At 36.9% G+C, this 144,179-nt stretch overlaps 1 protein-coding gene across 7 annotated transcripts; it reads right to left on the reverse strand.

The window, feature by feature from the left end:
• Positions 1-13,846: 13,846 nt before the first annotated feature.
• Positions 13,847-108,087, reverse strand: ETV1 (ETS variant transcription factor 1). 7 transcript variants are annotated; one of them, XM_061164997.1, is made up of 14 exons: positions 107,924-108,085; positions 107,629-107,825; positions 107,358-107,516; positions 106,417-106,504; positions 105,007-105,054; positions 95,718-95,771; positions 58,437-58,566; positions 55,172-55,360; positions 50,578-50,825; positions 32,632-32,700; positions 31,018-31,086; positions 27,564-27,733; positions 21,537-21,638; positions 13,847-16,590 (listed from the first exon to the last, which is right to left on the reverse strand). In XM_061164997.1, exons 3-14 carry the CDS (start codon positions 107,400-107,402, stop codon positions 16,369-16,371), a joined length of 1,434 nt encoding a protein of 477 aa, XP_061020980.1. In that variant the 5' UTR covers positions 107,403-107,516; positions 107,629-107,825; positions 107,924-108,085; the 3' UTR covers positions 13,847-16,368. The 7 variants fall into 7 exon arrangements, with proteins under 7 accessions (XP_061020980.1, XP_061020981.1, XP_061020982.1 ...); XM_061164998.1 differs by having other exon boundaries at positions 107,358-107,489; positions 107,924-108,084; XM_061164999.1 differs by lacking the exon at positions 107,629-107,825 and having other exon boundaries at positions 107,358-107,489; positions 107,924-108,087.
• Between the last annotated feature and the right edge of the window lie 36,092 nt (positions 108,088-144,179).

The raw sequence follows: 144,179 nt of genomic DNA on the forward strand, positions 1-144,179 counted from the left end.
GTTTCCCAGAAGATTCTGACATTCCCAGATTTTCTCTTTCTTCTTACTTGCCAGTCTCTGTTATCTATGTGAAATTTTCCACCAAATTTATAAGCTTGGGCTATATATCATTTCATCTATAAAGATGTCTCCATATCCACATTCAAGCAAGATTAACTACTCTCATAACTGTACTCAGATACTTATTATATATTCATATACAAAATTTCCCACACTGAATTATAGTCAGTGATCTGTGTCTTTCTTGCTTGCAAGACTGAATTCCTCAGAAGAGAAAGCTTCTTTCTTTTTGTCATTTTCAGAGCTTATTCAGTAAATATACGTTGAAGTAATTAAGAATTGCTTGTTTTATAAACACAACAAACCAAATATCTCAGGTAACAGTAGTAAGGAAGTCAGTGAGACCAGTTCTAGTGTGGCAAATTTGACCCTCTCATCTCTAGAAAACTCTGTGTAGCCAGATGCAAAGAGTTCTATTCCATGACTTCCTAAAATTTTTGCTATGACTATCAGTGTAGAAATCATCACATTGTTTAAAGATGTCATTTTCCCATTGGGAAGTTTTATGATGAATTCCAATGGTATTTTTCTTGAAATTCAAGACAAATATTAAGAGCCAAAGAAAGTTTGTTACCCATATTAAATGCCCTCCCTCTCCCAGCAGAAATGTTGTACATTCTTACTCTTTGGAACTCAGACTTAGTGAAGTGACATTTCTTTGGCTGAGTATGAACAGAAATGATAGTGTAACTTCATAGCAGAAGCTCCAGGAGACACATTCTTCTTCCCTATAAGAACAATCAATGTCCTGCCTTAAGACTGCACCATCAAGGCACCATCAAAAAAAAGTATGGGGTGAGACTGCAGCTGAACAGGAAAATAGACTTTGTTTTTGTAAGTCACTCAACACAAGCTAATATATCCTGAATGATACAAGACTCTTGTGACACTAGACTCGTGAATTCCCCAAGCAAGTATGACAAAACCCCTAAATATGGAAAACTTAGTTACTGAGATTTCTAGGGTGTGTTTAAAAATTATTTTTTAAACTTTCTGGGGAGGAGAGTGATGTTACGGGCAGTTAGAAATTGTGTGTATGTGCATGTGTATGTGTATGTGTATGTAAGGGTTTGACTGTTATTATTACTAGAGGACATACTGGCATGTAATGTCTGGGACCTGTAGATGCCGTACATCTTACAAAGCATGAGAATCTTGCTTAAGAATTGTCTGGCCCAAATGCCAACTGTTCTGCTAGCAAAACACTGGACCACACAAACCACAGAGAAACATGCAGGTTAACCATACAAAAAAAGAAAGGAATGAAGGAAGGAAGGGGCATGTAGATCCAACAGTTATGGTCATAATGGATATATAAAAAAATGTACCAGGATTTGAATTTTTATTCAAATAAATTATTGAATATATTAGTTTGTCAAGAAGATTCTCAAGTTCTTGGCAAACCTTTGTTCAGAAAGCCATTGAGTTTCTCTACAGTAATCATAACTGCATGGTATTGGCACAAAAACAGACATGGATCAATGGAACAGAATAAGAACTCAGAAACAAACACACACACCTCAATCAATTAATCTTAGACAAAGGAGACAAGAATATACAATAGAGAAAAGACAGTCTCTTCAGTAGGCGGTGGTGGGGAAAGTTGGACAGCCACATGTAAATCAGTGAACTTAGAAGACACCATATACAAAAATTAACCCAAAATGACTTAAAGACTTAAATATGACACCATAAAACTCTTCCAAGACAATATAGGTGAAACATACTCTGACATAAATCATACCAATGTTTTCTTAGATCAGTCTCCCAAGGCAAGAGAAATAAAAATAAAATAAACAAATGAGACCTAATCAAACTTATAAGTTTTTGCACAGCAAAGGAGATCATAAACAAAAGGAAAAGACAGCCTACAGAATGGGAAAAAAATATTTGCAAATGTGTGACCAACAAGGGCTTAATTTCCAGAATATACAAACAGCTCATACAGCTCAACAACAGCAAAAACAAGCAACCCAATGGAAAAATGGGCAGATCTAAATAGGCATTCTTCAAAGAAGAAATACAAATGGACAATAGGCATGTGAAAAGATGCTCAACATCACTAATTGTTAGAGAAATGCAAATCAAAACTACAATGAGGTATCACCTCACACAAGGCAGAATGGTCATCATTAAAACCTCTATAAATAACAAATGCTGGAGAGGATGTGGAGAAAAGGGAACTCTTTTACACTGTTGGTGAGAATGTAAGTTGATACAGCCACTACAGAAAACAATACAGAGGTTCCTTAGAAAACCAAGCATAGAATTTCATATGATTGAGAAATCCCACTCCTGGGCATATATACAGACAAAGTTCTCATCCAAAAATATACATGCACTTCTGCATTCATAGCAGCACTATTCACAATAGCCAAGACATGGGAACAACTTAAATACTCATCAACAGAGGAATACTTAAAGAAGACGTGGTACATACAGGTGATACACACATACAATGGAATATTACTCAGCCATAAAAAAAGACATAATGCCATTTGAAGCAATATGAATGCAACTAGAGATTATCACACTAAGTGAAGTCAGAAAGAGAAAGACAAATACCATATGATATCACTTATATGTGGAACCTAAAATATGACACAAATGAGCCTATCTATGAAACAGAATCAAGTATTTAAAAAACAGACTTGTGACTGCCAAAGGGGAGGGGGCTAGGGGATGGATGGAGCAGGAAGGTGGGGTTAGCAGATGTAAACTATTACATGTGGAATGGCTGAACAACAAGGTCCTACCATATAGCACAGAGAACTATGTGCAGCATCCTATGATAAACCATAATGAAAAAGAATAAGAAAAAAAACAATGTACATACATTTATTATATGAGTATTGCTGAATCAGTTTGCTATACAGCAGAAATTAACAACACTGTAAATCAACTATACTTCAATTTAAAAAATCATTAACAGAAAAGAAATCCATTGCATTTTGGTACATTCTCAAGTCCATTATTTAATCAAAGGGTAAAATCTGAAGACTTTCTCAGACAAATAGTATCTCCCTTTCTCAGGATTTCATTTTTTGTTAATGTGGCTATAAACTTACTAATTCTAAGTTTTTTCAGTTGAGTGCTCTTCCTTCTCTTTAGAAATTACCTTCTTTTGCTACTCAGCCTAACAGATGTTATATATCTGTTATACATATATAATTCCTTTCCCTTTCAATAATACTATATATATTTTGATCTTTCATTGTGAGGCTATCCTCCACTTCATAATCATTGTTTTCTTGCTGTGTTCTGACTTCTCTCTGTACCTTTTTGTGACTCTGGAAAGGATGTTTCCAAAGGAAATAAACTCAGTCTTCCAGAAGGGACTTGAGCATTGTGTTAGAAACTGATGGATCTTTTTTATAAACTCATCGAGTAGATCAAACATCCTGTTACATCTCTTGGGTGGTATCTGATATTGTAAACTCACATGCAAGTTGCTGTTTCCTGTCGCCTCCTGGCATCCTCCAGCTCACTGCTGAATGTCTTTCTCCTTTCCAAGTGACTCTTGTACTTGGCATTTGACGTATACACTTCTCAGTTGTGCCAGGGCACCAGTTATAATTTTACTGGTCTTACTGCTTTTTAGCAGCACCTCCCGATTTAGTATCAAGTGCAGATTTAATTGGAATGCTTCTGTGTGTGCTAAGTCACTCAGTCGTGTCCGACTCTTTGCAATCCTGTGGATTGCAGCCTGTCAGGCTTCTTTGTCCATGGGATTTTTCAGGAAAGAATACTGGAGTGAGTTGCATTTCCTACTCCAGGGGATCTTCCTGACCCAGGGATCCAACATGCATCTCTTCTGTCTCCTGCATTGGCAGGTTGGTTCTTTACTGCTTACAGCCACCTTAGGAGGCCCCATGTTACTCACTTGGATGTGTTGGACTCTTTGCAACCCCATGGGCAGTAGCCTCCAGGCTCATCTGTCCATGGAATTCTCCAGGCAAGAATACGGGAGTGGGCTGCTGCCATGCCCTCCGCCAGGGGATCTTCCCAACCCAGGGACCAAACCTAGGTCTCCTGCATTGCAGGCAGATTCTTCACTGTCTGAGCCACCACGGATGCACCAAAGAAAAGGGCTCATCTGGGACCTGAACCAGGAACCTCTCGTGCCTCAGGCAAGAACCGTACACTGGAGACCAGTCAGCCAGCTTCCCGGGGAAGAGGGAATGCTTCTACTACTTTCTATTTATTTAATAAGTATCCTTTGAACTTGCATCTTAAGGGCAGTATCTACCATTAAGTCCAGACAGAGTGGTGGGATTCAAGTCACTTGAACACTAAAAAGTTGGGCAACTGAGAGCTTATGTTATCTTCAATGATCTTTAGTAGAAGGCCAGGCAGACTTACAGTAAATTATAGTATGATTTACCCCATATAAGAAGATGGATAACATAAAAAATGGGCTAGTCTTGAGACACAGAAAAAGATCAAAGAACAGCATCATGACAAAATCTCAGAGCACTAAGTGAATTCAATGATCCAGTGACACGTATTTTTAAAGCCATCAAAAATACATGAGTTCAAGTCTATTTTCTCCTTCCCCTAAATCTCCACTGACTTTGTATACAGACTGAAATCAAAAGGTGCATTCTGAATTCTTCATTCCGTTTCTTTTTATCAAGCCTGAGAAAGCTGTATGAATGTTAATATGGACTGAATAAATCCTGTGATCACTGCAGCACCTTATAATGATGTGTTCCCAGGCTGCCATATCATGGTTGATTATGACTTCTTTCTCTTTGCAATCCTTCATTAATTTCCATTCCTTATCATGGTGTTAATATTCCTGACTCTTTAAATTCAGTTTAGAGTTCGTGAGATACTCTATCAAATGTTTTGCTAAAACCCAAATGTATTACATCTCCCACGTTGCATTCATCCACTAATCTTGTAATTCAATAAAAAAAAGCAATCAGGTTTATTTGGCATGATTTGTTCTTTGTAAACCCAGGCTGCTTATTGCTCAATGGTGCTTAAATGATAAGTAGTGCTCAATGCAAATTTCCTCATCTAACTTCTCATTTTAGCTCAGAAAAGCCTATAGTGTTTTTGTTCATAGATTTTTCTCCTAGCACACAGGAAGTTTATAGTTCCTAAAAAACAGAGACCAGAACAGTGTACTGATTTTATTACTGTGCCACTTTTTCTTTTTGTTTCCTTTTTATATGATTTTTTCCCATTTATTATCCCTACAACCCTTGTTAGATTTTCATTACATTATGTGAGTAATCCCTTCATTTCTATTTTCCTCTAACATCTTTTTAGGAAAAGTGTTCATTGGTAGAAGGAAGAGGACTATGAGAATAAAATTTATTTTAAACATTCTCATTAAGAATAAAGGGCAATGCCTCAGTTATATTTATGCAATATCTTTGTCTACAATAGTCATGTAATATAAGACACATACAGTTGTAATTTCTCTCAAGCTTAAATCTCACACATAATGGATAGTAATCATCTCCCTTTAATGGATTCTTTCATTTGAGCATAACTTAAGTACCTGCTATGGGTTTAGCTGTGTCCTCCCCTAAAAAGATACCTGACGTCCTAACTGCAACAGCTCAGAAAGTGCCCTTACTTGGAGATGAGGTTGCTACTGAGTCAGGTTCGCCTTTCCTGTCAAGTCAAAGCAGGGGAGACACCAAGGTATGCAGGTAAGAGAGGGCTTACTTGCAAGGCAGCTCAGCGAAGAGACAGGAGAAAAGTATCAAAACCACCTTCCCCAACGCAAGGGGTCCTGGGTCCTGATAGGATAACAAATAGGAAAGCAGGATGGTTTGAGGCCCTATAGGAAAACAAGGAGAGGTGATTGGAGGAGGGTGTGTGGTTCTGCGCAGGTGTAACTACGCTAAGGTGTTTGCTGCTAGCTCATGCCTATTTGTAGGGTCAGTGGTCCTAATCAGGCTTTAACAGAAGCGGTATGATCTAGGGAGAGCTGACTCCAAATTCCTAGATAACGACTCAGGCACACTTCTTGTTTAGGCCACGTGCAGCTTGGAGAACATGCAAATTTTAAAATGAAACTTGATTGGTGAAGGAAGGTGAAATGGATTTAAACCATGGTTTCAGGGTCTTTACAGAGGTAAGTAATAAGGTTTCGGGGTTAGCCCTAACTAAGTGTGATCAGTATCTTTCCGAAGAAGGAGGAAGTGAACACAGAGGCAGATTCAAAGGAAAGATGAAGAAAAATGGTAAAAGGAAGAACAGCTACAAGCCAAGGAAAGGGACTTGGAACAGATCGAGCCCTAGGTACCAGTCCTGCAGAAACCCTTGATTTGGGACGTCTAGCCTCAGAACTTGAGACAATAGGTTTCTGCACTTTAAACCACCCTGTTGGTACTAAATACATCGTTCGGGTGGCCCCAGTAAACTAGTACCCATCCTAAACTCATATTGTTTTGCTTTCATCGTTATTCCTCTTGGAGTATACTCTTATAGAACTTGGTAAAGACACCTAGTAATTGTTACTTACTGCTTTTATGCACATTACCACGTCAGCAGGCTTTAAAGACCCACAGGAATCAAAATACTTTTGAAGGAAATGGAAGAACAAAAAGGACATACTATATTCAGCAGTTTTCCCATTCTGAAGATGGATGATATTATTATTTGGGGGGGCTTTGAGAAAGACGACACCAGCCGGCAATTTCACTTCTTAAGTTGCCAGTTACTTGAGGGAATTACTTCTCATCCAGCATGCAGGGGCTTGATGGGACTGTATGATCTATGCCCGTTTACAGGCAAGGAGTGAGGACACAATCCAAGGACACACCCTTGTGCTCTCCTGGACTCTGAATCTTGGGTAAAGTAATGCAAGAATGGAAAGACAGTTGGTAATCATCAATTTTAGCAATGGTGACCTGAAGAGATTGATGATTATTTCTTGCTACTAGGAATGTACACATACACAGCAAGAGGGCGTTTGATAAATGCTATTAATCAAGATGTTCAGGGTCAAGGAAGTCCAGAAGTTAATGAAATCAGTTGTCTGGTATGCCTTGGTTTTTAGTTAAATGTTCAGTATTCTTCTCCATGATGGGCCACATAGACTGCATGCAAGTCTATGATTAATTGAATGCTTCACTTTATAGTAACAGGTATGATTGACCTGAAACACTCATTATATTTGGGCTTCCCCAGCGGCTCAGTGGTAAAGAATCTGCCTGCAATGCAGGAGCTGCAGGAGACATGGGTTTGATTCCTGGGTCGGGAAGATCCTCCAGAGGAGGGCACAGCAAGTCACTCCTGCCTGGAGATTCCTGTGGACAGAGAACCTTGGTGGGGTTACAGACCACAGAGTCGCAAAGAGTTGGACACAACTGAAGCGACTTAGCATGCATGCACATACACATTATATTTGAATAAAAGTATACCTGCTTCTTGCTTCCCTGGTGGCTCAGAGGTTAAAGCGTCTGCCTGCAATGCAGGAGACCTAGGTTTAACCCCTGAGTCAGGAAGATCCCCTGGAGAAGGAAAGAGCAACCCACTCCAGTATTCTTGCCTGGAGAATCCCATGGACAGAGGAGCCTGGTGGGGTACAGTCCACGGGGTCACAAAGAGTCGGACACGACTGAGTGACCTAACTTTAACTAACTGTACCTGCTTCTACTGTCACTAGCATTCTTAAGTCCACTTTTTTAAAAATCATATTCCTTTTCCATAGAGTGTAGGCATTAAATAAGGGATTATTTAAGCTTAATTGATACACCATATGCAGTTCTCTAAGGATGGGTTGGATTCACATGGGTTAGTCTTATTTAGTTTGAGGTAAGGGATCACTTTTATAAACCTACTGTATCTTCTATAGAGTCTTCCTATGGGGAGGTGTACCTAAATTTCTATAGAGTCTTCCTATGGGGAGGTGTACCTAAATTGCATGTGGTAGAAGATGAGATGGTTGAATGGCATCACTGACACAATGGACATGAGTCTGAGCAAACTCCAGGAAACAGTGAAGGACAGGGAAGCCTGGTATGCTGCAGTCCATGGAGTCACAAAGAGTCAGACAAGACTTAGCCACTGAATAACAATAACAACAAAGTAGAAAACCAACTGATTTTATGTGTGCGTGTGTGTTCAGCTATGTCTGACTCTTCGTGACCCCATGGACTGTAGCTCACCAGGCTCCTCTGTCCATGGGGTTACCCAGCAAGAATACTGGAGTGGGCTGCCATTTCCTCCTCCAGGGATTCAACCTGTGTCTCCTGTGCTGGCAGGTGGATTCTTTACCACTGACCCACCGGGGAAGCCCAGCTGATTCGATAACAATGTTTAATATCAATTTGTAGAAGATTCATAATTGGTAATTTTGTGGGATTAAATCAATAGATTTCCCAACAAAGAACAAACTGAAATTAATAACTCAAAATCTGTTCTAATGAGTGAATTAATATTCACTCAATGAATAAATCAGTGTGCGATGTATTTCTCCTTTGAGATATAAATTATCCAAATATTTATTTTCATATTTCTCCTGGTTTGGGTTTTAGAAACACTGCCTCAGGGTTTCTACACAATCACAAGTTGTTATGAAAATAACTGAACAGTAAATTCTAGAGAAGAATTCCTTTTTCAGTTGATTCTATTTCACAATTTTCTTGATACTGAATTTCAGAGGTTGGCTCGTGAAATAATTTAGATGGCAATTTTATGGGTTGTTACACCTGCAAAGCAAGCTCTTCATGAAACAAAAATCAACAAACAAATTTGGAATGTTATCACATTTGGGCCTGATATTATATATCTGAGAAAAAATGAATAATAGAATCTTCTCTCTTCAGATGCTGTCCTTTCAATAATAAACCAAAATTTACTCCATAAGTGAATGATTCTAAACAAGTCATCTTGTGATTAAGTACCATATTTCAGAGGACAGGTTTTGAAAGGAATCTATGAGATTTGAAAAGTCACAGAAAAATATTCAATTTGTTTTAATTTAGCAAGTTCTTAGTGTTTAAACTAAAAATATTGTGAAGGGTGGTGGCATGGTGCCCAATGTATTGTGTTAGTCTGATTTTACATTAATAAAACACATTTTTTTTATTAAATCTGTCATGTTTCTGTTTGGGATTTTTTTTTCCTTAAAAATTGTTATCTGAAACTATCACTGTATTAAAGAGTTTAAGTGTAACTTCGATATCTTTGTGTCTTTATGATCTGTTAATCAGATCTGTCCATTCAGACTAAAGAAACTTGAGTGCAACCTGTCAGTTCTGTTTGATGTGGCTTGTCTTAAAGTGCTGGGCTGTTTTACTTGTTAATATAAATTACTGAGTTATTTTCAAACATTTAATAAACTCAGTATCTAAGTGAACTTTTTTCCCTGCAATCATAGAGAATTTGTAGACGTAGTATTTTTGACGGGAATATATTTGTTTACAACGTTGTGTTAGTTTCTGCTACGCAGCAAAGTGAATCGGCTAGATGATTACACTTATCCCCTCTTCATTCCATCTTTATCAGTTCCTCTGTTGATGGACATTTAGGTTGTTTCCATATCCCGGCTACTAGAAATAGTCTTTATACATAAACTTTTTTTCTTTAAAAATGTTATTAAACCACAGTATGAAATCAAGGCCAACATACTAATAAAGGAACTATAACATATGAATTATTAGAAAGCATAAGATTGCATTTTTACTTTTTAAATATATAACAAATATTTCCTATAGTTTTTTTAAAATGCTTTAGGAATAAAATAATCTAAATGGATTGGAAATACTAGCAGTGATGGTTGCACAACACTGTGAATGCAATTAATTTCACTGAAGTAGACACTTAAAATGGTCAATTTTATGTTGCATATATTTTACTATAACTTTTTTAAATGGGAAAAATTTAAAGAATTTTTAAACTTTAAAATATTTTCACAAAAAACAAAAAAAAAAATATTTTCAAGTATAAAGTAAAATATTTCCTGAGAATTAGATAGCTTTTGCAGTTTAAACTGTAATACCACATGCACTACCTTATTTTCTCCACATTTTTGATGCCGTATTTTTCTTCTTTCATTTAAATTCACATAAAATTTTCTGCAGGACAAATAGTTTTAGGGGCTGTTCATAAAATTTAAACACACATAAGATATCATAGTCCTCTGAAACAATATGATATTTTTAAAAAATTCAGATATCTTTGAAAAATAGTTGCTGTGATTTCAGTTCTACTTTCTATTTTATTTTTTAATTGTGTTGTATTGATTTACTTTGTTTTTATTGGAGTTTAGGGCTTCTCTGGTGTCTCAGACAGTAAAGAGTCAGCCTGCAATGCAGGAGACCCGAGTTTGATCCCTGGGTTGGAAAGATCCCCTGCAGAAGGGAATGGTTACTCAGTATTCATGCCTGAAGGATTCCGTGGATAGAGGAACTTGGCCGGCTATAGTCCATGCGGTCACAGAGAGTCAGACATGACTAAGTGATTAACACTCTCATTTTTTCACAGTTGCTTTACAGTGTTGGGCTGGTTTCTATTGTAAGGCAAACTGAGTCAGGCATACCTATACATACATCCCCTCCTTGGCTTTCCTTTCCATTTAGTCCACCATAGAGCAATGAGTAGAGTTCCTTGTGCTATACCGTAGGTTCTCACTAGTCATCTATTTTATGCATAATATTGCGTATATTACAAAACCTCAATCTCCCAATTCATTCCACTCATGTGTTGCTTCTTCTGAATCACATGACTCCAAATCACATGACTTTTACCATGCTTTAAAAGTTTTCTGGGAAATCTATTACTTTCAGAAATTATGTCTAACAGCATTAGTTATGGGGGCAGTGCTTACAACATTCTGAAGTTTATCTGTCTCTTTTGGAATCATTAAGCTGTATTCTTCTCCAGTGGAAAAACCAAAGTGATACGTCAATCTTTTTGATTTCTAAATGCTTAAAGACTCAAAAAAAAAAAATAAATTCATGTTTTGATATTGCTATTGTTTAAGTAGTACTTGACTTCTTTTTCAGATTTTCTATAAAGAGTAATGAAAAATGTTTAATGAAATACATTTTAAATAAACCTGTATTTCAGCAAAATGTGAATCATTGTTACATACATTTTTGTTGTTTAAAGTTTAAATCAAGAAAGTAGCTAGGTTAAGATTACAGAAAAAAGAAGGGTTTATAAACTTGCCTGTGATCACATGATATCTTAACACAAAGACTCTGGTTTTGTCGTTAGCCTCAGATTCTCAGACAAAGCCAGTGTGATGAAAACTGTAACATGTGTCATGTATGCATGCTGGCTGGCACATGAGAGTCACTGAAATAATTTAGATAGCTCCTTTCCAGGAATTTCTTCCTGATATAGTTGAACAGATTAAGTGAAACAATGCATTTAAAGAGATAGAACACCTAAGACCTAAGGGCTTCCCTGGTCTTCTCTACCTGCAATGCAAGAGATGCAAGAGAATCGGTTTCAATCCCTGGGTCAGGAAGATCCCCTGCAGGAGGAAATAACAACCCACTCCATGGGAAACTCCAATGACTGAGGAGCCTGATGAGCTATAGTCCATGGGGTTGCAAAGAGTTGGACAGGACTGAAGCTACAGAATTCAAGTGTCGTAAAATAAATGAAATGATTAAATGATTCATTTAATTTATTTATTCATTTAATCATAAATTAAATTATTAAAATGATTCAAAAGCAAGTCAAACATTTAGATGATATTTATCAGTTTTGCATATGCCACCTTCCAGAGTGATCACAATAGTGCAATATTTTCAGTTTCTGGGCTTTTATTTTAGACTTAAAATTTGAGCATATTTATTTGCTATAATCACATAAATTCCATAGAATGTTTTCTCAAACTGTATGTGTAATTTTAATACATCCAAGTGAATTAAAATTTTCTTCTCCATAGAAACATGATTTTAGAATAGAACTAAATAAGAATATTGGAGTCTATATGCAAAAACAGAAAACAATCCTATTTTACATGGGTTTATAAACCGTAACTATTTTATATATACTTTTAATAGAACATTCTAAAATCATCAATTTTTTTTTTCTATAAAGGCATCCCTACTCTGATCAAATTCTCCTTTTCTTAAACTATATTTTTCTATAAACTGGGTTTTTTAGATAAATACATTTTTCTAAAGTAACCTCACATTAAAGGAAAAAAAAGAAAAAGCTAAGTCCTAAAAGTACTAGTTAGGTTCTGAATAAATTGAATCAAATTTCTGAGTATCATGTCAAACACTGGGGTCTTAGGAAAACTTAGCTTTTATGCAATTCTTATCACAATTGCTTAAAGTGTTCATTTGCCTTTTTTAACTTTCTTTTATTATTTTTAACCTTTTCTTTTTCCTTACAATTCTATTTTCCCCTTCCTCATTATCAAACTGCAACTGGAAAATATCACTTATTTCTTATTTTCAAATTCAAGTTTTTCTCTTTTAAGATACCAAGAAACATTCAAATGGTCTTCCTTTCTGTAATGTTTTGTCATTATAAGCTCTGAAAATGCTGCCTGATAAGGATATTCATTTTAGAAACACCTATGATCTGGCCAAAGGCTATACACCAGGTAATAGGTTTTCGTCCTTGTCAAATAAACATGAGTTGATCATATTTTAGAACTGCCCTTTTGAGTAATAGATATGTTTTATATATTATTCTTTCTTAAACAGTAATAACTTATACATGTTAAGATTGCACAGTAACAACTCATAATCTCACCAAAAGAAGTTTATATTAAAAAATATGATCTGGCTTGGGCAATCTAATTCATTCTGCTATGACTCTGTAATTACCACTTTTTAATTTTTCTCTTATTACATAATGTTATACAAGAGGGGATTAAATAATCTAAAAGCTCTGTGTGTTTACCAGACACTTTAGTAGAATAGGTGAACTTTAACCTAAGATGTTCTCATTATCTTTTATGAAGAGTATAGTGAGACTATCTCAATGGTAAAGAAAACAATGTTCTTTAGTAATTTCTAATCCTAGATCCATCAATAAAACAGTTTTGTCCATAGGTTAAGTCAATCAGTATTTTTAATACACCATGTCTTCTGTGTAGTAAAGTGAGTAACAGCCAGCTTTTCCCCCTCACACCCCTTATCTGCCCCCTGATCCCTGTGAATAACTTACCTGGCAAAAGGGACATGAAAAATGTGATTAAGTTAAAGATCTTGAAATAGGGAGATTACCCTGGGTTATCTGGGTGGACCCTAAATGTAATCACAGGTGTCCTTACATGAGACAGGCTGAGGGAGATCTGACTACAGTAGACAAGAAAGAAGTGTCACCACAGAAGCAGAAACTGGAGTGAGAAAGCCAGGAGACAGAAATCACAATAGGATGGCGTTGTCCCCTGAATTTCCCTATAGCCCCTTTAGACTCATTGTGGACTTCTGATCTCTAGAATGATAAGAGGATAAATCTGTGTTGCTTTGGGTAATTAAATTTGTGGCAATTTGTTACGACATCAATAGGAAACGGACAAAATCTGTAAAAAGGAGTTTCAGGTATATGACCTCCAAGATCTTTCTATAATTTGAGGAAACTGCTCTGCACTGTCAGCTGTGTGAATTTTTATTTTATGCATTTTTATATGCATAACTTAAGGAAAATCATTTTTCATTACTTATTTGAGAGGTAACATTCTTTATTGTAATTAGCCCCTTGGGTATTGGCATCAAGTGGCAGCAAACATGAGGGGAGATATTTCTTTAGTTTCTTTTACCAAAAGTTGAAAGAAAATGTTACATTATTGATTTCTATGTTCGAATAGCCAATTCGATTAGAAATTCAAAACACAAGAATCTTGCAGAAATCAGCTGCCAGATTTATTAATCTATCTGAAAATAAAAATACAACCAAACAAAAAGTATAATAAGAACAGAACTTTAAAAAAAAACCTTTAGATACATTTCCCAAAAGAGTTTATAATGCAATGTTTTGAACCCTTCTGTGTTGGAAATATACTTAATGTTGGCCAATTACTTATTTTATTCAGTGAGTTACTACCATAAACAGCAAAATATATAATTTGTCCTTAAATACTATATAATCAACACCAATTCTTCCTTGATTCTTTAAAATAGCTCATAGCCCGATTCTTTCTCACTATCAAATAGAATTTTTAAAAGAATAAAAGAAAATGAGAAAAAAAAGAAAAAGTATTCTCAATATAATTTTCACTTGGATCATATTTTAAAGACCCACTTTCAATTTCTCCAAATGTGTCAATTCTCTTTCCAATAAAATTTTAGCTGAATATTTTAAAATCCGTTTTTATTCTAAGTACTGTAAATGGCCACATGAGCATAGTGGGTGGGGGGAATTCTGATTTTTAAGGCATATTTGTTAACCCATAATGGGCCTAATGATATATAATGTAAATGTAGAACAACCATTGAAATCACAGGTTACATAGATATGTTGAAATCAGAATTTTTTTGGTAGGAATAAATGTGAGTAGTATAGGTTATGTTATGTGGGTTTCCCAATAACTGTTGAGTTTAGAGACATGAACTGTGATCCATGTCATGTTGGAAAACGGGTAGCCAGGAGATCATCTTTCAACAATCTTTCCTGTGTTCATCATGAAAATCTTTTCTAAGTTGATTTTGGCTTTGTGTTTAGGATTTTTTTTTTTTTTTAAACATTTTGCTATTGACTCTCTAAAATTTTTTCTTCCTCTGAGATAGTGAACAAAGTTTATGTTTCTTGCTTGAATCATTTTAGCAAGCTAATCAGAGATACTATAACACCATTTACTTATGGTTTTGTCAAGGTAAACAGAACATACCCTGCTTTCACTATTTCCTCCAAATGCAAAACAAAACCAAAACAAAAACCTTTGAAATTTTAAATCTTCTTTCAAACAATCCAATCACATTTACACAAGCGTCCAAAACAAGATGATGGATAATATCAGTGCCAGCACTATGCCATACAGCAACTTCCTCATATTCTTTAACAGTTTGTAAATAATTTTCCATTTCACCAAAAGTTCCCACAATTTCCCTTAGCAAGCTGAAGCTTACTCTTCATTTTGTCAATGTGCATAAAAGCTGCTTATAGCATAGCATGGCAGAAGCTATTTTTTAAGCAATAAATGGTTTGAGTCATCTATTTTGTCCTGAAATGCTATCTGTAGTTAACTGCATTGCTTATAAATGGTCATAGTAAATTCATCATGAAAGAGAATATTACAGAAAAGACAGCAGCAGAAGCATTAGCATTATCTAATATTTATATATGTTATCAACATAACACAGCAGTAAAAGGTTTAAATGCATATCAATGGGTACCATGTCTAAAAATTACTATAGTACCTATTTAGTGTATTGGATATTTTTCTTAAGAAGTGCTTGCTGTATCTAGAACAGCATATTATGTGATTTAGTACAGTTAATTCTTATTGATTAAATAATGTTTTTATGTACTGAAGGAAGTGAATGGAGACAGATATTTTTTTGCTTCATTGCGATCCCAGATTTAACATTTAAATGAAGATCTCAAAGGACCATGAAAAATATCATTATGAAACTGAAATGGGTTTCAAAATCTTTAAAGAACAGTATGATTTGTATCTAAATAGCAAGGTGGCACCAGATACGTATACTGCTACTGGCCTGTGACTCAGTTTGGAGCCAGAGTCCAAAATTGTGCCCCTCATTTACAGTCATGGTGATTCCTCAGCTTCAGAGAGAATACCCATTGTCTGGTTTTCCTCTGTGAGTCATACATAAAGCAAAACAAAACAAAAAAACAGTAAATGCAATCTCTAAATAACTTTTTACAAGAGGTGCAAAAACAGTCATTTCTAACAATTAAACTGCCTTTTACAGTAGTTTTTTTTTTTTTTTTTTTTTGTACACCTTGCGGAGACACAGAAATGATAGGGGAAAATGCCCAAGGCAGATAGTCTCCAAGTGGATATTTACACAATGTGAATTAACTGTACCATAGATACCCAGAGGAAATGAACATTTTCTAGGTTGTTATGAAATCAAATCAACATGATATAGCTTCATCATACTTAAAACTTGTAGGACCCCATCCCAAGCCTAAGTAAAAAGTAATACCCCAATCCCCCCTCCCACTCACCCATTATCTTCCTGTTACACAGAATAAATGTTTAGATTACCCCCACCCACCCTCAAATAAAGTGCGCAGTCCATTGCAGACCATAGAATAATGCAACAGGAAAGCCCCTTTGTGTATTATTATTTAAAAATAAAATACAAATGACAAAAATCAAATATTGAAGAGAATTCAGAGATTCTCTTCATGTTGCAAAAGAGCAGAAGCGCGAGGAGGCCCTTGACTGTCACTGTGTTAATACACGTAGCCTTCGTTATAGGGGTGGGGGTTGCAGCAGCCCCCTTCCGGGATGTAGGCCATGCTCTCGTCAAAGTGGGACAGAGGCACCGTGTCCTCCTCGTTGATGTGACGTTCCATGTCTGTCTTCAGCAGTGGGCGCTGATTATCTGGAAAGGCCATGGAGAAAAGGGCTTCTGGATCACACACAAATTTGTAGACATATCTCTCTCCAGCCACCTGAGGGAAAGATGGAAGAAAAAGCCCATCCTTATGTGGGATGTCGGGATGGTACCTAAACTTAGAATAGTGAGCGTTTTGCAAGAGATACAAATATCCAATCATTATATTTTACATTGGAAGCTAATGCAAGGTTGTTATGTCAATTACACTGCAATTAAAACACACACAGAAAAACACAACCTCATCTTCACCATTCCCAAATGGGGACCGCAGCGAAAGAAATGAACAAAAATATGGTTTAACGCTCCAGAAAGGATGGATAACAAAAGAAAATGGATAACAAAAGAAAAGGCAATCAAGTATTAACAGATACAGATAGAAAAAAAAAAAAAATTCCTCACTTTGTGGGATAAATTACAGTTCAATCGAGGGAAATGCAAAATGCTGACCTTGAGTGATAGTTACATTCATTCTAGATAAAACTAGAAACTTAGCAGTTTGTTGTTTTAATATAAATGTAAACGTACATTGTTATTTGGGGGAAAAATCAATGATTTCATGCAGGCATCTCACATTGAATTTTTTTCCCCTCTGTTTGAAAAGGGAATAGCTATTGTACTTATAAAATAACAAGACCTTTAAAATGTAGTGTTTCCCTCTTAACATTATATTTCTGAAATTGTAGAAAAGCTAAACTTTCAAAGCTTAAAAGAAAAAATGGATTGTGTTCCTAATAAGACTAGACTAGTGCTTCACTGATTCTCAGGGTGAACTATTCTTTTTCCTTTCTTTAATTTTTTTCTTTTGCACCGTATAGTCTCATCTGAAAAAAAGAAAGATGCATAGCCTTATTTAAATGAAAGATGGATCAACAGGGCAGTATTATCCTGGGTACATCACTTTTAAAAATGAAAGCAAGATGCCTTAGACAGACGTTAAGGATGTATATATAGTGTCAAATTGAATTAAGAGGTGTAAAAAAAGTGAAAGGAATTTAAAATATACAATACATAGGGAGGAAATGAGAAAAAGAAATGTGACAGCTGCCTGAAATAAAGGAGAAGTAGCGTAATTTATAGGAAATGGCACGTCCCAAACTTAAATTTTGAAGAGTAATGCTTCTCTAGGAAATTATCAACAATTGAGTGAAACAAATACAGCCCTCGCCCGCTGCCATTAATAGACAATGCTGAGCTTCTCAAAAACCCAGAGGGTTTGGGTAGGGGGTGGGAGTGGATGAATACAGTTTTTTGTATTAAGTTTGATACTAACTTTTTGTGTGAATGTTGAGTTCAGTAATTTTAGAAAGGTGAAAATTACTCAACACCTCTACTAGTTGCTTTGACATGGGGAAATGGTGAATTCATGGTTTGTAAACTATCTGTGCATGTTTGTAGGAAAAAAACTACCAAAGAGCAGTTGTTCTAGACTCAGGTTTAGAATGGTTTTTTGCCCTGGATTTTTTTTTTTTTTTTTTAACCCTGTAAGAGAAATCAATTTAGAGAATTCAAATACTGTGAATATCCTTAGGCTTGAAAACAGCCAACACTTAGGTTTTGGACAAATTTCTTAAACCGCCCTCAGTTCCCCTTTTCTTGATGAAATGGAGGCAGGGATGGCTTCTTGGAAAGCCTGTTGCAAGACTGAGATGGAAGTTTCTAGCACAAGGCATGCAAACAGAGGAGTCTGGCATAAGTGTATTTTATACACTTCATATAAAGTGTATTTTATACACTTTAGCCCTTTATAAAAAGGAAATTAAGTTCATAAAGGTGAAATGGTGAAACTGCCATAAAAGTAAAAATAGGCCCTATCAGAAACAAAGCTCTACAATACTAAATCCCAGTTTTCATGTCATTTCTTTGTTCAAAGTATTTTGAGAAAAAAATGAAGTAATTGGCCGGCATATCTCAGAGCGTTTAATAACTGGCTTTGTTTTGTCTGCAGCCACTGCAATGAGAAGGAGGCATTTGCTTTGCTTTAGGCTACTGGAATGTTTTTGTACAACCTGTTGCTATTGGTTATAATTAGAAATTATTTAATAAATCACTGTGGGGAATTAAAATGTAGATATGCAATCCGCATTATAAAATCTCTTAAGGACCCTGCCTTTACACACTGTTTTACTTTTTCTTTCATTAAACATATTTAGAGCTGCTACTCTATTTATTGGATTATGTTAAGTGCCACAGAGTTTAGAACAAGGACTGATAAACAACCAAGGAACATAATGAATCCGCTTATTAGTAATACAATTACAATATGGACAATGTTATACACTGAGTATATAAACAGTAATGCTTAGGTAAAACATTAATTTTGCAAGAGAGATGACTCAGAATTAAACAAGGAGGTTATCTTTCGAATTGTGCTTTGCAAGGCTAGCTATTTAAATTACGGGTTAACTCTTTAAAATTTCAAAAATAGTACAGAAATATTGGAGGAAAACTTGCAATTACAGATTAAGCCAAAAGAAATAATAATCTGATCATATCATTAAGAAATAACCAATACTTAAATGTCTGTATATACTTTTATTTAGGCACTTTTAAATTTTGAAGTAAAAGCATATACATGGATCGTCTATAATGTATAATAATCATTACTTCACCATTTCTTCCTTCAGAGCTACTGAAATAATCAGGGTTTCTTTCATGTTTTGATACACTTTGGTTTTAGTTTTTAATTTTTTCATTTAATTTTCTTTGACATACACTACATATACAGAGAGTTTTAAGTTCATATACAAGCATCATCAGATAAACATTTTCCCCTACACATTAAAATATGTAATTCTATCTCATATTTTTTTAAAGGACTGCACAATTTTCCTCTGAATGACATTATTAGGACTTACGTATCCATTATGTTATCAGGGAGAAAATGAAGCAATGACAAAGCCACAGGTGTTATCAGAGAGTAGGAAGTAGACTGGATCAACACGTGTAATGAAGAGTAAATATGTATGTCTACAGAAACTGTCAAAAGTCTTGACTGTTGTGCTAGTTACAAGTATGCTTCAACTTTTGCATTTTCACCTTTAAACGACCTATTCTTCCTTATATCATATGTGATACCCCCAAAGGCCTGTTAAGTACACATTTTGCTATCGTATATTGGCTGATAAATAGTTACTAAGAGTTTACCTTGGCAATCACAGCCTAATAGGGAAAATTTGAGGAGCCACATTTTTCTCTGTATTCCAACATCTATGCTATCATTTGATCATTTGAAAGCATCTTGCCTTATTATTTTCTTAAGATAAGAGGTAAACAAATGGAATGTGTGATAACTGCATAAATAAATGGGAATATGGAAGTAATGATATCAGTAATAAGCATAAGTTTGAATACCTTTGATAATATCTAAGACCAGACATAACATCCTGAAGATACCCCTTTAAACACTGTGTGTAAAAGTTGAGGTATGACTAGGTATTTTGAGATACTTTTTAGCTTTCTGTGACTGCTCCCTTTAGTAAGTAAGGGGCTTACTAGTCAAGATACACAAGCTATATATGTCTTGGCTTCAAAGTGCAAGATTTATTCACAGATACCATCTGCTGAAGCCTTTCACTCCACCAGGTACAAGGCAAGTGTCTCAAGTATATTATTTCATTTAACAATCACAGCAGCTTCATGAGGAAAGAATATTGCTGCTTACTAGCAGAAGAATCTGTTCAAAAACAGTCATCTAACAAGACACTAACACGCAAACCAAAGTCATGCCTGCATTTGTTACCGCCGTGTAACACTGCTCAGGGGAACTGGGGAAGACCTACTGTGTCAGTTTACTTGCTATGCCTGATTATGAACACGGTGATGAAAATGAAAAGGATGGTATGTATGTGAAAAAGGTTGGCTGTAAACAGGAGTGGTCAGTGAAAGAAAGGGAAGAATTAAAAAAAGACTCCAGGATTGAGATGGAGAAGAAGGAGCAGATAGTAACTGGTTTCACAATTTGAGGGTGAGATTCAGGGGAACAGGAAGCAATTAAGAATCCAATTCAACCTTATCTTTTAAGGCTCTTTGAAGTTCAAACTTAACTGGCTGGCTAACAAGACAGCAGATTGCCTTTGGTCTAGAACGCCCAAATGATGCCATTTCCCCCTCTTTTACCATTGTCATGGACCAACTGGTATAGTTTTTCTTGGCATAACTACGGTGACATAAAACTATGCCATAATCTGTAACGTGTAACTATGCCCATGTTTCCACAAATGAACAAAGGACACATAATGAAACTATAATGTAATGTTCACGATGGATAAATCCTGAAATGCCGTTCACAGTCAAGACTAATAGATTGAGTACACGTGCAAGGCTGAAGGATGTTAATAATAACAAATACCCGAATGTTTTATCTTTATTTATTCATTATCTTATTCAAAAGTTTTAGATTTTGTCCCAAGTGTAATTCATTTGTTTTATCTCACACTTTTTATACAAGCTACCTTGAAATATTAAGCCACACTCATTTGAAATAAATCATATTTAATATCATTATGCCAACAAGATAAGATTAAATACTTATTTCGAATCAACTGTTTAAGATGTTAAGCTGTCAGTTACTGAAATCAGCCAAGAAAAGATGTTTTACAGAATGAGAACAAGAAATGCTCTGAATATTTTAAGAATCAGAAAAAGAGAAGAAAAGGAAACATTCAGCTAATATGCAAAATTGTATAATTGTGGAGAATGAGCAAAATGTCAACAACTTTTGGGGACATATATTGCCATATTACTACTAAAGCAGGATTTTTTTTACCAAACACAGCAAAGTGGGGACTTCCAGAAAGTCTCCTATTTTGCATTACACATTTGCCTATAATGCTCATAAATTTATAAACAGAAAGCCTTGTAATAGGAAAACCAACAGCTAAGCATACGTTAAAGTGAGCGAAAACCTTGCTTCAGCAATGTAATGATATATGGCTTTGAAGTATGACATGCAGATGAATGTGAAACATTTCAATAAATTTTAATGCTGTGTTAGCTGCTCACCTTTTGCATGATTCCTTTCTCATAATAATAGCGGAGTGAACGGCTAAGTTTATCATAGTTCATAGCTGGCCTGTTTTTCTGAATGCCCCAACGCCTGGCCACCTGCCACCGAGACAGAATTACATTGTTGTGTTAAGTATTATCTTATCAACATATTTCATAAAAATTACGTTAATTCATTAATTACTTCTGAACTATCTTAAACATATCCAAATCAATGGCATACATATAAGAGGCAAAAAGCTATCATGATCTGTATTTCCTGGGTCCTGGTTTGCTTTTTCAACCAGGCATTAAGTGATCAATCTGAAACATCACAATAGAATTCATTGTCAGTATTGTTTTGGATACAAAATTAAATGGAAATAAGGGAATGTGTTTACAATGGGAATGAACAGGCTGCAATTCACCAAAATGAGGCACATTTCCCATTCTGAGGTCCCCTTTCTGCTTTTTCCTTATTTCTTTTTCAGATTAAAAACTAAATATCAAGAGCAACTTTATCTATAAATAAAGATCTCTTGGTAAAGGTGTTTTTGAGGTTATGATAAATCAAAGGGAAAAAGATACCCTGCTTGACACTGGCTAAAAGACAAGTGGCTTAGTGTGCACAAATTAGTAAGCTCAAATGTACATAATTTTTATTGCCTGAAGCAGCATCAGAAAATAAAAAAAGTGCAGTCAATACTAAACTGGGGGAATTCAGCATTCATTTAAAGAACAGTAATTGGATGCTAAAAATAAGAAGGAAGCGAAAAAGGTCACCATGTATATGAGTCCACAAAAATAATCTCTAAAGCAGAATATCCACTTTGTGTTTTCGTGAACAATCTCTGAGCTTTTTATAATACGGCTTTGGAAGTGCAACTTTTCTGGCAAATACAAAGTTCTTCAATAGAGCTTTAGCAAGACCTCCTTCCTCAACGAATCTATATCCCCTCCCTTCCCACTACCCTGGGCTAGCTATAGACGATCCAGAACAGGGTGGCCTGCTTTTGTGATCCCAGTCAAAGTCACATCCTCATTAATTTCCACTTTTGCTTCATCTGAGCAGAAACTGCAGCTCCAGTGTGTACCTAGGCAACCCGGAGAGAGCATTTTCTAATAGGGCTAGCATTCTTCTTCAAGTTCACAGAATTCCAAGTTGTTGTTGTGTGCCATATAGCAAAATCTTACAGAATGCTTTGCAGAAATACTCTATTTTATTAGCAATAACCTTTCTCTGTGGTTTGTTTTTTTCTTTAAAAAACACTGATCTTTCCTATTTTCTCTCCCACTAATTTCTATTTTCTGAATGAAGATACAATATAATTTAGTCACATGCATCAGTATACTTTTTAAAAGCAAAGAGATGTGATGTCACATCCCCATGACTATATATCTCCAAATAGATTTAAAAAAAAAGAAAGTCACAGTGACAGGCACACATTAATATTCCATTAATTAGTGGATTAATTAACTAGTGAATTCCATTAATTAATCCATTAATTACTATTAATCAATCCATTAATTAATTCTATTAATTAAGATAAACTTAATTTTAATGTAAGTGTTGGGAGCAATAGTGTGATGGGCAAGTGGCAATAATAAGTGAAAGCAATACTTTCTAAATAAAACATCTTTTAAACAGCTAACAATGGACATCAGTGAATCTTTAATAGGACAACTAAAGAGCCTGTGAACCTGGAGAAGATGTGAAAATAAATTATCAGTATCTCCTTAAATTGAACAACAATTTCTGAATACTTTGGCATTTGCTAATGATTTTTTTCTAGAAGCTCACCAGGATGCACCTAGAAAGCAAAGTAACCTGCGACAAACAATAACTTCCTCTCTCCCCAGAGGAAGTCTCTAGGGAGAGAAAGAAGCCTTTTTTTAGTATCATAAGCAGAGTTTGACTTTTATGATGCCAGCTAATTCATAGCACTGTGGGTTATCAGTAGACATATTAAAACAGTCAAATTTATTTTTAGAGCTATTTCAATATCACATTTATCATAAAGTAGAGGAAAATGAGACATACCCACATGCCTAGGAGATGCAGACAACTTATGGAAACTAAAGGAATAAGATCTAGAAATCTGCTTTAACACTGTGCCTCTAGTTTACAATATTGGACCAAGCACTTAAAAACTGGATAAGAAGATACATCCCATGTTGTGTTCCTATCATAATAAAATTGTTTTAAAAGATTGAAACTTAAAATGAATAGATAACATAAAAACTTCCGGGACAGGTGAGACCAGCTAACAACTAAGAAAGTTCATCCAGCCCTCACAAATGACCCATCACAATCACCACTACATCTAGCACTACCAAAAGCCAAAGGACTACTTTCAACATGGAGCGTGTACAACAGTGCCAATACTTCTAGTAACTTCCTTACAACATTCTTTCAAATGAAAACGTTGGCTGTCAATGAGGAGAGTGGAAAGATCTCTGTAGCACTATAGCATTTACCCTTATTGTCAAATGAATTAAATAGGACAACGTAATTGTTCAATTATTAATATTATTCAATTTATTTTTTAAAATCATGCTTGAATATGCAACAGTAAACCTAGAAACCACAACCTGGGCCTGGCTATCAGACTTCTCTATAACTCTCCCAGCTCAACAATCTTGAACATTACCAAAAGACTTCTACTCTTGCGTCCTATGGACTTCCCAGGTAGCACTAGTAGTAAAAACCCACCTGTGAATGAAGGAGATGTAAGAGATGTGGGTTTGATCTCTGGGTCAGGAAGGTCCCCCAGAGGAGGAAATGGCAACCCTCTCCAGTATTCTTGCCTGCAGAATCCCCATGGACAAGGGAGCCTGGTGGGCTATAATCCATGGGGTTGCAAAGAGTCGGACACAACTGAAATGACTTAGCATGCCGTGTCCTATAGATGCTTTGCTATGTCAATAACTGTTCCCTGGAACAATTTCCCAGGACCCATGATTAATTCAAAAATAAGATCCCATAATTTCAAATATCTCGAAGAGAGAGAAGGTAAAGATTATGCGCTTGCTGCAGTTATCCTAAACACACAGAGCAGACGATCAGTGCAAGACTGAAATCTCACTCAGTATCATTTTAAACCGCAAGATGGAATACAAAGAAGTGGAACTTAAAGTAATTCCAACAAGGATGGCTTCACAGCCACCTTTCATGAGCTGCGCTGTCACAGACCCTCAAAGAACTGCTGCGTGATTGAAAGAAGAGGGTGACCGGGGGCCACAGAGACTAGAGGAATTTCACAAACCCTTCCCAAAGAAGAAATTTAGACATAAACAGCAGAGTCATTGCCTGATGGAAGCAATTGCAGCAGTAAGCAATGCAGCAATCAGAAATGGAATGTTTCATTTTGAACAAAAGGCCTTCGGAGCCGTTTAGTGCTTACTTTGCTATTGCCAGGGAGTTAGTTACTATTTGGAAATGGTCAGCCGACTCTCTGAATTCCTTAGCTCTTTTTTTACTTTCAGAGTCTGCTACAGAAAAAGGTATCTAAATGTCAGTTTGTCATAAGAACAGATATAATTGTATTCCTTCAAGGCTAAAAAAAAAAAGTCACAGAGATTCACAATCTTATGCAACATAATGGTCCCCTGGTCAAGTCTCCTATTCTAGTTGTTTCAACTCGATCAGCTTAAAAATCAACACATAAAGAACTTAATCACTTGTCTAAGAATTTTTACACTTCTAAGTGGATCAATAATCACTGATGCAATTCAGTCATACCCCCATCTTAACAAATGAAAGTGAAAGTGAAGGCCATCCGACTCTTTGTGACCCCATAGACAATACAGTCCATGGAATTCTCCAGGCCAGAATACTGGAGTGGGTAGCCCTTCCCTTCTCCAGGGGATCTTCTGGACCCAGGAATCGAACTGTGGTCTCCTGCATTGCAGGCAGATTCTTTACCAACTGAGCTATCAGGGAAGGCTCAATGGCAACAATAAAAAAATTCTGTTTCTGCTCACTTTAATCACAGATGGACAGAAGTAACTGGGATAAATCCCTGCTCGATGTCCTTAAGGTCTAGCACGAACCAACTCTTGCAGTGATTATTAACATCTTTCATGAGATGAAGAGCTCACATTCTCATCATTACTTAACGGGCTTTCAAATTGCTTTATGTATGTTAAGTGACTCTAGCCTCAATCTTCAGTGCTTCACATTTTTGTGGTTCTTTCACTTACATTATTTAAGTACATTGACATAAAAATGAATTTCCTTTGACAGCCAAATTAAGTTTTAGACACAATACAAAATTCAACTACCCAAACACTTAGCCCATACTTGATAATGGATACTTACAGTTTTGATCCTGAGCCCTCTGTGTGTGGGTAGGTATGTATGCATGTACCTGTGTATACTTGGTGTGGGGCTAAAGAAGATGGAAGCATACCCTCTCATTGATATAGCCTGGAGCAGACTTACTTGTGCTCATCCGTTCCTCTCATTTCATACTTTATTCAGTCCATATTCCAATCAGATAGATCCCTTAAATCTTTACAAGTACTATCATCTTATCTTCTGGATATCAAATTAGGACATAGTATCTGATTATGACTGAATACACGGACTCACAGATAATGTAAGCTATATATAGGTCCATTAGCCTACATTGCAGATGTCAAATCTACATGAAATGAATTAATTTGAGTTTAAAAAAATAGATATCTCTGAATTTTTTTTTTTTTACTTTTCTGAGGGGTTTAGATACAATAGCCAATATGAATCATAGCCATGTTAGCTAAAAGTCTCTCAGTGGTTTCTCGGCTAATGTAAAGAGAGAAAGCATCTTTCATGAAAAGACACAAACTTTTTGTCAAAGTCAGCCCTTCAAACTTCCCTGCTGGTATAGTGGTTCAGAGTCTGCCTGCCAATGTGGGGCACCTGGGTTCGATTCCTGGTCGGGGAAGATTCTGCCTGCTGAGGGACAGCTAAAGCTGGTGTGTGACAACCGCTGAGCCTGTGATTTAGAGACTTCGCTCCACAAGACAAGCTACCACACGAGAAGACTGCGCACTGCAACCCAGACCCAGCCCAGGCAAAATTCTCTTAAAAGTGTAAAGAAATAAAAAATGTCGCCTTTCTCTTGAGGTCCAAAATGCTATTTGGTAGGTTACACTGTAATAGTAATAGTAGGCTTAAATCTAAAGCTACTCCCAGGAAGAATAAACATTGACCTGAGAAGTTTTATAGAAAAATACTCCATTTGTAGGTACACCAGGGCAGGTTGGAAGGGGGTCAGACAACTGAACAGAATGAAAGGAGTTCCATTTACCCACAGTATCTCTATCCAGAGTCCTCTCATTTTGGCAATTTCTTAAGTATCACGGTGACATTTTAAACTTTATTCTTACCTACTAATGGCGTGTACACTGCCCAGCTGATTCGAAACAGGTATCACCATTAATCAAAGGGAAACAATATTCCTATGGGTCTGTGTCTCCTAAGAGACACCTAAGGAGTGAGAATTTCCCACTGTGACCTTTGACTGCCTTTATCCCCACAGCTGTGTCTCCCCTACAACCCTCTTACACATGACTTAGTTCTCTAAATGTTCCTCTCTGACCCTCCTGCCAAAAATCAAGACTGTCCAATTAATAACTGCTAATTCTCAAGAACAATTCCTCTCTCCCCAAAATGAGTTGAACTTGATGCACATTCCTCTCTTTCTCAAAGACCACCCAACATGCCCAGCTTAGATGCACCTTCCGAGAAGTCCCAGGTCCTGCCCTACAGAGTCAGATACAACTGAAGTGACTTAGCACGCATGCACAGTACAGTTCCAGGTGATGTTCTTCAACATCAATTCTATAGGAAGGTATTCAACTGGAACAAGCCAGTAATATGTTCATCTCTTATTTTACGTGTATGCCTGCTTTTTTGTTTCCCCCTTTGGACTACCTTTTCACTCAAAATGTTCTCCTAAAGTTTTAAAATCAAAGAATGAATTTTTGGCACATTCATCAAGTATGTGTCTTTCTATTATGACATAGCTGATTTCCCTACACAGAATCTATGACACTCACCTCTTCAGGCTCAATCAGTTTAAATTCCATGCCTCTCCCAGTCCAGGCAATAAAATGGGAATTTGAAGGGTCATCTAGGAGAGCTACCAAAAACTGCCAGAGCTGAAGTGATCCCCGCCGCTGGTATGTGGGTCCTTCCCGATACATCCCCGGCTCTTGTTTTATGTCTCCTAAATTAAAAACATTTTAAGTTTCTAGGATTAGCATTATTATGACATTTATATAAAATTTATGTTAAAATAATCACTAAAAATGGTTAAACCACAACTAATTTAAGAGTTTCTATGAAATACATCTTTTGCATTAAATAGGGACTTAACACAGCTAAATGGTTGAATATAATCTACAAACTTACAGATAACTACACATAGGTCAATATAAATGCACAGGGCGAATTAAAGGCATAGATGTCATTACTCATAAAAACACTGTATCTTTTTTTTTTCCTTCGGATACATTTTAAAAACTATAGTATCTAATCCTACTTCTTTACTTCATTGTTAATGTCATCTCTTACTGCTCTAAGCAGGGCTTCCCTGGCCGCTCAGATGGTAAAGAATCTGCCTGCAATGTGGGAGATCTGGGTTCTGTTCCTGAGAAAGGAAGATCCCCTGGAGAAGGGAATGGCTACCCCCTCCAGTATTCTTGCCTGGAGAAGTCCATGGACAGAGAAGCCTGGCAGGCTATACAGTCCATGGAGTCGCAGAATCAGACACGACAGAGTGACTAACACACACAAACACACACAAACACACATACACCTACTCTAAGCAACAGTGGAGAGGGAGTAATCAATTTTAAGCTCCAGGCATTTTATTTATACAAATTAAAATTTGCAAACTACAATTGATAAATACCTCATTGATTTGCATGTGACAAACTATTGAAAATTTAAATGCAAATGTTTCAAAGCAAATTTAATAGCAGCGTAAACTCTGTGAGCTAAGTAAAAATCAGGAAAAGATCATGGGTAATGCAAGGCATACTGGATTACCATCATGCCATTTTTCTACCACACATTCATATTGCCACCATGCTTTTCTCAGCTAGCAGCAAGTGAAAATTCTCTCATTTTTCCTTATCTATTGTTTATATTGCACTTATTTGAGTTTAGCTTGTTTTTCTTTTTCTGAAAGTCTGATTCAAAAATGCATATACACATAAAAATGAACATACCAGAGTTTTCTGTAAGTCTGTATTTTTAAACAAGAAAGGATTGTTTGTGCTACATACAAACTGTAAAAGTCTATTAAATAGATTACAGCAATAAAGGTGTCAGTTTCCAATTCTTTGGTATAAATCTGGTCAGATATTTTGATTTTACCAAAAGCAAACAATCGAACAAAGAAAACACACACACAACTCAGTTTCATGACTACTGATTATACACTTCTAGCTCCAGCAAACTGTCTCAAAAATATGGGGAACCAGTCACACGGGGAGTTGAATGTCTAAGGTCCTATAAGCATATCACTATTAATGCATGAATTTCTCTCCTTCATGCAGAGGGAAATTGTTTAGAAGCAATTTAGACAAGAATATACTTAAGGTGATACACTAACACGAAGAGTGAATTATAAAACAGCCCAAATCACAAGCTTTTTAAAAACTTTCTTTTGGTCAGAAGACAGAACTACACCTCTTAAAATAATGATAGAAAAAATACTTTAAAAAGTCAAAGTAAAATTATTCACTCAATAGCTGCTAAAAATCATTATGCTGTTTTGGTCTAAGCTATAGAATATGGAAGTGTCTCTTCATATTGCTCAGTGACAGTTTTATTTATTTTAGGTTTTCCTTCTGAGATTTCGAAATTTTCATGGGGGCGAATGAATAATTTTGCAGATGAAATGAAACACTCAAATGTTCTAACCTTTAGATTGCTTCTGCCTATAAAACCGACTGATCATATTGGCCTTGCACAAGGAAAAAACATTTCTTTGTTTTTCTTTCTTCTTGTTCTCTTTTTCTTATAAAATGTAAGCCCAAGACTATTTTGCCCAAAGTATTTTCTTAGTATAAAGCTGAGAAGTATTTAAAAATCAAAGGGAAAAAATAATCAAGACAATTAGTTTCCCCAAATACAAGTGTGACTCTGTCTTTGCCCTGTTAGATTATACCCTGATCTTGTCTATATTTTGAAATGTTTTTCTTCCTTATATGCCCATACTAATTATGGTGATTTCTTAAGTTAACTCACTAAATATGAAAGGAACTGATGAAGATCATTCCAAAAAGTAGACTTTCTGCTTTATTTCAAGAGAAAAAAAACCTAGATTTTAAGCATTTTGATGCTCTGCTAATGGTGCTAAATACAATAGCACACATCACATCTCTGAAACTCAAAGGTTAAAACTAACATCTATTATAGAATAAGACTGAAAGTTGTGGAGTTTAACCCGTGACCTTGGCATGAATTTAGCAGTATAAAGGGAGGCTAAGGAAACAGATATTCCCAAGACTGGTCATCCTGTCTGATAAGTCTAAGAGTAGTAAAGGCATCGAGAACAGAGTAGTCTTCAAGCAACTAATTAGAGATAGAGGAGCAATCTGCGCATATCCTTTGCTGTTTAAATAATGACAATTAAAACTCCCAAGAGCTACCAAGTCATTACAGCCATGATCCCGAAAGTTTATGCAATCAGCTAATCAGAAGGCCCCTGCTCATTTCCTGTTAAACAATCAAAGCAGGAAATATGGAGACCACTCTGAAGAACCACTAAGTCAATCAACTGTTCACTTTTTACCCAAGCCTCCTTTTAGATGCCGACTGTTGCCATCTTTGTCAAAAGAAGAAGAGTCTCTCTAACTTGACACCCCATACCCCTTTCTAACGTGTGGGGGTGATGTTTTCATTTTCATTGCCACAGCAAGTGATATTAAAAAGGTAATGCTTTCCTAAATCCATTTGGAGCAATTACAAACTAATGTCACATTAGTAATGAACATCTTCCAAAGGAAAAAAAAAAAGAAGAGGATGCACAATCACTAACTAAATGGGCAGCTATGTTGCTCCTGTGTTCCATAATGCATCTTTTCATGAACAATAAAAGGCAAGAGGCTACATTAGTCATCTGTGCGTCCACAGTAGCAAGCTTTCTGCTCCGCTTTGTTAATTACGGGATCAGCTTTCAATACATCGCAAACAACAAGCTGCATGTACTCAGTGGGGCAATGGAAAGGGCCCTCTCTTATTCTACATAAAGCTCAGCAAGAATGATACTCTGTCTGTCTTTAAAAATGGGATCTCTCATAGGACAAAAGAGAAAAGCTTCTTAATGGGAAAAGGAAAGGGAATTTATAAGAGGTAAAGTTTAGCGAGACTTGAGTGCACTGTAAGTGATGAGCATGAAAATCTTTAAGTAGCTATGTTGACTGCTTTCAGGAGAGGCGAGGGTGATCTCTCCAGAGCCTCTTACAGAAATCAAAACTTGATACACAATGAAAAACCTACCGTCGAATTTCTCTGGGACGACACAGGTATCATCATAAAACTGCCTGGGGCCCTTTTCAAACATGCAGCCTGTGGAGGGGAAATGGGATACATTTATTCATGACAGAAATAAAACTCACAAACAATTCAAAATATAACCATGAATGCAAAAATAGAGGCAGAAAAGGACATCGCTTTTCCACTCTGTGACCTTGGACAGATTATCTAACCTCTGTGCCTCAGTTTTCTCATCTATAAAATGGGAATGATAATAAACCACCTATCTTATGGGGCTGTTGTGAGGACTGAATGGTTCAATATACGCAACTTTAGAACAGTGATTGGCACACGGTAATATATGAAAGTTAGCTATATATATTATTACTAAGCCAATAATGCTCATGTAAACACTGGCAAACCTGCGACGTAAAACAAATTATCTTCTTTTTTGTTTTCTTCCAAGTTTCATTATTCAAACACATGAGAGGAAAATCAGAACCTGACATTTATCTTGCATTATGACCCTGATGAATTGAAACAAATACAGTTTACCCCCGAACTCCTTTACAGAAATATTTAGCTGCATTAACCTCATGATTTCATCTTCAACAGACAAGTCAGATTAAAAAAAAAAAAAAAATTTTCCTTTATTGCTAAATCCTTGGAAAAAATGCAAAATAAATTGATGGCTTTCTACAATCATTTTCTCCCCCAAATATCCTTGACTGTGGGACTTTCATTTAATTGCTGTTATCTTTAATTACTAGAAAGAAATTTCACATAATTTAGTCACAGTTTTATTTCTCATAAGTATTGGTCTCTGTGGTAGGTACATAATATTAACAACAACAACAACAATTAAATTGCATTTGTGCAAAATTTTGGTCTTGTATATTCTGGATTTACCATCTCATTTTATTATCTTTTCAACACAGGGGTTAATTTCTATTGATGCAAAACAACCAATGTTAGACTCAACCTAGAAAGATGGATCCAAGTCATTTCACTGAAGACACACAGTGTTGACATCAAGGATCGTGCACGTAATTCAGGAAATACTTTGAAGGTTAGTCTATCCAGATAAAAGAACTTTCATACATTACCTTGCAAATATCATGCCCATTAGAACAAAACTTTGCCACCGAAGTTACTATAACACATCCATGAGAAAAACACGTTTTCTAAGCCTCTTGTGTGAGGCTTAACAATTGCTTGTCCCCAAATGTAAAATCCAAGATATTTAAATGTGATTGTATTTAAATCAACTGCATTTTATTTCAACACAACAACTTAGCTCTCTAAAGCAAAACTGAAAATTCCTTGAAGATACATTTCAGCAGACAGCAGTAAGGTGGGTGATCTATAAAGCACATGTTCTATTTTAAAAGGATGTGGTTGTTGGCAAAAAAGAACAGAGAAATTCACTTATCAGCTGTTTATATGCACATGACTCATGTTAACAAATATAAGAGATCATGACCCGAAAAATCTTCCTTTTACTTCAGAAAGTTTTAAAACAATGGTTTAGTGGACCTAAGTGATTTTTCCCGTATATCATGATAATGTGACAGCATCCTGAGGAGGGCTGATTATGTTGACAAGTATTTACAAGAATTTCAATAATGGAAAACTTAACTTCTGTTCTGCTGGGATGAGTCAGGAAGCCTTCTTGCCTCATATAAATGGAGTGGCAGCTAGGCACTTCTGAAAGAGGAAACAACATCGGTCAAAGAGAAGTCTGGAGCTGAAAACGTGTTGTTATCAGTGGAGAGAGTGCAGATAGGAAAGTAACAGAAACACACACGAGTCTCCTGAGGGGAACTTGTCAACACACAGTTAACATTGCAGGTGGGGCCTGCACAAGAGACGTAGGGATGAGAACCATATCATGGTGAACAGTGATTCTCCTGAACCGGTGTGTGAATTCGAAGTTTTACCCACACCAACCTTACTAAACTAAAGGTTGGCTAAGCAACAACACATAAATGTGATGGTGTCCTCAACACAAATAGCGCCATGAGTCCAAAGACATTTCAGGACATGTATGGAATAAATTTGTTTACCCAGTGGCAACCAAGGCAAGATCAATAAAAGACTCGTTCATAGTTTATTTCATGAACATTGGCTAGAAATCATCATGAAAAGACAAAATTGTTATGTCTCTTACAATTACTTCAGCCTAGTAAGATGACTGCTATTTTTTTTCCTTCAAACAAAAACAAGACTGACTTTTCATTTTGTTAAGCCCACAGGCCATATGCAAAGCTATAAAAGAGAAATCCAACAACAACACATTCAACAGCAACAAATCCAACAGCAGAAATCCAATAGCAAACAGGATTGCTACCCTAAGAGCAAGGCCTTACTTGTATGACCAACTTAATTCATTTCTGAGAAAATAAAACTTGGTTAATGGTTAAACTTGAGTCATAGTGATGGCTGTGTATCTAATGCGTTTAGCAGCTTCAGTTCAGTTCAGTTCAGTCGCTCAGTCATGTCTGACTCTTTGCGACCTCATGAATCACAGCACGCCAGGCCTCCCTGCCCATCACCAACTCCCGGAGTTTACTCAAACGCATCTCCATCAAGTCGGTGATGCCATCCAGCCATCTCATCCTCTGTCGTCCCCTTCCCCTCCTGCCCCCAATCCCTCCCAGCATCAGGGTCTTTTCAAATGAGTCAACTCTTCGCATGAGGTGGCCAAAGTACTGGCGTTTCAGCTTCAGCATCAGTCCTTCCAACGAACACCCAGGACTGATCTCCTTTAGGATGGACTGGTTGGATATCCTTGCAGACCAAGGGACTCTCAAGAGCCTTCTCCAACACCACAGTTCAAAAGCATCAATTCTTTGGCATTCAGCTTTCTTCACAGTCCAACTCTCACATCCATACATGACCACTGGAAAAACCACAGCCTTGACTAGACAGACCTTTGTTGGCAAATTAACGTCTCTGCTTTTTAATATGCTGTCTAGGTTGGTCATAACTTTCCTTCCAAGGAGTAAGTGTCTTTTAATTTCATGGCTGCAATCACCATTTGCAGTGATTTTGGAGCCCAGAAAAATAAAGTCTGACACTGTTTCCCCATCTATTTCCTGTGAAGTGATGGGCAGCTTAGACACAGGGAAAAGGAAAGAAATACAGATTTAAGAGAGAAAAGATAAAAATTCAGGTCCTTCATTTACTACTAATAAAGCTATATGACTTTAGATAAGCCATTTTCAAAGTTTATATAAAATAGAGGACTGAGTCACATGTTATCTGAGTCGGCTGATCTTTGACTCTCCGTTTGGAAGTTCACTCACCTAACCAGAGGTCAATTCACGGTGAAGACTGAAGTTTCAACCTCAAGACCCTCCATTTGCAAAAGTGCTGCTGAGACCTTAAGCCTAATTTTGTATATGCCATTTCATTTACTTTTTCTTTCAGGTTCCACATTTTATAAGTTGTAGGTACCTAAAACCTGGGTCCAAATCTGAGTATAACATATATAGTTTCCATAGATGCATAAACATGATTAAGTTGATTCTATATCCTGTATGTATTACTAAAGATTTTAAAGCAATATCTACAAAAATAAACATATACAAAAAAAAGGGTTGGGGGGCCTTCCCTGGGGGCTCTGCCTGCGATGTGGGAGACCTGCGTTCTATCCCTGGGTTGGGAAGATCCCCTGGAGGAGGGCATGGCAACCCACTCCAGGATTCTTACCTGGAGCCTGGCAGGCTCCTCTGTCCATGGGGTTGCAAAGAGTGGGACATGACAGAGCAACTAAGCACATACAAAAATAGATGTTTAAAATATATATGACAAGGTTGCTATTTAATATAAGAATACAACCTCCTTTCCACCCCTTGTAGTAATCATATAACTTCTGAACAAGTAATAGCATTTAAGTGAATTGGAATCTAAAGGCTCTTCTCTCTTTTTAACTATCAGTCTATAAACTTTCATGCTATAATAGATAATGACCATTATTTAGCCCAGATGTCATTCTTTTTAGGTCCGGAATGTTCCATTTTTATTTATTTATTTTTTCCCATTTTTAAAGTCTATCTGAGTTTCTAAAAATTTGCCTGGTGATAAATGTCAACCAAAATATGAGATATCATTTCACAGAAAAAAAACATATATTATAAAATCTTAGTCAAAAATATCTTAATGGCGATCCTTAATAGCAGTAACATTGAAAAGCATCTAGCAATCAATAGTTTACAAGCTGAAAATAGTGTCACACTCATTTTCAAACATTTTATTGCGCTGTGCCTTCTTTAAAGTATTATACAGTTTATAGTTCCAACCCTATACAAGGCAGGGTTAAACCTTGTCTTCTGATATCAGTGCTTATAATAGGGTTGCAATGGAGCTGATCTTCTGGGTCACCAAATAATTAGCAATCCATTTTATCCCAACTTTTTAACCAATGGTACTTCAAATTAATGTTTAATGTTATTTTGATTTATTGCCAAGGCATAAGGTCCCTCATGCAGCTGGGCCTGGAAGGGACTGTGTTAATGACTCTGCCATCAGCTCAGCAGCTGCTTAGAGGCAAGCATTTTGTTGAACTGATGTTGACACCCCGCCACTAAATACTTTTACTGACTGCTGCTCAGCTGCAGTGTGGCTGTGAAAACAGCTGGCTGGCTCTGGAGGCAGCTAGAAAACGTACAGGTTAAACTCTATTATATATAAGTGGGACTAAATGTAGTCCTTCCTCCCCAGAGGGGGAGAAGAGAAGTTCAAGCATTTCTGAGAAAGTTGAAGGGCCAGTTTATAAAAGTACTCCAACATCACACAAAACAAGCATATAACTCTGGAAAACTAGACATTTGACATCAAAGGTAGGATTCGATGGGTCATTTCACTAACACTCAGGTATTTACCAAACTGGACGATTTATTGTTTTCTGCTGTGCTTTAATATTCTTCATAAATTCTACTTATTAATCTATGACGTTTAAAGTATACTAATTTAAAATTCACCATAAATTAATGACATAAAATACACCTGGTGCCAGGCTTCTATTACACTTCCAAAGGCTCAACTTGTGATCTAAGTTCTAAAAAAAAAAGGACCAAACAGCAATTTAGAAAAAAAACATGCATACATGAGAATATATTTGTGTTTATGCCAGCTCTTATACTATTTATCACACCTCAGAGTAAATAAAATTAACATCTAGCTCTTGAAATTGAGACACTCGGCTGCATTGTCTAAATTCAGTCTGTCTTTAAATTCAGCATCCTTTATACAGAAAAGAGAAGCCTAAAAAAAATATGGTTAAGAGGAGTTTATTTCCCTAAAGTAACTAAAGTCATGTTATCCTAAAGTGATATCGGTTAATTTATGACCATCAGAGTGGGTCAGACTCTAATCAAATTGTAGAAACATTTCCAAAGTGATTATTCAATCAAATGACTAACATGGTTAATTAGGAGCCATAAACATTGCTCTGAAGTTCATCAAAGTAATGACTTGCCCAGAAAAATTACTGCTAATTAAATTGCCTGCTGCTTTCATTTCTACCTTATCTAATAAAAAATCCAACCGATGAAGTTTGGCATTACATTTTAACTTTTGCTAAATGCTCAACTCAGATCCAAACTAGCCAAGTGGCGACTTCAAAGGCAAATGTTTTGTAGCAGGGAATGGAGGCAATTTCATACATATTCATTTATGTTTATTCATGAAAAAAACTTCAGTGACAATCATAAGCTGCAGTTTAGCCTATGCACAAATGTTAAGACGACTGAATATTTACATGTCTTAATGTGCATCCATAATTATAATCTTAGGATCATTAGTATGGCAGTGATTACAAACATATACCTTGTCATCTAAGAAACCTAGTTTTGAAATCTCAGTTCTGATATTTTGTGGGAGCAAAACATTTTGTTAGTTATTTAACATCTCTCTCAATCTCCACATCTGTAAAATGGGAATCACAGTGATTTCCTTCAAAGATAAGACCATATGGAACAAGCCATGGATAACATTATGCCCAGTTTCTGAGAACACTAAGAATTCAATACAAGGTACTTATTATTAACAGAATCTATTTTTAAGTGAATCTCACAAGTATTTAAAGTGTGTGAACGACAGTACTTACAACAAAAAGTAATTATGTATCAAAATTATTTTTGTATCTTAATTTTTTATTCTTATATAAGGTATCTACCGAGATGGCTGACATTGCTTATTCAATGCTTACTCAGTAATATTCTTCATAAATATATTAACCTGTGATATTTAAAATATTGATTTTAAATTCATTATAAATTTATGATGTGTAAGGTTTAAGTGAGATGCTCCATTATATTTTCAAAATATTTGGAGGTACTTCTTTTGAGCTTCCTTTTTGCAGTATTATCCCCCAATATTTGTTGCTATATTTGGACTTTTGTTTAAAAAATTTTAAATTCAGTCTGTAAATTGAACCATGTATATTAAATTTAGGATAAAGGATTTTTTTAAATTTTGAAACTTATGGATCAAGGAGCATGACATAAAGACACAGCCAAATCAGCTTGCAGAAACTAAATGGCTTATAATTTGTCACAGATGAGTTCATGGTGATGAAAGCTGATCTAATATGCTGCAAAAATGCAAAGCAGCAGAACACTGTTGTTACTTTAATGCCCTAATCACTGTGGGGGAAGTTAACAGTAAACCAACACCCTAAACCACCTGACTTGATTAATCTTCACCTTTAGTAATACTGTTAAAATTTCCTTTAAATAAAGATATGAAGGTATGAAACTAAAAGCTCAGTTTCTGTTTCTTGACCCGCACTTACAGCTGCACTGGGAAATATAACACTGATTTGGGAAGCTCTACCAAAGATCTGCCCACAAAGGGCAGTTGTGCATTTGCCAGGTACTTTTCTGGTTTGCCTAAGTGCTACCCTGCACAGAATGAAGGTTCCTCTCCAGGGCATGGTTTGCCTAAAGTTTCTAGGAGCTGAACAGGCCAGATCAGAGAGGAACTATCTGCCACATTTGTATGAGACATCCCTATAATGTCTTGAAACTGTTTGTTACAAAATAGTGTACAAACCTGAAAACACTCCAGATTGCAAATTCTAATTAAGAGGAAAAGCACCTCGCTTTCATCTGATGCTTGTAGTTAAATTCCTAAAAAAAAAATAACCGGTGTGATAACTTAATTAAGCATTCAAATCTCTAAGAGTCAATGAGAAATCCCAGTAAAATAGTACAACATTGGATGTTGTATTTTAATGTGATTTTTACTTTCATATCAGTGTGCAATGCAGGGATGGACTGATTACATACGTAACTCACTCACTCCTTGAGGAGGTGATGTGAGAAAGTCAAGTTCACCTAAATTTGTTTAATGTATAATGATGACAGTGGAAAATTTAGCACATTAAAAGCCCAGGGCCAAAATGAGTATGTTGACATACATCAGACATTAACAGGTACTTGGTGAGAAATATGTTTGTGTGTGTGCGCCTTTCAATGTAAACACAGGAGTTTAAATAAGTTTTGCAAAAACATTTACCAAAAAAATACTGAGCTGTACCAAGAACTAATGACATCACCTTCATTCAAGAAACATGAGTATTATGACAGATCTTGCCTAAGTTTTGTCTGTCTTAAATTTAATTTTTTTGTTTCTACTCATTTCCTGGCAAACTCACAGTTTAACATTTAAAATCAGAAGGTTTTCCAGGGTACATAAATAACATAAACTTCATAAGGATGTATTTAAAAGCAAAACTATTCACATACATACTAGTGTATCATCCTTTGACTCTGCATATCCACTTGCCACATAAATAGATTTTTGTATAGCTGATCAAGAAAACATATTTTATCAAGTTCCCTGAAAAAGATGCTAATGTGAGAATTTTTTTTTACACCCATACAATCTTTCTATTATGTAACAAACCTGAAAACAATTAGTTCTAAAAATAAGGCCCAGTATTAGTATGCTTGAATCAAAGTGTGGCGAAATCAAGTGTGATGGCAAAAAAGTCAAGTTTTATAAGAGGTGTCTGTTGTCACTCACAAAATTTCTATGTGAATGTAACAACGTAGTCATTGAAACTCATGTGAAGAAGGCAGAAAAGCTGGAGTTTTACTTCATTCACACTTAGATGGGAAATTTGTCATTAGGATTTTTAGTACACTGTAAAAATAAATAATGTAAAATCTGCAGAGATATTTCTTTTGTCACAGTTCAGATGTACTGAATCTCCTGATGACATAGGAGATTACGTTTTTGAGGACAGAAAGAGAACTATGTCAGTCTTTGTATGCCCAGAATAGTGTTTGCAAAGCTTTACAAAAGAAAAAAAAAAAAGCATAAAACAGTGATCTGCAGTCAGATGTTTTTAAAACTTAAAGGCTATATAATCTAAAAGAACTAAAGGACAGGGAAGCCTGGCTTGCTGCAGTCCATGGGGTCGCAAAGAGTAAGACATGACTGAGTGACTGAACAACATAATCTAAAATAACAGCATAGACTTTACCACAAACTTCTCTTGGAAGCATCTGTTTTTAGGGTGAGGACAATATCCTACACAAATAACAACCACATTCAAACAGGATTGGCTTATTGTGATCTAGCTGGCTCACTCTTTTACAAGTTTTACAAGCCTGTGGAGGTTTCGTTGTCAAGAGTTGAAAATAAAGCTGAAATGATAGGAAATACAGTTTCATAAAATAAGCACAATTTTAACCTTGACTATTTATTAATATTAGTCTTAAACTTCTGACAACTAGTAGAAGTTTAAAAGAAAAGATACCATTAGTTGCCCAAACAAGCCACGAAACAATTTCTGGCTTGCCCAAACAAGCCACGAAACAAAAAAAAACTCATTTTTTATGATGAGTTTCAATACTGAATTGTTCCCTTTCTGGAATCCACGTGATCTGAAAAAATACACCATGAATTTGTCCTCTCACTTTCATTTCTCCTTGGATCACCACAGGATTCAGATGATTTCATCTACTTGCTTTGAACACGGGTAGTCCTAGTAATACGTTAAGGAGGATTGTTTCATTAAATTAGAAATGTCCTAATACTACAGTGGCTTATCGGCCATACACAACATGATTATTTTAACGTAAGAACATCTCAATTCTGTCTTATCCTTTAGCACCAAAGTGTATTGTAAATGTTAGATATCACGGTGGCATTTCATTCAAGAACTAGCAACAATCTTGGAGGAAATCTCGAGAGGATAAAAATCATACCAGCAGAAATCCTTTTTATAACTGCCTGGACCCTTAGTACTTGAGCACTTTACAAGCACAGTCATATTGAATCCTTCAGTCAGTTCAGTTCAGTTGCTCACTCCTGTCCAACTCTTTGCGGCCCCATGGACCGCAGCACAAAAACGCAAGAGGTATGGGGATCGTCTGTCCCTTTCTATGAATGACGCAGCTGAGGACAAAAGAGGTAACACCACCCGCTCAGCATGACACCAGCAGTAAACAGCTAACAGGTCCAGGGTTCAGTATAATGTTTCCAGTGTCATACAAAGTGGGTGGTTTTATTTTCTAACACTAAGAATAATAAAAACAAGTGGATGAAAACAGTGAACTGTGAGCGCCCACACCGAGTGGAAGGGTTAGCAGAAAGGAACATTTAAGGATACTTTTCTAAACGTCAGAGAACAGTAAATCCATCACAATGACACATGCATGTCATTCTTTTAGCTTTGCCTGGCTCTGTTTTTCACATGTGCCTTTGAATAGCTGTCTCTGTAAAATTTTCAAGACTGTGTTAGAAGCAGCTCAATAGAAAATGCACATACAGGATAACAACAATAATGAGCCATTTAATTTGACAAAAGTTCCTTGAAAAGATTTCCACTAAGTTATACACATGTTAGGTAAAAATATTTTATGAAATATAAAGTCTCCTTTTTCTCTAAACTATTAAATAGGTAAGTCACTAAAGGATAGAGTATAAAAAATTCTATAACAATATTCCAAACCTAAAAATACATACTCAGATACATACACTCGTAAAACAATATTTATCTGCCCTCTCTTATTCACTTATGAAACACACACAGGGAGAGATTCAAATGTACATCCTTAAACTGTCTCATTTAATTGCAAATCTTAAGTTGTACATGTGAAAACAGTTGTATATTCATTTCACCCACTTGGAATAAGCATTTCTGGGCCTAAGCATCGTGGTCATTTTCTTTAAAAAGAAACTAAAAATCCCACCCTAAAAAAGTACACTCCTCTCCCCATTCTAATTCCCTTTTTTCATGCTAGTACAACTCACAAGCCAACCATCCCTCCCTTCCCCCTTTCCTGCCTGTAAAATCCAAGTTAGACAAACACTGTGTGGCTGAAATGACATATTTGAATGGAATTCAGACCCACAAGTTCCTGTTTATGTTTCTGATTTGAGAATGTTGTCTTCTCCGTTCACTATACATTATGAACACTGCACGGCCATAAATAGTGTCAGGTTACATGCAGGCAGGACCAATGAGCATTAATCATTACTTCCAGTCAACTGGCAGAAGCAGCAGCTGATGGAACACTACACCCTTCAGCTCTGTATAAATGGACATTCCAGAGAGTCAGAGTGTGTCTGTGTGTGTGTGCGTCTGTATGTTTTTCCTTTTAGTCTCCATTTTATGAATGAAACTCCAGGCTCTATAGAGTCCATTCATGTAAGAGAAATGCTTACAGGGCTCTGCCTCTAGGGATCAATCAGTCATGGGTAAAACTGATATGATTGGTTTAAAACAGCCTTCAGCCTTCCATTACTGACTTAAAATGCAGTCCCTGTCCATTTGACCTGTGTTAATGCATAAAGAGTAAATCCAGACCATGGTCTCAATTCTCAAATCAAATCACTAGCCAATGCCACTTACGGTAACTGTAGATTTAGAGCATATTGAAGTATTTCTTAGAAAAACTGACAGAGTGGACCAAATCTTGGAGAGATTTGCTATTTTCACTCAGAACTGAATCAGGAAAACTCATATGAGATCTGATAAGCAAAAAAAGGCAATGTCAAGTTGTGAGGCCAACCCATGACCTCTATTATAATAACAAGATCAATTAGGAAGACACCACCATCACTTTTCACATTTGAAGCACCTAAAAATCAGAGATTATGTGACCTACTAATCCACAAGTAACTGGCTGAATAAAAGAAAATTATCTTTGGATGTTGGAGAAACAGGTAAGATGTTACTATTTTCTGAATGATCCAATAACCCATTCCTTTAAATTCTCAAGTGATTTTCCAGTTCTTTGAGTGACAATTTTAATGTTAAGAGGGAAAAAAAAAAATCAGTTGCCATGTTTCCGGAGAAAATGTGACCATAAGCAAACGATGTTCTGTCATGGAGTAGGGCCAAGGCTTGGCCTTTGGGAGTGTTAAATATCAGGTACAAAAGGCCAAAGTTCATGGAACCATAATTATCCCTACACTGGAAATTACTAAAGATGGCAATACTTAAAAATATCTAGAGTTTTTAGGAGGGAAGAAAGCTATTTGTGAGCAATTAAGGGAATGATTTGTAAAGACTCAGTCCACTACCAAATACTGGTAAAACATATCATGGGTTTTATCAGCCATCTGTAACTTGGTCCTTGACTCTGAAAGGAAGAAAATACTTCTTTCTTCCAGTGACCTGAAGCCATTTTGCAAAATGGCTGCAGTCAACAATCCCTGGATAGATCTTTAACTGATTTCTCAAGGAATCTTCACTATGCCTACAGAAGAAGGAATGAGAAGGAACACGAAAAATGTATGGTCTTTGGTTTTAAATGTGTGCAAGATTTCCTAATATGATGTTATAATAATTTAATATTTATCTTCTAATTTCTAATATCTGCCAAATAGAATGATAGAAAATAAAGTTACCACCATTATTTAACTTTGAACTAAAATTAAAATAGTTGACATAGCCAGGAGGAGAGATGGTAAGGAAACCTAGATTATGTCATCCACAGAGAATACAGAACAGAAGAAGAACACTGAAGAGTCAATATATATTCAGTTACTAATTCTTGAATAATATTCTTTTTTCAAGGCTTAAAAAAAATTTCAGTATTTAGAATCAGTTTTCATGGTGGTTCAAAGATATGTAAGTAAAAATAATGAAGTAAAGCTGAATATTTACAAATGTCATTATTTCATCTTTTTAAAAATTAAAGTTATAATTGTCAGCCTCGGGGCCTTCCATTGCGGAAACGACAAAGCTTTATGGTCGAGCCGGAAGTGTAAAATAAGTATCAGGAGCCTTTCTACTCTCACTGTCCCATCTAAATCTAATTAGCATTTTCAACAGTTCTCTTTTGCCTTCACTCCACTCCTTATTATTTCTTGTATGATATTTTTGGTTGTTTCCTTATGTATAAACCAATTGTTCATTAAGCATGTAAGAATGCTTATCATAAAACATATATGAGGCCAATTTCCCTAAAATAAATACGTATCTCCTCTTATAAAGGAGTCAATAAAAAAAAAAATAAGATATCCTGATGACAGAATTCCTAAGATATTACTACAGTGGTAGCAGTGTAACAATCAGAATAGTAATAATTTGGAAATAAACCACTGAGTAAATTTAGCCTTCTGAACTGTCTGTTTTCAATTTTGAGCAAGCTGAACCAGCGGATGAGGCCCTGTCTTCAACCCAATAAAGCACTATTTACTCATATTTCTATGTGGCTGCAGAAAATAATTATCTTTTTCTTGCTCTACTAGCTATTGATTTCATCCCATAAATTTAAAACCATATTCTAAATTTTACAAGGAAAATTCTAAGAATGCTCACAAAGAGCAATGTTAGGAATTACTTCTCTATTTTCTTTGCTATTTAAGATGAGTACCCATCAACACAGCAAAACACAGAATAACATTTACAACATAAAAATTTTCTCTCACCATTTCAGAAACCCAAGACTATTTAACTCGATGACTGCAGTGCCAGCTTGGGCCTATGTGAGTACCAGATATATTTGTCAGTTCTGACAGTTGAAAGTTAAACACATTTCTAGTTTTTAACATATTTAACATGAGCTAAATATTTTGCATTTATTTTATCATTTCTCTGCCTACATATAATTTTTCTACATGCTAAGAACAGATAATTATTCTCTAAATTTGAAGGTTTGTCTACTGGCATTCATTAAGTCCTCAGATGATGAAGTAGTACATGGTGAACATAAAAAGGGTTGCTTGGATTTAAAAATGAAAGTGAGAAAAGGCCCATCTTATTTTTCCAAATGTAAACTTTCTTTACATATTACAGTTCTTCATAAGTTTTCTACTAAAAAATAGATTGAGCCGACACCAGTTTGAAAATGACTCTTGTATTTTAAGCCATCAAGCGATCAAGTGTTTTCAAAGAGTGAAGTGCACTAAGAAAGAAGGCTCAGACAAACTCAAAGTTCACATAATCAAAGAATTCTTTAGCTGGCTATGACACTGATTTGCTACCTTTCCTTCTAATTATCATTCATCCTTTTTCAGAAGAACTATTAGGAAAAGTCACTTATCTGACAATCTCAAATTTTGATGATGTTTATGGTGTATTTTTAAAAAGGAGACAGAACACATTTTAATCCAAAATATCATTTGAGGTTTTATATTTTCCTATCTTACAACAGTGAGTACCTAACAATCAGAATAAAATTTGAGGACTATCTAACATGAAAAGAATGCCTTCAAATTAGGCAAAGCATACCTTAGGTTTCAGTGCAAATGCTTTCATTACCCTGTATCATGTAGAGCTTTTTAAAATCAAATGCAAATATTCAGGCTAAAATTAGAGAGAAGAATAAATACAACATCTAACAAATTATGAATTAAAGAACTTTACTTTGGACAATTATATAGAAAGACTGTGAACTGTACACTAACTAAGAATAAGAAAACTAAGGCTGTTTCACAGAGCTGTGCAACTGATGGTAAGTTAACCTGAATAAGCCTTGGACATTCTATCTCTACAGTGGAGTGTAAAGAAGGAATTTCAATGAGGTGATCCCCAAGAGCTTTCATGAGCTTAAAGACTTATGATTCTATGAAACAGCTATTTGTGTCAATTTCCCAACTGAAAAGAATGCTGCATTTGCCAACCCATACATGTGACATGCCTCCAAACTGAAAGAAGGCCTCATCAGTACCAGAGGGAATGAGCCTAAAAAACACAATTACAAAATACAGAAACATTTTCCTTAGAAAACAGGATCCCAGCTTTCTCCCCTACCCTCCTGAACTACTTCCTTCCCTCCTAAAGCGACAAGCATGTGCTTTCCCCCATTTTCTTATTTCAGAAACCCTTCTTCCTGTCTCTGCAAGTTCTTTCCCTTCTTCATTCCCAGCTCCTGGCTAAAACTGCCCCACCACATGGGGGGAAGGCAGTTTTTCAAATTAATTAAAGTAACAGAATAGGCCCTGAGTGTTAAAAACACTTTATTAAGGTATCACCTCTCCAATCAACTACTGGGTTAAGATTTTTAGTAACAACCCCAAATGCAAAGTAACATAAGAGCATTAAATAATGGGGCTGCCAGCACAGTGCAAGGATGAACCTGAAACTGACCAAGGATCATAATCATTCTCCTCCCTCTCTAAGGCAGCCCTGGAAACAAAGGAGTACAAAGCCAGGTTTGCAACAAATGAGACTATGTCCTTCTTTATTTAGCCTTCCTTTTACTTATGGGACTGATGTGATTAACTTGGACACTTTTCTTCTTCAACTCTAAATTGGTTGATACTTGACAGTTTAATACGTACTCTGTCTGATTAGAAAAGCTGTACTAAGCACAATTAAAAGACAAAGCACTTTACAGACAAAGTAGATACTGACGATAATATCACGGCATATATAGTGCTACAGTATATCTATACTGGGTCTTATTTTTGCCTGAGCCACAGCTGACATGTATAATTTTTTTACTCAATAGTCTCATTTCATTAAATATTATTAAAAGTCTGACTTCTAATGACTGCATAATATTTGCTATTGAGAGCCATAACTTACATTACCAATTGCTCTATGATATTCCTCCACCACTAAATATTCATCATGTGTCTTCCCTTCCATAAGATGATTTTCTGACAGTGAAAAAACTTGATCAAAGTGTATGAACATTTTGTGCTGATATTTTCTTGAGTTAAACTTTAGTTTCATGTGTTCACCACTCTCCTAAAAATACTACCCTTAGCTCTCCAAAACCAAAACGAAAGACCAATCAATGAACGCATAAATTCTAACAAAATATGTTGTTGCGAATATCTAAAATATTTACCTCATTGGGCATTCAGAATCTGCAAAACCTCATTTGTGAGTATGCAAATGGGAAAACAGCCACAATTTTATTTAAATAGAGTACTGTATTGGATGCACTTCATATGGATGAAGCACACAGTGCTTATTCAAGTCTTTTTACGGAGTCACTCGGCCACAGGGGCAAAAAAGAAGAAATCAGATTGGATTCAGTAAAACCCAACCAACCAACAAAAAGCCTGTGTCCCTGCTTTGTGCAGCGATATTAGGCTAGAGACACAGAGAAGGAAAATAACAATAATAGATAGTTACATCTATTATTGTACTGGACTGTTGAGAACTTAATATCATAATCATGATGATATTGTACTGGTTCATCAAATTGGCCCTAAATATCAATTGTTTTTTTATCTTTTCAGAGCCCTCTGATCCAAGTTTTTTTCCCTTTCTCTTCATAAAAATTTCTACTCTACTAACATAATATTTTGTAATTTTTAGCTTAAATACTCAGCAGTTGAAATTGCATTCCTGTAATTATAATTATGACTAATAGACCTTCCATTTCCCATGTCATAATTAATGTCAGGCTTTATTAGAGCATAATCATGTTGCCTTTTCACTTACAAAGCTTCTTTTATTTTCACAACATTTATGTTATATTGAATTAAGCAATGAAGAGTTCTAGAGGCCTTCTTAAAGGACAATCTGTGGATCATAGATGCTGAATAAAAGGATTATGAAATGTTTTTCGCATTGTCTTTAAATCACATATTTTCTAATGTGCTATTTGTTCAACGTCAGTAAGTCAACTAAGCACTCAATGATGCAGTGATAAATACATTAAATTTTCTAAAAAAGATTAATAAATTGCCAGCAAGGATGCAAGAACTAAAGACAATAAAACAAAATATCTGGAGATCATACTTGTGACAGCAATGACTGCCATATGCAGATGTGTCAACCTAATTGCAGCAACTGGGAAGTCAGTGTAACACATTTTGAAAGGCACAGGTTAATTTTTCATCAGCCCTCATTACACAGTTACTATAGTTCTTTAGACCACACCCATTCAGAAGATGGATTTACTATTTAACTATTCAAGCAAAACTGAACTGTATCGTATTGGCAATATTGAAATTAGAATTCAAAGGTACTGTCCAACTTTAACAACTTGAAATATAATTTAAGGGGAGAAATTAACATATATTAACAACTTCTTAAATATTAAACAAATATTCCACAAGTCATTTGCAAGGTATATGGTAACTTACAAAAAAGATGCCCTATGTACCTTTAAAATAGGATACTGCACTCTTTATGGACTGAATGATCAAGTCCCCTAAAGTTCATTGTGAAGCTTTAATGCTTAACATGATGGTATTTGGAGAGGAGAGCTTTGAGAGGTAAATAGAATAAGACCAGGTCATGAGGGTGGGGCCCTCATGGTGGAATTAGTATCTTTATAAGAAGAGAAAGAGAGACCAGAGCTCTGTCGCTCTCTGCTACATGATGACACAGTGCATAAGTAGCAATCTGCAAGCCAGGAAGAGGAGACTCATCAGGAAATGAATCTGCTGGCAGTTTTGATCTTGGACTTTCCAGCCTATAGAACTGTGAGAGTTAAATGTCTGCTGTCTAAGCTTTCCAAATGATGGTATCTGATTTTAGCAGGCTGAGCTAAAGAATGGACTATCCTTTTTTGGTTGTAAGTAACTGAATCTGTGCCTCTGAAGGCCAGACAGCAACTGACTTAGAACTCTATATTACATATGGCCCAAAACTAATGCAATTAAACCTCACAGTATCAGGTTGTTTTTTTTTTTGCCCTCATTGGATTACTTAAATCTTTTTATTTGGTTCACATCTCCTTAAGAAAAGTTACACATTCTCAATACCATGTTATATATAATTTTACATATGATATAAATATAAGGAGAATGTTATATAATATAAATATATGCATATTTACATATAATAATATAAATATATGGAAAACCAAAGAATCAAGAAAATGAGTCCAATTATAATCTTTCTGAGATATAAAATCATTTCTAGAAAACATGAAGAAATTTCTAAAAATGCTATGCCTTGCAGGTCCTACTGAACCAATTATTTGGGCTATTTTAAATGATTTACATGTAAAGTTTCTTGAAATCACAATGAATTCAAGAAACTGTGTAGCAAATTAAAATGTGGTTTGGAGAATCAAGATAACATCAGTTAACAGGATTAGAAATTTACATTAAAAAACAAACCTTATCTAGAATAAAGCCCATTGTAGTGCAGGGTTCTTAATTATGCACATAAATCATAGACAAATATAAAAGGCTCTAAACTATAACCACTATGGTACATTTTAGGATGGTCTTGAAATTACAGGGTCTGGGACAAGCATTCAAATAAAGTCCCTCACACCATATGTTTAAATTTTTAGAACAATGTGGGGATTTCCCTGGTGGTCCAATGGTTAAGACTTTGCCTTTCAGGACAAGGGGTGCAGGTTTGATCCCTGGTTGGGGAAGGAAGATCCCAGATGCCTAGCAGCCAAGAAACCAAAACATAAAACAAAAGCAATCTTGTAACAAATTCAACAGAGATCTAAAAAATGGTCCATATCAAAAACATCTTAAAAAAAAAAAAAAAAAAAACTTTTAAAACCATGAATCAGTCCAACAAACTCATAAATAAATAACGTTCTCTTTTCCTATTTGAAAATGTGACAACATAGCAACTTGGAGGGCCAGATCAAACCTTGACTTTGGGGAAATTTCTAGGATGAGAACTGAAAGAGAAAATGGTATGGAGCGTTTTCAGTCTTCAGACCCCAGCCCACCCATTTCCTGCCTCACTTCTTATATCCCTCAAGCCCACACTGCTCCATACCACAGGACTCACACACCAAACCTATGGCTACAACCAAGCCCCATCCCCATCCTCTCACAAACAGCTGCCCCTTGGCCACCTCCTTGGACTTAAGAGGTATACACAAGAGCAATGTGCTCTGTGTAACCAGGCCTGGGATGAACTTGCTCCGGTCCTGGAAGTAGACTCGGCTGACTGGGCAGGGAAGGCATGGGTCCTGGGCAGCTAGTGTACCTTCCAGCAGTAGAGTCAGTCTCTCAGCAGAAATTCCCCTTAGTTCTTTGAACTTCTTACCCAGTGAGACAGGATGGCCAGAAGGAGGCTCTCAGTAGGGCTCCTTCTTGCTGAGCTTTAAGATCAGTTTATAATGAAACAGGTAACTTTATACAAGTTAACTTGAGACAAGGAAACAAGACCAGGAGACAGATTTCCTTCATCAAGTGGAACTGATAGAAAAACTCAGCAGAGTTATGCCTACAGAAGCAATAGTTCCTTCATAAAGAATATCCATAACTTTGTATCCACGTGAAAGGAAGTCACTTTGCTTTCAAATATTTTTAAGTCTACAACCATCTATTGATCATACTTATAGTAATGTTAGCAGTTTTTTTGCCTGGTGCCCTTCTTAGAAGCATTAGCTTTTATTTCATACTATTTTTCAAAATTCCCAAGGCAGGTGTCTTGATTTTGAATCGTAAGACAATTCAAAATGTATTCATTTTGTAAAAAAAATTCATTTTGTTTCAATATAAGACAATTTATTTTGTAAGTGTATTTTGAATGTAATTCATTTTGAATGTATTCAATTCATTTTGTAAAATAAAATGAACACAGATTAAGTAATTTTTCTGAGTTCTCAAGGTTGAATATAGGCAAAGTTTTTGGTAACATTAACAATAGATGAAAATGTTCTTTATTTCCAGGTAACCCCAGTTCTCCATTTTGACATACTACTTAGCAGGGCCTTTCTGGCTCAATGAGATGAGAGCTAAGCTCTATTATTGCTATTTTTGCTATTCTTTGTCCAATATGGAAGAATTCTTCTTTTTGAACCCTTGGAATCTTGCCATACCAATAAAGAAAAAAACAGTTAATAAGCAATAAGTTAGTACAAAATATTACCTTCTGTAAATACTGTCATTAAATAATGCCACAGGACCAAATGGAAAAAAAAGCCCAGAATTAAGAATAGAACAGCCCTGTTACTTTCCTGGCCTGAGATAAGAGAGCTTAATTTTACAAATTGTACTTTTCCTCAAACAGGTTTCAATTCTAGACACTCTTTCAACCGTCGACTCATGCCAAAATGGTTTGAAAGTCCAACCCTTAACATAAAGAGAAAGATTCAAAGAAGGAATAAATCAGAAAGTTTCCACCAAAAAACGGTCAGGAGCCACCTAAACTGCAGCCAACACCAATGAAAGGGACAAGCAAGTGAAAAGATACCATAAATGTAACTTAAAGCACAGGCCTACCTGAATCATATGCAAAATCTCTGGGCTCCTGTTTAATCATCAGAGGAGGGGGGAAGCTTTGGCTGGCTGCACCACCAACCATGGTGCTGTGTTCATACACTGGGTCGTGGTACTCCTGCTTAAAGCCTTGAGGTGGGAAGGGGATGTTTGGCTCAGACATCTGCCGTTGGTACATGGGACGTCCTTCCCTTGGCATTGTTGGCAAAGGAGGAAAGGAATTACAGGGTTCAGAAAGTTGGCGGCGAAATCTGGGGAATAAGAGAGCACATTTCAAATAAAAAGGTAACAAGGAATACCCTTTAAAAATACTGGCACAATTTTTAACCGCTTAGTTAGTGAACGTGACACCAGCTGGCTGACCCACAGTGTAAATCTTTAATGAAGATGAGATTTCTCCTTCCTGGTTCAGTAGCAACATGCTTTCTAATCGTAGCACACCTTGTGTTCCTCTTCTAATTAGTTCCATTCAGCACCATTTCAGTATGTTACCAGAAGTTAAAGATGGGCATCAAGCAAGGCTAAGGAGCGCAATGTAGCATTTGCAAGAAATACATACCCTGACAGTTAAAATGCCCCATGAGAAATCAACTCGACACTCACCAAGTTTCCTTATGAAGTGAGTTCAAATAATTATAGACAAGGGAAAAAAAAGCAGAACAGAGACTCTGGAAAGAATCTGATCTCAAATTGCATCATCTTTTAATTGTTATCAAGCTAATCAACAAACAAAAAAATCAACCAAATAAAAACCTCCTTAATGGTTTTCCATTTCTTACCATCAGTTACTGAGGAAAGAAGAAAGGAAATGGGTGGGATTTTTCAAATGGGTGGGACTCTTACATCTTCAACAATGTCCTAAAGAACACTGTATTCTAGTGAGAAATTAAACTGGGCAATATTACAGAGAATGAATCCAAGCTAGTTTTTAAAGACCACTTCTTTACTGTAAGAACACTGGACTGGCTTCCAAGAGTTTCAGACAAAATATCAGGTTGATAAAAATGAGCATAAAATATTACGGCAGCCCTCTGAAGATGGAAAGAACATGCCTGCATCACATAGCATTCAACACGTCATGATGTTAGGTCACGTGGAAGCTCCAAGGCCTCGGCAGTTTCTGACGGTGAGTTTCTAGACTCCTTCCTTCTTGGTCATCTACTGTACTGACTGACTCATCACATCATCATTCAGTTCTGCGTGTCTCATCCTAATACCACTGACCCACCACAAAGATGTGGATTAATTAAAGAGTTAAAAGTGCTCTAAAATGCCCAGGAGTGCTTAAAAATAAACTATACGACATTTCTATGAGCAAATGTATGCCTGTTAACTCCCCTACACCCTTCTAAAAGCATTCCTGTGACTTTAATTTGGAGAGTTAACATTTAATTTTGGTAACGTTAAATGAAAACAAGGGAAAAGCAAAAGAATGGCAGAGCAACTGCTTTAGCGTTTCTCAGAACACTCCGCCCAGTGATTTAACTCTAGCCTCACCAGCTGCCATTGAAAAGCACTGAAATTCCACCTACACCTGCAGAAAACCAACTTAGAAACTCAAATATTGCCAAACAGTTAGGCTAACTGGCACTGCATTCATTTCCCTTCTCTTGCTTATTTCATTAGCCAAAAAAAGAAACAGAAATTATCATTAAGAACTGTCAAGGAGGGAATGAGAAAATTGTAACTTGAAGTTAAAATAAGAACTCTTGCTCACTTGGGAAGCCATACAAAGAAGTTAATAATACTTCTGCTAAAAGCTTTGTTTAAAAAAAAAGAGTCAAGCCATTTGTTTGCAGGAGTCAACGTGATTCCAGTTGGTACTCACTGAGGACCATGCATATATCAACACACATATGCTTCCTAAGAAACTACAAGTTTGTGGTTACGTTCTTCTGACTGATGGTAAAGAGAAATGGACTTAGAAGCTTCTGGAAGACAGTGCATGGGTAAGGAGAGCATGCTGATGAACTCGGGTACAGAAAAACAGCGTCTCCGTGGTGGGAAACAGAGAAAAAGAGACAGGACTCCTGCACAGTGGGTTCAGGGAAAAGTGCCAAAGGGCTGGACCGAGGAGCAGAGAGAGGCTGAGGGGAGGAAGTGGGGTGCAGCCCAGTTGGCCACGAAGTGTTCCCTGAGAGAGGTTGGGTGCTGGGCTGGAGGGGGCTATTTGGGGACAGGATCTGTTCCCAGAGCAAATGTGCCATTTATAACTGAGGGACTGTCATTTGTTGGCGAGAGCTCTCCAAGAAATCCTCCTCAGAAACATACGGCTTCAGAGATTTTCCTGGGATGGGCCAGCTGGTGCTGGCCTCCACGCTCCGCGGGGGACACTGGGAAAAGACCTGAGCTTCCCTCTCCTAGTTCCGGGCCGGCTGTTCGCAGTCTCCAATATTTGACTTCAAGTAGAGAAACTCAAATGGATTTGGCTATGGCATCTCCAGTTAGGTCACCTAAAAACAGCCACACGGCTTGTTCAGCAGTCACCTTCCGTAAGAGAGAACTCCAGAGAGTGCCAACCACACCACCGCTAATTCTGACCCTCGTCTGAGGGGGGGGAGGCTTGGTACCAAGAACTCTGGGAAGTCCCCAGAAGTAGACAAAACAAAACTTGCTTTTTTCTGCATCGTCCTCTCTATCCCCCCATCAGTCCTACACAATGTGCATCTGTTTAATGGCCCACCCGGCAGTAAGATTTCTTTCATCTGTATTTACAAAACTGTTTACACAGATGCTCATACCATTACACTCTGAGAAAGTCTCAGGTCCACTGGGTGAGAAGAGAAAGATAATGGACAGCGTTTCATAACCAAAGCACAAGAGGACACAGGGATGGAAACCAAGGTAGAAACATTATTACTTGGTTTCATGCTGGAAAGAATGAATGCTTTCATCTTACCCTCTCATATCAGAAGAGTGACTGAATTTGAGATTGAGTCCCATTAAATAACCTATAAAAAGCAGATCTGAGTATTCCCTTATTTTAAGAAAGTTGCCAGTGGCACATCTTTGGGTTTCCTCTGCTGATCTGGAGGATTCCTTTGGCTGAGTTATTTTTATAATGGTGTGTCAGAACCCCTGTGCACAGGCTTATTGTTAAAATCTGGGGTTCCCTGGTGGCTCTGAAGGTAAAGAATCTGCCTGCAATGCAGGAGACCTGGGTTCGATCCCTCGGTTGTGAAGATCCCCTGGGAAAGGAAATGCAACCCACTCCAGTATTCTTGCCTGGAGAATTCCATGGACAGAGGAGCCTGGTGGGCTGCAGTCCATGGGGTCTCAAAGAGTCAGACACGACTGAGCAACTGAACCACAACATACTAATCATGCTCTCGGGGATTATACCTGTTGTATCTGTTTGGTAGAAATACTACTATTTCATGGCATGTTACTATACATCTCTTTCCAATTCCACATTCAGGGTTGTCATACTGATAGCTTGGAATCTGCCATGGGGGCAATATTTACATCACAGACTCGTCAAATGCTACAGATCAAAGTCTTTGGGGTTTTCTTCCATAGATCCTATTGTTAACCATTTACCAACAGACCACTTGCTCTACATAAGTACAGGGTAGAAGGGGAAAAAATAAATGCTGTATACAACTGAACTGTGCTTTTAAGTTGTATTATTAAGGCCTCTAAGGATCCTTTAATATTTTATTTAAACACAAATTTTTATATCTCTAAGAGTTGAGAATTACCCGGCATAGCATATTCTCTAGCTCTATGTTGTGTCTTGCCTTGTTGCTTTCTAAGTAATTCTAATTCAGTCTCTACCACTTTAATGTTATGTTCTCAGTGTTCAGGGTCATGCATCTACTGACATTAGATATCCATCACTTGGAAAGGAGGAAAGAGAGTTCTGTCATATAAGTTCTCTTCTGCAAAACTATGTACAGCTAAACCAGTCAGTCTAAGGTAAAGAACCTAATTCCATAAGCCATCTACTAAAATTAGTCTCCTAACTTTATTTTACAAGTACACACATATGCTCATAAAAATGGGATGATCTGATTTAAAGTTTAAGTGAAGCAATTTAATTCAAGCAAACAGAAAGGGAAATGTTCAAATGTCAGTATATAGATTAATTTTCCATTTTAGCAACCAATTTAAATGTTTATAAAGGAATGTTTATAAATGACCTTCTCCACAAATTATTTATAGCTAAAGACAGAGCAAACTCTCAAAATATTTTGCACAGATGTGCAAAATTAATACACTCACCTTGAATTTACTATAGGTCCTAGGAAGTGGTAAAAAGAATTTCTTCCAAGAATGCTAAAAACAGTTTTGCTTTTTTTTTTTTTAATGGTACTTGCAGTTACCAAGGGATAAGGGGTTGGGAGGAATAAATTGGGAGATTGGGATTAACATATACATACTATCATTGATATAATAGATAACTAATAAGGATGTATTTCATAGCACAGGGAACTCTACTCAACTCTGTAATGACCTATATGGGAAAAGAATCTAAAAAAGAGTAGATATACACATATGTATAACTGATTCACTTTGCCGTATAGCAGAAACTAACACGCATGTTGTAAATCGACTGTATTCCAATAAGCCTTTTTATAAGGTACTTGCACTTTACCTGTGATCCATGGGGTAGCTGCTGTCTTGGATGGGCTGCGATGGAGGGAGGTGAGCTGGGAAGGCGCGGTCAGGTTTTGATGTGTGAGCTGAGCTGGGAGACGCATGGTGCAGGGGGGACACTGGAGTGCTGGATGGTGTTGGGGGGTTGGAGGGCCTCATTCCCACTTGTGGCTTCTGATCATAGGCACTACCCAAGAGACAAGAGGAAAGGGAATGTGATTTTCTTGGGAAAATTAAAACTCCGTTTCCCCCCCCAGACAATTCAAGGAAAGAAAAAATATTTCAGGCTAAAGACCTAAGGAAGTTTAGAATGGTATGGTTTTTGGTTTTTGCAATTCTAGAACATGTAATCACCAAATAGCCACACACTTAAACAGAAAATAGGATAATGTATCACTTGGAAACAGCATAAATATAAATCATCTATGTTTAATACATATACAAACAACACAGCATAAAGAAAATCTCTGTCAGCAAAAGCAGTGACATTATTTCCATCTATTCTTTGTTGTTGTTTTTTTTTGGCCACACTGTGAGACATGAAGGATCCTATGAGGGATCAAACTTATGCTCCCTGCATTGGAAGTGTGGAGTTTTAACCACTGAACTACCAGGGAAGTCCCTATTACCGTCTGTTCTTGATATGTCTCCTTAAGCAAGTTTCATAGATCTTTTCTAGATCACTAAATATTTCTGATATTATAATCCTTCTACATTACAGAAGACTTTAGAACAAGAAGTCGTATCAGTTTAATAAGATACAGATCATACCTGACTCGCCTTTATTTGTTGTAGAATGCTAAGAAGCCGATGCTTTTGCCTTATTTTCATTCTTTTAGTGTAAAATAAATGATGCCTGGCATTAACTTCCTCACATGAGATAATAAAGATTTATGAGGCAAATTAAAACGCCTCTGATATATTTAAACCTTCTTGGAGCATAAAATAGGCACAAAACAATGTTCTTAAGAATAAAACCTGTTATCACAGACTAACTTCTAAACATAATTACAAAAGAATAAAATGAGTAAGCTAGTTTTTATACACATTAGGAATTTAAGTTGCAGTCTTTAGCATAGTTCTCAGGGATATGATTTAACTAATTCTTCTAATCTAAAAATACTTTATTGAAAACAAATTATATTTAAGTTTCTGAACAAAAATTATGTAGGTTAAAATACTCTGTTTCCTTTTAAGATAAAAAGCATTCACCAGTATATTTTTTCTTTAAAAAAGAAACTTAGAAAAAACGTTGACTTATGTAATAATTTATCCTGTTGCTCCATCTATACAAAAGAATTCCATCCAGGCTTGAAACTACAGAAGTAGAGGAGTATGGGCTGCAAAAGTCTTTCTTCCTTTGCAGCAAAGTCCACAAACTCATACTATCTGGTTCCACCTGCTTCCTTTACCAGTATTTCTGAATGAGAATGTACTTCTTTTATAAAATGGTTCACCTGTCTCATTCCCATGTGAAAAATAATGATACATCTTCTGTCCTAGGATATTACTTTTTTCTCATAAAATGCCATACTGCGTTACACTGTTCATATAGAAATGGGAAAAACAGACTTAATTCATTAAATCACTGTGGGAATTATTGGTCCCTGAGAAGAATCTCAAAATATACAGGTAATTCTACCATTAATTTATGAAAGTCAGATGTCTTTTTTTTAAATATGTCTATAACGCAGTAGTTCTTCCATAGTCACACTTCTGATCAATGCTAAAATGCAATGACAATTCTATACCTATTTGGTTTATTAATTAAAAATTCTCCAATATGTTAAATAATTACTCTGTGAATACATAGTATTCATAAGGAGAAAATGAAAAAAATTAAAAATGTGATAAAATAAAACTCAGATTGATCAATACTGTTTTATCTGAACTCAGGATGTTTTAATAGTAGGCTTCTATAAGAGATATATCTTATAAAAGTTTTGCAGTTCAACTGAACCACCTTCATCATTTCAGACTCTGATGAACCTTCTAGGAAAGAGGATATAGACGACAAGATTGCAAGAACAAATAGTAATGAAATATCCAAGCATTGGTCAGGAACCATGAAACTATACAGATCAAAGTTTTTTGAATCTTAAATATCTTAACAAACTAGTCAATGTAACAAAAAAGAAGAAGACTCACAGATGCAAAGAACAAGTGAATGCTTTCCAGTGGGTAGAGGGAAGCAGGAGGGGCAACACAGGGGTAGAGATTAAGAGGTACAAATTACTAGGAGTAAAATAATCTATAAGAACATATTGTACAACACTGGCAATGTAGCCAATATTTCATAATAACTATAAATGGAGTACAATCTTTGAATATTGTGAATCACTGTATTGTACACCTCTAACTTTCAGTTATACCTCAATTTAAAGAATGGGAAAAAGATAAAATTATTCTGCAGAAGGAAACAGAGCATAGGTATAAAAAAACATCTGAGGAAACAGAAGACTCCTCTGAATCATAATGCATTATGAACTTGAATCAACATAATTTATAAGACCGCAAATATTTGTAAACATTTTTGTAAGTTTCTAAACTAACTCCTTTAAAGGACTAAGTCTCTACTGTAATTGAGAGTAATAACATACAATATACAGAGCCAACTTTTCCCTTATGCAATTAGAGGCCAATATGAAAAGTAGCAGAATGCAATTTACTGTGAAGGGTTTTTAATGAACATACATGTTATCAAATTTTCCAACAAAGGAACAATGTACTTCTACTGCTCCACCCTTTATTATCATCAGAAGGAACAACTGGTTTTTTAACAGATAACAGCCTCTGCTAAGCCTTAGAAAATTCTAACTTTACTGCAACTGTCCATGAAGGCATCTTATAGATCATCTGCAAAGCCTGTCAGATAACTAATGTACTGTTCAGACTTGCCAAATGCTTCATTGTTTTCCCCCTACAAACTCTAAAGTGCATAATGCATTCTTTTCTAATGAAAACTGAACTTTTGGTACCTGTTCATGCCACCTAAAACCTTTTTTACAATCTCAGGATGCATCACCTAACAGTTGTGGGAAAGCAGCTCATGATCTGGATAAAAATTACTGCTTTAAAATGATTCTAGAAGTATGTGATCAGACAGTAAACAGTCCTTTTGAGTTCTGCTCAACACATGACCTAATTAGCTTGTTACATGCTGAAGATGTAACTCATAAAATACGACTTGAGATTTTATATTATGGTAAATCTGTGCTTCAGTAAGAACCATCAGGTGCTCGCTATACACTCAATTACTTTACCTGACATTGTAGAGGCACTTTTCTCCATAGCTGAATTTAAAGGGCTGTTCTTGACTGCAGGCAGAGCCGAGTTCTGAACACGGACTGTGGGGTTCTTTCTTGATTTTCAGTGGGAGGCCATGAAAAGCCACTAGAAAACAAACAAAAATACCCACAAAAATGAAGTCCTGTTAGGAATTAGGTACACTAACCTGTTCTATCCCTCTTGGTTAAAATGTCACTAACATTTCATATTAACTTTCATACGTAAGAAAATCACACTGGACAAATTTCATGCAAGAAAAGATTGTGGAGAATCTTATATACTCTCCATATACTCATTGTTTGCTTTTATTGTATAACAAAATGCATGCTTGAACTTTCTCATTACTGAAAGTCAAATGAACTACTTGTAACTGGCTTAGCTGACACTAACAAAACGAGAAGTTCAGTTTTCAGAAAATAAGCTTGAAAATATTTCAGCAAGGTTTCCAATAACTCAAGCAGGAAAAAAAAAACCACAACTGATTATTCAAGAATTAACTGAAAATAGGAGCATAATTTAAAGAATTAATTGAAAGGAAAATATTTCAAGTGCATCAATAGTAACGGTTTAATGGAATAAAAACTGAACTATGAGGAAGAAAACCCAGCTGCAGTTCTTAAGGGAACTAATGATATACTTTGGACAAAAGGATAAAAACTCAACATCTTTGTGGCCAGTTTTTATATATAAAACTACAGATAAAAGTACTTGTCTGACTACTTAAGAGAAGTGTGAAGATACATTGTGAGAAATACATTAAAGTTATTTTTTGTATATTATGACCATAAAGCAATTATTCTATATGAAATGATAGTTTCTCCTTTTTCATATGACATTGTCATGTCATTACTGTTCAATATAAAGACAATATCACAAAATATGAAGAAATATGTATATTTAGGTTGGAATCATATCTCTCAAACCAAAAAATAAGTAAGGTTATATATTTTTTGTTATTTTATATGAAGCTGAAAAAATATATACTAGGGATCCCCAGAGTAACTGAATTTTTAGTAAAAATGGAAAAATAGATAAAAAGATAAGAGGAAAAACAGACATGAGAATGAATTTTAGTTTCATACAATATGCACAGATATGAATAATCAAGGATAAGCCCAAGAAGGACACACTGTGGATAGCTATTCCAACGCTGTAAAACCTGAGATTAAAATACAAAATATTAAGTAGATATACTATAAATGAAGATAAGACAAGAGAAACTTTGTGGTTTATGATGCCATTCAATCTTTATCATAACATTACAGCATTTTAAACTTGTTTTAGCTTGAATGTCATATATAATTTAAGTATAAGAAATTGATATTAAGAGCTACCAAGTCCCAAGAAAATAAATTTGTGAATATAAGCACATAATTTTGACTGAAATGTTCAGTGGTACTCAAGAAACATCTGAAGCACTGTGGAAAACAAATTTGTCACCTAAATTAGTTGTCTAAGGAAAACTTAATAAATAATACTACAATTATTTCACTGAGTGACCTATTTCAAAGTATTTTTTCTAATTTAATGTGTGTTTAATATACCTACTCAGAGTAGAGAGGCAGAGGAACAGAAACAAAGGGGAAATTATATGTGTTTTCATATGCAAATGGTACATATGTTCATTAACTTTACCAAGTTAGAAAGTTATAATTTATAAAATGCTAAGATGAAAGAGGCTTAACAACCTCAGGAATCACTTCATAACATGAGGACTTGCTTGGATTCTGATTTGAACAAAACAACTAAAAGAGACAACTTTCCAATGAGTAAGACATTTCAATGTGGACTAGGTAAGAAATTATTGTTAATTTTGTTGACTATGATAACGAAATGGCAGTTGTTCCAAAAAAAAATAAATAAATAAAAAGGTTTAAAGCTAAAGCTTCCTAAAATATTTACAGATAAAAAAATAAGTCCTGGAATTTCATTAAATTAATCTAGGAAAAGATGTGTAGGGGAAGAATCAAATAGAAGACTGAGGGGTCAGTGGGAGTTCATTACATTATTCTCTTTACTTTTATCTAAATCCTAAATTCACAAGATAAAATGTTTTTAAATTATGAAACAAAAACACGAAGGATTTAAAGTAGCATCCTTTAAGAAAAATTTTTTCCCTCTGCATGTGTATGTGTATGTGTATATCCTACTTCTTAGAATGAAAAATCTTGCATAATGAAATCTTGTAATATATTGATCATACATTTGTTGCTTTCTTAACAAATAGTTTTCAACTCTTTATGAATTACTTGAACATATACAACAAAATGTGCATACCTTAAGTTCAGCACTTTAGATTAAGTATTGGGTTTTATATTTTCCTAAGAAAAAGCAGTACCAACATCAAAGGAACTCAAACCATACCTGAGAGATCAGAACTAATTTGTATGAATAAAAATGGATAAGATCTCAAAAGCTAATAAATTGGCAGTACAATGCAAAGTTGATCATATTTATCAAAATATCAGACTTTATCAGAGACTACTATATTCAATATTACTATGTTTTAAAAGTCTTTGGGACCACGAAGTAGGAAAGGATTAGTGAACAGGATGCAAAGGCATTAACCATAAAAGAAAATAATCTATGAATTAAGCTTCATTGAAATTAAGAACTTCTCTTCCTCAAGACACTAAGCTACATACACCAAGAACTTACTTGCTATAAAAAGATCAAAGATATCATACTCAACCTAATAAAAATTGTTACAAAGTGAGAAAAGAAACAACCCAATTAAAATTGGGCAAAAGATTCAAATAGGCAGTTCATAAAAGAAGACATCCAAATAGCAAAATGAGCAACAAAATGAGCATATATGAAAAGATATTCATCTTTACGCATCAAGAAATTACAAATAAAGTCACATCAGGTTATACTATATATACTGACTAGGATGGCTAAAGATTGGCATTAGAAAGACATGAAGAAGACCTAAAGCAATAAGAACTTTCAAATATAGGCTACTGAGAGTATAAATTCACACACACACACACATACAAACACTCTGGAAAACTTTTCGACAGCATCAACCAAGTCTTCATACAAACCTCCCCTATGATCTAGTAATGACTCTCGTAGGCGGATATCAAAGAGAAAGGGCTGAATATGTTCACCAAAAGGACATATTCATAGCAGCTTTATTCATAGTATCAAAACTGGAAAAATTCCAATGTTCATTAGCAGAAAAATGGATAAATAATGTGTGGCTTATTCATACAATGGAATACCCCACAAGAATAACAGGGAACACACTGGTGACACGTAGAACGTCTCTCAGATGGTAAGCTGAGTAAAAGAAGATAAGCACTAAAGAATATGTAGGAAAGGAGTTTGAAGAACAGACCACCCTGACAGTGAAAGAACCTTCCATTGGTGGGTGGGAGTATCAATGACTGAGAGAGGGAACTAGTAATCTAATGTTGATGTTTAGTCACTAAGCCATGTCTGACTGCTTCATAGCCCCATGGAATGGAGCCTGCCAGGCTCCTCTGTCCATGGAGTTTTCCAGGCAAGAATACTAGAGCGGGTTGCCATGTCCTTTTCCAGGGGATCCTCCTCACCCGGGAATCAAATCTGCATCTCTTGCACTAGCAGGTGGGTTCTCTACAGAGCTGTAAATATTTTATATTTGCTCTACGCAGTGATTATGAGTATATACATATGTAAAATTCACCAAGTTATACACTTAAGATTTTTGCATTAAGATAAATGTTTTGCTCCAAAAAAAAGGTTTAAAAATGAGAAACATCAAGCAACGCTCTACAAATTGAGATGTTTGAAAATGCCTGGCCTCCTGTTCCAGTAGACACATCTGATAATGTGCTTCAACTTCACAGGATAAATAATTCCAGATGAATCAGGGGAGGGATGACCACTCTGGGGTACCATCAGGAATGACTCCTAACAGGACAGTAGCCTCCTATCAAAATGTCCATTAATATCAACCTAGAAGCAAAAAAGCATAACTCACCCTTGTAGATACACCATCTGGAGCTTTCAGACTGGCCCCAAGAACTTCTTGGAGTGACCACAGAAGAAAGAACATAAGGACACCAAAAGTGTACTCAGAGGGAAGCTGATCCCTAAACAGAGGATCCCCTAATTTGGCCAATCATCAAAATTTTGGAAAAAATTTTGGAAAAAAAAACAACAGGGATTCTAATATTCCATATGTCATTAGTTCAACTGTATCCCCTCCAAATTTTAACTTGAAGTCCCACCTCAGACATGACCTTATTTGGAAAACTAGTTAAGACAGGGTCATTAGAGTGGAATCTAATCTAGTATTACTGGTGTCCTCGTACTAACAGGGCATTAGGACAGAGAAACACAGTGGGAATACCATGTGAATAATGAAGGCAGAGATTAGAGGGATGCTTCTTCAAGTCAAGAACTGCCAACATTGCCTGCAAACTGCCATAATCTAGGGAAGAGGCAAAGAACACTCTCTCATAGCCATCAGAACCCTGCCAACACTTTCACCTCAGACTCCTAGCTTCCAGAGTTGTGAGACAATAAATTTCCACTTTTTAAGTCACCTGTAATGGCAGCCCTGGGCTTCACTGGTGGCTCAGTGGTAATGAATCTCCCTGCCCAGCAGGAGATGCGGGTTCCCTGGGCAGGGAAGATCCCCGGGAACAGGAAATGGAAACCCACTCCAGTATTCTTGCCCGGGAAATCCAATGGACAGAGGAGCCTGGTGGGCTACAGTCCATGGGGTCACAAAAGAATCCGACATGACTTAGCGATTAACCAACAACAAAAATGGGAACTCTAGCAAACTCATACACCGTTCCCAGGAACTCTGCTTCACTACGGCTGGTATATAGATCAGCATTATCTTTTAAAATTTTCTAGGTGATTCTCATAACCAGACAAATTTCAGATCCACAATGATCTTGGCAACACTTGGATCCAGTGTATGCTGCCCTGAAACAGGTCCAAGACTTGAAAAGAATTTAAAAAAATGAAGTCGAACAATGTCTTCCTTTTTGTTAGATGCCAACACTCAAGGATTCTCACAGGTTCTCCAAGAGGTTTAGGGCTCCCGTACTCTCTTCGTGTGTGGGCCTCTTCATCGCTGTGGGCTCTTGGAACCATGACTTTTTTTTTCTAAACATAAGCCAAATGCTGTTTTTTTTGTTTTTAATTGCTGCGTTGAGGAGGAAAAAAGGAGCTAACCTGAGATCTTCAATCTTTTGCACAAGAACCAAAGCAACTTTATTTTCCTCATTTTCAGTCTTCTGCTTCCTGGAGACCTTAGATCTCAAAAATGACTTCTTTATTCTTCGGTAAGGGTAGTACAGAGACTCCTTCCAGAGGGGAGACCAGGTTTGGGTATTTCATCACAAGGCTGAGAGTCTGAGCGTCTGCGAACAGGCAGCTTTCCAGCTTACTGGCACGGGCACAAGTAGAAGCAGCACATTCATTTTGTGCAATTTGCTTTACCTTCCCACATGGAGTTGGTGCATGTAAAAGGCTGTTAAGTACTAAATTATTCCTTATCAAATCACCATCATCTGGAGTCATGATCAACACTAATTAAATTACTTGTGCTGAACATGGCTCCAGCCTGCTGCCGAGGCTGCTAGGCACATTTCATCGTACATTTCATCTCGCTTACTGTACTGTCCTGCCTCTGTCGGCAACAGAGGGCTACAGGCATCAGCGCTGCTTGCAGTTTTAATTACAGTGAATCTTTCCTTCTTCAAGTGCGTCAAATCAACAGTTAACTCCTTCACTTCATTTACAAGCAAGTGGTGGCTCCCAATGTATGTTACATTCTATCCCTGACTTCAGACAATTCCTATCATTCATCTGCCGACTTCCTCAACCACGTTTCCATGCAAACTTTTATGACCTGCAACTCCTCCGGACAATCAGATTTTTAGGAGAAGCCAAGAGAGCTCTCAAGAGATGCATCTTGCATTTTTGCTTTGATGGAGGCTTGACCTTTAAAACCACATCTTAAGGCTGACTTATAATGACTGAGTTCCTCTAATGGTTAAATTTAAGAGCTCCAAAATACCAAGACGTTAAAAAATGCACTTCCAAAATAAACTTAACCACTTCTTAATTCACAAAGTTTACTTGGGGTTATGGTGTTCATCATAAAGTATTTGCTGGATTAGTGACTGTTTTCATTTTGTAACAATGAACTATGAGGCATCATCTTGGCTTCCATATTTTTTCCTGCCCACATTTTAGACGAGAGGCACACTCCCGCCATCATTCTCCTAGAGCACAGAATGTAGGGCCCTTGGCTCTCCCAACGCAACAATGCTGGCATACAGCCAAGTCTTTGGTTCAGGGTGTTGTATAGTCACGAAGTTGTGTCCGACTCTTTTGTGATGCCATGGACTGTATAGCCCACCAGGCTTCTCTGTCCATAGGATTCCCCAGACAAGAATACTGGAGTGGGTTGCTATTTCCTTCTCTAGGGGATCTTCCTGACCCAGGGATTGAACCTGAGTCTCCTGAATTGGCAGGCGGAGTCTTTACAACTGAGCCATCAGGGAAGTCCCTTGGTTCAGGGTAGACATATGATAAGTCATATGTGAACATCTACAGTATTGATGTAGAAAATGAATTTAACAATTTGCTCATAGAAGAATGATTTCCTAAATAATCATGACCCTGAAGTATTTTTTTTTTGGTACTACTAAACTGAAGACAGACCATGTTATGATTGACTGGTTCATGTTAGTTCAGACAATAAACAATGAAATCTATGAATTCAGTTTTTGTTTATATTTCTATAGTGAACATGAAGTAAATTTAAGAAAGATAATATGCTTAACTGTAGGTGTTAATATATTGAACTCTCATTGAGTTTGGAATAGTGACAGAAAACACTCCTACAAAGCCTCAAAAAACTCAAATTTACACAGGATTATAAAGTTTTCAAAGAATCTTCAACAACTCTGAATTCTCATCATTCAAGACAAGAATGACATTAGCATTCCAATTTTGAAAAAAAAAATTGTTAAAGAGGCATAAAGAAGCTAAGCTTCATGCCTAACTAAAAGCCTAGGACTAACTTATTAGGAATTAAAGCCTTGGGCTTTGGGCAGCAACTCTTGAACCCTTGACCATACAGTTAAAATTTACTTTGTGTAGGCACACCTAAGATTTCCGTCATGCATGAGAACCACTATAACATTATATCAGATGTTTCTTTATCCATATATTTCATCATTAATTCATCCATTTACTGGCCTAGGCATTATGCCATTTGCTAAGGGGCAGGGCATGTGGAGTTACAGAAGTTGAACAGTAAGTCCTACCATCAAGAGCTCACAGAAGTCCAATTAGAGCGTCATAACATTGCCTTTTTTTTAAGAAAATTTCTAATAAATATATTAGCCAATCTTCAAGTTTGATTAATTCATGTATATGCAATGCATATTTCTATATACATAACCTTAATAATATATTCTTGGCACTTGCATCTAAATGAAAACACTTCTCAAAGCATTCATGCTTGCTTTTAGGCATTCTGCCTTCTTTCAATTTATTGCTAGGACCAAAGGCATTTAAAAATTCACTCCACTCATATTCCACTGAAGGAAAAATATTGCTATGCAACAACTAAAGCTTCCCTGTGACTCTGATAACCAAAATGTCACAAATGATGGGTCCCCTTCTCTATGTGGACAGTGAGCATAAATACAATGATAAGTTGTCTCAGCTATCACCTTTCACTTTGCTTTCCTCCCAACTCTTATCATATATGCGAGTGAAATACAGCAGTAATTTCTGTGAGTACAAAACAATTACCCTGAGAAGAGAAACACATCACATTTTTAACTACTTATCTAAATAAAACTACATCTTTGAATCACATCTGTAGTTTTTTAATCAATATTAGCTGGGAATTTTGAGCCTTGATGAGAATCTCTTGATTTTGATGGTGAGATTTCCGGGCTGCTCAAAAAAAATCTTAGAATGATCTACTGAAAAAATTTCTTGAGAGTCCCTCAGACAGCAAGGAGATCAAACCAGTCAATCAAACCAGGAAATCAACCCTGAGTTTTCACTGGAAGGACTGATACTGAAGCTGAAGCTCCAATACTTTGGCCACCTGATGCGAACAGCTGACTCATTGGGAAAGACACTGATGCTGGGAAAGAGTGAAGGCTGAAGAAGAAGAGGGCGACAAAGGATGAGATGGTTGGATGGCATCAGCGATTCAATGGACATAAACTTGGGTAAACTCCAGGAGATGGTGAAGGACAGTGAGGCTCGGTGTGCTTTAGTGGCAGAGTTGGACACATCTTGGCGACTGAACAACAACAAAAAAACAGCATTCTAGAACTGCTGCTGCTAAGTCACTTCAGCCGTGTCCGACTCTGTGCGACCCCATAGAGGGCAGCCCACCAGGCTCCCCCGTCCCTGGGATTCTCCAGGCAAGAACACTGGAGTGGGCTGCCATTTCCTTCTCCAACGCATGAAAGTGAAAAATGAAAGTGAAGTTGCTCAGTTGTGTCTGACTCTTAGCGACCCCATGGACTGCAGCCTACCAGGCTCCTCCATCCATGGGATTTTCCAGGCAAGAATACTGGAGTGGGGTGCCACTGCCTTCTCCGGTATTCTAGAACAGGAGTTGGCAAATTGCACAGCCCAAGGGTCAATCCAGTTTCCCACCTGTTCTGGTAAATAAAGTTTTACTTTTATTTCCACCCACTCATTTATGTAGAGTCTAGGACTACATTGAGTAACAATGGGGGTACATGTGACAGAAACCCTTTGACCCACCAAATCTAAAATATTTACGATCTGATCCTTTACAGGAAAAGAAAAAAAAAAAAAAAGTTTGCTGATCCCTATTCTAGATTATGGTCTGCAAAGAAAAAGAAAAAAGAAAATATAAAAGTGGACAGATGGCATAGTGACACCTCCTAGTATTAGGGTACGCTAAGTTAGTTAACAAGGGACATTCAAGTTTGCTTTTATTAACCCTGTGTTTACTCTGACTCTCCAAATCAGATAAACAGCCCTGTGTGGCCAATTTACAGGGATATACACAAACATGATGGTGAAAAAATGACATGCTATTGAGGCTCTAAAACACTAGAAATGTGTGTGCTTTGAGGAATTTCAAAGCATTTACTTAGACCATGGTTATGTATAATGTAGAGAGTTTTCTATACTTGTTTACAAAATATAACTGAGAAAGTCAAAACAAATCATTCTGTGGACATTAAAGCACTTGTAAAAAAAATTTCACTTGGCTATGGCAGTGAATTTTTTAAAAAGTCTCTGTAAAAAGGGGAAAAAGTAAATGGTATACATAAATTAGGTTATTTAAGGCCAGACGCAAGTATGGCATGAAAAATGCATGTAGCCTTTTATATAAATATATGTAGTTGGGAATACACTCACCAGATGAAAAGCATTCACTTTAAGTTAATATCACTTCAATTCCAAGTGATAAATGGGTGGCAATGACCTCAATTAGTACAGGGTTAAATTCCAGAAGCAAAGGCGAATGTTTGTGTACAAATAAAGACAATAGTGTTACATGCTTAATAAATCCATCTTCCAAGACTTACAGAAAATCAGCAAGCACTTCGGCTGCATCTAAGCCTCTCATAGATTCTTTTCCAGTACATTTACCTCTTTCAAGCTCACCCTACCCCCAGCGCGGACACATACCACTCACACATACACACACTGACATCCATTACTAAAGGGCCTAATCTCAGCTATCAGCAGAGTGCCTTTATGGGGCCATTAAACCATTTCTCTTGTTTACAGTACCCGAAGAAAGATGTGAATTATGTCTGTGACAAAACAAGCGATAACATTTCTAAACCGCTATCAAAATGCAAACTGAAACACATTTTAAGGGCAGGGACCCTGATTCCCGTTTTCCATTATTTTCCGTTATTTGCAGCATCTGGAAATAGATTCACCTATACTTCCGAGACAAAAATTTAGACCATAGCACAGCAAGTTGATGTGCATTTTTTTCATCTTTTAAAAGGAATATTATCCATGGGGTTTGACACCATATCTAGTTGGTCCTTTGATGTTATTGGCAGCACACAGAACTCTGGGCAGTAACAATCACAAAGGTGAACGAAGGGAGATTTTCACCCCTTATTATGGATCCCAGAATTCTTGAATTGAAAACATTAGATGTGATCAAGTTTTACGGACTGAGCTGATATTTCTACCAGAAGCCTCTGTGCCAAAGGAATCATAAGTGAATGTCCTAAGGGTATGACTCTTTTCCAAACAGCTGATTCATTGGAAAAGACCCTGATGCTGGGCAAGACTGAAGGCAAAAGGAGAAGAGGGTGGCAGAAGATGAGATGGTTAGACAGTATCATCGACTCAATGGATATGAATCTGAGCAAACTCTGGGAAACAGTAAAGGACAGGGAAGCCTGGCTTGCTGCAGTCCATGGAGTCACAAAGAGTTGGACACAACTTAGTGACTAAACAACAAAAATGGGTAAAAAGATAAAAAAGAGGAGCTACTTTTTTGATTACAAAATACTTTCTTTTTGCTAAAAAAAAAATGCCTAGGCAATTACAATAGTAACATCAAAGATCACTGATCACAGATCACCGTAACAAATATAGTAATAATAAAACCATTAGAAATATTGTGAAAATGACCAGAATGTGACACAGAGACAAGAAGTGAGCAAATCACCTACAAGCCTCGCTGTGCTAGGAGGAGCACATTGCAGGAAGACAAACGGTCATTAATCTGTCCCTACATTGCTACTGAAAGTAAATACTCAGCACTTGCGAGGAACTTCCTGGGCAGTTTGGAAACCAGAACTGAATCTCAGAGAAGCCACATGTTTCTCATAAGGGGACAATCAGATTTTTTTTCCTAATACCAAACTCCTAGCAGTTATAGGGACTACACACTCTACTACAGGGATTCCTAAATGTCCTGCCAGGGGATGTACATACCTAATAAAAAGAGAGGACAGAGTGTATAAAAGTCCAAGAAGCCATCCCACACACCTCAAGGCCCCATCCAGAATCAGGTGTGGTGTCTACAGACATGAAAACCAGTGCCGAGGACAGAGTCAAAATCAGAAGCCAGGAATCCTCGGGGTGTGCAGATTAAAGCCTTCTGACAAGGTTCCACAGCCTCATAAGATAGTTATTTCTTAGAAGTACACTTCATAATTCAACTCTCTCTACATCAGTATACCATCATGCCATTTTAACAGACAGAAGAGGATGGACAAGTATTCTGGGTATGGGACCCATCCTCTCTTCTAAAATTAGAGGTGATACCATGATGCAGTCAACTCTGTCTCACCTGAAGATCACTCATCTACCTTGCAGTACTAATGGTCTAAACCAGAGGGTTTCTATTTGATTCACATAGGAGCTTCAAATAATTTCAGTTAGTTGAGATCATTTAAAAATCAGATTCAAAATCTCTTTCTGGTTTAAAAATCCAAAACTCTGGCTTCTCTAGGAAGAAAAAAAAAAAAAAAAACCCACAATATCCAGCAACACTGATTCCACTTTCCAGCCTCAAAAGTTGACTGAGCTCATTATCAGCTTCCCCTTCGGCCAGAACCTGTGTTTTCCTCTCTGCCACAGTCCTCACCATAGCTCCCACTCCACATTCCATTACTTCCTGCACTAAATTCACTTCCCTCATTTCTACGCTGGGCACGAGTGTTTTCTACACCTCACCGAACACATAGCTAAGAAATCATTAGTGAGTGTGTTTCTACATGTGGATGTGCGCGTGCTCAGACACATACACATTACCTCTAATCAGCAAAAATAAATATAAAACTCCTATCACGTTCAGGCTTAGGTATTCAAGTACCCTTCTCAGGCAATAAGGCATGGCGGCAAAGGTAGCAGGTACTTAAATCTGTCAGGTTTCAAAGTCTGCCACCACTTTGACTTACCAGGAGTAAAACTGAGCAAGCCTCTGTGCTTCACTTTACTCTCCTATAAAAAAATGGGCAGGATAACAGCAACCGACTTGTGGAGTTGCTGACAGGATCAAATAAATAGGACACTCCATGTGCAGTGTGTAAGTCCTCAGTAATATCTGCTATTGGTATAGTTATTATTCAAACCCAGAATATTTAGGCTTGACAGCTAAGAGAGCATGTAGATCATCCAGAACCATATCAGTGGTGGCTGGAGAAGAAACTTGGCTTTGCTACTTACTAGTTTAAGGACTTCTGGTCAACCAGGTAGCTACTACAAGATTTGGTTTCTCCCTATGTAACATGAGGCTTATCACAGACCTTCCACATGGAGTTTGTGTGAGAATTCAATGAGGCAATGCAAAGGATAATTTCGAATAGTACCTGGCAGTGGTAGGCACTGGAGAAATGTGAGTTATTACCATTATGACTCCAACCACTTCCTTTCACAGAGGATAAACTGAAACTCAAGGAAGTAAAGTGACTAATGACAGGAGCAGGACTTCAGCCGTCAGAGTGTTACTGCACTACTTTTTCTATTTCAACCTGTTTTCAATTTCACATCAAGTCAACTACTCACTAAGAGCAAAAAATGTGTACGTGGAGAAGAATCTGTAAGGAAGGTACCTTGAGAGAAGGAAAAAGCAAACAGCATGGCCTGGTAGAATGAGCACTGGATGAGGAATCAAGTAATCTGGACCTAGTTCCCACCCCACTGCTAGCTAGCTGCGTGACTCCAAGCATACTATGCAACCTCTCTGAGCTTCAGTTCCTAATCTCCAAATGAAAGCATCAAACTAAGCAATCTTGTAGTTCTAAAATGCAACTCTGGATGGTAACTGTACACTAATATCTAAGAAAAATCTAAAGATTTGATATAAGAATTCAGAGAGCATAACATTCTGAGGCCACACAGCTCTAATTACCTCAATAATAACTGAGGGCATTACTGCATTTTAGCAAATGGTGGTCACTGGAATTCATAATGGGCCTTAATCACTATGAAAAAGCAAAATTGGGTGTAATCTACTATATTCAAGGGAGGGTACATACTGCACATTAGAAAGGTGAACATATGGTTAACATTTTAAAACGCCTGATGCTTTAAAAGGCGTTTCATGGACCACCTACTTTCCAGTTGATGATGGGAAGTAATGTTATTATTAAGATATTGATAAAACAAAAAGTAGAGTCAAAAGATAAAAAGTTGTATTCCTAAAAGCATTACAAGCACCATTAATTGAAAATTAAAGAGACCTCGGACAAACAGCGCTGATTCATTCCTCTAAATTTTAAAGCCTAACCCTACGATAATAGTACTTGAGCAGCAGTAGTGCTAAATGAACCTCATCTTCACAGTCTAATTGCCAGGAGAAAGTGCCCTGGAAGGAAACTGGTTCTTCCATCTGGAAGAGGGTAAGAACAGGGAAAAGAAGGCCTCCTGTTAGACCAATCCAAATCTAATCAGTTTTGCATTCTGCATTGGCTTCAAATCAGATCTTCCTACCCCTACTGGTCCAGTAGATGGAAAGCAGCACGACACTATTTTTTTGGAAACAGATTCCACATAGTGAGCCCAAACAGAGAGTACTTCATATCCAGCTGGCAGGAATCAAGCCTGAACAAGCTGCAGCTATTTGAGAAACAGATCTAATAAATTGAAATGGCATTCCGAATCAAGATACCCACCCAAACCTGCACCCCTCAAAAACCACCCTCTTTCATCAATTACCAAATTAAAACCTTTATATATATATATGGAAGATGCCTCTTCAGCAGAAATTGTTCCACTATGCTTTGATATGGTTACTCGTTAAGCCCTATAAAATCACAAAAATAAACATTACTTCCCTACCTTGTAATTCTGTGATTTCTTTCAAATAATGGACAACACTTTTTTGGAAAAGGCTGAGCAGGATCTATTATTATTCCTAGCTGAGTTGGAAGATGCCCACGCTACCTGGTGTTTCTCAGTCTAGCATGAAGAAGTTCTGAGGGTGGCCACGACAGATGGCTAGAATATCCAGACGCCAAAGGGGCTCTGTCCTCACTACTGTGTGACCATGAAGACGGGTCCTTCTCATAGGAAGGACAGAGAAAGGTGGGCTCTTTCTATTCTGCACCTCTGACTCCTCCATCTTTCCAGAACAACCCCCAGAGTGCCAGCCCCTGCAGACTAGATCTCTAACAAATGGTTCAAAATGGTGTTAATATAGTTTTTGAAATCTATTGATTAAGAAAAGGAAGCAGACAAGAGACAATAGAAAAGAACGAAGGAAATGGCAACCCACTCCAGTATTCTTGCCTGGAAAATCCCATGGATGGAGGAGCCCGGTGGACTACAGTCCATGGGGTCCCAAAGAGTCAGGCACGACTGAACGACTTATATTAATTACCCTATAGATGATAGTAACATAAAAAACAAAAGTAAGATGGTATTTCATTGCCAAAGAAGACTGCCAATTACTAATATGCCTGTCATCAATTTGGAATAATAATCACTAAAAAGACCAGCAGTTTTCTATAATTTGTAAGTGTTACTCACTAAGAACAAGTAGTCAAATAAATAAGTTTTTATGAAATTAAGTACTGATATAACCACTTTTCTCCAGTATTCTTTTTTAAGCAATGAAATAAATAACTAGAGATGCAAAGACTTGCTTAAATGAATTTATTATCATGGTCTTCAAAACTAGAGCAGTACAATTCTAAATTTAGAATTCATCTCACATGTAATAGTATGAACTAGAAAAGTCTTTAAATAAGCCCAGAGGTATGAAAAATGGTACACAACCTATAGAGTGAATATCCACAAGAAGACAACTGAAATTCCAAACCTATATTTCATACCCACAAGTCTAAAAAATTATATCATAGCTCTATTTCTTCAAATGTTTGGGCCTTACTTCTTTTAATAGTAACCTCCCGAAAAGAATCTTTCCATTTTGATTTGATGACCCTGCACTGACTGCTTGAAAGATTCGATTTTGTTTCAAGTTAGTGAATCCTCACTTTTGATTCATAATTTCAACATACTTTTCCTCCAGGCTGTATGTGAAAATAGTCAGAGTCTGCAATTTGCATGGTCTTAAATTGACCACTTTAGTACCAAAATGATACACTGGATAAGCAGGAGTCAAGACTCAAATGACTGAAGCACACCTTCAGTATTCTGATGTCACTCTCCTGAAAACATGATTGAGAAAAATTCAGACATTATTTGCCACTTGGCTCCTTGTTCAAAACGACCCCATAGGCAGAAAAAGTTGAAAATATGGTCTGAATACCAGAGCTAGGAAAGTTTGCCCAAAAAAAGAAAGGCAGCTGGCTAGAGCCAAAAAAAAATTACCTTTCAGTAAATGCCAATAAAACTTTACAGGCTGCCAAAATAACAAAGATAGAGTAATTACAAAGGAAATTTTGCAATTTTCCTGACAATAAACACCTTCTTAAGAAGAAATCATCTGTCAATTGGCCTCAATGGTTACAGCTGTTAATACTAATGAGGGTAAATCCCACAGACACATTTTACTTAAATCAACCCACTATGTAGCTCAAAATTTTTATAACTTCTCCCCAGAAATAAATTTGGAGATTTTCTTTAAACATGGTCTGTAATATTTAATTCAATGTGTTCTAGAGCATTTTCCATAAGAAATGATCATTTTTACAGAAAAGCTTGCATTCAAACTATCTTGCCTACCTTGAAAAATATTTATGTAACTGCACCAGATTAAGAATGCTCCCCAAGAAAGGGAGATGCATGAGACATAAAAGTAAATACTAGGATTTGGGAGTCACATTTTTAACCTCAAAATAATCTTTAGGAAGAAAAAATTTTTAATTATTATGTAGAAACCTTTAGAAAACTACACGTTATTTTTCATACAGCAGATAACATTGTTGGTCAAATTTCCTTATGGAAATCCATCAAGATTTTCTTAAAAAATAAGAATCATAGCTAAGTAGCAGTGTCTGCTTTCAAAACTGTGACAAGATCATCAGCATCTCCAGATACCAATCAAGCCCTTTTTTCCATTTCTTAACAATAAATATCAACTTAAAATAATCTATAGCACAGAGACTTCCCTGGGGGTGCAGCAGATAAGAAGCCACCTGTCATTGCAGGGGATGCGGGTCAGATCCCTGGTCTCAGAAAATTCCATAGGCCTTGGAGCAACTAAAGCCCATGGGCCGCAACTACTGAACCCACATGTCCTAGAGCCTGTGTTCCTCAACAGGAGAGGCCACTGCAGTGAGAAGCCTGCGCACCACAATGAAGAGCAGCCCCCACCTGCCACAACCAGGGAAAAGCCCACTCAGCAACGAAGACTCAGCAGGGCAAAAATAAAAAATAAATTTTAAAAAGTCTGTAGCATAACAGTGATATCAAAACAATAACTCTAAAAGTCTCTACTGACACAGGCCCAGCCTTCATCAATATAATAAGCAAACAAGTCAAAGGCTAGTAAAGAAAACCAACCAAGAAAGCCTTGGATAGCCTTAACCATGGTCATGAAATAATCAAGAGATACCACATAAAATACTGTATATAAGGAGCTGATTTTACTTTCAAATGTTGCAGGAAGCAAATGTAAAGGATCAGTGTATACACATATCTCATTTCCACAAATAAAGAATATAATCCCAAGAAAACAGTTATTGGAATAGAGTTTCAGAATTATATTAGCATTTTATAAGTGAGTTCTGTAATTTTTTTAACATACTCATTTTTTACAGATTACTTCCTTTGAATATGTTTTTCTTACAAAAAATGTATTACATGATAGATTAAAATTTTTTTTCTACAGGAACACATCTTTAATTTTTAATCAGTGTAACAGTTGGTAGTTATGAATCACAAATGAACCAAATCAGTACACAATATTACATAAGGAGTTTAAGAGGTTACTCCTGTACACTTTCACAGTCTTCACAATGAACAGTTACTGAGAATGACTTTATCCATGGATATACAATTTCTTAAATCCGATTTTTATACCCCACAACCCAATTTATTTTAAGACATATTTATATAAATTTACAATTAAATATGACTTAGTTGATATGATCTACATATATAGAGATGGTGGCTCAGACAGTAAAGAGTCTGCTTGCAATGCAGGAGATTTGGGTTTGATCCCTGGGTTGGGAAGATACCCTGGAAAAGGAAATAGCAACCCACTCCAGTATTCTTGCCTGGAAAAATCCATGGAGAGAGTCCATGGGGTCACAGAGAGTTGGACATGACTGAGCAACCAACACAACAGGGATATATAATTGTTAGAATAGCTAAAATTATGAAATCAAGTATTATGCAACTATTCATTAATTATACACGCTGAACACCTAAGAAATTTCCTTAATTTTCATCTTCTTCACACTATTCCAGAAGGGCTTCTTAAATGTGTTGAAAATTATCCCCCAATTTTTATTACACTTCATAGAGTTGTTGATGTAACTTCCCAGCTGCTAGCTCGAAGAACGTCTGTACCTTTATTTCCTACCCTAGGGCCTTTCTACTGCAGGATCCCACAAGTGCATCCTGGAGGCCACATTACAGGGGAAAACGCCATGTAATAAGATCGTTCTGGTCCTTCAGGAAACCGCCCTATCTGACAGAACCAAGATTTCTCACCAGTTACTAAGTTTGGCTACAGAGCCAATAATGTCATGGCAACTTTCCAATGTATATTTTTTTACTTTGACTTGTTAACTGCAAATAAGGGGAAATTAGATTACCATATTAAACAAAATATGTTGAAAATAACTGGATAGAAGTATTGTACAGGTATTATTGGAAATACAAAATCATAGCAAGGAAGCAATAATATTTCGATATTAAAAATCCTTTTACTTCTATTTTGACAAAGCATTCTGTGGTAACATCAAAGAAAAATGAAAACGTTAGTTGCTCAGTCATGTCCAGCTCTTTGCAACCCCATGGAATGTAGCCCACCAGGTTCCTTTGTCCATGGAATTCTCCAGGCAATAATACTGGAGTGGGTAGTCATTCCCTTCTCCAGGGGATCTTTCCAGCTCAAGGATTGAACCTGGGACTTCTGCATTGCAGGCAGATTCTTTACCATCAGAGGCACCAGGGAAGCACATCATTAAAATACCAAATCATACTAATCCTTGCACAATGCAAGTCTTTATGTTACAATATATAAATGCACTAACCAGTTAATAAACTATCCACTGGATTGAATTTTCCCATAAATTTCACCTAAATATTAGCTACTAATCCTTGTGGATTTTAAAATTAAAGATGTAAGGTCTATATAAATGGATCTCCTTGCTTAAATGAGGTGGTATAGCCAAACAATCAACATATTCTAATGTTTAACTGCTTTCTTTGAAAACTGTCAAAACTATATCTGCTGCTATGTCAACCTGAACCATCTCTTTAAAATTTGCCTTTTGAGATGCTTAGATGTTAACAGCAAGCCCATGTGAATATAAACGAATATTATAATGCCTATTGCTGATCACAAATTATACAGGAATGATCATTTTTCTACCATTTAGTGATCAAAGAGGATGACAAACAATGACAACAAACAGCATTTTTTTTCAAGCCCCTTAATGATTTACCAACATAATACAATGTAAGAAACGCACAAGCAGAATGAACTTCTTTTTTAGATTTCCATTATATGTTGTATTCTGAAATATAACCTCACTCTTTAGTACACAGAGCTCTGTCAATGCATCTGTTGTAACTGCAGGTGTAAAGTGACTATAAGGTGTGTCAAATACTGTCACCAGCTAACACATTCAGCAGCTTATATTAGCACCGAAACACACAAAGAATTTTTCTAGCCCTTTTTTGTAATGGATAGCTCCAAGAATCTAGAAAAATATGAAGATGAAAGAGGACTTGGTATTCTTTCCATGTGTGCAAATAGAAAAGAGGAGCTTTGGAGAAACACATGGACACCACCTGCAAAACAACTGTAAGATCACAAACATAACAGGCCTGGTTTGCATTCTCCACCTCACCCCTTTGAAGTTAACAGGAGCTTTGTAAACTGAGGGTGTGCAGAGGGATAAGTATTAAGTCAGATAAAGCTTGATTCCCCTCTCCTGTTACAATGCATGCATTTAAATTCTTAGCCACTGCACATTTCTTGGATTTACCACATTAGATTCCACTGATAGAATTAAAACAATTCTGATAGAGGTGCATTACTTAGCATGTATGTTTTTAAAATATAATTAATGACAGTGTGCCTATCTGCTGAAACATGTGTACAAAATATACGTATTACGTATGCCCCTTTGTCTTTTTCTTTCTACTTTTTCTTCCTCAATAATGTGACATCTAATTGCATGCTTAGAAATTTCCAGGTTGGCCTGTTTGTCCTTAGGAATAAACCCCAAATATACCTGATTGATTTTCGCTGACTCACAAATGTTGACTTACTTTGACCTTCAAACTCCGTATCTCCTGCTATCCAATGACACCTAATCTCCAAATACAACTGCCTTTCTTCCCAAGGGATAGGGAATGTTCAGATTTCCTGCAGAGAAATTAACACCTGGCCTTCATCTAATCTAATGGGTCCTCCCATCATGACTGGGGAAATCATACACATCATGAAGAGCCAACTGGGGTGCTGGATGCACAGAAATATTAAAAATTAGCCACTAAGGAGGATTAAGCAGCTAATGACTTGGGCATCAACTACTTGTCACCTTGGCAAATTCTCTTGCCCCAATAACCTTAGTTCGGGCACAAAGCTCTATCTGGAACAGTGTAGGAGAGTGGTTATGGTTGTAAACTTGAGAGTTAGATCTGCAACCTGGTCACTCTATGATGATAAACAAGCCACTTAACTACTCTGTGCCTCAATTTTCCAACCTGAATAAAAGGAGATAATAGCTCACAGTACACAAGGTTGTTGTAAACATAGAGTGATACATGAATATATATGTGTATATATATATATGTGTGTGTATAAAGTGCTTAGAAAAGTAGCCAGCACACAAGGAGCACCGAGCAAGCATTCGCTACTACTACCCATGAAGGGTGGATAATCTCCAGGTTCACTGCATTTCATGGGCCATTTTATTCTAAGGATCTGAATTTCTAGTTCCAGGTCCTGTTTCATTTTCTTCATGCAGGCATTCTTAACTATTCCAATTTACAGTAATCTCTTACTTTTAAAAAAGCTATAGAATCTATGCAGCATTCTTTTAATTGTTAGTCATGCAGGACTTAGTCTCAATTATATAATAATGATGATGTTAATTATGAATACCCTGTTCAGTTTTATTATTGTTCTACATCTATAGCATCTTTACCACTGAGAGCCTTTTTGTAAGCTGCAGGAAGTGCTGGAATGGATGTATTGGGAGATTAAGTGACTTGCCAAGGTCTCAGCTAAAAGTAGGAGATTGAGATATGGAGCCTAACTAGTTAGGACTCCAGAACCTACAGTACACTCTTAGTTGCTACGTTAACTTCTCACTCTACTGTATCTTAACCATCCCAGGCATATTTCACCCTCTTCTTCCAAATTTCCTACTATGTTTTTTTAATTCAAGGATGACGGTTTGGTTTTGTTTTTTAACATACCTTTATGCACAAACACTGTATTGTACATAAATAAAGACTTAAATATTTGTCTGTCTGTATCTTGGCACAATATCTGTGCAAATAATTCACACAATTTCTAAAATAGAATGACTCTTCACCATGGTTTAAAAATGGTTCCATCTACGTATAGCACAGGGAACTATAGTCAGTATCTTGTAATAATAACCTATGATGGAAAATAATTTCAAAAATAATATATGTGTATATGTATAACTGAATCACCTTGCTGTGTACCTGAAACATTATAAGTCAACTATACTTCAGTAAAATACATATATTAAGAAAAAAAAATGGTTTCATCTGTCCCACCACCTTTTTTTCCAATTATGAGTCATAAATACACTGCTTATCTTTCTTAGAGGAAATACTTCAAGCACCGGGCATAGACAACCTACCACACAAACCAGAGAAAGCACAGGATCTTTCACGATTTTGTAAGCCAACACTGCTACATCTGTAGTGCTCCCTCCTTTGGGGTTGGTAATGGAAAAAAGGGTGAGATCTTCCCTTTTTACAGAACAATCTATTCATGATCTCTGTCTAGGGTAAGTATATCACCAGCAGGTGGTAGGCAGCAGGAATGACAACACAAACGAAATTTCTTCACCACTAGGTCAACCAAATGCAGTCATTTTCAATTCTTTTAAACTGTATTAGCAGCCCTATGATCCTGAAACTGTCCCTGGTAGCTTAAGAAATCCTCTGGCCTCAAAAGAACATAGACACTGATAATATCTTCCTTCTACACAGATAGTGAGTTATCAAATACTAACCCATATACCAAAATCTTGACTCAAGATACCTCATTTAATCATTACATCAATCCATTTACTTTCCCCTTTACATACAAGGCTTAACAAAGGTAACTAGCCCAAGATCCCAAATACGGTAAACTGTGCAACTAAAGATTTGAACCTAGACATTTGGGGTTCAAAGTCATTGTGTCACCTTGTGAAATTACAGCTACTGTTTAAGATACTTATTTTACTTAGTGCTTGACAATCATCTGTTAATAACTTCAGGGTTTTTGTTTTTTTTTAATACAGCTAGATTCTACTTTTCTTAAATTTAGCATGCAGAGTCCAATTGCTGGGTCAAACACAACTGGTCTGGTAGAAGTTGTCACTCCCTAGCTAATTCATTCATTCTATTTTATCAGGAGGACCTCAGGTTATTCACAACTTAAGCAACCAATTAACTTTCAAATGTGCTTCCCCAGGCCTTATCTGAAGCCAACATGGCTTACTCTACAAGCAGTGTGTTACAGCAAAGGTCCTGGGGGTTAATTTTTATTATTTAAATAAGAGATGATCATAAAATTAGCACCCTTCTAATATAGTTCTCATCTTGATTATTGCTATTTAACTGGTGAAATATTTTCTTCAGGCTGAGTGAACACTATAATTATTATTGCTTTGCATTGTAAAGGTTGCATCTTAATTGAAAAATCAACACTTTTTTCCCTTTCAATGAATACATCAACTTCAAAACCAACAAAAACATTGAAATGCAGGCAATTTTGCTAGACCCACAAATTAGGGTGTCCTTGATCAACCAGAATGCATAACCCATAATCTTAAACATAAGATGTTAACTGATCCTATAACCAGGCCTCTTTTTCAAGTATCAGATGTTTCCTGTTCAACCTTGTTTAGGAATCCTTATGGTCAAAATGACAATAGGTTTGTACAAGCACTTCCAAGTGTCTCCTGACAGCATCACTGTGGATATGCACTGAACTGTTAGTGTAACCCACACTAAAAGATCAAATTGCTCTTATACAAATTTAGAGTATGTTTAAATAAACCTTTTAAGTAAGAAGGTATAGATATAGTTTCTGAATATGGCAAAAACAAAACACAATACATAAAGGTAAGTTATTCAAAATGAGTACATTTAGGAAATACTGCAATGATTTTGAACAAATTCCGGGAGACAGTGAAGGACAGGGAAGCCTAGTGTGCTGTAGTCTGTGGATTCGCAAAGAGTCGGACACGACTTAGCAACTGAACAATAACATGAATTGTATGTTTTGTGTATTTCATATATATTTGTGTGTATATAGAATAAAACCGTACATAAGGCTTTCTCTGTTCCAGTCATATTACAATCATTCTGTAGGTATCCTTGGGGTATTAGATCTAGGATCCCCTCTCACCTGTGAATACCAAAATCCTGATACTCAAGTCCCTTATATAAAATGGCACAGTAGTTTATCACTCACTGATTATTACTTACATATTTTATGTAAAAATACACAAGTTATCCTAAAACTCAAGTTACCCGAGGGGATGAGAATATTATCATCCAGGTTTTATCTTGCGTTGCTTATACAAAGCACACACCACATAAATAGAGATCTGCACTCAAGCATCCTAGGTCCAACACCTTGCTCTTATGTAGTATACTGCACTTGGTTCGTTGAAAGGATTCTATAGTTACATTACATGGTGTAATACATATACCACGTATATGTATATGTATTTAGTGTCTTCAGCATTAATACTATAAAATAGCATGAATAAATATAAATAAAAGTTGTACCAGACAAAATGCCAAATGTAGTGTTCAATTAATTTCAGCACAATATTGGGACATTTTTCTGGCCAAATTATACAATGTCCAAAGAGAAATAGTGTTCCAAATCAAAATTTAAAAATTCTCTTTGGAGCGCTTCATTATTTTGTTAATCAAACATCCAGGATTCCGGAAGCTAAGGCTTATGTAGACACAGGATTTAACCACACTTCTACAATTCAAAGTATGATGGTGATTTTCATAGGGTAATAGGGAACTTAAAGGGCTGTCTATTCTACCTTTGTTTTCCATATATGATTTATTTTGGATATTAAGTTATAAATTAGAAGACATCCATACACAATAAGAAACTTTTGGATGTTTTCCATTTTTCCTTTATTATATAAACAAATTTATTTTTGTATATATTCATATTACAAAAATACTTATATTTTTTAATTCACTTGCCCAGTCGTAGCATTTCAATGAATGACAGGTTATTGCAATTTGTTCTGATGGGTATAAGAGAAAACACTACAAGATAAGTTTTGGTTCTGCCATTCACTATCTAAGAGACTGGGAATCTCATTAAACCTGCATGAAGTTGTCTGCTCTGCCTAAATCCCAGGGCTATTGCAAGGTACAAATGAGATGTGAGTGTAAAAATGATCTATGAATTCTAAATTGCTAAACAAATAGAGATTAGTATTATCACTAATATTGTTTTTAAATTTCATTCTATAGCATCTAGCATAATGTCTGACAGTATGAATATTTGTTGGCTACACTTATTTTTCATTATGGAGAAAAAAAAAGCAATGGTAGGAACTCAATCAAGAGAAAAGGCTACATTTTACCAAAATAAAAATGCCAAATCTTAAGATTCTTAAACTATTATCCATTTAATAACTTAATTAATAGGAAAATAAGAGGTTTTTTTCCCCTGATGTCACAATTACAGCATTTGAGCCTTTTTTTTTTTTTTTTTACTGTGTGCATTTATTGAAAATTCACCGTAGAGGTTTAGAAGACATCATAATACCAGTTCTGACAAAAACAGGTTTTATACATTTAGAGAGAAAGAGAGAAAGAGTTACTGATTAGAATTTGAAAAAAAAAAGAAAAATGAGAAAAATATTCTAGATAAAACCCAGATAGACATTTTTATATGTGGATCTGCTTATGTGTACATCAGACACACTTCATAAACTCTAATGACTGCCTCGCAATACACGTAAGAAAATAGGGCTATACTTTCCACAAGCACATTCTTCAAACCTGAAATTGCCATTTAAAAGCTAAGGGCCTAAATTTCCACTTTGATCAATGAAACAGCTTTATCACTAGATGGGATGCCTGAAGTTTATTGATTAGCTGATAACCTTCTAATGCACGAGCCTTTAATCTGACATAAAACTGCGAATAAAAGTAGAGCTTTCAGAAAGGAAAACAAGGTTTGGTCACCCAAGAAGGAAACAAGAATGTGGAGCAACTGAAGAAGGCAAAAACATCCTGAAAGATGGAGCAGTAACATCCAGTTACTTGGCTTTCCCTGCAGTCCCGTGAGTAGAGATAACTGAGTCATCACCTAACGCTATAGCCCCAGTGCCAAGGACTAGAGAATCAAATCAAATCAACATAATAGGCTGTTGTGTCCATGAAGTCGGAGAAAAATAAGCTCACACAGCAGTAAAAGCTCAAACTTCTTCGCATGACCACTATTTCAAAGGAAAAAGCTCACACTACTGAAGGGTTTACTTCAATGTTATCCATACATCTTGTTAGGAAAGAGCCACTTTTAACCAAGTCCAGTGGCCTTGAGAGGATCTGACAGAACTTCTCGCAGCTCTGTGGCTGGTAGACAATCTAAGAAGAGTATATCATGCTTTAGGATTAAATGTCAGTGTTGAAAAAGTTGAGAGGGAATATCAGACAAAGAGTGGGGTCTATATTTCTTTTTGATCAAAACATATCCAGAATTTTATAGTGGTTTATAGATTCTTGGTCATACTTATTTAATGTTTAAAGCCTAAGTAATAGTAAACGTAGAGGAGAAGAAAATGGCAACCCACTCCAGTTATTCTTGCCTGGAGAATCCCAAGGACAGAGGAGCCTGGTGGGCTGCTGTCCACGGGGTCACAAAGAGTCAGACATGACTGAATGACTAAACCACCACCACCACATTCACGCTAAAATTGGTAGTGCAGATACACAGAAGATTGGTATCAAGACATTGTAATTAAATTTGTTCTTTCATCCAACAAATAAATATTTGTGCTAAGAAGTCTGCGGAATTTAAAAGTACCTTCTTTAATAAGAAAATGGTTGAGAAAAAAAATATTTTCTACTCCAAGGTTACAGAGAATTTGATAAAAAAAAGTTCCCCAAACACATGTACACCCGTGGCAGATTCATGTCAATGTATGGCAAAACCAATACAATACTGTAAAGTAATTAGCCTCCAACTAAAATAAATAAATTTATATATATATATATATATATATATATATATATATATATATATATAAGAAAAGTTCCCCAATAAGTGAAAGTGCCTGGGTTCATATAATTTTTACTTGCTGTTTTCCCACTTTGGCACAAGTATGAGCATACACTTTTTTTTTTTTTTCACTTTCTTTTTAAAATCAGAGAAAGCCCAATAATATTTTTTCAGTTTTTTATCTTTAAAATAAGACTGCTAATATCACTAACCCACAAGCTGCAGCTTTGGGATCTACATGAATATTTACTACTATTTTGGCAATTCCATCAAAACTACCACTGTGACTAGTACCGCTTCTACTAACTCTGCAGCTGCTAACTACAACTACTGTCCTAATTACCCAAGCCATTCCCCATCCACCCTCCCCCAGTAAGGAAAATACGCCAGGTCTGAAACATTTCTGAAGTCAAAACCTGCACGTAAACATGAAAATATATTGTCACAAATCTCTCAAATGCTAGATAAGTAAGATAAAATATTTGAGGAAGAGGAAAAAAAAAAAAAATCACTGTAACCTAGATGAGAATTGGTATAGTTCCCAAATACCAAGCCATCCCACCATGCTTTCCAGCTATTACCTCACATCAGCTCACAGAATATCTTTCTTGGGGCAAATCCCTATAAAAAATGGTTCTCTTTTTTATAAAAAAAAAAAAAGTCTCCTTTTTTATAAAAAAGGTCTCCCTCAGTTTATCACACCTTGGTAAGGAGAATTTGCAAACATTATTGATGTTCCCTATGAAGAACACTCTTTGTTTGCAATCTGTGTTTTTTTCAAGATTAATAGCAGTTTTGAAATCTTTACCAGTGGGCTAAGTTTGAGCCCTCAGGGAAGGGAGATCTCCACAGAGAGCGCCAGAATGAGGGTGTCTGACCTCTCGAATCTCAATCATGTGCCTTGGTTACCAGATTATTTCACATCCTAGATTTCTCTCTGTATAAAATGGGAACAATATCAAGTTACTTAAGATTATTTGTGCTAAATAAAGATTACTGTGAAATGTATTGTGAGATATGAGTCTTAAGTAATATTTATCAGAGAGCCCTTATCTGATAACTGAGACTTAGTTCTAATGTTACTTAAGTGGAAACAGCTTTCCATTATCCCTCAAAGAAAAATAAAACGCACGAAAATAAAAGCAGATATTTGCACGAGATTTTAAACAATGCAAGCCACCTCTGAATGAATGTTTTTAAAAAGAGTCTAAGCACCCAAGAAGCTAGTCATTCAATTCAATATTCAGTGAATACCCACAACATGTGAATTATACAAGGATGAGTAGGACACCATCCATTCTCTATAAGTCAATTGGAATCGTGTTTAAACTGAGATGTGTACAAAGCATCTATGGGCACACAGAAGTCATCAATTCTAAGATAATTAAGGAATAAAGGACAAATGAACTGAATCTTAGAGAATGAGTATGATCTCAAAAAGTAAAGGTGAATACACTGTATATGGTAATATACAACGTGTATTATTGACATCAGAGTACATAAACTTTAAAAAGTCATAAAAATATCTTTTTTAAGTCAACCATCACAGGAAATTTAGGTTTAGGAATAAAGAGGTGTGAACACAGAGTCATCCCCTGGGAAATCCAGTGGCTACCACTTTAAGCAGAGTGCTTTTTGTGGAAATAAACAGAAAGTTTTAAAAAACACCCAAGTATATTTTCTTCAGAACATAATAGAGTCTGAACACACAATGATTATGCATACACACTGACCCCTGATACAACTTCACATCCCTCAACATAAGATGAGGGAGACTTTATTAGTTACACTTGCTAAGAAGAAAAGCTTCATCAGAGTAGAGGTAATTTTTTCTGGTTTTCCCACCACTGTTTTCACCAATGCCTGGATCAAAGCATGGCATATAATAGGCTTAAAACACATTTGTTGAATGAATAAATCTCTGGTGCCTTACAAACTTACTTAATGAGCTTCCCAGGTGTGTCTCAGCAGTAGAGAATCCACCTGTCAATGCAGGAGACGCACATTTAATCCCTGGGTTGGGAAGATCTCCTAGAGAAGGAAGTGGCAACCCACTCCAGTATCCTTTCCTGAAAAATCCCATGGACAGAGGAGCCTGGCAGGCTACAGTCCATGGGGTCACAAAGAGTGTGGACACGACTGAGCACGCACATAAAACCTATCGAGCATCCTCAATATAAAACTATATAGACATATGTACCAATAACTAAGTTAAAATCTCATAAGGAAAATTAAAACTTTTTACCTCTAAGATCTATTATTCATATTTCAAATCATAAAAATGAATATAATGTATATGGCTCACATTTGTAAGAATATACAAGCACTCCAATTTTGCAAACAGAAATATGCATATAACATTTTCCTATACACATCAAGGAACAATCACAATTCAAAACCTATTCCACAGGATCTAATAATTACTCTTAACATGACTGTAAATCCAACAAATAGGAGTAACTGAAACAAACCTAAATGGTTTAACAATGTAGCATCTAAAGTAAAATGAACTTTTGGCTAAAACTTAGATTTAAATAAGCTTTAAAGATGGCATACAAAACCATTCCACAGGTACTTTTTCTTAAAGTTTAATCAGACATTATATAAGCAGGATTTTTAATTTAGCCATTCCTTGCAAATTTTCAATAAATACATTCTTGAGTTAACAACAGCCTCAGCTAATGCCAAATCACAGTAATGCTTGTTGGGGCACAATTCATTAGATTTTTAAAAAGCAACTACATTAAATCAACCACTTTTACTTAGTGAAACACAGCACAAACTCTCATTAGGAGAAAATTCAATAACAGACAGAAGCAAATATGCACTATGCATATTAAGCAGACATTTAACGTTATAAAGGGAAAAAATGGAAAAAGAATGATATAAATAAAACTCCATAAAAACACTAAACATACAATTATGACAGAAAGATTCACACGGACTAGTTTAGCTCAGATTCTCTCTTCGTGTCTCCTTTACATCTGATTCCATGAAATTTACATACAAAATTTGGTGCCTCAAAAATGCACTTACTTTCATCATCGCTTTGGCTTTATTTGCAAATACTAATCAATGTTGTTTGTGCTTTTTTATTCATCACTATACATAAGTGTCTTGCATATATTAAAAATACTAGAACAAGGAAAATGATTTTAGTTCTGCAAATAATTTTCCACCTTCATCCCTTACCTAAATTTTCCAGTAGATATGGTTTGTCTCTTAGACTAATAAATCCAGTTACTGCATAACAGTATACTTATTTAATACTGAGTAAAGTTCAACCAAAGAAGGCACAGATCACTTTTCTCAAAATAATTGGTTACTAATTATAGGCAGGGTGAGTGGAAAGTATTTGTTGACATATTCCCTTTGAGCATGTTTCTGAAGTTAATTTCTAGGATAATTTGTTATGCTGAAGGTCAAATTAAAGAATAAATAAAATCGGAAACAAAAAGCAAAAATCTTGGGTTGTGATATATAATTTTAGCTGTCAGCTATAAAAACCCCAATTTTTTTTGGAGGGGGGTTGTTTTGCTTTGTCTTTTGGTTTTCATTTTAGCATTGAGTCTCAACTGTCTATCTTACAAAGAATAAACTGGTAAAACCAAAAACTGTTAAAAATATCTATCTACTAGAATAGATTTTAATAAAACTGATGCAACTTTTTACTTGTAAGTCCATAGTCATCTACTATAATTTCTATTTATACATTTCCCCATTAATTATGCTTTTTCTAAAGTTAATTTTTAAATGCAAGCAAGCATTTACCATATTTAGATATTACTTTTCCTTTTTTTCCCTTGAGTGTAGAAAAAAATGTCACAGGATCATGATGTGGCATGAGTCTGAGAGATTATTTCTTTGTTATTTTATGTTCAAGTCAATAAAGGTTTAAAAAAAAAACAGGGCCAAGGTGTATAATTTAGATATAATTTAGATTTTATTCCTTCTCTTAAACTCGGTAGATTCCTGGTGGGTTATCTAAAATGAAAATTATTGCAAGATGCAGCTTATTTTCCATTGGGTTTCTATTTTGATTTGAAAAATACATTCCTTGTGAAAAAATCATAGAGAAGGAAATGGCAACCCACTCCAGTATTCTTGCCTGGAGAATTCCAAGGACAGAGGAGTCTGACGGACTACAGTCCATGGGGTTGTGAAGAGTTGGAAATGACTGGGTGACTAAACACACTGAGTGCATGAAACAATCAAGCACCAAACTAAAAGTTGTTTTTGCTGAAAATGCGGCTGCTGGACTCCAAACTGGCATATATGGGGCAGATGTGCACTAACAATGTCAGAGCAAACTCCCTGATAACAAGAAACCTTAATGGAGGTACTTGGAACAGGACAGGGCCCCCAGTGTTTTTTCTAACCAGACTGGGAAGATTCAAAGTTTACTAGGGAGCCTTCTAAAGTAGAATTGATTCTAGGATGACAGGGATGAACACTCAGCAATGACTTTCTTACAGCTAAAGGTAAGAGAAAATAAGCAGAAAATAGTCTTTGGAAATGGAAAACACAAATAACTCAAGCAAAAATGATGAAAATGAAGAAACCACTTCAATAATATCATTTTTATATAGACTTAATTCCCTAGTATTTTCAGTAATAATATGGTAAAATATTACTTGTTAACATTTTCAGAAACTGTATCTGTTACAGAATGAATTGTGTCCACCTTACAATTTAATTGCAAAAAAAATATATGATGCTGCTGCCTTTATTCTACAAATAAGTAAACGACAGGATAATAAAATGTCTAACCTTATTTCCATAGAAGGCCTGTATCAGAATCACCTAAAAGCTCGTTAGAAATTCCAGGGCTCAGTTCCAGACTTCAAAGGTCAAACTCTCACAGAACTGGGACCATGATGCTCTATTTGAACAAGCTTCCCAAGTAATTCATGTTCATACTCAAATGAGAATAAGATTACTGCACTCATAGAAAATTATATAACTGATGACTTTCAGGAAAATAATTAAAAATTTACCCAAAATAATTATCTATCTGAACAGGGCAAAAGAAAAAAATATAATGTTGATAAATCAATAAGTTGCAGTACAATTACATCATTTAGTATGTGAGCTAACTACAAAGGAAAAAAAAAAATGGTTGCCTCTACAGAAAAGGATTCTGAAAATGGGGAATGATCTGACTTGCGCTTTTTCTGCTCTTCTATCAATATATTGCTCTGATAAAATATTTAAACTTTAAAAAAAAAAAAGCAAAAGACAAAAAACAAAGCAACAAACAGATCAAGAACAGCCAAAACCACAGCAAAAAGCACACACAAAGCAAGCAGCTTCAAGGGCTGGAGACGGCCGAGACCTGAGGCACACAGATGATCTCAGGTGAAGCGGCAGGAGACACTTCATCCTTCAGATGGATAGTTTGAGTCTGATGACAGCAACATACTCAAATTTTCCTCAGAAAATGTTTAAAAAGAAGACAAGCCACAGTTGCAAAATCACGCACTCCAACCCCAGAAATGGAATTCCTCTGTGAATGCGTGTTCTTGTTCAGTGGCTCAACCATGTGCAGCTCTCTGGGACCCCATGGACTGTAGCCTGCCAGACTCCTCTCCTCTGTCCATGGGAGTCTCCAGGCAAGAATACTGGAGTGGGCTGCCATTTCCTCCTCCCGGGGATCTTCCCAACCTAGAGATAAAACCCTTGTCTCCCACAATGGCAGGCGGTTCTTACCACTGAGCCACCAGGGAAGCCTGAAGGTGTACGCACTTCTGGTAAAAGAGAAATCAAAGACAAAACCTTCCTGTCAAGTCACATCCGAAAAATGAACTGGGTAAGAAAGCTTTCAAAAGTAGTCACAGAAAAGTAAACTTTATAAAGTACTCACTGCCTACGTAGAAAGGAACAGAATGCAGGAAGGTAGCTTAGTAGAAAAGAAAATTAAGAAACACAAACCATAAATGGAACTTTCCAACCTAAGAAATACATGTTAATATAAAAGGAATTATTCAGTTAGGGTCTGCATAGACCTGTCTAACTTCAGCTTTTTTCAGAGGCAGATTTGTACAAGAATCTATTAAGGTATTTTTATCTCCACTTCACTGCAAAAGGGATCCAAAGCGCTATTCTTAAAAAAAAAAAAAAAAAAAAATTCTAAGAATATGAAGTGCAGCTATGAATTTAATTTACATAAACAAAGTATCACCCATATAATAATGACTTTAAACAGTTAAGTCCCCACACACTGCTTTGTCTTTATTTTCTGATTGGGTCACTAGTATTATTGTGTTACAAATTTCAGTTAAAGTAAAGAAAATTGCAACCTTTTTATATTTACTTTCATAAATAAACCAGAGAAGAATCTAGGTAATATTATTCCTTTAATGACATCCTTCTAATTGACTTGCATTCCAGTGTTTTTTCTTGGGTATAAAAGAAAGAAGTATAGTTACAAGGAATTGTGCTACTGGGAATTGTGCCTAATCCTGGCTATACCCGTGGGAATGTTCTGGAAGGACATAAAATGTAAATATGAACATCACCTATTGTGTGAATCACTGTAGAGGAAGCACAAAAAGAACTAATGTCATCAAATGGAAATAAGCTAGTTAGAAAAATAACAACACAACTTTGTAAAGGAAGAAAATGAGGGGTGGAAGATTTTAAAGGATTAGCTATATAAAAAATATTTTATTTAAAATATAAGGTTATCAATGTACTGTATTTAAAACACTTGATTTATAAAAATTCAAGGTGTACACAGATTTGTATCTACTTTGGAAACATAAGGTTGATCTATATTCTAAATACTATTTCAATTCTCTTTTCTAAGGAGTATAATTCTACTTCATCTGGACGAAAGTATATCCTATAGTTATTCTATTTTTTGTCAGCAATGTCTGAATTCTGGACTCATTTCTAAGAAACAATTTGCTCAAGCCACGTAATTGTTTTTCTTAGCCTCCATTCATTTCCTAGGACGGGCTTGTAGGCGGTTTTTTGTTTGTTTTCACTTGTTTTTCATGTCTATATATGCTTCGAAAGTCAGCATCCTTGAAAGGTTACCAGACTATAGCATGACATCATTAAAATTCCAGGTTTCTGAGTGAAATACTTCATAAACAAAAATAAGGAACGCTCAGGAAAATTTTTAGAAAAACACCCAAGTGTTACAGTTTAATTTCATTTTTCAGATTTTTTGAATGCTCTGGTCACTACTCTTTACTCTTCTACATATGTTTATATGTGTTACAGTCAAACATATGTTCTATAATACAAAGTTGGGCAGAATTTGCCATTCACTCATCTAGCATACATTTACCAAATGGCTAAAGCAATAAAAGCAAAAACAGAAGCATTTTATTTGATTGAGGTATGTAAGGAAATCTGATTATTCACAATGGAAAAAAATAGCCCCATAGAATTAATAGATGGGCCACACAGAGAGGGTATAGCTTCTTTCTGCTCCTAGAGATAGGGTCCCTCTGCCCCACTAATCTTCTCCAGACAGACAAGTATCAAACATTTATAAAGGGCATTTAGGAGACAATATAGCCTTTCAGTTCCAATATTCCATCAACTTCTCCACCCAGAAATCTTTACAATCTAATCCATATGCCCTACTCCTTTTTTAAAATTATATCCCTCTTGTTCCATCCTCAGCAAAGACTGAAATTAGCTGGTCACCATCATCAGAACAATAGTCCTTTATTTCAATGAAACTTGAATAAATTGCACTTCTACTTTCTTTTTTAGTAGACTCTTTCAGATTTATTTTTACTCATGTTTATAGGTTTCCCTTTATAATGACATTCTTTATTCAGAAGTCCCAGAGCCATATTTGTTAAACTGTTAAAATATTCACTAATTGAAGGAAAATTTCAGCATTCTGAAAATGCCTGGCTAAACATGGTTTCAGCATGTTTTCCAGAAGAAAGCTATATATATATATTCTTTAATGCATGATCATATGTTTATAACTTAAGAAGGGGATTGGGACTTCGAAAATACTTGAATGAAAACAAGCACTAAGACGCTGATCGTGGTTATGATGACAATTTTCCTTACTGTGCTTCTAAAACAGGTCAGGCATACTGAATATGACACAATCCTAATTCTCAAGAAGTTCACAGTCTTACTGACATGTATCTAAGATATAATAATAAATGAAACATACAAGATGTCATGAGTCTTAACTCTGCTGGCTAAGGATGCGAAGAAAGGTCAAGAAAGATCTCAGGGTGATGAAGTCTCAGCTGAATCTGAAGCTGGAAATGCCCCAGACTGCAAAGAAAGATCTTAAAAATGTTAAAGCAAAATGAACATGTGCAAAGGTAAAGAGGCATAAAAGAGCTCACTCTTTGGGGGAACTGAAAAATGAGAAAGCTTCAAGTTTAGAGAATGGGGAGGGACAGGGTACTAGGAAAGCAACAGTTAAAACTGAAAATGTAGCCAAGGCCCAGGTCACGGAACCATGTTCTGTACAGCTAAATTAGGATTTTTGCTGAGAGAAGTTCAAAGAAAATTAACAAAGTCAGATGGATGTGCGTCAGTATCATTGCAGAGAGCAGAATGGAAGGAAATCTGAAGGCAAGAACCCCCACAGAAAGGCTGATTCACAAGTTCAGTGGAGGCAGAATATGGGTGTGAATTAAGGTAGTGAAAGAGAAATGGAAATGAGACCATGAAATTAAGATACTGGTAGAATCAACAACTTGGTAACCAAAGGGAGTGATGATAAAGAACTGGGAGGGACTGAAGATAAATTAAAGGTTTTCAGCTTGGATTGGTGATATCATCAACTTAGGCAACAGAAGTTGAAGAGAGATGCTGGGCAGAAAAAAATGAAAGATTTGTGAACGTTCAGTGAAGCCTCACAGTGAAAACAGGGGGTGTTGCATAAATGGTGTTTTATGCTGATGCTCAGCTGAGGGTGGAGGGGATGAGTCCAGAGGTGCTGTGTTGTTTTAACTTGCACAAGGACCCCAGTGGTGGATCCGGGGCAGATATTTAATAGACAGGAGCAGACTGGAGACCAACGCTACAATACACAGTGTAGGAGATCTATTTCAACAGAACCGTGCTGACTACTACAGTAGCCGATAGCCACGTGTTCACATAAATTTAAAATCACAAAAATTAAATAAATTAAATATTAATTTCTTCAGACCCATTAGCCACATTTCAAGTGCTCAGTAACGAATGTGGTTGGTGGTTACTATACTGAACGGTACGGATACAGACTATTGGTCTACGGAACTATGCAGGCACAGCATAAGAAAAAGAAGAGGAAAGGTTTGCAGACAGAATCCTGGGCAAGAGAGGGAAGGTAGATAAGTGATATGAGGAGTAATCAGAGGAGTAAAAAAAGAAAGAAAAATAATCACATGCTGTGAACCAAGGGAACTGAGTTCAAGAAGATGAATTAACCAAGAATATGAAAAATGAAGAGGGGGCAAATAAGGTGTAAACAATTATCTTTAGGTGTTTGTGAAAGATGAAAAAGTTAGTCACTCAGTTCTATCTGACTCTTTGTGACCCCATGGACTGTAGCCTGCCAGACTCCTCTGTCCATGGAATTCTCCAGGCAAGAATAATGGAGTGGGTTGCCATTCCCTTCTCCAGGGGATCTTCCTGACCCAGGGATTGAACCCGGGTCTCCTGTATTGTAGGCAGATTCTTTACAGTTTGAGCATCCAGGGAGCAGGGTATTAAAATTACCAATTTTTTCAGATGTAAAGTGACTCCATGAGACTAACTCTCCCACTCAGATGACAGGTAGAGTATTAGAAAGAACTCTAGTTCCTAACAGGAAAGGACATGCAGAAACGTGACTATTCTCTTCCTATACTTTATCAAAGAAGGGGAAGCCTTGCCAAGCTGTTATCCTTAGCCATCGTCTTTCTGGGACTTTCTGAGAGTCACTAATGAAGGTCTGTACCTCAGCTGAATAGGTTTCTGGAAATCCGATGTCTAATAACTATATTCAGCCACCAAACAGCACAGAAAATTATTTTTTCAGATTAAAAATTAAATTGATAGGATAGCAGTTATCAGGAGCTGGGGGCCAGGTAAGTGGGGAGTTATTTTTTAGTAAGTACAGTAGAGAGTTTCAGTAGAGACCATGAGAAGGTTCAGGTGGATAGTGTTCATGTTTGCACAACAGTGTGACTGCCACCAAGTATTAATTGCTCAGTTGTGTTCACTTCTTTCCGACCCCGTGGACTGCAGCCCGCCAGGCTCCTCCGTCCATGAGATTCTCCAGGCAAGAGTATTGGAGTGGGTTGCCATGCCTTCCTCCAGGGGATCTTCCTGACCCAGGGGCTGAACCCGCATCTGCCACATTGCAGGCAGATTCTTTGCCATCTGAGCTGCCAGGGAAGCCCCACACTGCACACTTAAAAACGGTTCGAGAGATAAATTTTCTGGAATGCATATATTTTACCACAAATGAAAAAGAACTTTAATGATACTGAACTAAAATATGTAAAATGGGAGAGAATCTGGAAGAAACCTTTTACAGCCCTTGACACCTGGGAAATAGAAGATTCCAAACATAAAAGTTGAAAACACCACACGCAAACATCTGTTACTCAGAGAAATGTAGGTATTTGTATTAGATTTATGATATTAGGTGTGAAAATACGAGTTTGATAAGTTGTAAGGTATTAAGCATCTGTTGTTGCTCTTGCTACTGCCTCCTGTGAAACTGTCAGTGGTCTGGAAAAATGAAACAAGTTAGAGCTTTAAATGGTGCTAAAAGAACAAAAGTGACACTTCTGTGGCAGTACAGTGGTTAAGACTTCGTACTTCCAACACAAAGGATACGGGTTCAATTCCTGGTTAGGGAGCTAAAATCCCACATGAGGCACAGCACAGTCAGAAACGATAAAAAAATAAAAAATAAAATAAATAAAACTAAGGCATGGTATGCCATGTTCATTTTAAAAAATTTAAAAATAAAAAATAAATAAGAGAACAAAATGTATTAGGTCAGTTTTAAGATCACAGTGGCATTTATACCCTTTTCTTTACTATTTATACCTCAGGTCAATAGCTGCAGTTTGCTAATAGAGGCAAACCATAAATATCACAAGTAAACTCTGAGGCAACCATGTTTATACAGGCAAAACGCTCATTGGGCAATTAGAGGGTAGAACCCTGAATTGCTTCTCTTGCATCCTCTGAAAGGCCCTGGAGTGAGGCTCAGGGAAGGAAACACTGAAGGGATTCTCAGGGAAGCCAATGGCGACTTTCATTTGTGTCACTGGGTCCAGGAAGCAGATAATGAAGATGAAAATGAAATCCGAGCAAGTGAATGTTCATTAATGCAAAATAAAACAATAAGCCAAAGAATGCTTGCGCCAAGATTTTTACGCCATACAATAAATCTCGTCAAGATTTTAACCACTGTCTCCATCAGCGTTCAGACCTTTCCTGGTGGACCCACTGAAAAGCTGAAAGTAAACACTTGAGTGAACATGGATCGCACCCTGTTTCTCCTCCAAGGATATTAACCAAATAGGTCCAACCAGTCTTCCTAAGCTCTGTTCGGATCACAGAGGAATTCTGCTGCTATCACAACCTGACAAATAATTACCTCGTGACCGTAAGCTGAAAAGGCACGGACACAGCAGCAAGAAGACACTGGAAGAGGAGATCAGTCACAGAGAAAGAATACAAGGAGGCGGCAAAGACAAATCCAAGAGATGAGTCATGCTATACTTACAACTTTCAGCCTGGTAGTCTGGCACAAACTGCTCATCATTGTCAGGTACCTGAGCTGAAGGAAAAAAAAGAAAGAAAAAAAGTTAAGAGAGAAACTGCCAAAGCATAAAGAATGTCAAGTAAAATCTCTCAGGGGAGATCTTTTTAGGTTGAGACCAAACCTACGATTATTTGCCAGTGAGCTCCTATTTAAAATGGTATTGACAGCAAAATTCAAGAAGGGAAATAGAAGCAATCATCAATGTCAACCAGAAAACACATATATCAGAAATAAAATGGTAGCAGTTGCAGTTCCTCTGCATTTTACTTGCCACATGGAAATAAAAGAAACATGAAAATAAAAGCAGCTACAGGAATTCTATTAGCTGCAGTGCTTCTTTTTGCAGGAGTGGAATAAGAAGTATTTCAATTTGCCTACTGCCGATGTTTAAGCAGCCCATTTAAATTTATCACAGAATTCTTTCAAACGATGTGTAGTTATTACACAAACCCCTCTGCCTTTTAGAAATGTCTGTTTTAGATGTGGTTGGCCTACTGCTAGACTACCATAATTAACATTTGCCCTAAATTTGGCCAAAATACGTGACGAAGTTTTTTACGTGAAAGAGAGTCATTGATTTTGGTCATATGGAATAAAATATTATATCTCAATGATTATGGTCACAGTCATAAAAATAATAATAAAAATAAACCTCATATTTTTAGTCACAATATTTTCCAGGTGACCATTGTACACTAACAAAAAGAATATCACTATTTCATCAGCCCTAATGTCAAATGACTTCCCTGTCTTTAGTAAAGGAATAAAACAATGAATAATAAGAGCTTAATGCATTCAGCAATCAAAACACAAGTATATTTTTTACTTCTAGAATATTTTTATCACAGGCATCAAAATTCCTATTTTGATATTCCAAAATCCCAAAATTCAGGCATCAAAATAACCTATTCCAAATTGACATAATATTACAAAAACAAGTTTCCATATACACACAAAAATATGCACAATTACACACACACAAACTACATAAAAGTAGAGTCACTTTTAATTTGGCAAAAATATACTGAGTTATCATCCTAATTAACTTTAGGTATAACCTGATTAGCTAGTATTATTTCACTAATATTACCTCATCCTGAAACTTTTTATCTAATCAAGTCATATTAAAACAGATGTAATCTTTTTATAAAAGTACCTATTCTGTATGACGAATTCTTATGAAAATAATCAGTCTTTGTTGAAAAAGTTTTGGGTTGGCAATACAGTTAAGAAAAAAATCCATATAAAGAGAAATTCGATATTTAAAAAATTCTATATATGAAAGAAACAAAACATACACACAATTCAAATGTCTGGTGTGTCAGCTTATTTAACAGGATTTTAAAAAACATATTTGTTGAACAAAATTGCTATAAGAGCAGAATAAATGATAATCTTGCAAATTACCAAAATATACACAGCAGGACATTCAACTATTTTCTAACAACTTTCTTCTGTTCACCAACACTTAAATTTATTACAGATAAATTCCATCCCCTGCCACTAAAGGAAGTGAGACAAATTAAGAACATTTTTTCCAAATTAGAACTGATGCCTATTTCACCAGCCTGTACTGGAGGAAAAGGTGTATTTTCTTCAGGTTCCACTAACATCTGATACCAAGGTTAACCAAATCAAGCAACTTTCAAATCATTTTTCTATGCTCTGCTGTGTAAACTGTGCAACATTCTTTAACCTCTTTGAACTCCATTTTACTCATCAGTTTAACACTGATGATACATATTTTTCATGAAGACTAAATGAAATAGTCTAAACACAATGCCAGTCACAATAGCAGATATTCAAAAAATGTTACATATTTTCTTCTTTCCAAACCTCTACCACCCTCCCGGTTTTCCCTTTCACACAGGAAGTACCACTACTCAAATTACTCTAATGCAAGTTTAATATTTTTACTTCTAATGAATTAGATTGGAGATGGAAAAACAAAAATCACAGCTAAAATTTGTACGTTAGTATTCTCTTAGTTATAATCATTTTTTGACATTGCAGTAAGCCTCATTTTTCTCAAAGACTCACAAATTATGTAGAGGAGTGTCCTTTAAAGTGTTTTCACCAAAAAAAGTACAAAAATGTTTTAAATGTTTATCTAATAAATGACAGTGCGCAGACAGAATCAAACCCTATACATTTTTTCTATCATATCTACATGTTTTGGTTTTTGCTCTAAATTAACAGCTAAACAGAGATAACCCATTGAGATGCAAAGTTATCAACCACAGCAATTACTATGCTTTTAAAAAGCCAACATTTACAAGAATCTAATAAAAATGTAATACCCCTTTTACAGGAATAGTTAAAAATAGCAAGTGAGTAACAAATATATTTGTAAGAGAATATGAATGTCCTACAGGCCAGACTTTTTTTTTCTTACTATCATAGGACAAATTTGCAACTCCATGATATATATCACTGCAAGAAAGGCATAAAAATAACTGATGGATAAGTAGTATATGTTGACATATGTGTGGGGTGTGGGTGGCGGGGAGGTTGTTGAGTGGAGGGGGCAAAGGCAAAACTTTAGGAAGAGAAGAAATCAGAAGTTATACCTCACAAAGACGGAAAATAGCTACATACTAACAATTTTGTAAAAAGAATAAGAATTGCTATTTCTAGTCTAACTCCTTAACATACTGAATAAATACTTCACACTTATGCCTGAACATATTACAGAATTTTAACAAAAAACATATGACTCACATTTTCACAGAAGCTAATCTTAAGAAACCGAATAGACCAAATGAAGCAGCATGCCACTTAAATAGACAAAGGCTTCAGTCTATCTCTGATTTCAAGCTGGAGTCAAAGGAAAGCAGTTAACGAAAAACACAAGTTGGATCTGGGCAAGGAAAATATGACAAAGTATTGCCACACTCATATCATACATTTCCTTTTTTGCCTCCATTCACGAAAATTCTATGAAGTAGCAAACTACAGCTGCCTGAAAATTTGTGGCAAGCCATACCCACTCCAAAGAGGAAAATTAACAATAGAGGCCAACCTCAATATATATATATATGTATATATATATATAGTTATTTTACTACTATCTATTACAGACTATGCTTGGAATAATCACCTTTGGGGAATGAAAATGTTTTCCCACACTCTGTAATTAAAGAGGAAGGGGAAAAGTAAGAAAGGGGAAGAGAAAGTATATACCAAAAGACCAATAAAAGGCTTTCAAGAAGATGAAGCATGTGGATTTTATTGGTAATAGCTGGAGCGCTTCTGTCAGTTCATTGCACATTAATAGACAAGCTGCCATCAAGTCTCAGGACTTTGGCTTTAAAAGCGTAGTATGTGCACTCAGCTATCTGCTTTACCTAGATTATCATTGAAAGTTGTTTCCCTGCCTCCTTCTCTTTTTTATTATATTGCAATACATATTATGAGAAAGAAAATCATGAAAATATTAATCACAATCTTGATGTCACAGAATCATTAATCCTTACTTTGAATTCTAATATATACTTTCTTAACTAACATTGCCTAGGCAGGGGGGTGAGGTGGAGAGCAGACAATTTTTAAACAGTTTGTCTTGCTTTTGTGCTTGCTTTTAATGTTCAAATAAAGCAGTAATCATTACTTAAGAAAAGGTGAACGTTGAAATATTTTCCAAGTTTGGCGGCAGACAAGGAAAAACCGTCTTATTCTTACAAACTATGCGCCTGTCGGGTTTTCTTTTAAAGCTAGGGAAAAAGTGGAAAAATTACAAATGAAACAAATGTCAAGTTGAAAAGGGGTTAATATTTAATTAAAACCAGTTCTATCCACTGTAACAATGACCTGGAGCCAAACAAGGCGGAAGATGTATGAGTCATTCTTTCTGCCCGTGAATGAGACAGCTGATCTCCTCGGCAATTCCTCCAGACAAGCAGGCAGAACTGGAGTTCTGCCTCCATTCACAAAAACACAGTCCAGCATGAGCCATGTGGCTCAACCGCAATCTTTTCATGTCACACCCTTCCAGAGAGTTAAAGCAAGTCAACTTGAACTTGCAATATAAACACACCAATTTTACTGCTCTATCTCAATACAGCTCAGATCCATTAAGGTATATGTTTAAATAAATACATTTACATACATTTAATCCATCCTGCTCTATTGGGTAACTTGTCACAGAAACTTCAATGTATAAAACTAAGAAGAGAGAAAGACGGATGGATAGATGGATGGGTGGATGAAGGAAGGCTGGAAGGAAAGAAGGAGGAAGGAGAAAAAAATCACAAAGCATTAAAGAAATGCGTTTTGTTTTTTTTTTTGCCTATCCTTCAAATGCTCTTTTTATCTTAAGATTATAATAGTCTATTGCTTAACTTCATAGCATTTCCCTCTCACAGGGTAAGAAACAAGTTTCTCTGAAGAAATTCAAATTTTCTTTTAAATAAAACAACAAGAAAATCAACCTTCACACAGTCGTGTTTTGTTTAATCCTACAATGAAGCTTCAGGCCATGGAACAAAATAATCATGAAACCTCTAAGCCAGGCTTTACACCACATCCGCTTTTAACATTAAAATGATTGTACCAATGTATAAGCATTAATTAATGCAGAAGCATAAATATATTTAAAGAGCCAAAAAAAGGGGCTATTCCTTCATGGCAGAAAAATCTTTAAAATTGATAAAGTCATGCTTTCTGTATGCTCTAAGAGAAAAGAAAACAGTAAGTTTTAGTTGTTTTTAGCTTCAAATCAACTTCAATTTCCTAACTTTAACTTATATAGAGGTTTGAAAACTTAAGTATAGCTCAGAGCTGTTGCTATTAGCAAAACATTTTCTGTAAGGTACTGAGAGCTGACTTCTATTATTATTGTTATTATTATTATTTTAATTATAATGCTGCACACTGGTCAAAGGGAATAAAGTTTTCCTATGAAATTTAAGAAATTACACATTTTTTGTAACTGAATTAGCTTAGTAATATTTCATTAACATATATTAGGACCTTCTGGCCAAACTATATCTAGGCTATATGAAAGCCAAATTTTATTTTTAACAAATATTTCTATTTTGCAAATAGACTCTAGATGCATTTATATATTGTTAATAAATGCTGAGAAACAGAATATGTTTATTCCAACTGCTATCCCTTAATCAGGTCCAAACAAGAAGTCTTTGTTTCATAGTTTAGAGTATTTCGTGGTACAAGAAAAAGATGGGCAGTAGCTCCCTCTTGCCCCCTCACAATGACTCTTGCTCAGCTCTTAGGAAATAGTATGGACTTCTGTAATTTAATGTCTAATTCTCAATTCCTCTTTTTTTTTAAACCACACAAAGTAATGAAGCTTTTTAAGCCTTTTCTCCTAACTGCATCACATGGAGAGAAAAAAAAAAAAATCCAAGAGTACATATCCAATTTATGTTCGATTTCAAAAAGAAAGTCTAATTTTTGAAAAATAAAAATGAATGCATTATAATAGCTATGTATTGTGGGTGATATTATGCATATTGAGTAACAACACATATCATTTAAGGAAATTCATGATAAATGACTTTGAATATAAATTTAGTATCAACCACTAAAGTTGAGGAGATACGATGACATCTCTGCTTTTCAGCAAACCTGATTATTAATGGAAGGTCACAGAAAACAAAAGGAAAAGGCTTATCTGCATGAGGTCATGAGGTAATAATAACCTTTAGTGTAGAAAAATTATTTTTGGAGATACAACTTTGATTCAAGTGTCATGGCATCATGAAATTTAACTTACATCACAACTGAAAAACATTCTGCCCTCATAGGAGCGAATCACTGTTGACATTTATCCTTAAAACTACTGACGAAAGGAAACCTCATGGACATCTAGACCAACATCAAAAATAGCACTCAAAAGTTGCTATATATTTATATTAGTTACGTATGAAATGTATCATTTCTCTCTAAGTTGTGTTAGCAGGTAAGCTTTAATGAGTAACTTTTAAAAATGTGAGCCTCTTTTACCTCACTTTTACATCCTTCTATTTCTGTCCTCCACACATAAAAGGTTCCATTGTAACAATGAATTACTAGGATACCTTTCCTTAAAGCACGGCTAAAAAAGCATATTACCAAGATGTTGTTAGAATTGACATTTGAACTCATTATTTCATGGATCAAATAATTGGAATTGCCTTTCTGTCAATGGTAATCTAATTCAAAAGTCAAAGAATCAATAAAGAATTGTACATGGAAAATGACAACATAAGTAAGTGGCTTTGGCAAAATTTAAAATAAGCACATTCTCCATTTTTTAACTGCTACTGTGGCCACTGAAGACATTACCTTTTCAATTTTCTTCAGAATGAGATGTGATTAAAGTGTGGCATATATGTTAAAAAAAAAAAAAAAAAACCTTGAAATTGCAATGTTAGTACTTCATAAATGATACTAATATAAAGTTATATTCTTCAAAAACATACTTTTGATCCCTGTTCAGAAATTGCAGGGGGGTCTGTGGAATGGAAGTATATTTTTTGGAGAACACTTTAGTGAACCGAAAAGACTTGTTCCAACCCCACCCTCAAATAAATCCTGCCTTATCTACCCCAAATTTTTCCCTGGACATACAACACATTTCATAATCTATAATAATTTACTTATGACTAATGGTGCACTTTGGGTCTACTTTATAAAAAGTCTTATAGGAAAAAAAACAAATTAAACCTGAGAGAATGTATTGTTTCCCAAGTATTTAGGGACTCTGAATATTTTTTAAAAAATTCCTAGGACACATCAGAACTACCTTGACTTTCCTGTCTAGTAAATTTTTAGACCTGTTTAACTTTCCAACGGGATTCTTACTCAGGGGAGAAACTTGGTTAATTGCTAATGATCTTTTTTTTTAAAGGGTCAAGATGCCTTAAATTCTATGGTATCCTTCTGAGAAATAAAACATTATGAAAAGAAATAAGTAAATTGTTCACAGTCTGACAGCTTGGCAATGGTTTAATTTCTGGATGTCCAGAAGGACATAAATGAACAGATCTAGCTAGTAACGAATAAACTAATGTAATTTTGAGATCTCAGCTAATGTTGATCAAGATGTAGAATAAGTTAAAATGCTAATGCAAATATCATAATTATGTAAAATTGCTAAAAATAAAAATAAATGTGCAGCCCATTAACAAATAATAAAAAGAAAAATTCACCTTTCTTCTTACCATTAGATTTTTAAAAAATCAAGTTACTGTTAATGCTTATATCATCATAGAATTAAATTATTCTAAAATACAGTCTTATTCATGGTTTGTAAAAGGAGCCCACCTGGTTATTCAATAAAACACTCCAAGGATTAATCCCTGAACTTTTTTAAGCTTATAAATTATTTTCCAAATAAAACTCCATGTTCTTTCAAATACATCAATCACTTTCTAGGTTTATTTTATATAAAACTAAATCTTCAGATCTGATTTACAGGTTAAGTTAATTATCGCAGGTAAGAATATTCAGTGCAGAGTTTTAAAATAAACTCAGATAAATTACCAAATCACTCATCTGAGTAACAAAGAAATAAAACAAGTCAAAAGTAAAACACTGCACTGAAACTGATTATAGAATGGTAAGAGTCTGTCACAGTTTCATATTTTTAAATTCCAGGAACAGAGTTGCTATGCACATTCAAAATCTGCCAGCAAGTGCACTGACTTGGAAACAGTGAGACTTAAACATCTTAGGAACCAACAAACCTTCCAAAACAATTAAAATAGATATTAGAAGGTATTTTGGAAAAGCGAATAAATTCCCTCATAAATGTAATGTTCTTACAACCTTCAACTCTGCAAAACTTAACAGACAAAAGTTCATGCAAGAGCCTCTGTGCAGATTTTTGTTGAGAAAGTTATGTTTGAATATATGGTTTATGTTGCAATAATAAGTAATCTATTACAGTAAGTTTCATTTACAGAGACAAGCAAAATGACCTTTAAATATAACTAAAACTTTCATTAACATACAAGTACAATCACTCTTTCAAAGGGCTCCTGGAAAAGCTATTATTTAACTTAAAAGCTTCATAAAGATTGTAGGAGCTCTTTGGAAAAACTAGGATATCAGGAACACAAAGAAACTTATTTTACATGCTAACAGCAATTTGATCAACTACAAGCAAGACCACCCGAAAAAACATAGCAGTCTGCCTCAAAGTAGCAACAGCAATGCTCAATTCCATTTTAAAGACCCTCTCTCTTCTTTGAACCATCTTTAAAAAAATCTGTTCCAAAAATTGCATGTTTCTCATATAATGTAAAGATAGAAATAACACAACTGTACTCAATGCTTAAATACCTATAATTTTCTCTTTGTGTTTCCCACAAGACACATAATATAATAAAATTATTATTTCACATTTAGCATAACAAATCCAAAGGAAAAATTTCAAATTATAGACGCCAACAAAAGTCCCTCAACATTAGACATATCTCAAGTTGCATAAAGCTGTACTGAAGCAGTATCTCCTGTTCCTATAAAGTTTCACACAATAAAAGATACAATAGATGGCAACACAAAATGTTATCAAAAAGCAATCAAAATTAAAAGCAATGCCTTTAAATGTCTCCTTGCTACATTAAATAAATCCTAATACAAGCAATAAAACAGCAAAAGTCAATTTCAACAAACATCATATCATAGTAACACACAGAAAACGTTTAAAAAATCTTACAATCCCCCTAAGATTTATTTTAAAGCCATAGATATCCTTAGCATTGGATACACACCTAACGTTCTGTGTTGTGAGCAAGGTGGAAAGAAGACACTTGCACTTAAATCTTGAAGCATCCCGTCCCGATGAACCCAGTGAAACTAATTTCTGCCATCAGAAAAGTCCTCCACCAGAACACCAAATAATGATATGCGCTGCTCTAAAGGAAACAGCAAGCCGGGTTCTGGCTCTAGGAGGTCTCTCGAGGTACAATAATATAAACCTGATCAATTGCAATTAAAATCTGAACAGAGGCTTAGAACTTGAAGTCTTGGTGCATTAGTTCTTGCCAAAAGCAGATGTGATTGTGAGCTGGAAGCAATTTCTCCTGGTAATTTGTGATGACACTGGGTAGTGCAGTCCCAGATTCCCCAAAGACAAACTCATCAGAGGCTCTAATGTATGCATGACACATGAGGTGGCTCTTTTAGAGCTCAATTAATTGGGCTGAACATTAAGACAGCAAGTTCAGGACTTTTTTTTTTTTTTTATCTTTCCCTTCTAGAGTTGCTTTTCCCCTCCTTTGAAAGCAATTTTTTGCCTTACCTTCTGCAAGCCATGTTTCCTGTAATTGACTTAGATCTTGAAAGAGTTCTAAAAAACAAGTCAAAGACATAAACAAAAGATTTGCAAACCTTTTAGGTGACATTAAATGGAAATGTTTGTCATGAAATTAGTCCTATAGATCAATTCAATTTGGGGAGGGGCATCAATAAAGAAATGAGGATTCATAATTATATCAATAATCCTGCACATTTTGTTGCCTACTAAGCAATGCTTCTCAGTATCTTTTTTACCCCCTTTTAACACATAGCTTAAAAAATAAGCCTAGGGACCTCAAACAACACACTTACAGTAGAACTCAAAAAGGCTGAGATGAAGGTATGTCTATCCTCAGAAACCTTTTTTAACCATATTCAATTCTTGCTAAAATAGTGTTAGGGGAAAAATCAGAAAGACTGAATAACACTTTATTTCTATCTTCCAAGTCTTCTATCAAAGATTTAACAGTACATGGTATAATTCTCAAAGTATTATATGTTTTGAGGTTCAATGCCTCAAAACTCAAAGGGACAACTATTAAATACAAGATTTTAGAAGAAAATTTCTAATAGGTTTACAAAAGCAAATAGTTTCCTGGCACCTGTTTATTATCAAGTCCAAAACTGTGTATTCTGTCACTGGGGAGGGAGAGGTATGTGTAACTTATTCCTACTTACATGAAGATCTGAAGAAGTTTCAGAATTCAGTATACCTAATATAAATGGCAAACTGAACTCTGATAATTAAATCTAAGTTTATTAAGTTTATTATGAATGCCCCCATACTGCTGGAATAATTGATAGCATATTGACCTCCTATCAACAGTTCATAAAAAGAATCTGCAACTTAATTTCCTAAATATATATTATAATTATTAATTAGGCCTTAATTATAATTCATTGACCACTTAAAAGGCCTATAAATAAGATATTATGACCTCACCATGCGGTCATCAAAACCATCTCTGAAAAGTTTGTTAACAGTATATGGTTTAGTGTAAGGAGATGGGAAACCAAACAGTCACTTATATTGCTCAACTTCTAATGCAGGAGAAAAAGAGTAATTAAGCAGTGTGCATAGCTGTCTAATTTGTTCCTCTCTGTTGGACATTTTCAAATTGTTACCTTAGTGTATGGGATTACTTATATGCCACATGGACAAAGGTATTTAAATACAAAATGCTTAAAAGAAGGATGTCACTCTTAAGTTATTATTTCCTTCTTTCATTAGTTTGTGACAGGGCCATAAAACAGCAAACTGTCACATCACGTTAATTGCTCCAAATACAAGTCTTGCTTAAATGCAGTCATTTGAAAGTTTATTATTCTTAAGGTAAGACTGAGTGCTTCTCTTCTTTATGAGGGTGGGAAGTACAGGTAAAGAGGGGGAATTCAGCTCTAAATCAAACCTCACCTTCTGAATCATGAGCCAGATCTCTGTTAATGAATTTTCTTTTCCTGACATTTGTTGGTTTCTCGTTACAATTTCTCCCACGCTGATTCTACAAAGGGAAAGATAAAATTCTTTAAAAAAAAATGTAAACCTCAGATGTCACTTACACACACACACACACACACACACACACACACAGAGGCATACATAAGTCTACTGGATCCTCTCCTTAAACAGAAAAATAAAAGTCCATGGTATCAATCCCAATATCTATTTTCTGCATCCATTTGACAGTGAAAGCGTTTGCTGAGAATTCAACAGCCAGGGAGGGTTGCTTCCCTGTGCGGAGCTGAATACACTGTGTATCAGTCATAGATTCATGGTATCTCAGCATCAAAACAACATTAAGCAATTACACTTAAAGTCATTTTTAGGCTAGATCGGAGCTAGATTAAAACACAGTTGAATTTTATTCTCTCAGATAATCCCCTAAAAAAAGAACAAAAAGAGAGTGGTGAAATGAAAAATATAAGAGAGAAATGAGAAAGAAGAAGAAGAAAAAAAAGGAAACAAAACCCATGTAAACAAAAAAGTGTCAGCATTTGTCTCAACTTCATTCTTTTCAATGTGGCAGACAAACCCAGCCAAAAACTTTGAGTGCAGCAGCTGCTGCTGCCCTCCTCCTCTTCCACTCATCTTGAGCACTTTAAACAGAAAAAAAAAGGGAGGGGGTCTTAAAAACAAAACTATGCCTTATCCAAATCACTGAAAGGTAAGCTCATTTTGAAGACTGGGCTTCTAGAAGCAGAGTCGCCCTACAGTGGCAACAAAGCAGATAAAGTATCTGCAGTCCCAGCCCCCTAGCTCCCCCCACCCCCCCACCTTCTCACTCGCCCTCCTCCCCCCTCTCCCCTCCGTCGGAGTCAAGTTTATAAACAGCAACTTTCGAACTGATCACTCACATTGGTGACCATGTAAGGCACTTGCTGGTCATAAAATCCATCCATTCTGCTGCTCTTCGCAAATCTCAGCTCAGTGTTTTATATTTTAAGCATTTAGCTGGAGATTTCCTCGGGATCTGGACTTCTATCAACCTAGAGGGGAACAAGATGGCTTTTAGGCTAAAAAAAAAAAAAAAAAAAAATCATGAATGAAGCTCTTGAATTTGCATAGCTAATTATCCTCCGACAGTCCCATTCACAAAAATAACCCTCCCTACACAGCCTCCTTCACCTGGATCCAAAGAGAGCCAAGAGAGTTCACAATTTACATATTTTCCTCAGTAGCAAAAATTCGAACAAGAGGCGATGTATTTATTTTCACTCTCGATGTTTCCCTGCGCGGTCGATGTACCCCGGGCAGCTCTGATTCGCAAACGTGTGCAAAACTAGCAATGGCGATCAGCGAGACTTGCTTTGCACCTAACGGGACTAAAGAGACGGAGACACCTCTTTCATAAGGATAGTTTTTGCAACCCACAACCATGCAATTATCTGGAGAGACATAAAAAGTTGTTGGAAAGACCCACCTGAAAGCCACGCTAGGCGAACGGCTGCAAAAAATTCCCTCCAATTTTAATAAAAACATTAATTATTGCCCAGCACTTCCCCTTTGGAAGCCGAAAGCGCCTCTGACAGAGCTCAATTCGGTGGTTTTTCCTCTACTTCTCCTCCAGGGGCCTCCAATCCAAACTGATGGATCGCTGCCTCCCATTGGCTCCGCGTCTCTTTCACAAGATCAGATTTCGGGCTGTCAATCAGCAGGCTCGCTGCCCCTTCTCGTGAATCTCCCGCGCCCCTCTGCCCAAGCTAGTGCCGTGCCTGCCGGCGCTGTGACCACAGCCTGGAAACTCCACAGAGCAAATCGACTGCCGTTCTAACCCGCTGCTTATTATTAAGGCGCCTGGGGACACCGAAGCCATGTGTATCGAGTCGCCAGTTCTAACTGGTGTGTTTGGTCCACTATCGGGCTGAAGCACTTTCCTAAAGCACTTTCGTTCGCGTCAGATACACACTCTGAAGCGCTGTCCTCCAAGACCGTGCGTCCTTAGTCTCCTACCTCACCCTCCCTCGAGATCTCCAGTCCCTCCACTTTGAACCTGATACCCACCTCGCAATACAGCCTCGTTCCTACTAAGCTTTTGGCCCAAGTTCTCTTCCCGTTTTTCAACGCCCACCATTACCGTTCTGGTGTATCAAAAACATTTTTTTTTTTAAAACGTCATCCTCAAGTCAGTCTTTCATGGGACAGTAAAATCTGTGGGGAAAGCCCTTGGGAGAAGCAGAGGGATTGCTTTTTAGAAGGGTTGCGTTGGGAGAGGGAATTGAGAAAACTGCAGAGCTATCTAAGTGAGGAAAAGTACAAAATCAAATGTGTCCCACGTGTGCGCTGCAACTTGGTGCTTCGAGTCCCCGGTGGAGGGGGGACGGGGGGCAGGGATGGGTTGGGTGGCTCGGATATCCAGGGACTCGCACGTTTCCTGAGCTTTTGTTATGTATACACGGAGGCGGAGGGTGTCACTTACTGTACTGGACGCTTTCGCTTCCTCTCCAGTTTTTAAACTGCCAGAGCCGGGAGTTGGTGGCGAGGGGAGAAGGGGAGTCGGGTTTCAAGGACAATGACTAGGATGTTAAAAAGGGAGGGCTGCAATTCTGAAACCACTTGCCTGACCCTCCAACTGGGCTTAGAGCTGTAAAGAGTCACTTAAGAAAGCCTCGGCCCAACCGGGGCTGAGAGGCCTCGGAATGGCACCGGGGACTCATTGGTGTTAAAATTCATTTGTGATCCTGGTGGCGACCAGAGCTCAAGACCAAAGGAAGTTTTCGGCAGCTGTTCAGCCCGTTGGGAAACTTGCTGCAACTCTCAATTTCTAATTGAACGTTTTCCCTTAAATGGGACATTATGGAGCCATATTAAACGGCGGTATGAGCGCACAAGACTCCGGACCTATGGAAGTCAAGGGTCAATTTTTTTTTTAAATAATAATATTAAAAACCTTAATACTGGGGAAACACCCAATAACTGTGGACAGCAAGGGCACACACCGTGAGTTCTTCAAAAGCAGTAAATCAGAGTTAGCCGGTCCCAAGGCGCGCACCTACAAGTATTTTAAGCGGGAACCGCACATTTACCCCGGCCGGGGAGAGGTTTGGGCGCAGCATGGCCTCAAGGCCGGCACAGTGAGGCTCTCCGGAACTTTCCGAGGGTGCAATCAAGCGGCAAGCGTGTCCGGCCGCCCAACACTCCTGGGATAGCCCAGCCCCTCTAATCTGGGCAACAGTTTCCAAAGACATTCTGTGTGGCTGGAGCCGGACGGGTAACCAGGGTAACAGGAGGGGGCGGAGCTTCGGGCTCAGCCCCCGCGAGGTTCTCTCCGCAGCCAATAACGTACCGTCTGTTCCAAGCCCATTGTTGTTTATTGCTGACCCCGCAGCGCTCCGCTAGGAGATTGGCCGCTTTAGGGAAGGAGGCGGAGCCTCTCCCTCCCTTGCACCCACCTTTCAGCTCCATTCACAAAATTCCGGCCTGTCTTGGTCACGTGGTTGGGGGCGGGGAGCGGTAGGGGAAATGACACAACAAAGGCCCAAGTTTTCCAAACCACAAAACTTTTTTCTGCCTCGCTACCTCCTCCAAGCCTCATCAACCAACAAATATTAGAAGATGAGGAAAAGTAGGCTTGGGTCTGGGAGCATAAAGGGCGGGGGCGGGGTGTCGCGGGGGGGAGGGGAGTTAGAAATCAAAGGAAGACTCGGGGTTAATTCCAGGGTACACTGCATAGGAGAAGAGCTGCAAAAGAGAAAAGTAAGAGAATTAAGGAGAGGTGTGAGAAAGTATTAAAGACAAGCTAGGAACTTTTGCTCGCTACTGCAAGTCACTGCTTTTAGACTGACAAACAGTAAAATGGATTTCAGTTTTTTCACAACATTCCGTAATGTTCATTTCTACCTTAGATGCATCCCATAGTTTATTAATTTTTTAAAGCTTCCTTTACGAACACTGCAGGTTTTCGCTGGCTGACAGTTTGTTTCCATTTCCCAAAACTTCACTCTTTCATAGGCACCCCAAAACACTGCCTCTTCTCCCCACCTAGGCTGGACTGACAAACAGAAGCGGAGACTTAATCCTCGGATTTGATTACGTATTGCAGGGACTCTATATTTTCCTCTCTGGATTCTTTAAGTTAACTCAGCTTTTAACTGTGTGATCTTAGCAGCAATTGAATATGATGATACATGAAAAAGCAGACAAGCCAGGCTACAGCTCAGTTTTGTTGAAAGAGCACACAGTTTTGAGATAAATCTTTCTGTATAGCAAATGGACTATCAGACTATTCTCCCTCCTCTCTCTTTCTCTTCTGTCTTTTTTCTATCTGTTCTTTTTGTGCCCTGATACTTAGTGAGACACTAGCTTGTAGTTTGGTTACTGGTTATCTTCTATGCTTGGCGCTGGGAAAAACCAGTAGACCCAGTGGCTGAAGACATTGAAAGGGCTAAAAATTCGTTTTTCAGAAAACATTACCATTGTGGAAAATGTCTACAGAGGCAGCTGTTCTATTCACAGAGAGGAACGTCCAAAGTTACACAAAGTTTCCACTACTTTTAAAAGTGAGTCTTTAAAAATCAGCTTAGTAAGTGCCAGTTCTTCTTGAATGGAAAATTTCAGTTTGGCTGGATTTCAGGCATAGAATGGCAGAGCAGAGGCCAAGAGGCTTTGACATTTATTGTATTTTGAAATTCCATTTGGGTTTTGAAATTAAAACTCTTGAGAGAAAGCCCGTTTCTCTTCCCCCTCCCCCCATAAAAATCCATTTCTGAGGTTGGAAAGTTGCATATAAAGCTATTTAAATCTTTATAGTTCCTTTGCTGTTATTTAATAAAATAGTAATCACTATTATTCTGGAGTTAACTTATTATAGCATTATACTGAAAATGCATGGTGGTAAATAGAGCACATATCTAAAAGCAAAAAGAGAAAGAAACTAAGGGTATTGATTGTTACAATGGGTTAATATGATTGAAATTAAATAAAATTTTGTTCAAATTGGGTAGATTATTAAGTAAAACAGTAACCTGTATAATTCTTTAAATACTTTTTATAGTGAATTGTTAATGGCCTAGTTTGCACAGAGCTACATCAAATAAATAAGGAAAAGATAGACTGGTAAAATAGCCAAGTGGGCATAGGAATGAACAAGTGAACATAAAACTCAGAAATATACACCAGAATGGTGAAAGATAATTAGTGGCTATAGTGGGCTCCCTGTGGGAAGAGAAGCAGCAATTTCAGAGGAGGGTAGACCCTAGGAAGCAGGTAAAGGTGTCAATGAAATTGACATTGTATACAAGGTGTTAGCTCCCACTCTAACCCGCCATTCTCAACAAGGAAATATCTCCAAACTCCTCAAATAGAGAAAATGTAAACATGTGATTTCTAAAAAAATTCTTAACTGCATTGGAAGTCAGAACATTTTTCATTTAAAAAAAGAAAAATTTTAAATCTTTATTCTATCAAGAAGAAAAACAATTCTAATGCCCAGTGATTTTGCTGTTGGGATGAGGACACTCGTATATATTTCTGGCTGGAATGTAAATTTCTGCACCCTTTTTAAAGTAAATTTACAGTATATACTAGACCCTAAAATGTACAATGTCTAATAGACCTTAATTAGACCCAGTAATCCTAATTTAAGAAATCTATAAATATAGAAGCAATGTGCAAAAGGACATTTACTGAAGTATTAAGTATCAGTTCAGTTCAGTTCAGTCGCTCAGTCGTGTCCGAATCTTTGCGACCCAATGAATCGCAGCACACCAGGCCTCCCTGTCCATCACCAACTCCTGGAGTTTATTCAAACCCATGTCCATCGAGTCAGTGATGCCATCCAGCCATCTCATCCTCTGTCGTCCCCTTCTCCTCCTGCCCCCAAAGCCCCTACCCCAGCATCAGGGTCTTTTCCAATGAGTCAACTCTTCGCATGAGGTGGCCAAAGTACTGGAGTTTCAGCTTCAGCATCAGTCCTTCCAATGAACACCCAGGACTGATCTCCTTTAGGATGGACTGGTTGGATCTCCTTGCAGACCAAGGGACTCTCAAGAGTCTTCTCAAACACCACAGTTCTTTGGCATTCAGCTTTCTTCACAGTCCAACTCTACATGACTACTGGAAAAGCCATAGCCTTGACCAGACAGACCTTTGTTGGCACAGTAATGTCTCTGCTTTTTAATATGCTATCTAGGTTGGTCATAACTTTCCTTCCAAGGAGTAAGCATCTTTTAATTTCATGGCTGCAGTCACTATCCACAGTGATTTGGGAGCCCCAAAAAATGAAGTCTGACACTGTTTCCACTGTCTCCCCATCTATTTCCCATGAAGTGATGGGACCAGATGCCATGATCTTAGTTTTCTGAATGTTAAGATTTAAGCCAAACTTTTCACTCACCTCTTTCACTTTCATCAAGAGGGTTTTTAGTTCCTCTTCACTTTCTGCCATAAGGGTGGTGTCATCTGCATATCTGAGGTTATTGATATTTCTCCCAGCAATTTTGATTCCAGCTTGTGCTTCTTCCAGTCCAGCGTTTCTCATGATGTACTCTGCATATAAGTTAAATAAGCGGGGTGACAATATACAGCCTGGCGTGCTCCTTTTCCTATTGGGAACCAGTCTGTTGTTCCATGTCCAGTTCTAACTGTTGCTTCCTGACCTGCATAAAGGTTTCTGAAGAGGCAGGTCAAGTGGTCTGGGATTCCCATCTCTTTCAGAATTTTCCACAGTTTATTGTGATCCCCACAGTCGAAGCCTTTGGCGTAGTCAATAAAGCAGAAATAGATGTTTTTCTGGAACTCTCTTGCTTTTTCGATGATCCAGGAGATATTGACAATTTGATCTCTGGTTCCTCGGCCTTTTCTAAAACCAGCTTGAACATCTGGAAGTTCTCGATTCACGTATTGCTGAAGCCTGGCTTGGAGAATTTTGAGCATTACTTTACTAGCTTGTGAGATGAGTGCAATTGTGTGGTAGTTTCAGCATTCTTTGGGATTGCCTTTCTTAGGGATTGGAATGAAAGCGGACCTTTTCCAGTCCTGTGTCCACTGCTGAGTTTTCCAAATTTGCTGGCATATTGCGTGCAGCACTTTCACAGCATCATCTTTCAGGATTTGAAATAGCTCAACTGGAATTCCATCACATCCACTAGCTTTGCTCGTAGTGATGCTTTCTAAGGCCCACTTGACTTCACATTCCAGGATGTCTGGCTCTAGGTGAATGATCATACCATCGTGATTATCTGGGTTGTGAAGATTTTTTTGTACAGTTCTTCTGTGTATTCTTGGTACCTCTTCTTAACATCTTCTGCTTCTGTTAGATCCATAGCATTTCGGTTCTTTATCAAACCCATCTTTGCCTGAAATGTTCCCTTGATATCTCTAATTTTCTTGAAGAGATCTCTAGTCTTTCCCATGCTGTTGTCTTCCTCTATTTCTTTGCATTGATCGCTGAGGAAGGCTTTCTTATCTCTCCTGGCTATTCTTTGGAACTCTGCATTCATATGGGAATATCTTTCCTTTTATCCTTTGCTTTTCACTTCTCTTCTTTTCACAGCTATTTGTAAGGCCTCCTCAGACAACCATTTTGCCTTTTTGCATTTCTTTTCCTTGGGGATGGTCTTGGTCCCTGTCTCCTGTACAGTGTCACGAACCTCCATCCATAGTTCATCAGGCTGTCTATCAGATCTAGTCCCTTAAATCTATTTCCTATTTCTACTGTATAGTCATAAGGGATTTGATTTAGGTCATACCTGAATGGTCTAGTGGTTTTCCCTACTTTCTTCAGTTTAAGTCTGAATTTGGCAATAAGGACTTCATGATCAGTCAGCTCCAGGTCTTGTTTTTGCTGACTGTATAGAGCTTCTCCATCTTTGGCTGAACAGACTATAATCAGTCCAATTTCAGTGTTGACCATCTGGTGATGTCCATGTGTAGTCTTCTCTTGTGTTATTGGAAGAGGGTGTTTGCTATGACCAGTGCGTTCTCTTGGCAAAACTCTATTAGCCTTTGCCCTGCTTCATTCCATACTCCAAGGCTAAATTTGCCTGTTACTCCAGGTGTTTCTTGACTTCCTACTTTTGCATTCCAGTCCCCTATAATGAAAAGGACATCTTTTTTGGGTGTTAGTTCTAAAAGGTCTTGTAGGTCTTCACAGAACCATTCAACTTCAGCTTCTTCAGCTTTACTGGTTGGGGCATAGGCTTGGATTACTGTGATATTGAATGGTTTGCCTTTGAAATGAACAGAGATCATTCTGTCGTTTTTGAGATTGCATCCAAGTACTGCATTTTGGACTCTCTTGTTGACCATGATGGCTACTCCATTTCTTCTAAGGGACTCCTGCCCACAGTAGTAGATATAATGGTCATCTGAGTTAAATTCACCCATTCCAGTCCATTTTAGTTTGCTGATTCCTAGAATGTCGACATTCACTCTTGCCATCTCCTGTTTGACCACTTCCAATTTGCCCTGAGTCATGGACCTAACATCCCAGTTTCCTATGCAATATTGCTCTTTACAGCATTGGACCTTGCTTCTATCACCAGTCGCATCCACAACTGGGTATTGTTTTTGCTTTGGCTCCATCCTTTCATTCTTTCTGGAGTTATTTCTCCTCTGATCTCCAGTAGCATATTGGGCACCTGCAGACCTGGGGAGTTCCTCTTTCAGTATCTTATCATTTTGCCTTCTCATACTGTTCATGGGGTAGGGGGGAATTTAGAAGCAACTTCAATACCCACCAATAAGGACATGGTTTTTAACACAGTATGATCATTTCTTACTTTAGGATCCAATTATGGAGGTTATATGTAGCTGTTAAAAAGTATGCTGTGTTCTTGGTTCTCAAACTTGAGATTACATAAGAAACTCCTTGTTAAAAATTCATATTCCTGGATGGATCCATAGAGTTTCTGATTCAGTAGACCTGAAATGAAGCCCAGCAGCACATCATATGAAAATTCTGTGCAAGGAATTATGTTGTAGTTGGCTTCTGAATCATTCTGGGGAAACCCTGGGTTGGACCTCTACCAGAAGTCCAAAGAGAGACCTGCGATGTTTACTAGTTTGGACATGTTTCACTTGACCCACATAATGTTGACACACTTGGAAAATTCAATGTCAACACATAAAGTTTGTATTTCCACTATTGCTTGGCAAATCAAAGGATATGATAAAACTGAGACCAAATTCCCACATAGCAACCATCAACTGGAGCTGAATCCCACTTCCCCCTTGTGTACAGGAGCATGGGTATCAGTTTTGCTGTTGTCCACACCTGTTCCCTAACTCCTGTTTTTCTTATTTATGTTACTTACCTGATCCCTGGAAGTATCGACCTTGTAAATCCTGCTTTACATGTGACTTGCTATTGTTGTTTAGTCACTCAGCAGTGTCCAACTCTTTGCGACCCCATGGACTGCAGCAAGCCAGGCTTTCCTGTCCTTCACCATCTCCCGGAGCTTGCTCAAACTCATGTTCATTGAGTTGGTGATCCCACCAACCATCTCATCCTCTGTTGTCCCCTTCTCCTGCCTTCAACCTCTCCCAGTGAAAGGGTCTTTTCTAAGGAGTCGGCTCATCATATCAGGTAGCCAAAGTATTGGAGCTTCAACTTCAGCATCAGTCCTTCCAATGACTATTCAGGACTGATTTCCTTTAGGACTGACTGCTTTGATCTCCTTGCAGTCCAAAGGACTCTCAAGAGTCTTCTCCAACACCACAGTTCAAAAGCATCAATACTTTGTCATGCATGACATAGCATCTTAAAAAATAAAAGCAAGGAGCAGATACAGAATTATATTTTGTTCTAAAGGAAAAAGTGTGCATAAAGGTGCCTATACATACATATATGAGACATATGTGTACATATACCTATACACCAGTGTTACTCAACATTTTTTTTATTATTACCCACCAAAGAGCCTTTGTGGACATTTTTTATTCATAATTTCCCTCCTATTAAATTTTGATATTATGGATACCCTATTTATCTGTTTATATCCTGTAGTCTTTTGGAAGATCACAAATTAGTGTAATACTAGCATCCATCCTTCCAAGGACCAATTTTCAACAGTTGGGGCAATATCAACCCCACTGTGAATGTATAATTTATAGTGTATATTCCTATATTTTTCTCTTTCTATAAGTATGAAATTTACCCAGAAACATTGATTTTTATCATCTAAAAGAAGAATACTCACCCTATCTCTTACTATTAGTTACATGTACTTCCAGCAAGTCTAATTAAAGTTGTGACATAAAAGATCATTACATTTTTCTTTTAGCAAGTGGAATGGTATATTACAACATACACATATCATGGTCATTTTTTGTCCATTTAAGGGGTGAACACATTAGCAGTTTATAGTTAGTTTTGTAAGAACCACAGAACTTTTCATATAAAAATATCTAGATAGTCATGAATCTTAATTTTGAGTGACTAGTAAATTTTGGAATAAGTAATGAACAAAGAACAAAACATAAATCTTTTATCTTTCTTTGGAAAGAGGACCACTGGCATTTCCTCTAGATTTGAAGGCATGGCACTGATAACTTTAAACAGTAAAACATCAGCAGAGGTCACCAGTCTCTATCCTCATAGTTGTTTTCTGGACCACGGTGAGAGATGCAGGTGTGGTGGAGGTGCTTTCCTCAAATATAAAAGACAAGTTAGTGAAAAAGGGAAAAAGGGATTCTAAATGTCCATTTTAGAAATGGAATTTTATTCTCCTGGGACACAACTTGATTTAGAACAATCCAATGACTAAGTGGATGTGATGGAATTCCAGTTGAGCTATTTCAAATCCTGAAAGATGATGCTGTGAAAGTGCTGCATGCAATATGCCAGCAAATTTGGAAAACTCAGCAGTGGACACAGGACTGGAAAAGGTCTGTTTTCATTCCAATCCCTAAGAAAGGCAATCCCAAAGAATGCTCAAACTACCGTACAATTGCAGTCATCTCACACACTAGTAAAGTAATGCTCAAAATTCTCCAAGCCAGGCTTCAGCAATACGTGAACTGAGAACTTCCAGATGTTCAAGCTGGTTTTAGAAAAGGCCAAGGAACCAGAGATAAAATTGCCAACATCCGCTGGATCATCAAAAAAGCAAGAGAGTTCCAGAAAAACATCTATTTCTTTTTTATTGACTATGCCAAAACCTTCGACTGTGGGGATCACAATAAACTGTGGAAAATTCTGAAAGAAATGGGAATCCCAGACCACCTGACCTGCCTCTTGAGAAACCTTTATGCAGGTCAGGAAGCAACAGTTAGAACTGGACATGGGACAACAGACTGGTTCCCAATAGGAAAAGGAGCACGTCAAGGCTGTATATTGTCACCCTGCTTGTCTAACTTATATGCAGAGCACATCATGAGAAACGCTGGGCTGGAAGAAGCACAAGCTAGAATCAAGATTGCTGGGAGAAATATCAATAACCTCAGATATGCAGATGACACCACCCTTATGGCAGAAAGTGAAGAAAACTAAAGATCCTCTTGATGAAAGTGCAAGAGGAGAGTGAAAAAGTTGGCTTAAAGCTCAACATTCAGAAAACTAAGATCATGGCATCTGGTCCCATCACTTCATGGGAAATAGATGGGGAGACAGTGGAAACAGTGTCAGACTTCATTTTTTGGGCTCCATAATCACTGTAGATGGTGACTGCAGCCATGAAATTAAAAGATGCTTACTCCTTGGAAGGAAAGTTATGACCAATCTAGATAGCATATTAAAAAGCAGAGACATTACTGTGCCAACAAAGGTCCGTCTGGTCAAGGCTATGGTTTTTCCAGTGGTCATGTATGGATGTGAGAGTTGGACTGTGAAGAAAGCTGAGTGCCGAAAAATTGATGCTTTTGAACTGTGGTGTTTGAGAAGACTCTTGAGAGTCCCTTGGTCTGCAAGGAGATCCAACCAGTCCATCCTAAAGGAGATCAGTCCTGGGTGTTCATTGGAAGGACTGATGCTGAAGCTGAAACTCCAGTACTTTGGCCACCTGATGTGAAGAGTTGACTCATTGGAAAAGACCCTGATGCTGGTGGGGGGGGGGGGGGGGGTGTTGGGGGCAGGAGGAGAAGGGGACGACAGAGAATGAGATGGCTGGATGGCATCACTAACTCGATGGACATGGGTTTGAGTAAACTCTGGGAGTTGGTGATGGACAGGGAGGCCTGGTGTGCTGCGATTCATGGTGTCACAAAGAGTCGGACGCGACTGAGTGACTGAACTGACTGACTGAATGACTAACCTGGGACACAACTGATTTAGAACAATATAATGACTAACAAGTTAATCATTTTATTGTCAATGTATTTTATAATCAATGTATTACACATTGGAAGGACTCTTTCAAGACGGGTTTTCCAAAGTACATCCTAGAAGTATAGCTTGTTTATACCTCTTCCTGGAGGTATATATAGCTTGTTTTTTTTACTTCAAGGTAGAATTAGGAGAATTCCTTCCTGTGGCCTCTCAGAGCTGGCATTTTTTTGTTAGCTCTAAATTCTGTGTAAATGTTAATTACCATCCTTCATTCAGTAAACTCCTTAGTACTGTGATTACAATTGCATTCTCAGCTACTGGCATATAGAAGGAGTTGCAGGATGAATGAACCAGTGAATGGACACCATGCTCCTGAATCGCCTTATTCTACAAATATAAATGCATTTCAAATATTCCCTAAGCAATATTGTAGGCAGTGACTGTTATGAAAACAAACCAAAATTTACTGGGTAGTTGAAAAGGACTGACTACCTGCGTACAAATGGCTTTTAGATAAAAATTCTTTAAATTATCATCAAAAAGTAAATTAAAAGATGCACTGAGCTAAATATATTTCTCCAATGTATTGGTTTCTTTCATATTTGACACACATAAACATTCTTTGTGATTTCTAAGGATCTGATACATGACCAACAGCAAAGTATCTGAATTATATAATTCAGAATCATAACCTGTACCACTGTAACCTTTCTTTCATTTTTAAGCACCTTAAATAAAGGGTTTGTACTTGATGCTCTTGAGATCCCTTATGAAAGAAGTCCCCTTCGTTTCTTATTCTTAGTCAATGACTGTATTAAATAAAATCACTCATAGGAAAATAAAAAGTGGTGTGGTGAATGAGGATTTGGCATCAGACAGTCATGGACATGAATGGTGGCTCCAACAAAGGCCAAATCGCTTCATCTCTCTGAGTCTCAGCTGCCCACATCTATATAATGGATATAAAACCTATCTTCCAAAATTGCTGTGAGGAAGAAATGAGCTAATGTATTTAAATTGCCTCTCAGAGTTGGTACTCATAGAAGTTGCCTTTCTCGTCCTGTTTATTAGAGCTTCTCTCTGACATCGAACAATAGATCCCTCCTCTCTGGGTCAGTCCTCCTTGACCTAAGGTCCCAGATCTATCCCTATGAGCTTCCGGTTGACTTTTAGAACGGTCCTTAATACATGAGACTGGTCCGCCTGGCTTTCTGCCCATGCTTTAAAATAATTTTCCAGCTTCCAATCTACGTGGGAGCCAATTCCTGGTCTCCGATATTTTCTCTGCTCCAACCAGGGACTGACACCTCAGATTCCTTTCCCTAGTCTCTTGTAATCAGCCAACTTGGTGCCTGACACCACATGCTAATTATCTGCAATTCGGATCCCCTCACTGAGTTCAAAAACTCTAGCCTGGTAGTTGAAGGAGACAGAAAATGTTGCTTGACAACAGAGGGATTAGTCTCAAAAAAGTAAAACAGAAAAGTGATCCAAAACAGAGCGATTTCTGAAAAGGGGCAAAAGAACAGCTTCATGTCCATCACTTCCTTAAAACCTAGAAAAGTCGTCCCAGAATGAGGGTCACCAATGATCCTTAAGTCAGCTTCTTGGTATTTGAAGAACAATGTGTCTTTGAACTTTGTAATAGTGATTTCACTTCTCTGTGATCTTCCTGAGAGTTCTCTTTTATATTTAAAATGTTCCTTTTGTCCTGAATTTCTTCTCAAGTTTAAAAATAGCCCTTTGACTACAGGCATTTCATGTGAGCACATCAAAGAAAGCTGCAAATCTTCTTTGTATCTGTAAAACACACTCTAAATACAACTTGGATTTTTATTCTTGGCTCATTTTTCTAAATTGAAATCCCTACCTGTTTCTCTGGTGTCAAATAATATCAATGTTCATAGGTTTATCAAATATATTTTGGAGCAACATAGTCTACCCAGAAAAATAAGTTTTTTATGATGAGAGTCTTACCTTTGTTAGGAAAGATTTGTATATCTGATGCTCTAGACATCATTTGAGTCCATAAAGGAAGGCATTATCAGAAAGGCATTCAGGAAGCAGGTATGTACATGAATGAGGACTAAAAATAATTTTGCATTTAGAGTTGAGACAAAGATATTCTTTCCTCTCCATATACACATTCTGACACCCACTCCTACTGATAACTCAGAATTCTTAAAATAATAAGTGTTATCAGTTAAAACAGAGGAAAAGGCCATGACATTCATTATAAATAGCTCTTGTTACTTGACTCATTCATGACATAAATGTGAAATATCAATGCTTGGATTCTGGGTAACTCAATCTTACAGCTCAAACAGACATCAGTAGTGCATCAATTTTGGTATCAATGCCATTGCTACTCTTCATATTTTTCTAGCTTATTGAGAGCTTATCAATTCTCACTTAAGCTTTCCATATCTGACCATTGATCGAGAACATGTTAGATCATTGTCTCTCAAATCATCTGCACGAAAAGATCTGCATTAGTTATCTATCACACAGTTACAGACTATTCCAAATTTAGTGGCTTAAGTTAATCCACATTTATTATCTCACAGTTTCTGTGAGACAGGAATCTGGGAGGAAACTTGCTGAGTGTTTCTGGCTCAGGATGCCTCTTGAGATTCAAGCTGTAGACTGGAGCTGCAGACATCTGGAGCTAGGAAATTTGCATCTAAGTCCACTCATGTGGTGGCTGGCCATCTCAGTTCCTTGTGACTATTGGCCACACAGCTCAGATTTTCACCATGTGTTCGTCTCCACAGGGCTGCTGATGACATGGCTTCCCAGTGCAAATAATCCAAGAGAGGTAGCTCAAGGTGGAAATCTGCCTTTTACAATCTAATCTTGAAAGTGACTAACCAACAGTTCTGCCAGAGACTATTGGTCATACAGACTAATACCTCATGAGAGAGGGATGATACAGAAGGTGGAAGAATAACAGGAGGATGGGATCATTGGGGGCCACCTTAGAGGGTGACTATAAGAACTTCTTTCTTTTCAAATGCCAAATCCATCACAGACTGAATCCATTTATTTGCCCTTCAAATTTATGCCACAATTAGATGCAAGACTCCAGGAGATAGGAATTCCTCTTACTCATGGTTGTATTTCTGTCACCTAGCTGAGAAATGACTCTTAAGGGAATTACTAAACACATTCTACTGTTAAAGATGCTAAAACAAAGCATATGGACTGAATATCTATGTTCGCCCCTTCCAAAAGAATAAAAAAAAAAAAAAAACAATTGTATGTTGAAACTCTAACCCCTAATCTGATGCTGCATGTGTGCATGCTAAATTGCTCAGTCGTGTCCAACTCTTTGAGACCTCGTGGACGGTAGCCCATCAGGCTCCTTTGTCCATGGTGATTCTCCAGGCAAGAATACTGGAGTGGGTTTCCATGCCCTCCTCCAGAGGATCTTTCCCCTCCAGCCATCAAACCCACGTCTCTTGAGTCTCCTGCATTGGCAGGCAGGTTCTTTACCACTAGCGCCACGGGGGAATCCCCATAAGATGGTTCAGTTCAGTTCAGTCGCTCAATCATGTCCGACTCTTTGCAACCCCATGAACCGCAGCACGCCAGGCCTCCCTGTCCATCACCAATTCCCAGAGTCCACCCAAACTCATGTCCATCGAGTCGGTGATGCCATCCAACCATCTCATCCTCTGTTGTCCCCTTCTCCTCCTGCCCTCAATCTTTCCCAGCATCAGGATCTTTTCCAATGAGTCAGCTCTTTGCATCAGGTGGCCAAAGTATTGGAGTTTCGGCTTCAGCATCAGTCCTTCCAATGAACACCCAGGACTGATCTCCTTCAGGATGGACTGGTTGGATCTCCTTGCAGTCCAAGGGATGCTCAAGAGTCTTCTCCAACACCACAGTTCAAAAGCATCAACTTTTCAGCACTCAGCTTTCTTCACAGTCCAACTCTCACATCCATACATGACCATTGGAAAAACCATAGCCTTGACTAGTCAGGATGTAATTAGGATTAGATTATTCCTGAGGGTAGGGCCCTCATGGTGAGTTTAGTGGTCTAGGGCAAGAAAAAGGGATTCTCTCTCATTCTGTCTCTCCCCTACCCCTTCTCACTTTCTTTACAATAAGTGCCCTACATACGAACACTCAAGTTGCAAAATTTCAAAGATGGAAATGTGCATCTGGTTCCACCAGGGGACCAGAACCTGTGCCATCATGACAGGCGAGAGTGACATTGTAGCTTGCCCTGTGTCCTATTGCTGACGATCCTTCAGCTTTGTCGTTTCCCACCTCATCTCCTGCTCCTCAGTAACTCTTCTTGACTGTTAATGGCAGCCCCTGTATGTCAACTGTTGTACTGTACTACTGTACTTCTCAAGGTACTGTAAGATTAAAAATGTTTTATTTTGTATGTGAAAAGTATCATAAACCTATCCCAGTACAGTACTATATAGCTCACTATGTTAGCTGGGTATGTAGGCTAACTTTGTTGGACTTAAGAACAAACTGGTCTTACAAATGCACTCTTGGAATGGAGCTTGTTTGTGGGTAGGGGACTTATGGTACTTCACTCGAGTGCACAGTGAGAAGCCAAGTTGACACCCACATCTTGTATTTCCAGTCTTCGCAACGGTGAGAAAATGAATCTCCGTTGTTAAGCCAGTCTGTGGTATTTTGTTGTGGCAGCCTGAGCAAACTAAGACCCAGAGGAAATCGAGAACTGCAAGTTACAACACCATTTAGGGATTTAACACTTCACGATTGGGATATGCTTAGTAATAACTAAACTAAATCCCTTATGCTGAAGTGGAAGCTTATTTCCTCTTGTTAAATTCTCTATTTAGCAAATGGAGAAGTACAGCTGCTACCAGCAGGTCTCAGCACTCATCATCACAGTGTGCCAGGCGCTGTGTTATATGAGGAAGACACAAATAACAGCACCCCCGCCAGACAGAAAGCATAAGCTGGAAGTAGAGAGAGCACAGTAAAACAGCCTTTTAGAAGGGCCCTCCATGACTCACCCTGTGTTTCCCCTACCTCATCTCTCCAGCATATTCATCTGCTTTACTCATCATAGCATTTAGCTTGTCTAAAATGTTCCCACTTGTTTACATATATGCCCAAGTTTTTATTTGTTTCCTGATTCCTCCTTCTCCACCCCAAGATGTAAGCTCCAGGAAAGTAGTATGGATTGTTTTTTTTTTTTTAATATTTATTTATTTAGCTACATCAGGTCTTAGTTGTGATCAGTGGGCTTAGTTGTTTTGTGGAGTAAGGTGGGTTCTGGTGTTCTTGTTCATTATTTTATGTACAAGCCTGCCTGGAAATGGACTTGGCCCACACTGAGCATTCACCAGATACACACTGACTAAATAGTTAACTAGAGGCACGCTCAAGGCAAGATGAGATCTATTACGCTTTTCTATATATTCTCTCTCATACTGTCCATTCTACTTCCTTCATGTATGCTTTCACTTAAGTTCCGATCTTTCAACATTCTGATCACTGATTTTTATCCTCTATGAGTTTGAGTAAACTCCCGGAGTTGGTGATGGACAGGGAGGTCTGGCGTGCTGCAGTCCATGGGGTCGCAAAGAGTCGGACACGACTGAGTGACTGAACTGAACTGATACTGAGTTCTCTTCTTAGCTTTTTTAAGCTGTAGAGCCACAATACAAGCACAATATAGATATGGACAACAGAATCACTTTGCTTTACAGTAGAAATTAACACAACTTTGTAAATCAACTATACTTCAAGAAAAGTTTAAAAATAATTATCATAAACTACTTTTTAGTTTTCAGAACATTTTCAAACCTATATCACCTATCCTCTCTCAAACAAAAAAACTGGATCTCCATTAAATTAGTGAGACCTAGTAAAATAATTTGTTTGATTGTACTCCTAAGCTTTGTGAAATTGACCTTTTACTGTATCTGCTTTTTTTAAAATGATTTCAATATGGGGTTTAGAAGTAAAGACTGATATTTGCATGAAAAGGATGATTTTTATTTCTTAATTTGTTTTGATTGGGAAGAGATAATGGCATATCATTGCCTGATGAATATGAAGGATGCTAAATAATAGGCAGATAACTATTGGGGAAAGTTATTTCCACAAATAAACTTAAGAGTGTTTGACTGTGAACTTTATTTATAATGAGAGGCATCATAGCACAGTGGTTAAGAACATGGCTAAATTTGACTTCTGTGGATCCTAAATATCTTTGCTTTCATGGGCTCCTTCCTCCATTAAATATTATTAATAAAATAAATAATTATATTGTTATATTTTAAGACTGTGTTGGCATAAGAAATCATTATCATATACTCAGAATTATTGCATTATTGTTGGCCATTTTTGTTTAGTTGCTAAGTCATGTCTAACTCTTTGCAACCTTACAGACTATAGCCCACCAGGCTCATGTCCATGGGATTTCCCAGGCAAGAATACTATAGTGGGTTGCCATTTCCTTTTCCAGGGGATCTTCCTGACCTAGGGATCAAACCTGGGTCTCCTGCTTGACAGGCAGATTCTTTACACTGAGTCACCTGGGAAACCATTAATTACATATATTATATTTTGATATTATACTTACTATATACTTGATGTTATTAAATTCATTTTTATTTCCATTTTTTATTTTCTTTTAAAAGAAACTCAAATTAAAGCATGTTTATGGTCCTCTAAAATATGGCAGGCCCTTGGCATTGTGTCTATGTGCCTAACAGAGAAATCAGCCTCGCTTAGGAACATAGGATCTTGAGCCAGATTGACTTGTTGCAAATCCTAGCTTCTCTAATTAGCAGCTGTGTGACCTTGGGCAAGTTATTTTATTTTTCTGTGCCTTTATCTGTTCTTTTGAAAAACTGGGATAATTAAGTACCTACATCACAGAGTTGATAAAAGAATAAAAGAAATTATCTCTTATCTAGATCAATGCTTGGCACATTTTCTAGCAGATTATACCAATTTATTTTATCATCTTAAAAATAACTGACACTGAAGCTGAAGTTCTTCTGAATAGAAATAGGTTTCTACTTACCTAGGAAGACAAATAATAATATGTTGGGATTACCCTCGTGGCCCAGTGGCTAAGACTCCACACTCTCAATGCAGGGGACCTGGGTTCAATCCCTGGTCAGAGAACTAGATCCCACATGCCTCAACTAGGAGTTCACATGCCACAACTAAGACCTGGTACAGACAAATAAATAAATAAACATTAACAAAAAAAGGAAATAGATTGCATCCAACATAGAGAAGATGGGAGAAGAGGTGGACTGACAAAGATAAATTCCTGGGGCTATGCTTTTTGATTCCAACCTTGCTTCTGCCATTTAACAGCTGTGTGATCCCAGGAAGGTTGTTTAATTTCTCTAAGCCTTGTTACTACATTGTTGAAATGTAACATCCAGTTTATAAGATTTTTGTTATTATAGTTTAAATGATCAATTTTTAATACTTATAAGAGCAGCTGTATACTGTCAAAGGTTATTTTTATTTAACTTTCTACCAGCTGTTTTGCACTTTATCTCTCCCATATTACTGCCACCTTTCCTTGGAATCCAGAATGTTGGCCTCAACTTCAATGGAGTGATAGCTGTAGCTATAGACAGGGAAACCATAATGGCCTCTGCTTCATCCTCTGATCCAAAGCATATAAGGAACTATGAAACTAAGGAAATCCTACAGTATAAATATAATTTTTATCAATAAAAAGATTCTTTCTCTCCATTTTCTCATTAATCTCCACAAGCACAAATGCCTTCTTAGTTTGTATTATCAATTTAGCCATGACTAAAATACTAAAGTGGTGGGGTGTGGGCAATGAGAGGTAAGTATTAACGGTAACTTCTAATGATATTTGCTGTCTATATCGTTGGTTCAAAAGAAGAATCTCTGATAAAATATCATTACTAAGAACAACTGAAATGATGTTTAAATGCAAATCAATCAATCTTTTCAGGGAAAAATAAAATTTGGGGACAAAAATACAAGTGAATGTCTATTTAAGTATGTGGATCCTTGTCAAATGCTGAGTTCCCTCTTGTCTAGGACAGGACTACTTGGAGGCATTATGAGTCTCTCCTATACCCTTCTATTCTCCCACACTTTCAAGAATGAAAAGGGTAGGACAGATATGTATATTTGTGCTTCCCTGGTGGCTCAGATGGTAAAGAATCTGCCTGCAATGTGGGAATCATGGGTTTGATCCCTGGATCAGGAAGATCCCCTGGAAGAGACAGCACAGCAACCCAGTCCAGTATTCTCTCCTGGAGAATCCCCATGGACAGAGGAGCCTGGCTGGCTACAGTCTATGGGGTCGCAAAGAGTCGGACATGACTGAGCAACCAAGCGTGCATGCATTTCCCTTATATTCTCCCACACTTTTAAGAATGAAAAGGGTAACATACATATGTATATTTGGTATTAATAATAATCATTCTAATGGTTGACTTCTGTTCAATGCAATTCTATAACTCAAAGAAGTGGCAGATCTTTAATGCAAGAATAATAAAGAAGGATAATTGCATTTCCTTTTTGCTAAAGTGAATAACATATATAGAATTTAGGAAATGACTGCTATAATTGTCAGGAGTTAGTTATAAACTATTATGAGAGATTTTTTTTTCCAACTGATATCATAGTTCAGCTCAGTTCAGTTCAGTCACTCAGTCACATCCGACTCCTTGTGACCCCATGGACGGCAGCACCCAGGCTTCCCTGTCCATCACCAGCTCCCAGAGCTTGCTCAAACTCATGTCCATCAAGTCAGTGGTACCATCCAACCATCTCATTCCCTGTTACCCCCTTCTCCTCCTGCCTTCAATCTTTCCCAGAATCAGGGTCTTTCCTAATGAGTCAGTTCTTCACATCAATATTGGAGTATACTGAAGTATTGGAGATTCAGCTTCAGCATCAGTCCTTAAAATGAATATTCAGGATTGATTTCCTTTAGGATTGACTGGCTTGATCTCCTTGCAGTCCAAGGGACTCTAAAGAGTCTTCTCAAACACCAGTTTGAAAGCATCAATTCTTCGGTGCTCAGCTTTGATTATGGTCCAACTCTCACATCCATACAAGACTACTGGAAAAACCATAGCTTTGACTAGATGGACCTTTGTCAGCAAAGTAATGTCTCTACTTTTTGATATACGGGGCTTCCCTTGTGGATCAACTGGTAAAGAATCTGTCTGCAATGTGGAAGACGTGGGTCTGATCCCTGGGTTGGGGAGATACCCTGGAAAGGGAAAGGCTACCCACTCCAGTATTTTGGCCTGGAGAATTCTATGGACTGTATAGTTCAGGGGGTCACAAAGAGTCGTACATGACTGAGCGGCTTTCACTTTCACTTTTAATATGCTATCTACGTTGGTCATAGCTTTTCTTCCAAGGAGCATGTGTCTTCTAATTTCATGGCTGTGGTCACAATCTGCAGTTACTGTGGAGCCCAAGAAGATAAAGTCTGTCACTGTTTCCATTGTTTTCCCCAACTATTTGCCATGAAGTGATGGGACCAGATGCCACGATCTTCATTTTATGAATGTGGAATTTTAAGCCAGCTTTTTCACTCTCCTCTTTCATTTTCATCAAGAAGCTCTTTAGTTCCTCTTCACTTTCTGCCATAAGGGTGACGTCATCTACCTATTTAAGGTTATTTGTTCCAGCTTGGGCTTCATCTAGCCTAGCATTTAGTATGATGTACCCTGCATATAAGTTAAATAAGCAGGGTGACAATATACAGCCTTGATGTACTCCTTTCCCAATTTGAGAGAGAATAAGATGGCAGAGTAGAAGGACGTGTGCTCATCTTCTCCTGCAAGAACTCCAAAATTGCAACTCACTCCTGAACAACCATCGACAGGAGAATATTGGATCCTACCAAGAAAAGATACCCCATGTCCAAGGGCAAAGGAGAAGTCCCAACAAGACGGTAGGACAGGCGAAATCACGTTTAGAATCAAACCCCATATTCACGAGACACTTCGAGGGCTCAAACAAAACCTTATGCACACCAGGACCCAGCGACCCCACAGAGACTGAGCCAAACCTGCCGTAGAGTGTTTGAGTGTCTCCCGTGGAGCCACTGGTCAGCAGTGGCCTGACACAGGGACAGGGGCTCTGGCTGCAGCAGAGCAGAGAGTCACAGTGCGTGAGCCCCACCATGGAGCCCACCAAGCAGATGACCCACAAACTGGAGAGCAATTATACCAAAGAAGTTTTCCCACTGTTACAAAGATTCTAGGATCCACAACAGATTTCCCAACCTCCCGGGATCCAGCAAAGGGACTGAAAACCCCAAGGGAATTTGACTTTGGAGGCCAGTGGGATTTGATTACAGAACTTCCACAGGACTGGGGAAACAGACTCTTTGAGGGCACAAACAAAACCTTGTGTGCACCAGGACACAGGAGAAAGGATCAGTGACCCCACAAGAGACTGAGCTAGACTTGCCTGTGTGTGTCCAGGAGTCTCGGGCAGAGGTGTCGGTTGATAATGGCCTGCTGCAAGGTCCAGGGTACTGAATGCAACAGTGCTGGCATAAACCCTTGTGAAGGAGGTCACCATTATCCCTACCATAGTTTGGCCTCAGGCCAAACAACAGGGAGGGAACACAGCCCTGCTCATCAACAGAAAACTGGAATAAAGATTTACTGAGTATGGCCCCACCCATCAGAAAAAGACCCAGATTCCCCCAAGCCAGTCCCTCCCATCAAGAAGCTTCCACAAGCCTCTTATCCTTATCCATCAGAGGGCAGACAGAAAGAAAACTAGAACCACAGAAAACTAACTAAACTGATCCTGAGGATCACAGCCTTTTCTAACTCAATGAAACTTTGAGCCATGCCATGTAGGGCCACCCAAGATGGATGGGTCATGGTGGAGAGCTCTGATAATATGTGGTCTACTGGAGAAGGGAATGGCAAACCACTTCAGTATTCTTGACTTGAGAACCTCATGAACAGTATGAAAAGGCAAAAAGATGTCATATTTACATGCATAATTCTTAAGTCTAGAAAGGAAAATGTTGAGATTTTAAATCAGGGATTGAAAATATGGGTAATTTAGAGTAAGTATGTATATATAGGAGCTTCCCAGGTGGCTCAGTGGTAAAGAATCCTCATAAGAGACACTGGTTTGATTTCTGGGTCAGGAAGATCCCCTGGAGAAGAGAATGGCAACTCATTCTAGTTTCTGCCTGGAAAATCCCATGAACAGAGGAACCTTGCAGGATACAGTCCATGGAGTCAGAAAGAGTCAAACACAACTGAGTGTACACACACATACACACACGTGTATATATATATATATATATATATACATTTATTATATTATTTAATATATATATAATTTAATATATATTATTATAATATATTACATTATATTTTATATATATAATATTATATATATATATATATATATATTTAAATATGGGATGAGGGACTTCCCTGGTGGCTAAGCCTCAGCACTTAATGCAGGGGGCCTGATCTGATCCCTGGTCGGGTAACTAGATGCCATGTTCTGCAACTAATAGTTCACATGCTGCAACTTAAGATTCTATGTCCCTCAACTAAGACCTGGCATAGCCAAATAAATAAGTAAATATTAAAAAATAAAATAAATATGGGGAAAGAAAAATATTTATGCCATATTTGTCTAATCATACAAATTTTTACAATTTGGGTGCTTATCTTCTGTGGGTTAAAGAAAGTAAAGATAAGATTTCTTTGCTGTTTAGATGTAAAAATTTCATAAATGCTTCACAAGGCAGACTGCATTCCTCCCACCTCCTGTATTACCTACTTCATGTCAGTTATTCTTATCCTTTTTCTTTAAGAAGTAGACAAAAACTTTATTTGCTAAATATTCTTTTACTTTGGTAGGTACAAAGGATAGCCAGAACATTTTACCAACAGAATTAACCCATCTGACTTTCTTTTCATCCAATGGAAGATAAATGGCTTAACTTTCTTTTCATCCAATGGAAGATAAATGTTTAGGTATGTAGTTATTATACAACAATATAGTTGTTATATAACATTTTCATGGGTGTTGCCATTGAAATTTTCACCAATTCTATTGATGTTGCATGTTAACTGAAGTCTGCATTGATTGTTCTTGTTTTCTTCAAGACTTCTATCTTGGTTCTAACACATGAATACGGCTCCAGAATGTCTTAATGGGAGGCCTTAAGATGACAATCAGTCAATAATCTCTTCTGACTGAAAGGAACATGCAGTGCTTTTGCCTCACAAGCATAATGTTCTTATATGGATTTTATTTAGGGTGTCTTGGGACATCAATCTTCAAGTCAAATAGAAAGACAAGAAAAGGAAGGCCATTGTCAATATTATATTAAGTGTCTTTTATAGTTATCAATTTTTCAAAAAACTGACTTACTGGCTACCTATTAAGGTAGTATAACTGCTAAATGCATGCCGGGTTCTTCTGAATAAAACTGATGTTGACTTAAAAAAATGTACAACATGAGAATTGCAAGTTAAACTTTATTTGGGGCAAAATGAGGACTTCAGCCTGGGAGACAACACCTCAGATAGCTCAGAGAAACTGTTCTGAAGAGCCAGGGTGGAAGGTCAGTATATATGTGATTTGAGGGAGGAAGAATACATGCAATCAAGCAGATATTTTTCCAGAAGGTTTCTACCAGTCCCATGAAGCTTTCTGTTAGTCACAAAGAACAGTCATCACTATGAAAGATTTTAGTGCCATTCTAGATATGGGGAGATCTAAAACTTGGGCTCATTAATTCGGCTCCTGAATATATCTGACTATGTGAAGACCTGTCCTACTAGTCTCTTGCCCCTCCCCGCATCCCTGAGCACAGAGTGCCTCATTTCTACTCTCCACCCTGAACTCCTTCAGGGAATGTCAAAGGTCAGCAGCTGCAGCAGCATATGATTTAATCCTTGCAGCATCAGATGGCAAGTGCCAATTTGTAGTTGACACTACATCTTTAAAAAAATTCATTATGCTCTAGATTTAACATTGCCTCCTCTATAACTTTTCAAATTATGTCTCTGCTTCACCTAGCTAAAAAATGGAGTTAGTAGTTTTTCTTTCCTGCCCTCAAATCCTGTGTACTTATCTGAGTTTCAAATGAATGCCTTTGATTTTAGTCTCATTGACGTATTGCAAATAGCCCTTTGATAAAGGCTAATGTGCAAAAAAAAAAAAAAAAGTATGCCCATTCTGAGTGTATTATTATCGAACTGAGTTCCAGCAAACATTCTAGATCTTTCCGTTCAAAAGAATGCTGGAGCCCTGATATTTTGGCTGTCTGTTAGTGGTGGGCACATGACATAACAGATGCCTCTAGAAAAGGGCAATTCTAGAAGAAAATAGTAAATAAGGCAAACATATAGGTCTTATATTTAGTGAATTAAATATAATATATAGACTAAAGCATGCTGTTTATTTCAAAGATAACTGCCATCACCTAAAACACTTTCAGATCTCATCCTTTGTAGCTTGCATCAATGCCTGCAGCATATTTTTGTTGAATAATTTTAATACAAAGGAGTCTTAGAGTGTGGATTTTCTTTGAAACAACTTATATCTTTTGGAGGGCGTCTTGTGATTAAAACAAAGTTGGAAATGTTGCTTTTCATCTAACACTACTGAGAGTTTAAGATACCAATAATGAGATTCACTTTGTTGTGTAACTCAGATGGACTCTGAAGACATAAGAAAACGAAATTCTAAAAGTATTAGCTGATGAGAGAAACTTTGTAGAATCCTTTAACTGTCAACATTAATACATGAATGGCAGTGAAGATGGCAGTTCTTAGCATATTTGACTAAAGGCTAGGGAAATAAAATATTTGGAAAAAATAATCTTTGTAATAGAAAATTCAAGTAGGCTGAAGCTTTAGAGTATCTCATTACAATCTTTTTTAACTTAGAGACAATACATTTGAGAAAAGAGTTAAGCAATTTAACCAAGTACACAGATGTCAAATTAGAAACTAGGACTAGAGTTAGGATCCTTGACACAGTAGAGTTTTTTTTCCCACCACTGCTTCATGAACGGTGACAAGTTCACTGGGCTGTCTCTCAAAATAACTAAGCTTTGTAGAGGCAAATCTCTTGAATGCGTTCAGTTCAGTCAGTTCAGTCGCTCAGTCGTGTCCGACTCTTTGCGACCCCATGAATCGCAGCACGCCAGGCCTCCCTGTCCATCACCAACTCCCGGAGTTTACTCAAACTCATGCCCATCGAGTCGGTGATGCCATCCAGCCATCTCATCCTCTGTCGTCCCCTTCTCCTCCTGCCCCCAATCCCTCCCAGCATCAGGGTCTTTTCCAATGAGTCAACTCTTCGCATGAGGTGGCCAAAGTATTGGAGTTTCAGCTTCAGCATCAGTCCTTCCAATGAACACCCAGGACTGATCTCCTTTAGGATGGACTGGTTGGGTCTCCTTGCAGACCAAGGGACTCTCAAGAGTCTTCTCCAACACCACAGTTCAAAAGCATCAATTTTTCGTAGTAATGTACAAAGATAAAGACTAAAGAATGCTGTATTTTTTATGTTAGGCTTCACCCCTTGGGTTTGTAAAAACAAATTTGAAAGCTTTAAATTTTTCTGTGCATTGAAAAGTCCTAGAAACAGAAATAGACTCACAGAATAGAGAATGAAGAATAGAGATGAAGGATGTGAGTAGGGGATAATTAGGGAGTTTGGGATGGATAGGTATACACTGCTATATTTTAAACGAATAGCCAACAAGGACCTACGGTATAGCACAGGGAACTCTGCTCAATGTTGTGTGCTAGCCTGGATAGGAGGGAAGTTTGGAGAAGAATGGATGCATGTTTATGTATGGCTGAGTCCCTTTGCTCTCCTATTGTTAATAGGCTATATTCCAGTACAAAATAAAAAGCTTAATTTAAAAAGCAGGAAAAAGTACTAAAGGTACTAAAATATAAAGTTTTTAAATTTCATCTATTGTCTCAATTTGCCATGGTGTTTATATGTACATATATTATATAATGCTGTCCTAAGTAAAGAAATTAACATTTTAAATGATCATTAATTTTATCATTCCTCTCTATATTGTATAAGACATGCTTTAAGTACAAATGTTAAAGCACGTAAGTCATATGTAGAATTGCTGAAATTATACACTTTTATTTCATAAAAAGAGGTCTTAGAAAGTTTTACCTATGATGATACATTCTAACAACCATAACACTACTTTCACTCTCTTGAAACATATATGTCTCTTTGATATATACAGTTTGACCTTTGTCTTTCAATGTTTATAGCAGAGGAAAGTAATTCTAGTAATTATTTGGAGTTATGCTATAGTTAATTTTCAAAGGAATTTTTATTGCTCAATACTTGCTGTCATAATTTTGAGTTTCTAAAACTCACAAGCAAGAAATGTCATGTTATCTTTCTTGTCATTAAATCTAATTGAATCTGACTCCAAGCCTCTTCTTGTTTGGTTGATAAGAGATCCAAAATCAGTGATTTTGGCAACATCCATCTGCCTTTCTAGGGCCACACAGAAACCCACGAAAAACTAGAAGATGGAAGAAGGCCTCAGTTCTTTAGTCAAGCATGATTTTATGATATGCTCAATATCCAGGCTCACATTTTTCAAAAAAAAAAATCATGTTTTAATTTAAGTTTTTACTCAATTTATTTAAACTAAAACAAAATTATTCTTCCATTTATCCGTGGTAATCACTTTTCTTCTTTGTACTTATAAACTTAGTTTTATAGATATATTTTTAATGTATACACACACAAACCTACCTATATAGTATTTGTCTTTCTCTGACTTATTTCAGTTAGCATAAGGCCCTTGAGTTCCATCCATATTGTTGCAAATGGCATGATTTCATTTTATTTTATGGATTAGCAATATTCCATTGTGTGTGTGTTCTTTATTCATTTATCTGTTGATGGACATGTAAGTTGCTTCCATATCTGAGCTATTGTAAATAATACTTCAATGAACATGATTCTCTATATATCTTTCTGAAGTAAGGTTTTTGTTTTCTTAAAATAAATGCCAGCAGTGAAACTGCTGAATCATACAGCAGTTCTATTTCTAATTTTTTTAGAAACCTCCTCACTGTTTTTCCATAGTGGCTGTGCCAATTTACATTTCCACCAACAGTGCACAATGGTTCTCTTTTTCTCACATCCTCGCCAACATTTGTTATCCATAGCAATGAAAACAAAACACACAAATTGATATATCAATACATTATCCTATCACACGTTCTGATATCAATGTACTTTGTACTTTGTATTTTTATTTGATAAATAAAAATAATAGCTAAGAACAACTGTCTATTACTCCAGTATCCTATCATCAGAAGGGACCCGGAAGCTCATGACAGTACCAATTCCTTATTTTATAGGAAATGAAACTAAGATCCAGAAGTGAGACATCCTCATTCTTACCATCATGTACTTTGGTAAAGTTAGTATTAACTCCCAATCCAGGAACTTTGTGTTAGAGAAATTCAAACACTTTTCCTTATGAATAGGGATAAATTATTCCAATGAAAACCAGTGAATTTCTGAAAACACCAACACTGCCAAACATGACTATAGTTACAGAGCATTTTGTATCTTGCCTGATACAAACTCTAGTTGAAATCAATCAATAAAACAGTAAATGCATAGAAATGGACAATTCATTTTCATTACAAATTGCTTCAGATTAGAACATTCTTCTTGCCTCTCCACTCCACCTTATAAGACAGCAGAAAATCAAAATGTTTAGGCAGGAATAAATGATTTTTTTGTTCCCTCTCTAATGATGTAATGATAGTTTGGGGACCTACTTGCTTATGGAATCTGTCTTACCTGACCTCTAACTGGCAACTGGAGGCAAATAACATACCTGAGGGATTGCCCTCTTCAATTCCTAAAGAGAAAGAGAATAGCAATTATTTAACAGTTTGTGGGAGAAATATTCAGAATTGTCAGGCCTATTTTGACATGGAAATTCTAAAAAAACTGGGCCAGTGGTTATGGGTTAGATAGTCAACCCAAACAAATAAAAAACAACACAGTTAGAGAGATTTCACTATTGAATCTTTAAATTTGCTACAGTAACATCATTTACACAACTTTTTACCTTCAATTTTCATCCAAGGTCTTCAGTATGAGTGTTGTACAATAGTTCCTAGTTGTGTATTAATTTCCAAGGGGGAAAAAACAGTTAACTAACCCCTAAATTACCACTATTTTGAGCTGTCTAAAACTGTCTCATTCAGTATATAAAGGAATTGAAAGGAATTTCAGTATTACTGACCATCTCAGTATTATTAATAAAATTTAACTAAATGCATAGTTATAGATAATACTAAGTATCATGGCAAAGTAGTGGGATTTTTAAAATAAAATTGCATAATATATAATATATTATTTAGACCATAGGGAGTCACTAGAAATCACTCAAGGTGGCAAAGATTTAGTAAAAGTAATAAATGCTGAATATTTTGTTTAATGATATCATTTTCACAAGGAAGTCCATTTCAATGTGTAAAAGATTCTGCAGTATATCTATATCAACATAATCCATGATGTTTCCCTTTTAAGGAAGTGTTGACTGAAACTGATTTTGGGTAACGTGTATCAGAATCAACCAGAGTAAATCTTGAAAATTCAGATCTTAACCAATTTTCTCATGAATTTCATTGTTGTCCACTAAAAATTGTACGTTTTCATTTTTCTATTTGGTGCAAACAGAAAACACAAATTCCTCAATATTTTTGAGTGATTTTGTTTACTTATTAAGCTCTTTATTTTGTATTGGAGTATGGCTGATTAATAATGTTTTGATAATTTCAGGTGGACAGCAAAGTGTTGCAACCATGTGTATACATGTATCCACTCTCCCCAAACTCCCCGCCCATCCAGGCTGCCACATAACATTGAGCAGAGTTCCCTGTGCTATACAGTAGGTCCCTGATGGTTATCCATTTTAAATATAGTGGATATTTTTACTCATTTAAATTGCTAACATTTAAATGAAATCACTATAATTTCTCATATAGTAGAAATATTACCAAATAAAGAATAACAAGTATGGGCCAGTCATTAAATATTTTGTCAAGTATAGAGACAAAACCTAATACCTATATACATATTTCCAGTGTAATAATGGAGACATAGAAATTAAACTTTCATATCAGTTAATTTTCATCTATTTTCTTACAAGTTGAACTTGCTACAAGGAGCATAATTGTAGAAATAAACCACTTTGGCATACATTCATATTTCAGATATTAAATATAACTGTAAACTTAATAAAAATTACTCCCTTGGCCAATGGAATGTAGGCAGAAATGGCAGTGTGACAATTTAGAAAAAAGCAAAAAACAGTATGCCCTGGATAGCTGCTGCCCCTTTAGCTTGGACATCAGAAAAAAAAACACATGAATAAAACCTGAACCCAGTTGCCAGTCTGTAGCTAAGCCCAGCTGAACTGTAGCTTATTCCAGAAATCAGTGTACTTCAGCTGAAAAACAGTGGATGTCAGTCTCCTTAACGTGAGGATCAATGCTTCTTGCTTGTCAGTGGAACTCTGATGATTATACAGGATTGTTGAAGCAAGAGAATAAGTTCATACAGGAAACTTGTACAAATGTGAAATATAAATATGCTAATATATAAGTGTTCAGTTCAGTTCAGTCACTCAGTCGTGTCTAACTCTTTGTGACCCCACGGTCGGCAGCATGCCAGGTTTCCCAGTCCATCATCAGCTCCCAGAGCTTGCTCAGACTCATGCCCATTGAGTCAGTGATGCCATCCAAACATCTCCTCCTCTGTTGTCCCCTTTTCCTCCTGTCTTCAGTCTTTCCCAACCAACATCAGGGTCTTTTCAAACGAGTCAGTTCATTGCATCAGGTGGTCAAAGTACTGGAGTTTCAGCTTCAACATCAGTCCTTCCAATGAATACTCAGGATTGATTTCTTTTAGGATTGATTGTTTTGATCTCCTTGCAGTCCAAGGGACTCTCAAGAGTCTTCTCCAACACCACAGTTCAAATGCATCAATTCTTCAGCGCTCAGCTTTCTTTATAGTCCAACTCTCACATCCATACATAACTACTGGAAAAATCATAGTTTTGACTAGATGGACCTTTGTTGGCAGAGTAATGTCTCTGCTTTTTAATATGCTGTCTGGGTTAGTCATAGCTTTACTTCAAAGGAACAAGCTTCTTTTAATTTCCTGGCTGCATTCATCGACTGCAGTGATTCTGGAGCCCAAGAAAATAAAGTCTGTCACTGTTTCCATTTTTTTCCAATCTTTTCCCATAAAATGATGGGACCGGGTGCTATGATCTTCATTTTTTGTATGTTCAGTTTTAAGCCAGCCTTTTCACTCTCCTCTTTCACTTTCATCAAGAGGCTCTTTTGTTCCTCTTCACTTTCTGCCATAAGGGTGGAATCATCTGCATATCTGAGGTTATTTGATATTTCTCCCACAATCTTGATTCCAGTTTGTGCTTCCTCCAGCCTGGCATTTCTCATGATGTACTCTGCATATAAGTTAAATAAGCAGGGTGATAATATACAGCCTTGACGTACTCCTTTCCCGATTTGGAATTAGTCTATTGTTCCCTGTTCAGTTCTAACTGTTGCTTCTTTAACCGCATATAAATTTCTCAGGAGGCAGGTAAGATGGTCTGGTATTTCCATCTCTTGAAGAATTTTCCACAGTTTATTGTGATCTGCACAGTCAAAGGCTTTGATGTAATCAATAAAGCAGAAATAGATTTTTTTTTTTTAATTCTCTTGCTTTTTCTATGATCCAGTGGATGTTGGCAATTTGACCTCTAGTTCCTCTGATTTTTCTAAATCCAGATTGAACCTCTGGAAGTTTATGGTTAACGTACTGTTGAAGCCCAGGTTGGAGAATGTTGAGCACTACTTTGCTAGCACATGAGATGAGTGCAATTGTGTGGTAGTTTGAGCATTCTTTGGCATTGCCTTTCTTTGGGATTGGAATGAAAACTGACCTTTTCCAGTCCTGTGGCCACTGCTGAGTTTTCCAAATTTGCTGGCATATTGAGTGCAGCACTTTCACAGCATCATCTTTTAGGATTTGAAATAGCTCAACTCGAATTCCATCACCTCCATTAGCTTTGTGCATAGTGATGTTTCCTAAGGCTCACTTGACCACATTCCAGGATGTCTGGTGCTAGGGTAGTGATCACACCATTGTGGTTATCTGGGTTGTGAGGATCTTTATTATATAGTCCTTCTGTGTATGCTTGCCATCTCTTCTTCTTATATGCTGCTTCTATTAGGCCCATACCATTTCAGTCCTTTATTGAGCCCATCTTTGCATGAAATGTTCCCTTGGTATCTCTAATTTTCTTAAGAGATCTCTAGTCTTTCTCATTCTATTGTTTCCTCTATTTCTTTGCATTGGTCACTGAGGAAAGCTTTCTTTCTCCAGCGGACAAAACGTGGTCCACTGGAGATAGGAATGGCAAACCACTTCAGTATTCTTGCCTTAAGAACCCCATGAACAGTATGAAAAGGCAAAAAATAAATAAATAAGTGTACATATACTCAAATTAAATTAATCTATAATGCATTTGAACAGGGAATTAGTCCAACACACTTTTGGACATAGCATCATCCTTAATCGTGTGACTTGGGCAAGTCATTGTGTTATTTGCATTTCCTCACTGTAGTTCTAGTGTTGGATGGGTTAGTTTTTAAAGTTCATATATGGTCAATAAAGCCAGAACACATTTGTATTCCAAGAACAACTAAAAGTGCCAAAGACAAATATTTCATAATTTAAGCATCTCTAGAAAACTATTATTTAAATTTACAGGTTGCTATCATTAATTCATTCAGTGGCTCCTTTGCAACAAACATCCTTAGTCCAAAAGCTTATGTCAAGTGCAACATGAGATGAATAGAAAAAGAGGATGATGTGTTTTTTTTTGTCTGTAAGAACTGAAAAATCTAATAGGGGAACATAATACAAAACAAGAAAAAACCTAAGTGTTTTAAGAGTGTTACTGACTTTAAGACAGCAATCTCTTGCAGCTGAAGAGACTAGGAAAAGCTCTTGGGAGGAAGTGGCATTCAAACTGGATCTTGAAGGACACGATTTCAATGGGAAGAAATTTCAATTCAATTGTTGATTGATGGAAGGGCATTGAAATGGGGCAGAACTAGTTATGTGAAATGTTGACTTTTTTTTTTTTTTTTTCCTTTGGGAGAATATACTAGGTCAGGGACAGGGTAGATGCATGGCTGAAAAGAGGTAGGGGCCATATTTGGGGGATTTTGATTTCTATGTTCAGAAGCTTAGACTTTATAAAATAGAAGTTGGCTAACAACCAAAAGTTTAGAAGATGCATGGTGAGCGCTAGAAAGTTTCAGCGGGTTATATGTAGGAAGAAAAGAGCTGAGGAAGACTCAAGGGGGAGATGGAAGCAGTTTTCAATGCCCCTGAACTAAGGTGAGTTGGGGAGAAAGCAGGCATTTCAATTTTATTTTTTCCTGCAGTTTTATTGAGATACAATTGACTACAGCTCTGTGTAAGTTTAAGGGGCACAGGATAATGATCTGACTTCCATACATCACGAAATGGTTGCCACAGTAAATTTAGTGAATATTCATCATTTTATGTGGATAAAATATTAAATAAATAGAAAAAATTTTCCTTGTCACAAGAACTCTAAGGATTTACTCTCTTGAAAGCTTTCATATATAACATACAGCAGTGTTAATTATCTTCATGATGTTGTACATTACATCCCTAGTACTTATTTATCTTATAACTGAGAGTTGGTACCTTCCTTCATCCAATTCCCCTTCCCCACAACCCTGCTGCTGCTGCTAAGTCGCTTCAGTTGTGTCAGACTCTGTGTGATCCCATAGACGGCAGCCCACCAGGCTCCCCCATCCCTGGGATTCTCCAGGCAAGAACACTGGAGTGTGTTGCCATTTCCTTCTCTAATGGATGAAAGTGAAAAGTGAAAGTGAAGTCGCTCAGTCGTGTCCGACTCTTAGCGACCCCATGGACTGCAGCCGACCAGGTTCCTCCGTCCATGGGATTTTCCAGGCGAGAGGACTGGAGTGGGGTGCCAATGCCTTCTCCTTCCCCACAACCCTAGCCTTTGGTAAATAGAAATCTGATCCCTTTTTCTATGTGTTTGTTTTTGAAGTGCCATGATCTACAACACTGTTAGTTCCTGGTGCATACTCTATTGATTTGATATTTCTATACTAGCAAAATGATCTCCATGATAAATCCAGTAATCATTTGTCACTATACAATGATATTACAAAGTTAATGACTATATTTCCAACATTGTACATTTCAAACCTCTCACTCATTTGTTTTATAACTGAAAGTTTGTACCTGTTAATTTTGCTCATATATGTGCCTCCTCCCCCAGCCTCCCTCAACCCTGGCAACCACCTGTTTTGTTCTTTGTATTAAAAAGCAGAGACATTACTTTGTCAACAAAGGTCTGTCTAGTCAAGGCTATGGTTTTTCCAATAGTCATGTATGGATGTGAGAGTTGGACTATAAAGAAAGCTGACCAGTGAAGAATTGATGCTTTTGAACTGTGGTGTTGGAGAAGACTTGAGAGTCCCTTGGACTGCAAGGAGATCCAACCAGTCCATCCTAAAGGAGATCAGTCCTGGGTGTTCATTGGAAGGACCGATGTTGAAGCTGAAACTCCAATACTTTGGCCACCTGATGTTAAGAGTTGACTCATTGGAAAAGACCCTGATGCTGGGAAAGATTGGGGGCAGGAGGAGAAGGGGACGACAGAGGATGAGATGGTTGGATGGCATCACTGACTCAATGGACATGGCTTTGGGTGGACTCCGGGAGTTGGTGATGTACAGGGAGGCCTGGTGTGCTGTGGTTCATAGAGTCGAGTCACAAAGAGTTGGACACGACTGAGCAACTGACTGAACTGAACTGAACTGAACTGATTAGCCATGCAAGTATTAATTTCCAAAATATACCAACAGCACCTGCATCTCTATATCAAAAAAGCAAACAACCCAATCCAAAAAAATGGGCAAAAGATCGAAATAAACATTTCTCCAAAGAAGACATACAGGTAATCAAAAACACATGAAAAGATGTTCCACATCACTGCTTAGTAGAGAAATGCAAATCAAAACTGCAATGAGGTATTACCTCATACCAGTCAGAATGACCACCATCAAAAAGTATACAAAGAATAATTGCTGGAAATGACATGGAGCAAAGGAAACCCTCCAACACTATTGGTGGGAATGCAATTTGGTACAACCACTATTGAGAACAGTATGAAGGTTACTTTAAAAACTAAAAAAAAAAAAACCTACCATATTATCCAGCAGTCCTATTCATGGACAATATCCAAAGGAAGTTATAATTCAAAAAGATATATGCACCCCAATGCTCACTGAAGCACTATTTACAATAGCTAGGACATGGAAGCAACCTAAATGTCCATCAACAGAACATTGGATACAGATCTGGTACATATATGCAAGGGACTATTACTCAACCATAAAAAGAACCTAATTTGAGTCATTTGTAGTTAAGAGAATGAACCTAGGACCTAGAGATTATCATACGAAGTGAAATAAGTCTGACAGAGAAAGAAAAATACTATATATTGCTTATATGTGGAATCTAATTTAAAAAATAATGAACCTATTTACAAACAGAAATAGACTTATAGATTTTTGAAAACAAACTTATGATTCCCAAAGGGGTTTGGGATTAACATCTGCACACTACTCTCTCTCTCTCTCAATATATATATATATATATATTATATATAACATGTAAGAAAAAGGACCTACTGTATAGCTCAGGGAACTCTACTCAATGTTCTATAATAACCTATAAAGGAAAAGAATCTGAAAAGGAATGAATATATGTATAATTGAATCACTTTGCTGTGTACCTAAAACTAACACAACTTTGTAAATAAACTACACTCCAATAAAACTCTAAAAAAAGAAGAGAAGATACATATGCTTCAATGTTCATAGCAGGAAAACAGCACCATTTACAAAAGCCAAGAAATGGAGAGGGCTTCTCAGGTGGCAGTTGTGGTAAAGAACCTGCTTACCAATGCAGGAGACATAAGAAACATGAGTTCAAGCCATGAAATTAAAAGACACTTGCTCTTTGTAAGAAAACCTGTGACAAACCTAGACAGCATATTAAAAAACAGAGAAACCACTTTGCTGACAAAGGTCTAGATAGTAAAAGCTATGGTTTTTCCAGTAGTCATGTACAGATGTAAGAGTTGGATCATAAAGGAGGCTGAATGCTGAAGAAATGATTTTCAAATTGTGGTGCTGGAGAAGACTCTTGAGAGTCCCTTGGATAGCAAGCAGATCAAACCAGTCAATCCTAAGGGAAATTCTTTACCAGCTGAGCCACAAGGGAAGCCCAAGAAGACTGGACTGAGTAGCCTATCCTTTCTCCAGGGACTCTTCCCTGCCCGGGAATCGAACCAGGGTCTCCTGCATTGCAGGTAGATTCTTCACCAACTGAGCTATCAGGAAATTCAGAATGTGAGTCAAAGACTGTCCAAATTAAGAACTCACATTGGGTAAGTTCATGTTATTAAAGACTGTAGCTTTTGTCTTTCTTCTTGTACTTTCTTTTTTTGACACGTTCAACTGATTGGGACAAGCGTCACATTTAACAAGGTTGTCTGATTAAATTTACTCCAGTAAAAATTTTCACTCCCAAGTAGAGAAAGACCAGCTGGAACATAACCAGTCATCATAGTGGATGCCCTAGATATAAAGATGCCCATCCTACCAAGAATAATACATATGCACATAGCAGTAATTCTAAAATAAATATAGGAAATTTCTACAGCATGTGTTATTGTAACTATTTAAGCAGACACATGAGAACTTTAAAGTGGGACGTTATCATGGCCTTGAACATTTTTCTCTCACTATCTTAAAACTGACAGCTCAAAATAAATTCATCATCTAGAAGTCGAAGCATTGACTGTTGAAAGGAATGGTACTCTATAAAACATGCTGAAAGTCAGATTTAGCTTTATTCTTCTTCACTGTAGGCTCAAACGTCTATTAAGACTGAAGGGCCAGTCATTTATCCACATTTCTCATGATTACGAAAGCAGTAGTAACTTACAATGCATGAAGAAAAGGAAATAAGTTAAATATGCTATGCGCCACTATTCAAAATCTAGCCAACCCAGAACGGATATTGCTAACCCACTCTGAGAAACAGGGCTAAATAGGGAACTGCTAATTTTTTCCTCCTAAAGATTAAGGAGAAATGGATGCAAAAAATGTCCAGAGTTGGAGAAGCAACTGATATCTATCATCAGTTGTAATTTTCCAGTTTTAAACCCAACAACTGCTCATTGTTATTTGTTTGTGAAGATGGTGACTGAGAAAAGGTAGTGGTAATATGTTGTCACTTTAAACTGATAACAGAATTTTTATTTGCTTTT

Source organism: Dama dama, chromosome 18 (assembly GCF_033118175.1).
Source record: "Dama dama isolate Ldn47 chromosome 18, ASM3311817v1, whole genome shotgun sequence".
Classification (NCBI taxonomy): Eukaryota; Metazoa; Chordata; class Mammalia; order Artiodactyla; family Cervidae; genus Dama; species Dama dama.

What these genes read in the sequence shown, in the direction of transcription:
- ETV1 (XM_061164996.1), bottom strand. Translation starts at nt 107,091, where the DNA reads ATGAGTGGAAGAGGAGGAGGGCAGCAGCAGCTGCTGCACTCAAAGTTT. An exon ending in AGATTTTGCATATGATTCAG is followed by an intron (nt 32,701 to 50,577) that starts GTAGGCCTGTGC and finishes TTCCTCTTTCAG; the next exon opens with AAGTGCCTAGCTGCCACTCC. An exon ending in AGAAAGGAATCATGCAAAAG is followed by an intron (nt 16,591 to 21,536) that starts GTGAGCAGCTAA and finishes TCTTTCCCTCAG; the next exon opens with GTGGCTGGAGAGAGATATGT.